Below are 144,179 nucleotides of genomic sequence, written 5' to 3' on the forward strand. Positions count from 1 at the left end.
TGAAATTATGGAAATTTTTTAAGTAGATGGAAAATAATGAATTTTGCTAGAATATTTGAGGACATCAACAGTAGCTCATAATGGTCTCCTTGAGGTAAAAAAGAAACACCAGGAGACCTTTTAAGACCCCAATGTTCCTGCTTTTCTCTTTCAGTGAAGATGCTATGAGAGCATGGTGCAAATGGACCCCCAGAAGAGCCCAGCCAGCAGCAAGCCTCCCTTCTCCTCTGCCCACCCCTCACCTCCTAGCAGGCACATTGCCCCTTGGTGCTAATTGCAGTGTACCAACTCCTGGCAGCCTTTTTATAGGCAAGGCAGGAGGGAAGGAGGCATTTTGTTACAGGTCTTTACAAAGTACTAAATGGCAAATTTAAAATGCTCATTACACTGAAGTAGTTCCACTCTATTTAAATGCTGGCTCCAGATTTACTTCATTATCCTCTTACCAGTAATTAAGCTAGCTAGAGACAATCAGCAAATAATAAAATTCTGTGGTGAAGGAAATTGGTTCAGACTACAAAGAACTGAATGAAATTATTGTATAAAATAGAGGTAAGCAATGGTGTAAAAAAGATATTTAGCTATTTCTAGATAAATACATCCTGAGGGCCATAATATTTCCTCTACGTGAAATATATAAATTGAGGATTTGGAGAAGTCCCATCTCATTTCTCCTCAATGAAGTTTATTAGGTAAATATGGCTTTTCATTCCCCTGATGTCTGATCAGGGTGATCTGACTGGTGATTTTCCTAGATTTTCAGCTGTTTAAATCCAAAGGCTAAAGGAAAGGCTTAAATGAAGTCTTCTGCCCCTGTCTTCCATCCCATTGACTGAAGAATACAAAGACAAAAATGCATGGTTTCTCCTACCCTGAGCTGTAAACAAAGTGTTGACATAAGATCTTCCTGGAACGGAGGCCAAGGGTTTAGCTGGGCAGAGTCTTCACTCTCTATTTTCCATTTCCTGATCTTACTTTAGCTCGTGTAGGCTTTTTTTTTTCATATCCTTGAGAAAATTTCCTGACCCTGGGCTCAAGTCAGAGCAGGGAAGGACATGTTAACAACAGAAGAACTGAAATAGTTTCATTTCTACTCATTTTCTAACATACACTAAAAAAAAAAAAAAAAAAAAAAAAAAAAAAAAAAAAATCAGAGCAGGGAAGGACATGTTAACAACAGAAGAACTGAAATAGTTTCATTTCTACTCACTTTCTTACACTAAAAAAAAAAAAAAAAAAAAAAAAAAAAAAAAAAAAAAAAAAAAAAAAAGTAAAATATGATGAATTGAGAGAAGAAAAAGCAGAAATGGGGGAGATTTTACTTCATGCAGCATCAGTAAATCCTAGTTAAATGATCTAGTTGTCTGCACTAGATTAGAAGACAAATGATACACAAGGGACATAAAACCTAGCACTTGACTGCTCCTTCTCATCCACCCTACAAACACTGATGTAAAATCTGTGGAGGTTAATTAATTCCAACAGGTGTGAGAGAAAAATCTGCAATGAGAAAGCAGGTAAATTTCCAGATGTAAAAACCTTACACAGTATGGAGCTACATTAAAGGAACAGCAACTTATTTCCTTTTAAATCTTTATGGGTGACAAAGCACAAAAGAAACTGAGTACCTTCATGGTGCACTTTAAAGAAAATCATGCCCTGGACCTTAAATGCTGACAGGTATTTTCATCAATTCCTCAGTTACAGAAAGTGGCTCTGCAGCACCGGCGTTCGTAAACGTGATGGACACCTTGACATCACGGGAGAAAAAGACAGACTCTCTTTTCTCTGTGACTCTGGAGCACTTAATATTTTAACACAATGGGTTGTTTTCACAGAAAACACCTCCCCCTCAAAAAGCTGCATTTGTTCAATTTCACACTGCAATGGGCAAATTGAAGACAGCTGGCTTTATTACTCATTTGTGATTTTTTGGTTTCGGTTTTGATGGATTAGTTGCTTTGTTACAGGTATTAGTGGAAGGAGAAACAAATCAAATTGCAAACAACATAATTAAGATTTTGTTATTGTGCCAGTACAATGTAACCTTAAATTTTAAGGACACAACTGAAGTGAGGGTTGGTGAAAATAAATATTCCATGGTAGGGGATGAAGATCAACCTGAGCCTAGCAGCTCTCTGATCTGATACATTAGAGCTTTAAAATAGAAAAGAGCAACATAGGAAGTCAGGTCACTCCTGGTATTTATATCCCTATTTATGTTCTCTGCTGTCCTGATGGCATTGCCATCAATCCAATTACAGTGCAAAGTAAAGATATTTGTTATATTTCTAAAATCCAAAGCCCCTGAAGTCACGTGATCATAACTCTCTTCCCTCTTTGTGGCTGTAGTAAGTTCTCTGTCCTCAGAGGTACGATGAAACTCTGACTTCTAAAAGGTCAAAATCCAAAAGGCAAATGCAAAATCTGAAAATGTGTATGGGTCTTTGAAATATGTTTTTAGTCCTTCCTTATGATACTCACAGGGTCTGGCTCTAAATTTTTGAGCATGCACAGTAGGTAAGGCTGAATATTTAAGTTCCATTCACAGCACAGGAAAAAGAAAATATATCTATGACAGATGCATATTCCCTCTGAAAAAGGTTTGTGTCCTATGAACACCACCAGTGGGCATAATTGCAAACAAGTTTTTCACAGGCTGTTTCTAGAAAATAAACAGGTTCTTGCAAATTGTAGAGAGATTGACTTTAACACTACTTATTTCATTATCACAACTTAAGAAAAATGACAACCCATTTTGAAGTTCTCTTCACCTGTTTTATCAGAGCTTTGCATGTATAAACAAATCTAGTCTATTTTGTTAATGTTTTGGGGGTTTTTTTTGGTTTGTTTTTATTAATTACTGGCATTCTGAAAATAATAGACTTTCATGATTTAAAGAAAAAAAAAGAAATATAGGCTGAAGTTTTTTTTTTAATGAGAGAAAACGAAATATTTTTCAATATTTGATAAAAAACACTCTGAGGCACATATCATGCATGATAAACATTTTGGAATATAAAAAATAACATTTAATGTGATGTATGAATTGCTAAATAAATTTTAGTAATGTTGTGGCTATTTTTCTCCACTATTGTAAGTGGAAATTTACTAAAAGTTATAAATACACTTTCAAAACTGATCTCTCATAAAACTGCTAGAACATTACAAGCAGAATCCTTGTGGTTATTAACTGAATCTTTCCATTATACAATTTGAAAGGCTGTTTCAGATAATGATGTAATAGTTAATATTTTCTCTGAGAAAGCACAGTTAACAAATATGTTTTAAAGTAGAGGAGTTTAAATTATCCCAAGAAATGGAGTCTACTATAAAAACTTACTTCTTAGGAGCCATTTTCCAACTGACAATATAAACAAGACTTTTCCTGGGAATGGATGCAAATAAAGTTAGAAATATATTATTTTCTTAAGTTTGGGGTAACTTTTTCTGGGATAAAATAATAATATTGCTTTGTCCAATTAATACATCATAAATTATAATTCTATCAAAGTCTGTTAGGTGGTTTACTGAAAGACTGCTGTTCATAGCATGCAAAGTCACTTCTTTTTCAGGAAGAACATAATTTCTCCACCAAAGGGTTTTTATTTTTTCTTCCAGTGCCCTCTATGTGAAATTCTTTTATACTGAGTTCTCTTTCTAAATTTTTCATGTAAACAGAATATGGAAAGTACAATGACAATCAAGCTCTATTATAGCACTATATTTAGTTGAGAAATAATCAAAAAGATAAATAATGAATAGGCAGCAAAGTCTTATCTTTCTCCCCAGCCTTCTCCATCTGGTGGTTTGCTCCAAAGTTATTGGCCATTTCTATAAAAGTTATTATTCTATTTAATAAATTAAAACTTTACAGTGATTCAACAGCAAGATTTATCCTACATGTGGAGCTCATGGGAACTTGAATACTTCATTAATCTTACAAACTCACGTTTCCTTACAAGGCTTCACATTCATAAATACAAAGCACAGGTCTGTGGCTACCACGTCAGGCCTTTCTGTGCTGCCAGGCTGCAGCTGTGGTTTGACAGCAACGTGGATGGATTGCTCATGGAGCAGAGCAGGACACGTGTGGCAGCCCTGCAGCCCGCGGCTCTCGGGGACACTGCTGGGTGTTACTGAGGCATGGAAGAAATCACACCAGGGCTCCAGCCATTGGCCTTGGCTTTCAGTCACTTGCACAGCTCAAATACACAGTGGCACCATGGAAATGATTGTGTTAGTGTTAGGCAGAAGGAGTAAGTCTAGTCCAAACTGCTGGATCTCATCGGAGATCAGAAAAAATGACAGACATAACAGACATGGCTGGAAATAATGAAACTCTGTGCTCTCTACCTTTTCTCCCCCTAGGCTTACATCAGCACTGCACAGGGATGGTGCCTCATGAAGATCCAGGTAATGTTGCTGGCCCTAAGCTGGGAAAAGCCCAAGTGTCCTAGGTTACAATAATAAGATGTATTCTATACCCATTCTCAAGAGCTGTTCAAACCAGGAGGGGCATTGTTTTTTCCTTATCTCCTGTTAATGGGCTCATCAATGCCTTTCTGCATGACTCAGAGATAACTCCCTTCAGGAGCCATTTCTGTTTATTGGACCCACTACATGAGTCACAGAAAGACAACAGCCCACTGTGAGATGCTCTGCCCAGGGGGGAGGAGCTAAGCATCCCCACCTGGATATAATCTGGGATGTGGGACAGAACAGTCAGTCTTTCCACTGGATTCCCAGAGAACAGGTGTCTTTTCCACTGGATCTTCAGAGGAAGCCTACACCCTTTCTACAGGATCCCTGCTCCAACAGAAGCCCATCTGCTACTCCAGGAGGACTGCAGCCACCAATCCAACTGGACTGCTACCAGCACCCTGACCAACAGGGGGTCAGGCTCTATTCTGACTTTGGCAGTGGCTTTTCCTTTGCATTATTGCATGTATTTGGGGTTTCTTTTCACTTTTCCTAATAAATTGTATTTCTGACTTGCAGTCTCTCACTGGTTTTGCTTTCAAACCAGAACACCAAGGAAAGCACACAACTCCCCCATATGCTAAATGTGAGGTGGGGTGCCTGTTTGTCAGGAGTCAGCTACTTGGCATTGCCTCTGCAGAAGAGCCTGGGCACAGATGTCAAGGCCCTTTCTTTCCCACCAGGCCCTCCAGAATAAAGCAAATGACAGCCTGGTAGGGCTTGCACTATTGCTAGTTGTGCTCTGAAGATTCTTGGACCCTCCTGTTGGCAACATTTTAAAGGAATTTTGAAAGGTCTCATTTTGGCAACTTCATCAAGCATATGCTGTATTAAAAGGAGCAGTTCCTCTGCTTTAACTATGTAGATGTGTGTCTGCTCAGAGGTTTGCTTGCCTAGTTACTAAGGATATTGAAATCTTAGGCATATTTGACATCTTTAAAAACCTTGTTTATTTCCTGCTTAAACTTGAAGATGCCCAATGGCTTTTTCTATCTGCATTTTTGCTCCAGGGTGCATGTGAAACAGTGGAAGAATTGGCAACAAGTTATATCTTGCATATACTTATGAATTTGGACAGATACTCTTGATAAGTCCCCCAGGGATTAATTGGGTAAGTATTCTCCATACTCATTTGTGCCACACATAAGGAAAGGTCACATTTGTGCTCATGATTTTTATCCTTCTCAAAGCACTCACCTGAATGTGTAATACCCAGTTTCAAATCCCTTTCTAATTTCTCTCTTCACTGCTGGGATTAATAAGCACCAATATATTCCTTGACTGGAATTATCTCTCCAGGTTGAGCTACTGCCCATGCTTGTGCATAAAGAAATGCAGACTTCAGTGCTGCTGCCGGGAGCGGAGCAGCAGCTGGATGATGGCTGCAGGGCTCCTGCTCCTGAGCTCAGCACATTTCCGGATCGCACGGCAGGGGCTGAGCTCCCGCTGTCCCTGCAGAGAACAGCCTCACTGCAGCTTGTTTCTGGCAGTTCTCTGGCACACATCTCACCACAGGGGCTGAAGTGGGGATCCTTGGGTGGTTTTACAGATGACCCTCACACCCCCATGAGACACAGAATCGTTAAAGCCACAAAGCAAAACACCCTCTGTGGCATTCACATACCCTCTATGTATATCTAGGTTACTTAACATCAGTGTTCAAAGCAGTGCCCTTCCCAAAAGTGCCTTTATGCTCGCTGCTAGAAAATTAAAGTGTTTCTGGAAAACTCTTAGGATCAAGACGTCTCTACATTTATTTTTCAGGCAGATACTGGAGAAAAGCTTTTATCTACAGGTGAAAGATCTCCATTCTGACAAAAGCAGCCTACTTACAAATAACCTCTCTCTTCCAACAAAGTTGCTGGATTATATGTAAGTAATTATTTGATGAATAAGTCTCATTTGAGAGACAAAAATAATTTTGTCTCTGACTTAAAAGCAAAAATAATGATTCCAATAAATAGATCTTGGAACAACTGGCATTTTTCATGATTTGCAGTTGTCTTACATTCAACAAGGCCCAGAAAAAAACTAGATGGGATAGGAAAAAGAGTGAATAAAAATATTTAGAAGCCAAAAGTCACAGAAGAATCAAGATCCTTCTAGATATTACCTATTTATTTCTTATTTTGAAATTTCTATACATTTTTTCTTGTCAAAAATCTGACTCATGACAGAGTTCAGGGGCTTTCTCCACTAAACTTTATTTCTCTCTTACACATATAATTAATAATGCCTATTAGAATTTTTGATATTTCTGGTAGATGAAAGTCATTCAAGGTGGAGGAACTTCTTTGACTGAGTTTGTGAGGAACTCCAGCAGAGAGGATAATTAAATGGGAGCTTCATTGAATTGCTTCTTACTTGCCTCAGAGATGTCTTCCTTCAGCGTCTGCTTCCTCAGAGATGTCATAGAATCATTATTTATGTACAATGTATATGTGTAATGTTATGTATAAACAACTATACTACATATTTCCATGTTAGGAATTAAAAGTTGAAGGAACAGGAGGTATTGCCTTCTGTTCTGAACACAGGAAGCCTCTGCACTTCAAAGCTTTTCTCTCTCTCTGGTGAAAATGTCACTATTTATTTGTTTCCTTAAATTCAACTCCACCTCCATGAAAAAGAGATCCCTGCACTTCTCGCAGAGGTTCTGCAGTCCAAGAAGATGGAATTGATTGTATTTTAAATCTTTCTATAGAAGGTATTACAAAGCAAAGATGCTCTTGTAAAGTACAATACATGTATGCTGGTTCTCTGCTGTGTAGCTTGAGAGCAGTTTCCTTATGTATTATTGAAGCTTGAGAAAAATGCTCTTGTAAAGTACAATGCATGTATTCAGGTTCTCTGCTGTGTAGCTTGAGAGCAGTTTCCTTATGTATTATTGAAGCTTGATGGAAATCTTCATCTGCCTTAGAGTCTACCCTCAGTGCCTGAGACTTCATCTGAAATTGAAACACTGCCAATTTCAAACAAATATTGGAAGCCTATGTGCAATGGAGGACTTTTTAGCACAGCTCCGTGTATCACAAGGCACATCTATATCGAGCACACACTGCAGCTCTGTCTTTTTTAGCAAAAATGACAGAGGTCCCCAGTTGCACAGGTAGATTTGTCTTCCTGACAACATCAGCTGGGGATTCTCCTCCTCTTTTTAAATTCATAATGCTGCAGAAGGGTGGCTGTTGCAGATTTAACTATTTGTAGGAGCAATGAAGACAAAAAAATATATGCACCTTCACTCTACCCAGGTCTCATTAAGTCCTTGATCTCTTTGATTACTTTTTTTTCTTTCTTTTTGAGAAGAAGTTCTGGCAAAGCATTTATTCTGTTTGTTTCAATGCAATTAAAAAAAAAAAAAGGAATTTTTCTTCCCACATATTCTTAAATATTCTTACTGATAATGAGGATAATGAGCAGTTATAGCTATTGGGTGCCACAACAAGAGCACTGCTGTGATGAAGCTGGAGCTTGCAAGAAGGTGACAGGAAAGAGGGACTAAACAGAGTCAAGGATCCCCCCAGGACTGCTAGGATGCAATATGGGGGCAAGGAGATGGCAGAGGGCTGGTGTTGGATTCCATGATAACTACAGCACCACAGACCTGGCACCATGCACAGGCAGCTCCTCATCCAGCTCCATACCCTGATGTGCCTCAGTCTGCTTTCCTGTGCTGCAGCTCCTGTCTGTCTGGTAAAAAGCTTTGAGCAGCTTCTAAGTACAGAAAATTAGATTCAGATCTTTAATTAAAGTGTCATAAATTGGGGTTTGTACCAAATTACACTCTGATTCTGCACTTAATCAGGAAAAGGCCTTTGACTTTACTGCACACCTACTCACAGACCTTTTTTATTCTTCTATGATTTGTGCCATTCTGTGCTCTCACTGGGAGAGGAGCACCATAGTTATTAGGTGACTGCTGAATGCCTGTCTCCAGTCTGAACTCAATTTGCACATCTCTGGTACTGAATTTATTCACCTGTTTCTGCCTTTCTAAAACACCAATCAGGCAGCAGATTTTATTGTGTATTTCTTGCTATTCCTATTGTGTAAAAAATTTTAAAAATACATTTTGCCAAGACTGATATCTAGAAAAAAACCACATCTTTCACGTTTCTTTCCATTTCCTTACATGCTTCATTACTGAGACTGATATTCCACTGTCTCCCTCTTGCTGACGACCATATTTCTATGATGACACAAATCTTGTGAGTAAATCAGAGGATTTTGTCTGAGGAAATGTCTGTTGGGGACTGTATGGTGAAGGAGAGAGCTTGCTGTGAAGGCACATTTTCACTGTCCTGAGGAGGAGCAATGAGCTGTCCCCAAAATCCAGTCACCACCATAGTAGGACAAATCCACTGAAAATTTGCTTAGCTCCAGTCACTGGTGGCCTAAACCATAAAATTTGTGGAATATGCTGCTTGGATTTTTTTTTTTTTCTGGGGACTCTTGACAGCAACAGGAAAGGGCATTATACATCACCCCAGTATTTTTTTCTCCTTTCACTATCCTTCTGCTGGATAGTCACTAGATAGAAAAAAACTGTGTCCATGGAGTCTTAGAAGAGGAATAGCACTGGAAGTGTAGCTATAAACCTTGTCTGTGTTCAAACACAGCAACTGATGTTGGAAGGGCTTTGATCAGGTCGAGAAAAGGGAAAATGTTATCACTGTTTCTAGAGGATTGCATGAATTATCACAGTGAAAGAAAAATAATTAAAAAAAAATTTAAAAGGAACTTTTGGGGGAAATAAGGGTAAAATATGTCTGAACATGGATTCCCTCATTAAATAAATTGAAAACTCTATTATTCATAAGTATGAAATATTAAATCAGCTCAAACCACAACCAGAACTTAGGTACTGTAACTTAGTCTAACCCTCCCATCTACTGCCCACACATCTTGCAGAAATAACTTGTAACATCTTTGTGTTAAAAGTGGTTAAAAAATTAAAATTATAAAAGGGCAGAAGATAGAGCAAAATTATTACAAATTTTCTAAAGAAAACAGCCTATTCTCTTTTTCTATCATGGATACTCTAAAAATTTACTATCACTAAGCCTTCTTTTTAGGGTACCAAAATTCGGAGTCCTCCTGGGTCCTTCTGAAGACCCACAGGCTGTTAGTCAGCTAGCAGTGATTTTTCAGTGCATCTATGTAGCCTTCAGCCCAGCCTGAAGCCACAGTAGACAATTCCTTTGACATTGTTTCTCGCCAGGTTCCATTTTTATGTCTGTGTTTTTAAAGGGAGTTCTCAATTCTGGTATATCCCATTCTGAATAATACAGGATATGGGAGGCTGCTCCTTGATGCTGTTAGCCAGCTAATGAACTGAAAAATTGTTGTATATGGATTAAAATTTTTTGCACAAAAAAGTCCTCTTTTATCTTTCTTATGAAATTATATTTAAGAAACTGAGAAGATTAAGATTTCTGTTTCCATCAGAGTAGAAAAAGCTTCTCACAATCAGAATCCCCTACTTCCAGCCAGGACAATATTAATGTCTAAAAAAGCCTTAAAATTTTGTACTTATTCTAGGAATGTTTCAGGAGAGTATTCACACCAGTCTGGAATGCCTTTCAACACTGAACATGTAATATCACTCTTAAATATTCTGCCATGTAAGAAAAGATTTCCTATTTCCAAGATACATTTCAGACTAGGAATACTGGTGGATCTTGGGGATACTCCCCCTGCTTCCCTGTCAGATGTTGTGACTGACTACAAGGATCTTCTGCTCACCAAAGAGGCCAAAAAGCAGGGAGATCCTCTGTGACATAAAGCTGCTGCATTATAAATAACTGGAAGCACTTTTAGGAACGCTCTGCAGTCCTATTTGACTTGGTGGGTTTGCTTGAGCTCTTTGAGTGCTGACTTCCCAGTCGACTCCAAAGACCATGGCCAAAGCTTTGTGGGGTCCTGTAGCTTGATCCTTAATTCTCTCACTAAGGTAAAGGAGTGCACACACAGAGCCCTCTCCTCCTTGAGCTCCACGAGCTGCTGCAGCACGGGCACCTCTCGTGCACGGCGTGGCCGCAGCTGTGCCGGTCACACTAACAGGAGCCGTGCACCGCTGCTGCGCTGGCTTTTACACGGGTCAGAGGTCTGGGACACAATCAAAATCTTTCTAAAAGCTTGAGAAGAGCTTGCTTACCCAGCCACAGACTTTGGATCAGGCCCCACATTACAGTGTGTGTCTCCAACAATGAGCACCAGTTAATGCTGTTTTCAAGGGCAAGCTTGAAACAGGCCATTAATGCAGTGACTGATGGAAGTGAGTTTCTTTGAAAACAGAGGACTGAGATGATTATAGCAGGTCACAAAAAGATCAAGAAGCAAACTTACCAGTAAGAGTCTCCTTACTGGAAGGAAAAAAGAGACAGGAAAAATTAAACATTGCCTGTTAATATTTAAGAGTTATTTATTTTGACAGAAAAATGTGGTACAGATCTGAAAGAATTTTTAAAACTGATATGATAAAATAGTATGATAAAATAGTAGAAAGGTATGGAAATTTCTATCAGTTACTTCTTTTTCTTCCACATCACTTACTAAGATGCATGACTATCCTGAAGAGATCCTGATAGGCTGCATGTATTGGGTAAGGTAATATTCATTATGCAGTAATACTTATATGCAAATGTTCAAGGAAAAATACATTCGAGTCATTTCCTCCAGAGGAAGCTTTTATGATACAATATTTTGCTTTATGCAAATTTCCTACCACAGGAGATAGGGCCCTTAAAACTGGTTTGGGTGATTTTTGCCTAAAACAGGTAAGTGAATGACAGATTTCATTTTTTGTTTAGTGATAGTCCTGAAGTGCTGTCATTTATAGCACATGACATTTGTCAAAGAGAAAAAGTGTGTGATTCAAATATTCCTGAATTGGGCTGAAGCTATTCTTTATATTATAATATTCCTACAATCTGGAAGATGCACAAAGGCTTAGCTGATACTAGCAGTAATTTCAAGTGAATTCAAATTAGACATGCTTATAGCAGATCAAAGACACAACTTAATAGCATCACACTGTTATGGTTGAGAAAACAGAGAACTGTTTCAGAGAACTCCAAAGATTTTTGTTTTCAGCCCTCTGAATTTCAGTGACTTTCCTAGCTAGGGTCCTTCATTTCCAAAGTCAAATATGCAAGGAAAACTTGAATAAATTGAACTCCAAAGTGTTTTCAGTCAGCTTCCTACAATTGTCTTATGCAACAAATAACTCATTTTAGAGATAACCCCTAGCCTGTACATGGAACCAAGACAGATTATTTAATTTATAATGTGTTCCTGAAATGGGCCAATCAAACTCAGTTTTCTTACAAAACTTATTGCCAGGAAGTTTAAAATGCAAGTATGTTTTCTTATCTGTTTATAAATGAGTTGAAAAACAAAACCCAATTAGTTATAAGGCATTGCTAGGGAAAAGTAGAAGTTAGCAAAGCAGGATATGAAGGGCAATAAACCCAGGACTCTTTCCTGATAATGTATTTCTTGACATACATTAAAAAGTAAACTGTTTTTCTTTTTTAAAAAGTAAATCTAATATGTAGTGATCATACTCAAGCAATGCATTTCTTATTTGAAAATACTTTTATAAAAATCATAATGAAAACCATGAGCTAACTCAAAAATGAAATCTATGTTTTATTCCCCATTCCATCTTGTAGGCACCCTTTTAGTTGCTGCTCACATTTTAATGATCAGGTACTACATATTACCTCTGAGTCAATGAGAATTGTTTTCAGCACCGCCATTGATTTCACATACTTCAAACCAAAATAATTATATATTGAAAAGTGTAGTTAAAATATGCTGAAGTTTAGTTACATTTCTTACAAACAATAATGCACTGTGGAGGCATTAAAGAAATTTCATAGCTGTTAAAGCTGACTAGGTTATTTTGGATGAAATTCATTTGACTAACATGTTTTTGCTAAGCCTGAAACTGGAAAGTTTCCAGTCAGCCAAGCACTAAGGCAGAAAGGAATGAGCTAGGGACAGCATCCTGTGTATTAGCTCTGCTGCTGGACATAGAAATGTTTAAGTCTTTCACATAGATGACCACCAGTGACTATACCAGAGTAGGAATGCTTCCAGTGAAACAACAACTGAAACATTCTTGTTTTGAAGAAGAATTTTGCTTTGAAAACTTTAATGAGATTCTATTCTTTTTTTTTTTAGTCTAAACTTTTTTCAAATGCCAGACAAAGCCTGCATGCATTCTTGCTGCTGTGTCCTTGGCCAGGGGCAATCCATATAGGTTTTCTATGGACCCTAGGTTTTATTTTGGAGTATTTGTGATCAGTTACCTTGAACAAAAACACTCTGTATAGCAATTAATTAGTTCTCCCTCACACAGCTCTGCACCTTGTACACTGGCACATACTGAAATGAGGAACCCTCCCACCAGACATCTCAAATCACTTCTGCTTTTGTGAAAACATTTTTAGAGTATCACTCTTTGGTCCAACACAAAGTAAGAACACAGATTGTAAACACCTGATGTTGCTGCCCGGATCTGTTGTGCAATTTTTCATTGTGGATGTCATGACTACTTGGAAGTGTTTGGGAAAATCAAAAATGAACAGTGCAGTTGGCTTCTTATGCATTCACTTATCCAGAGCACTGGTGGCAGAACTCTCCCAGCCAGCTCTCTCACAAACCAGCTCTACTGGCATGAGCTGAATGTAGAATCACTTATGGGCAGAAATGTCCTTACAGGCCTGTCTGGCATGCAGAGGGCCACTTGGATCTCCACCACGACTAACACTTCTGAGGAAACGGGCTCTCTTCCCTTCTATCCTGTGGGCATCATGAGTGGTGGCACAGTTGAGCTATTCATTCATCCAGGCAATACCTCAACAAAAAGTCATTTATTAATAGTGCATATATTTGTAAGAATGTCTTTGCATCTGCCTGTGTCTTTGCTTAAGGACCCTTGTGGTTCTTAAGTATAGAAAAGTCACACGTGTTTTTCTGAAAAAGACAATCCATTTGGTTTTGGGAAGATTTTCCCTTGCTCCAGTTGCTAAGCATTTCTAAAAATAGTCATTCTGATTTCACTAAAGCTACTCACTGAATTATGAATGTCTCAGTTCAACCACATGTTTTACAAGAAAGTGCTTAAAGACCAGGAGGTTCCTAAGATGATTAATGTGGTGAAGGGTTTTCTTCCTTTTTTCCTACTGGAGTTCTAACACAAACCCTGGTACACAGAGTACAAAATCTGGTACAAAATTTGACTTGTGTTTTTATGGCACTGAGTCAAACTCAAGTACTCCCAGTTTTGAGCATCCTTCTGCTTAATTGATGAGCTTGATTTGTTCAGGACAGGATGGGAGCAGACAGAGGATCTAGTCGTGAAAGAATTATACATTATCTGCTCAGTTTTTTCCAGATTTACATTTGTCCCTCTTGTTATGATATTGTTTGGTGTGATTTTTGTGTTTTTTTTCATTGATCCCCAGAGACCAGCTGCAAGATAAAAAAGGCTGCATCATGCCCAGCTACTGTGCAGCCAAAAAAAGCTGCAAGAAGCTCAGCATCTTCCAAGATTTAACCTTGCCAAAGACTGGCCCTTTAAACTGGCCCATTTTGCATGTGTTTAACATTCTTATTTTACACTGAATAAACTGTAGGAGAAAAGTAACAGGTCTTTCCCCTTTCCAATCCTCTCTCTCCCTAGCACCCCTCCCTTTCTGTCCTCCACAAGCAATTTTAAGGTCATCTGCAGGAGGTTTTTCTTCCCCTGTGGAATAGTTCATCTTACTGTTTCCCAGATATTAGTGTTTCCTGCTCAGACTAATTGCTTTTATTTTACTCTTCAAGGTCTATTTTTTCAAAGATGTGTGTGTGGTTTGTACTTTTCTTTTACTCTTAAGAAAGGAGAGATAGCGAGTAAGAAATTATTTTATAATCCAAGCCTAGCATTCCTTCAGTTCTTTCACAGCTCCCAAACATACTGCTCACCTTCTGTTCACCATTTACTTTCTTCATATTTTACCATTGTTTGCATATCTTACTCCAAAAATATTTTAATGTAAATAAGCTGTGAGTCTTTACAGCTTTCTGTGGTACAGCTCGGAGCTGAACTCTCGTGTGCCTCTGTTGATAGCTCTTTCCCTGACAGCATGCAAGTGGCAGTCTTGCAAGCAAATGCAAGGTGTTGGGCTCACTTTACAGGTAGGGAAGATGCGTCTTGTTCATAATGAGATTGCAATCAAGGTTTGAAATTCCCTAGCTCAGCATTTCTGGGGGTTCACACCTTCAGAGGCGATTTCATTCCTACCAGTGAAGGACTTTCTAACATTATTTCTGCAGACCTTGTTAGATTTAGCTCTGAAATGAGGCATGCTACTGCTCTAATATTATGCTTTTCGAGTGGACTGTGTATGTGTTCTACAGACAGCTCACTGCATCTCAGAAGCACTATAACTTCCTACTACAGAAAGCACCTAAAACTGTACCAAGCAAACCTCTTTTTTTAAAGGTTTCAGGTTTAGTGTGGGGATGAAATACGCTTTGGAGCAGGACTGAGATGAGAAAATGTCAATTCTATGTGAAATTTTTCAGGAGGGATGTGTCAATGTCTGTGCTCCAGGCAACTTGTGTAATGAAAGCTAAACTTGTAGAGGTCTTGATTATTACTTACACATCTGCAGTGCACATACAGCAGTGGAAAAGGCACATACACACACACACCAACCCTACGAAAATTTGGGTGGAAAAGGAAAGAGGGGAGCACAGCTCTTGACTCTTTTCACTGAAGTGTCTGTTTGACACAGAAATTCAGTATTTAAATGAGAACTTTAAATAGTAAAGTAGGCAGTAACGTGGCCAGCAATGAATTAGAAACATGAATAAATTAATCCTTGTTCTACGGGGCCTTTGCTTATCACAGCACATACATTCCTTACATAAAATCTGTAAATAGGCAGTGGGACAGAAGTCCCTGCTTGGATTCTTTTCTACAGAAGACTTTGCCAAGAGTGGCTTAAGTGATTGTTTCAGGAGAGGTTGTCCAATCAGGTGGAGATGGCAAAGTGATTTGGGTGAAAACTCACATCAAAAGAGGCAAAGTACGCCAAATCAGGGACTGAGGGATATTGAACTGCTCAGGTGAACATGCTGTGGTTTCTCAAATACATAATATAGAACTAGCATACCTTTTTAGAAGGAACAGAGCAAAGAAAAAGGCCATATATTTTCCCCAGGTAAAAGCAAAGAATTATTTAGTTATAATTTTTTTTTAAGTAATCAAGATTAATTTTCAAGTCTTTTCTACTGACCTGAGCACTGTTCCTTGATGGAAGTCATGATAAAATAGATAAGGAAAAGCTTGCATTGACCTTACTGTAATACAATGACTCTTGTGTGAGCTGTCACATTTCATGACACAATAAGCAAAATATGACCACAGCTGAATACAGAATTCATTAGTCACAAAGGGATTAAAACCTTTTTGTTAAAAGACACATCTGCTGTATGTCAGGCAAGGACTTGATGCTGCCATGCAAATTAAATTCCAATCTAACCCCAAATTTACTTTGTTAGCCCTGATTGGACCTGGAACCATGGTAACCATCAATAACTGGTGTTTGACCAGAGTTTAACTGTTCTCTCTCTCGGATGTCACAGTCACAGGAAACATCAGGCCAAGATAAATTCTCATATCAGTAAGTGTTCATTCATCATATGAATTTCTCTGAGCCATTTCTTCTTGTGGCTATTTGGATTGTCCCATCTTTGACACATACTCCACGTCATAGAGGGACAGAAAGGATAATTTCAGTGGTGCATGAGACATACAGATATGAGCAAAGTGACCATCTAGTTCTATGTCTGAAAAAATGAAGTAATTAATTGATAAATGGTTCAGAAAACAACTGATGCTATCTAATAATGCTGATGATGGAAACAGTGTGGTCAATTTCTTTCATGAATGAAACTCAGTCATACTTTTGGCTTGTTAAAGCACAGTGTGGTTTCATGCTCTTTTGGCTGTAAATTAATTGAATCTGACCTACAAGGGTGTTTGTTACACAGAATTATAGTTGATCTTGTTGTTTTCCTAGCTAAAACCCTAATTAATGTTAAATTCCCTCAAAGTACTCAGACAAATGTTGTTATTCCAGAATTTATTGCCATCAAATAAATTAGATTTCAGCTTTTTATAACTTTAAGTAGTTTTCAAATTACATAATATACAAAAAATAGGTAATCACTTTGAGAATAATTCTCATATTCTTATTGTAAATATTTGAATTATTCATCTAAGAATAAATTTTATTCTTTGAGTGCTTCTGCCTATTATCTGACACCACAAATTTTCCCATAGGAAATGCAATACATTTCAACTTTTATTTTTCATAGGCTTCATAGGACTTTTTAATGTATTTCCATGACAAAATATTTTTCTCTTCAATATGTCTTAAAGCTGGCATTGCTCTCTTAAAAAACCTTCAGTAGACACCAAAGGATGAACTTAAACCACACAGAAACGTATTGGAAATAACTGTGAAAATAAGGATCATGTACCTTGGATAAAACCAAAACGAAGAGAAAGTGAGTTTCAATTTATTATATATTCCACATGCGTTAGCTTAATTGTATTATTTGCTTTGTGAAACCAGAAAAAGTATAAAACAATCCTTTTTTCATTTTATCTGAACCATTCCAATCCATTTTTAGTGCAGCGCTCACTTTACACTATTAGATATTATTCAGTTTATTTCTCCCTTCTCTAATCAAGTAAATCTCAGAGAAAAAAAAAGGAGAGGAGAGGAGAGGAGAGGAGAGGAAAGGAAAGGAAAGGAAAGGAAAGGAAAGGAAAGGAAAGGAAAGGAAAGGAAAGGACATACTCTGAAAATATTAAAATAAAGCATATTAACAGTTCTCTTTTTTTTTTTCCCCCTGAATACTGTTAGTCTTCCCAAAATGCCAGCTTTATCTTCTCATCATAATCTATTTAGTCAGCCTTGCTGTAAATAGAAAGCACTGTAAAAACACGTAAAATATGCGAGCTTAGAAATGTGGGGCAAATCTGAATAAAACATCCTTTCAGCACCCAAGGAAGCTGAGGTGCTCCTTCCATGGGAGGCGGTGCAGAGCACAGGAGAGGCGAAGCCCGTCCCCGCTTTTCTCTTTTTCCCTTTTTTCCCTTTTTTTCCCTTTTTTCCCTTTCCCCGCTCCTGCGGCCGGGGCCGCGGGATCCCCTCTGAGCGGCCTCCAGCGCCACCTAGCCCCGCGCCCGGGCACTGCACCGCGGCACTGCCGCCCGGGGGCACAAACCCGGGGGGCTGCCCTAAACCCGGGCTGCTGCTCCAAACTCGGAGTCTGCTCTAAACCCGGGGTGCTGCTCCAAACCCGGGCTGCTGCCCTAAACCCGGGGTGCTGCTCTAACCCGGGGTGCTGCTCTAAACTGGGCTGCTGCCCTAAACCCGGACTGCTGCCCTAAACCCGGGGTGCGGCCCTAAACCCGGGGTGCTGCTCCAAACCCGGGCTGCTCCTCCAAACCCGGGCTGCTGCTCCAAACCCGGGGTGCTGCTCCAAACCCGGGCTGCTGCCCTAAACCTGGAGTGCTGCTCTAAACCCGGAGTGCTGCTCTACACTGGACTGCTGCCCCAATCCCAGAGTGCTGCTCTTCGCTCACCCATTGCCCATTCCAGCCGGCAGTGTTGCCAAACTGTGCTCCAGGATGATACAGTGCCCGGAGCTCTGGGGTAAACCGAGGCAGGATTTCCTGAGCACTCGGTGCTCGTGAACTGCGCCACAGGGTGCCTGGCGCTGCTGACCTTCTGCAGTGGTGTGTGATGCCAAACCCCTTAGTGGTGATCAAAGCAAGTGGTTTGGACCCTTCCAAAGACAAAACTCTTCAGTTGGTGGTAAGGATTATTCTAAACAAAAAAACAAACAAACAAACAAACAAAAACAAAAAACAAAACAAAACAAAACAAAAAAAAAAAAAACAAATCCAAAGACAAGTAAACAAAAACCAACCAACCAAACAAAAAAAATCTAACAAAAAACAACCAACCAACCAACCCCTCCCACCCCACACTCCCCCACAAAAAATCTAAGGAAACACCCCAAAAGTGACAAAAACTGAAGCATTCTACTAGAAACAGCCTTGGTTTGGTTAAATTTTTGTTGGGAAAGCCTATTTTGGTTCCCAGGTGGATTTCCTCCATAAATGTCTTGCAGAAAAAGGTCTTGAATAGAGCTTGATGAAGCCACATTCCTCAAGGCAAGAATCCTTGTCTAAGTTACCTCTGAGGAGTGATAGTTCAAATTACACTGGACAGCCTCCATTCCAACACATTGCTTTGACTGGGGTTTTTGTTTGTTTGTTTTTGTTTGATTGTTTGGTTGGGGTTTTTTGGTTTGGTTTGGGTTTTTTATTTTTTTAGAAATCTTCTCCTTATTTCTGAACAGAACCTTGTTTTATGTAACATGATCCCATTATTTCTTGTCTAGCTACCCAGGACATAGAGAGGTAGCTTTCTCCAGGGATATCTTTATACCTAGCAAACTTGCTACTGTGTCACTTCTTCAATCTTCTTTTCTTTAGGCTACATGTCCCAATTCCTTCAATCTTTCCTCACAGGTTTTCAGACCCCTGATCACTCCTGGTGTGCTCTTGTCACCTGGGGCTTAGGGCATTTATGGGGAGCATGAGCCTTTGCTTTGCCAAAATCTGATAGAATGAAAGCAAAAGCTTTACCTGACAGCATTGCAAAGCAGTACCTCTGACCTAGGTTTTATAGGAAGTCCCATTAGTGAATGACTTTGAAAGTACACAGTGATGTTGGCCTAGTTTGAGTGTAGATGTTCAAATCTTTTAAGAGTTTTATTTTACAACACTTTATGTTCTGATAGGGTGCCATGAAATATGCATAATATTTTGATGTCTCTCACTTGTCTTCTCCTTAGCAATGCTTGCAGGCTAACAAAAAAATTTCAGTCTGGGTTTGTTTAAAAAACAAATGCAATTAACTCAGGGTTTTTAATGCATCCTGTTTGTAAATAAAACAAACAAGAAATCCTGAGAAGATCTATGGTCTCCATATCACCTTAAATAATTAACAGCTCTTACCATGGCAGCAGTTATTGGGAGACATTTCCTGGAGATGGCCTCTTGCCCTCCACAAACACATTGACTAATTTTGACAAATATCATTGGTAGCAGAAAAATGCTTATTCCTGGTAGCACATTTAATGATCTGCAGAGCATGTCCCTTTCTAATACTTAGCAGTTATAAAAAAATACCTCCTACACCCTGCAATTAAAACAGTCTGAAAAATAATTAGTCACAGGGAAAGAATGTCAGACACAAATAAGGGTTCCTAAGATCACAGCCATTTTAGTAATAATTGTTGAACAAACTAGAGAATGACTCAGAAAGCTGCTGAAAGACATAATTTTAGTGATAACATTATTTTTAGGAAGGGTTTATAAAAAATATTCAAAATTAGTGGATTTTTTTTTTTCATAAAAATAAAATATGCTGTTTGGATATTTATCACAAAAAAACCCCAAAAAACAATGAAACAAATATTGCTAAATTAGAGTTCCAGACCTTTTCCAAAGTATCTTAGAATACTGTGAAAATTAGTTAGCTAATAAGAGTCTCATTAATATAGTTTAGTTTCACAGGCTATTTCAGCAACAACATTCCTATGTTTCTCCCAGGAGAAAATAAACATCAATGGAACAATAATGTATTTTATTAGGAGAAGAAATGATGTTATCAGATGCTGTGACAGATTCTGGACCCCTGAACCAAGGCCATGCCAGAGGCAGAGTCTGTTCGGTGCCTCTGCAGAGGGATGCCTGCTCATCAGGGCTGCCCACAGTTCTGGTCTCATCCCTTCTTTGCACATCACTGGCCACGGGCACCACCCAAACCATGTCAGCCCCTGGGTCTGGGGACAGGGACAGATGTTTGGCTGCACTCTTATCAGCAGTCAAGTTTTCTTTTTCCTGAGTCTTCAGCAGGCAGTGTTATACACTCTCTGATGCTATAGTCCACAGTTCGTTTCAGAGAGTTTTTGGGAAATTCTGCACGAAGGTGCAGCAAAGTTGTTTCCAATAAGAAGAGTATAACATATTCCATTTACAGTGGAAATCAACCTTGTATCAAGTCCATCTTTCATTACAGACAGGTTCCTTTAACACTGGGATCTTTGTTTGATGTAACAGGTTTTTCAGTGTCTTTTCAGTGGCCTTGGACTTGTCTACACTAGCTTTTGGCTTCTAGTTCACAGATGATCATGTTATTATAATCCCTTTGACTAAGAGGAATTTCCCATTTTCAGAAGTGTTTCATCTAATGGAAGGCAAGCAGAAGATGTTTCATACACATCCTCATTAGCCTCTCTGAAAGTTTACTGTGTGGGTAGAAACATCCCCTGCTAAAGTAATTGTCATATAGCAACTTAATCTGGTGCAAACAATATTCCAGGTTTTATATAGTTGCCTTAGATAAGACTCAAGAAAAGAAACAGTGAGGTCTCTGGGAACATTTTTGACCATGGGTATGTCACTTCTACTTCCTTTTTACTTACTGTTTCCCTCCTGGTTTATGGCACAAGTCCTTTGACACAGAGATTATCTTTCACATGTGGTCCTGCAACAGGTGCCTTTGTGCAGTCAGGGCTTCTCTGCTCAGTATAATAAAAATAAACAACAGTAACAAGAAATTAAATACTGCAGGCCTTTATTCTGCTGTGGTAATAATGTGAACAAAAAGGAGTGTAAGGGTGTCATCCAGGAGTATGTGAGCATCAAGCTATAACTCATGAGTGGAAAGATTAAATACAAGGCATGGAATCAGAGAAATTCCCACTGTAGTCACCACATACAGATAAGTAGGCTTTGACTTTATCCACTTCTGTTCATCATAGGAAACTGAAGCAGAAGAGAAATGGGTCACTGATGACAATAGTAGCATGGAACAAATTAACTATTCATAATTAGGAAATTTTCTGGCTTTTGAGTAGCTCATGCCAGTCTGAGATGCAGCCTCCAAGCCACTTTTGAATAACTCTGTCTGAAGACCAAAGAAAGACAGAAAGGTGAAGATTTGCACTGTGGAATTTATTGTTACACTGCACCAGTTACAGTAAGTAGAACTTCGTGTTTCTGTTTCCTTAGTGGGCAACCTGTGTAAAAAATGTTAAATTAGAACCATAAATTAGAAACAGTTCTTTCTAATTAACTATCCAAAAATGTTCTACATATTGGGCTGTAAAATTTTCCTGTTCTGAGTATGTTGAACACTGTTCTTACTATATTGAACACTTCAGTATTCATGGAAAGACTAGTTGAGAGGATCACAACCAACCAAATAAAATACATTTTCTCCCACTACTACTTCAGTTCCAGTTATGAACTTGACTGTACAATCACAGCCATACTGAGACTGTGGCTGTAAAGGCTGGCCTGGTGCAACCATACCTGCACAATCACTCTTAGTGCAGCAACACTCCTCATTTGCCATGTTTAAACAGTGGTTTTGCTGCCATCATTACTGCCATTTACACGTCGTCTGTGTAAAAAAATCTTCTCTTTCCAGCAGAACTCTTTTCTGTGACTCCTGGGGTTAGTTTGGAGTAGTTCTAATAAATATCAAATTGATTCTGAGTTGTAATGCATGTATAATGTGGTTTTCCAGAAATATTTTCAGTATGTCAGGAAAACAGAATGTTCTTTGTGATTTCTTCTAATTTACTTTCTTCTAGAAAGAAATCTGAATACATTTAGGCTGGAGAGTCAAAAGCATAAAAAATATAATAATTTGCAGAAACTACCTCCATACCCTTGCATGTAAACAAGAACCAAATACCCTTATCTGTGGTAGGTGAAGGGAGGTAAGTTGCTGCCATCAGCCTGGAGTGCAGGCTGCTGACATGGGTAGAACGTGTTCACAAGGGGCACTGGGCAGGCACACAACCACATTACTGGCTGTGTGGGCTGTTAGTGCCTCTACATTTATCATTTACTAAAAAAACTTGCATAGAAAGAGAAAAGGATGGGGAAATATGAAGATGTCCACATTTAATTACATATTATTTCTAAACAGGTCTTTATGACCTGTCAGTGTTAGGTGTGTTTATGGGCTATTATGAGTATGAAGATATTCTTTCTGCACATTTTACTAATACTGCTAAATGGCCAGCCAAATATATTTTTTAGTAAGTTGTGTGGATGGGAGTGAAAAATGTATATTAAAGCAGTCCAAAATTTTACAACAAAAATAAAAAATCACTATCTAGTAGTATGAAAAAGTTAAATTTTTTCAAGGGATAATGTTGATTTCAGTGTAAATTTTAAGGAAAAGCTTCCAGCCAAATGAATATCTCAGGTCTAGGACTCAGGACTTTTATTCTGCCCACTACAAATTTAGAAATATCAGATCTTGATGTCTGACACGCTGAGATGGGATTTCATGTAGTCATTTTCTGTCCTTCTGCACCAAAGGGCCACACGATTACCTCTCTCACCTGGGCCAAACAAACCAGCTGGCCATATCTTGGTGACAGACTTTTCTTCCCTTGGGAAGGCTTTCACATGGCACAGGAGAACTGGTCACCATCATGCCAGGGGTTTTATCCTGTAACAGAGGAGCTTCAAGCAGCTTGAGTGGAAAGGTTAGTGCTAAGGCATTGTGTTAAATCCAAGAAATTTTATTTTTGGTCAAAATATCTAAAGATAACATTGTTTCTGGTCTGACCTCCTTGTTCTTAACCTGAGTCTTTAGCACAGAAATTTGGGATGAATTGTTCTCCTGTGCCTGTATATATATATATATATATTTATTTTTTTCTCATCTTGTGGATTTTCAGGAATAACATGTTTTGAAGAAAAGCTGCTATTTTTTGGTGCCTTATAACAGACCTTAAGTCTTTTGTATATGTTCCACACTGGACACTTCCAGGTATTAGTTGCAGTGGTGGTTCACCTAAACTTTTTCAGCAACATCTGCAAATTATATTCAGACAAAACTTCTAAATTAATAAGGCTCAAAAGTTCAAAGTCATCAAGGCTGGTGAATAATATTTCTAAGATGAATATATATATACGATATATATATAATATAATATAATATAATATAATATAATATAATATAATATAATAATAATATATAATATAAGATGAATATATAATATGAATGTAAAATAAATTTTAAAACCCTCTTCCACTAAAACAAAACAAAACAAACCCAACCCAAACCAGACAAAAAAAAAACCCCAAAAAACTAACCCCCCCAGAAAACCACCAGTCTCACTGGTGATCAAACCTGTTGTGGGTTGACAAGGAATTGGCACAGTCATTCATGGAGTTTTAGTTTTAGTTTTCAACACGATTAAGAAATAATTGTGAGGAGAAGAACAGTCTAGGAATTAACATGCAGATAAGAAATGGAGTTTTCTGCATTGTCTGATTGTATCCACAGTCATTACAATGAGAAGTAACCTTCTAAATTAAAATAGTCTAGGCCAGCATAGACAGCCACATATTTGCTGCATTCAGATAGCAATTTAAAATAAGATCACTTGTGTAAGAATGAATTCTGAGCGTATTTAGGCTTCCTGATTAACGAGACAGATAGCCAAAATTTTCTAATAACAGGAGACATTCAGGACTATCTTTGGACTTTGCAAAGCATAAAATATAGACAACAGTTACAGAGAGAAACCCTTCATCACCCACCAAATAATTGTTCTTTGCCTTACAATATTGTCCGGGACTGATCACAAACACTTAAATTTTGTACGAAATCAAACCCTGCCCTCCTAAAAAAATTTAAAGTGGAGAATTTTAAACTACACTTCATTATTTTCATGATTTCATATTTCAGGGTAGGATTAAAGGTGGCAAAACTCACGTAGAATTTGATGAAAATTGGGAAAATAATTGTAATCCAAGTGAGAGAGCTGATGTCTTCCACTGCTGCATCTCAAAGCAGCTCATCAGCTCCAAGGCTCTGTAATGCAATGATAAACAAACTGAAGCTCTTCAGCATGCTCACTCCAAAGGAAAAGAAGGGAGCTTATTTTCTCTCCTAGCACATCAAATATTTAATCATCCAATGGAACACAAGGCACTGTGGATTATATTTTCTCTCAGTCTGCTGTTCTGTCATGAGAGGCCATGGCTCTGGGTGACAGCAGGGACTTACAGAAAACATCTGTGTTCCATCCCATCCTCTCAGCCCCCTTTTCCTCCTTTGGATTGAAATCACTGACTCATTTTAGGTAACACCAAAGCTCGTGATGAATGCAGTTGAGCCAATATCTTATTCCTTGTTTAAAAGTTCTGAAAAAAAATCAAATTACACTTTTGATATTTCTGAGGGAGAATACCTCATTCATATCATAGTGGTAGTGTACACAATCAGCATATTTAGAGGTTCTTCACTCATAGCAGCATTTCAGATATCCAATATTTGAACTCCTTTGGATAAACAAATAAAAAAATAGAATAGAAAATAGAATACTTATATAATGAAATGCCATTCATCATTCAGTGTTACAGATGATATTAGACAAAACACCAAGCACAGAAATCTGTATAGTGAAACCAACATTCATCTTCGAAAAAATCAATGTGCTAAGTAATAATGGCTAACCTGAAAGAAAATATATTTGCAGAAGCTCAGTTACGCATGACGAAAATGGATGTGAGTAAAGAACAAATGCTCAAAAAGAAATAATACAGCAATTTTTTATCTGCTTAAGATTTATCTACAGAAAATTTTAGCACTTTTTTCCAAGTCATATAAGTTATGCAAAATTCACACAAGATGTGTTTTACATCCCAGAGGATCTTCATTTTAGAACCTCAAAACTTCATTTTTTCTGTTACAAGAAGACTATAAGGATCCCATGAGGTTATAAGCAAAAAAAAAACCCTCAAATTAGATAGTACACCAAAAAAAAAAAAAAAGTGGTTAAAGCAGTCACATAGTCCATCTGCTGGGGTAGGCTAATTTAAATAAGACCTTGTCCAACAGTATCTTGTTATTCAGCATTCAGATTTTAACAGGGAATAAAAAAAAAATGAGGCAAACCCTTCACACTTTTAACTGTGACAAATGCTTCCTTCATATTCATATCTAAAGTGAAACAGAATATGGTAGAATATTTTAATTAATGTGAGTTAGGGTATTTACACCAACAAACTTAGAAGAACTCCGTTGCTCAAGGCAGTGCTCTGAACTAATGCTTGTGTGCAAAGGAAGACTGAATGCCTCGTAGTATTAACACAGTTATCAAAATCCCAGCAAACTGAAAAAAAAAACAACTCTTCACTCAGGAAAAAGTCCAGAAGTAGATAACCCACTACTGTGGGTGAAGCTGGATTCAAGTAAACTCCCATAATTGAAGTGATTACAATACCAAAGAACTGAGCCAGAAGAATTATCCAAGATCCCCTTGTATTGTTTTGCACTATTTGTAAATGGACTCCTACTGTAAGGACCTGGCACTTAGCAGTGTTTTTGCATGGGGAAGACTGCACCAGGCATCAGAGATGTCACACATGTAGAGACCTCAACTCACTGCACAGGAACACCTAGAATGAACTTGAATCCATGCAGGTCTATAGCTATCAGACTTGAAACAAGAGCCTTAATTTGGCCATAACAAAGAGGAATTAAAATACACAGCAGAGTGTTTATTTTTCTGTATGCTGAATTCCTAGCCTGACTTCACAGTTCGGCTGTTAAAATTCTGGGGAAACATAGTTGTTACCAAAATATGGACCAGTGCAAAATCCTCAACACAATAAACATAATGATTTTGTCAGTATCTCAGACATTTATAGTGATGAAAATACAACCAGAAAACCAAAATGCTGTTTGAGCCAAAACCAGTATGAGGCATTACACCACAGTGGTATTTTGCAGTATCTGACATCTGTTTAGAGCTCACTGCAGCATGTACAAGTGCCTGGTGGACTATTGAGACTCTTTGCTGTAAAACATCTTACCTCGAAAAACACACAGAAGCCTCATTATAGAGGAGCTTTGAGATGAATTATAGCTGAATCTAATAAGAGATATAAGCCTTTATTATAATGTCTTTCCAATTTGTTTACTGAATAACAGAATATCTTTGCTTCTGGATTAGGAGCCATGAGCTCTGGATCTCAAGGGCTGTCACCATTATTTAAATAGTTTATAAAATGGAATACTTTTTTGCCATCTTAAATTATTTACATTTAATGAGCTCAGGAAAATGTCCTTTCCCACACAGAACAAACATTCAATTTCACTGAAATGTATAGACAATGCCTTTCTGATAAAAAAAAGTTTGCATTCCACAGTTATGTAAATAACAACTCTGCTCCTAAATAGTTTTAATTGTAAATCCAGTCAAGAATGCCTCTCATTCTCTTCTAACTTCATTCAGATTATAGAAAGTTAGAACAAAAAAGTTATTTTCTTTATCTCCCAAGACATTTTCAAAAGCAAGATGTTTCTTTTTACTTCATTCAAATCATTGTGTTGCTCCTTACATAGAGCAATGCATAACTCACTTAAATAAAGAGGGTTTTTTTTTAATGTTGATATCCAAGATACAAGTTGCTTTCTAGTTTTATTTTATGACAAATTATCTTTTCATCCCCAGCATGGGTTTCAGTGTGTCTCCACATATATGACCATAACTTCTCTGTGCAAAGTCAGAAACAAATCTGGACACACAGCATTGGTATCTAAATGAGGTCCACTGAGAATTACCAGATCTTAAGACAAATCAACAATCAACAATCTTCAGAAGTGCAGCCTCAGCACCATGTCAGTGGTGATTCTCTCTATGAAAATAACACTATTTGTAACACTTGCTGTAAGCAAGCTTGAAATTGGAGGCAGTCTTGAAAGAATAAATCCACAGTGCTGTATATAGAAGTACTTCATTCTAGGAAATGGACTTTAATTAGAACATCACTGGTGTCAAATTTCTAATAAAATGTTTAAAGACAAATGGAGATAGCAGAACCTTGGGAGCTCTGCTAATGTAGAAACAGCTGTTAATTGCTAGGGATTTACATTTTTATATTAGCACAAAGTCTGAGGCACAGAACTGATAAAGAGACACAAAGGCTTTGTATTCACCTGAGCTCTTTTCAGCTTGCCAATAAATGGTATTTTCAGCCGCTGTGCAGCACCCAGAAGCTCAGAGCCCTCAGCATCACCTCCTCTGCAGGTGCAGCCTGTGGGGATTAACTCCCACCTATGCTCCCAGTCATGTTCTATTACTGCCTGCACAGATTACCACAGACTGGCTCCAGCTGCATTTAGAATAAACCCAGATGTACTCAGTCTTTCCTAAGGAGGCTGGAAGACAGAGAAGGATTGCCATTTTGGTAGCTTCGCTGCCTGCTTCCTTGGATCTCTCCCACCACCACTGGAGTATGACATAACTATCCTCTGAAGAAAAATATTCTGCTGAGCCCTGCATGGATTTTCAATAAGAAATTTGACAACAGATTATTGCATGTCTTCAGTGAACAGTGTGAATTTCTTTCTGGGGCCTCCAAGGACCAGACCATTAAAAAGGTGCTAAATTGAAAGCTATAGGTAGGAAGGCATGGAAATACTTGGGGAAAATAGATCCAAATTACTTTTCTCTCTCCTGAAGCTGTCAGATACAGATGGTCAATGAAAGCAATATGGAAAATTCAGCTAATAATCTGGACAAAATTGCAATAATCTAACAGCCAAAGAATTGCCCCTTCGGAGAAAAAAAAAAAAAAAAAAAAAAAAAAAAAAAAAAAAAAACACCCCAAAAAAAAAAAAAACAAAAAAAAAAAAAAAAAAACCCAAAAAAACCCACAAGCCAAAATTCCCCAGAAATACCAAACATATATTGATCTTTACTACTCAAAATCACAAAAGTGATCTTCAGAAGGATACATTTGCATAAATTGCATAGTTTAAAGGTAGTATATTTCAAAATGACTCTATGTACTTTAAAAGTTATTTTAAAAAAATCACAGACTCAGAAACAGTCATTTGGGAGGTGCGGAGTGGAAAGAATCTGATGAGAGAAAGAGGCAGACACGACATGCACAAATGAAATCTATTGTGCACAGCCTGCCAAATTGCAGAGAATGGCTGTGACAAAAGCCAGAGGGAGGCAGTGATATGTATGTGGATATATATTTGTGCAAATATATTTCAACAGATAATCATTCAGTCATAGAATATCCTGAGTTGGAAGGAAACCATAAGAATCATCAAAGTCCAACTCCTGGCCCTGCACAGCACCATCCCCAAGAGTCACACCATGTGCCTGAGAGCATTGTCCAAACGCTTCTTGAACTCTGTCAGGCTCAGTGCTTTGATCAGTGCCTTGGGAATCCTGTTCCAGTGCTCAGCCGCACTCTGGGTGAAGAGCCTTTGTCTAATACCCAACTTAAACCTCTCCTGAAAAAACTTTAATGCAATTCCCTTGAGTCCTGACATTGGTCACCAGAGAGAAGAGATTGGCATCAGCTCCTCCACCTCATGTGGAAGCTGTAGATCATGATGAGGTCTTCCCTCAGTCTCCTCTTCTTCAGGCTGAACAAGTCAGAAAACCTCATCTGCTCCTTATACGGCTCCACCATGTTTGTGGTCCTTCTTTGTATCCTCTCTAAGCTTTATGTTCTTTGTGGCACCCAATACTGCACACAGTATGTGCATAGGTGCACAAAGGCCCCTCATTTCAGGGTATACCAGGGCATTGGCGCAACAGTGTGAAGGAAAATGAGCTCCATACTAATGGACAAACCAGCACAGTTCAGAGACATAAGGTGGTGAACTCAGAGAAGAGGATGTGGAGGCTGTTCCTGAGCACCTCAGTCCTGTCAGACAACACTCTCTGCAGATGCAGCTTCACACCAGAGGCAGGCTCTCTTCACTAGCCTTTACACCAGACGCCTCTCTTGCCCTTTTCGCCCTGCTCCAGCAATGCCCAGGCTTCAGCTGTCACTTGTGCCAGGGAAATGCAGTGGATGTCTGTGAGAAATAGAAACACAGAGTCTAAGAAACAGACTTGCTGTGCTGTCACTGGTCTTAGGTTGGCTCTGTTTAGGAGATGATTAGAGATACCAAGGACTTGAATGGACAAGGTTCTGAGCAGCTGAAGTCTGTGTGTCCCTGCTTGTGGTTGGGTTGAAGTCTTGGACTGTGTCTCAGTGGTACTGCAGGGAGGTTTGTCCTGCTTATCACTCACCACCCTAGACCTCCTCACCTGTTCAGGACAGCAATAACATCAGAAGTCTAAGCACTGGCTTTGTACCTGCTGAAAAAACAAACAACCAAAAGAACAAACAAAACCCCTGAACAATTCCTGTTTTTCATACAGTCATTGAAAGGAATTGTTTTACACAACATTCAGGATGTTTACATTTGCAGAGAGGAAAACTGACTTGCTGCTAGAGGAGGAGTGAATGTAATCCACATTTTTCTTTTGCCAGAACTGCATAAGGAGAACTGTTTTATATAAGGCACATACATTGGGGCTGGAGGTTTTCTCATCTTCTGCTGTGATTTTTCACTTGTGTTGGCTGGGGAAAATCGTCTGCACTGAATAGCAAAGTATTCACTTCTGTATTCAAACACCTATAAGGGACTAATGGTTGTAAAGCATCTTCAGTTCATCCTGGAAAAGATTATAGTACTAAGCTGAATATGCTTGAGAGTGTCCAGACACCCTACTCTGTTCTAAAAAACAATCAAACATTTTTAAAAGGTTCTGCTAATTCAGAATGAAATAATTAAAATTTACATGGTAAAGTGTAAGAAATATTTCTGAGATTAAGTTCATTTTATTAAGCAATTTTAAAGATCAAAGTTTATTACAACATAGAATTTGTACTCCTTTAGTTGAATTTCTGGCACTAAAACCTTGGTAATTTGAGTATCTAAATGATCTGGAAGGGAATAAGTGGAGTTATATATATTTGTAAATGAAAGCAATCGGTTATATCACACATCTGTAGACTGGGTTGTGGCATTATCTCAGGCCTAGCATAAAGAGACTCATTTAGGGATTCTGCCCCAGACAAGACCAGGACTAAACTGGGGTTCATTGAGTCGACTTCCATTTCTGCCAGTGCTTGTTGCAGGGGCACAGGGAATGGGGACAGCTTTAGCCCTGATGTGCAGTTCCTGAGTTATTCCTGCCTGGTATCCGTGCCCACAGGAATCCTTTCCCACCATCTGTCCCATATAAGTGGTTGGCTGCCTTGGCTCCAGGAATATAACTCTTTATGTAGATGCCCTAACCAGGGAAGCAAAATCTTTGCAGTTTGTCACAAGATTCAGCATGGGTAGAGGAGTTATTTTAATCCTTAAGATCATTAAAAATTAATTGGAATCACTTTTCAAATCACATGTAAACACAGACCATGTCCTTGTTATCTTGCATTATCTGCAATGTCAATACCTGAGTAAAACTGTAAGGATATATTTTCATGCATCCTTTGATTAAGTAAATGAGAAAGAGCTTTCTTGTTCTGAGGATTCTTTGCTGAATGTGTTATTAGGTATTACATAAATACTGAGATTAACCCCTCTTTACTTTATTTATCTAGTATTAAACCCACTGCATTGACAGATATGGTGATCATGCTGCAATGAACTGGAAAGACAAAAGCCAATTCAACTATATTTCCTATGCAAGAGCAGTCAACAGTGAAGTTGATAACATTTTTGACAATTAATCTTTTTAGGTGTGAACTAAAAATAGCTAGAGCAGGGTGGTCTTTCTTTTCTATGCAGCTTACCATTTGATAAGAAAACATTTACAGATTTAATGGTTACTGGGAAAGAAGTAATCTAAGTACTAAAATCTGTGGTTCTAAAAGAGCTCAATCTTTTAAGAGAGCTTTTCTGCATTGAGGACAGCAGGATTTGGTTCTGTGCTTTTAAATGAACAAACTAATAAATAGTTTTGAAGATGCAAAGTCAAAAAAATAGTAAATAAAAGTCTTTGATAGATTAACTGTAGAAAAGATTCAACTAATCACTGCTTATGAAGGGGTGACCTTCAACATAAATCGAACTATTTTGTCAAACCAAAGTTGATTTGATGGAAACAGAACTAGCAGGGAATAAAATCACAAATTGTCTGCAGTCAAAATGCTTTGTGCAAGGTTATAAAAACATTCAGTACATCTATCAGTGGTAGGGCACGCACATATTTTAGGTCTGGTTGTGACGAGTGTGATATAATAGACTCATAAAAGCTGAGGCTGGAAGGACCTTTAGATCATTTATCTGACCAACATTATAAGACTTCACATCTCCCCTGTGCACCAGTGCACTGAGCCTATCAGCTCTTCTGGGCTAGACCATGGCTTGATATAAATGCCAGGAAATGCATATCCTTTCATGTTCAGTGGAATAAAGTTAGAGATGCAGAAAGTGATCAAGCCATCTTCACTCCCACATGGTTTGTGGGCCACTGCAAGGCAGAGGTTTGACTCTCCCCTGTACCGAGGAGGCAGGATGTGAAGGCTATCTAGCCTCCGCTCTACACAGGAGCCCAGCTAGCTTTACAGGGTCTTGGGATACGTGGTGGTTAGTCCTAAAGGGTGGAGAGAGCCCCTTACAGCCTCAGCCATGGACCTTATGCATGAGAAAGAAAAATTATTGGCCTGGCCTCATTACGCATCCTCAGACATTTCCTCAGTCTTTCTCTGTTCTGTGACAGGAATGAAACTTTCAGTCCCTCCTCTGAGGGAGAGGGATAAGTGAAATTCTGTTGATCTGTGGTGAAGAGAAGCTTTGGGAAGGCTCCAGGGTTTGACAGGCCTGTATTACTGCCTGGTGCATTGAGAAAGGAGTGGAAGGGATGGTGCAATAAAATTACAAAGAGAAGTCCATGGGCAATCTACACTGACAATGTGTAGAGGGATCAGGAGCAGAAGCAGTGATTTCCTGGATTATTCTGATAACAATGAATAATACTGATAGGAATAGGCAGATCCATCAGGTCAATATGTTGAGGCTCTGAGGTTGGTGCCAGCTGAAAAATTTGATTTGTCAGCCATGGGAGGATCTACTCAATACCTGGTCTATTTACAGCTGACAGGATGACCCTAGCTCAGAGGGGTAAAAGCGTTCTATCACAGGAGATAGTAGGACTCATTGTACTCCTTGTCAACAGAGAGGATCTCATCGAGTGGAGATTGGTGGTTGTCTTAGCCACAGTGACCACAAAGTGATCGAGTTTAAAATCTGTTGACGGGAGGAAGGGTGCCAGCAAAACCTCAGCTCTGGACATGAGGGGAGCTGACTTCAGGCAGCTCAGGGAATCAGTAAAGAAGGACCATTGGGAAAAACATTTCTGCAGGTGCTGGGGTCCATCAACCATACCAAGTTCAGCAGGGAAAATTGCTGGATTCTGCACCTGGGATGAGGCAACAGTGGATGTATGGACAAACTGGGAAATGAGAAGCTGGAAAACAATGCCATGGTAAGGGACCTGGGGAATCCTGGTCAGCACAAAGTTGAACATGAGTCAGCAATGCCCTGTCAGGCCAGGAGTTGGACTTAATTTTCCTTGTGGGTCCCTTCCATCAGCATGTTCTGTGATTCTGCAAATATCAGAGTCCCTTCTGAACACAGATGAGTACCTTACAGCTAATCACTGGGCAAGACAACTGCCTTTCCTTACAAAGACTGTTGGAGATTTTTGGAGTCTGCAGTCTTCATTTCAGCCATCAGACAACCTGCATGCACCATGGTTTTATCCTAGCTGCCTTTTTGTCCCCTGGGTGATTCCTTTTGATTTATTGGGGTTTTTTATTGGCAAATGCCTGAATGGTCCAGTACACTATTTAAAGGGAAAGTGCATATTAGCAATTTATCTCTAAAGCTGAAGAAGCATAAAGAACACAAAACCAGCTGAGACAAAAAAAAAAAAAAAAAAAAAGGAAACACAATATGTAAGTCACAGCCCCTGTATATTCTGAGTTGCAAAATACTTAATTTATCATTAGTTAAGACTAATTCTCTTCCTTTCCCTTCTTCAAAAGAAAGAAGAATTGGAGATATTTATATAAGCCTAAGTTCACTTAAACTTTGACTTTTTTTGGGGTTTGGATCAAACCCAAAGATTTAGTGAGTTAGGAATGTGAAAGTGATGAGCAGGAGGAATCTGGTTGAAAGAGCCAGACTAGAGGATACAGTTCCCTACGGTGAACAAAACAGCAGAGAGAAAAAAAATGTTTCTTAGTTGTGACTTGAGTAAAAATGACCACTCCTAATGACAATATGTCAAGTTGTCCATATACATTATCACAAAAAGGAGGAAAACATTAGCAAATCCTGTTTGGAATGGGTAATGAATGTCTTACTGGATGCCAGAGTGTGAGCATACCAGAGCATGTTCATCCAAACATTCAAGCAATCTGATGATAAAGTGGATTAATAAACATTTGGACTCAAAATAGAAATGAGACACTGTTAGATCTGCTGGAAGGTAAAGAGGAACTATTCTCAGAACACAACTGGGATGGTGGAGTTTGTATAATTTTTGTATCTTTGAATGTAACAAGAGGCATGATGCTGGAGTGGGAGAAAGACAACTGACACAGTGACAACCCAAAACCTACAATCTGTTGACTCATTATATCATGAAAAGTACTAGTTATTTTTGCTCTGCAAATTTCAGTAAGTATTGGAGGTGACAGGATATGGGAAAAGACAAAGAAATTTTAATGGTTTTCATTGGAAACAAGAAAGAAATGGAAAAAGTTATTATGGAGATAACAGTTCTCTAGGATAAATAAAGACGTTTAGGTCAAAATATGAAATATAGTCTTTCTTTACAGAGTTTCTAGCAGCTCATATTCAAATCTGTCAGTGTGGTGAGTATTGCTGAAATAATTTTTACCTTGAAAACAGTACTTTATCAAATTTCTGTATTTATTCAGAAGTTCTTTTTTTTTTTTTTTTTGATATATTGCCCCACTTATCTCTTGTTATCTCTTCTTCCATCCAGAGAAAAAACTTTCCTTATTTTTTTTTTCTTTCCAGGCAACTCCATAGTTATAACTTACAATTGGTTTATTAAATCCAAATATTACTCATTGATCTGAAACAGATAAAAAAGCAATTCATCCAGCTGCTTTTGCTCTCTGAGAGACTTACTTTACATACCAAGCAAGTGCATGTCATAGCAAGTGCATGTCATAGCCAAATTGTGGAGTAAGTGGATGTCTTGTAAATGGGAGCTTGTAAGGCTTTTCATTTAATTTTCCTTTGACATTTCAAAGGAAATGGGACAGATCTCTTCAAATTAATGGAAGGGCAGAGAAACCTTTACAAAGAATATTGTTAGGCCTGTGAATGATAAGTGTTACTTTTCATACCCGGTGAACAGGAAATTTTTATGTCTCAAAAAGTGGAAAAAAAGAAGCAGTAATTAGACTCTCTAATGGTGAAATACAAGTATATGAATAGTCTGAGAGAATTGTACGTCCACAAGGTCAGTTCAACATTCCTACCAATTTGGACCTGAAATTGTTTTCGTTATGCACATCTAATACTGCCTTTCCAGACTCTCCTGAGTTGTAAATAAAGTGACAGACTTTTATGTCAGTAATTGGGTGGTATTGAGTTATTGAGAAGTGGACTCAAGGGGCATGATAAAGTTAATAAAAGCTCTTGCACAATACATGTACTTGAAAGCAGTACAAAGGTATAACTTGTCTAGGATGGCCTATTTCAGTAGTTAGTAGGAAGATTAATACGATGGTGTCAAACAGAGATAATTGATACCAATTTTATGTATTTAAGTTTCTATCAAGGAAGTGCACTGAAATCCATCATTCCATTTACAGTGACAAGTTGGTGTAATAGCAGCAGAATTTTTAGGTTTAATTCTTTCATAACTTGTGATAAGCTGTTATTCTGAATTATCAAGATTATGAACTGGCAGATTTAAAGATCACACATGGGGCCCAGTAATGCAGTCCATATGAAAAAGATATTAAAAAATATGGGAAAACATTTTCTAAGAACCAAGCTGCAAGAAGCTTTTCAGGTGTAAGGCTACCACATATATCTCTTTTCTCTGTTATGTCCCACTGTTCAAATAGTCATCCAGCATCATTTTGTTGGGGTTTTTTTGCACGTTCTGCAGCAGGATCTAAACTTTCATCAGTACCCTGCTATACCCAGTAACTCCTCACTCTCTCCAGTGTGTCACCAAGAACTTGGGGCATTTGACTAAACAAGCACTGTGTGGTGAATTGCTGCATCAACAACCAACAATCAGCTGGGAGTTACCAGTTAACAAAGGATGAGTAGCACATTCTTCACATGCACAGAGAACCCATCCCTTCCAAGGAACATCATCTTCATGGGAAAGCCAGAGGTCCATTGAAGGACTCAAAAAAGGCTTGTGTGCAGACAACAACCATGGAAAGGGAAAACCAGGTGGAAAGGGCATTACCTTGATCATAGGCAGAAGCGTGTGGGATCACCAAATATCCTGGGTCGACTATGTGATGCTTTTATCCCCAATTGTCTGCTCTGTTTATGCTGAATAATAAGCTTTGCACCTTTAAGACTTGTTCCAAAGAGTAAAGTGGGGAAGGAAGAAGTGTGTAGTTTGTTTTCAGACGCTGCAGTCATTCCTCCACATTCCTCCTCCTGGACTGTGCTGTCGTTGGATGGACAGACAGTGAGACAGAGCTCTCCTTTGCTTTTAGTTAGTTTTAGCTAGCTAAAAAGTTCCCTAGACTATAGTTTTTCTTTTTCTTAGATCTGTTTAAACCTGCTCTGAACTAAAAACCCAGAAAAGCACTGGCAGCTCACACCTGTGGCCCACTGGGCCAGGCCTGGGCCGTGGCATTTCCAGCGCCGGAGGAACTGATCAGAGGCTGAGTGAGCTGAGCTACAACCCAAAAAAGAGACTTTTTCTAACTTTGTAATCTCTTTTGGAACAGCAAGAAGTTTTATTGTTTAATATTGTTTAGGTTTTATTGTTTACTAAACAGGTTTTTTCCCACTTTTCTCCAAAGAAGTATTTTCTCCCTAACTGGCTGGGGTAAGGGGACACTTGAATATGGTTTTCTAGGAGAATTCCTTTAAGAAATTTCTCCCAAATTTACTCTAAACCAAAACAAATACACCAATGCATGTGGTATCACAAATGCATGTTGGATCAGCAATGCATGTGGGATCACCAGTGCATGTGGGATCACCAATGCTTCCTTATAGTCATTGCTGGTGCCAACCACCTATGACCTCTTGTCCTGAGGGTTACTGATGTAGAACTGTTACTGCTTGCTAGGGACTGTCCTTAGCCTGTCTCACCAATATAAATGTATACATTTTTCAGTAGTGGATTTATTAGGTAGGCAATAAAGTTCCAAGACAATTTCTTCTTCATTCAGAGGTATGTCAAAAAAACATTTAATTGCCATTGAGATTGAGTGAAAGCACTGCATTGTCATTTTAGTTACAGCTTTCTTACAGTTCATTCAGCCAAGCAATAAAGTTCCAAGACAATTTATTCTTCATTCAGAGGTATGTCAAAAAACCATTTAATTCCCATTGAGATTGAGTAAAGCACTGCATTGTCATTTTAGTTACAGCTTTCTTACAGTTCATTCAGCCACAAGCAGCTTTGTACACACATGAAAATTTAAAAAATAAACAAACTTTTAATATAAACATGAAAGACCCTGCTCTTCTGCAGACAGATGCTTAAATAAATACTTTGTCAGTTGTTTAGTTTTCAGCAGTTTTGTTTTCTATTCTGCTGCACCAAAAAAGGTACATAAATATATCACAAATCTCCATATAATTTCAATATTTAATTGACTGGAAATTTATTAAAAGATTTTACAAAAACATTTTCTAAATTAAAGCATATACTTGTCACTGTTGCAAATTTAATGTTTTGTTTGCTTATAAATGAAAGTGAATATGCTACATGGCAATTTCAACTTTGCAATGATTTGTGTTTGCTTTGTCTTAATTTTTCAAAGCTGACAATACATTTACAGGGCCTATGTGATAGAAGTGAATTTTTATTTACTTTGTGATATTCTGACATACAAAGGCACATGCTTTATTATCCAAACAGATGAGGAATAACCCAATATGTTTCCACATTCTTTTTATTTAATGAATATAGAACTTACACTTGTGTTTGGTTGGGATAGAGGACTCTTATTTTTTTGTTGTTGATGATGATGTTTCATCACTGGTAATTTAAAGAAGAGATATTTAACACTAATAATCTTTGTCACTTACTTTGAGTGGACATGGTGCTTTTGATGACAATTACTCATCCAAAAGCCCCACATGCAGAAACACTTCAAGTAAGAGCCTTTTCATAACACAGCCAGTACTTGTCAAGATGCTTTACAGATGCCCAGTCCAACATAAGTTCTCCTTCTTCTTCTTTCTCTGTGTTTTCACCAACTAATTACAAAATGGAAGACCAAAAATACAGACTTATTCCCTCTCAGCAAGCCTGCACCACCCCATATGTTCTGATCCATTAGGAACACTTTGCAATTTGTCAGTTGACCTGATTTCCAGAGGGAAGTCTGAAATGTTGTAAGTGGCTTCATGCAACAGTTTCCAATTATCGCAGAAAAGTGTGTGATGGTGAGGAGCTGGTAAAAAAAAAATAAATCTCCAGATAAAATGTTTACTTAGAAAATGAAAATATTGCAATTCCGATCAGCTACTGCTGTTTATCACTGGAGTCGTATTTTGACTGTGTTTCATCTCTGTTCCCTGTGGGCCTATCTCCTTGTTGGAATTTTTCTTAACTCAAAAATATTTTTTATGGAAAAAGTCTGATTTTCTAACCAGTAAATAGATTTACATTTGCCTGCTTTGTGCAGAGAATATGTGCATATTGATTATTTCATACTAATGCTATAGATTTTTATTAATAATAAAATTTATACTCAAATTTAGACGATGGATTTTGTAATATAATATAGACAACACATGTATGTTTATTTTTATGTCAATAATATAACAACGGTAATATGTAATGTGTAATAATGTATTATTTTTATATTACTGTAATTAATATGCATATTATATATTTATACAGCTTAACCTGCAAGACCTAGGGTGACTTTATAATGCTGAATTGTATCCCCATCCATATCTTTAGCCCAGAAATAATTTGGCTTTCTTCTGAGAGAACTGGAGATCATTAGTTTTTCATAAGCTTTCCAGAAAATTCATGGAAGTAAAGAGAGGTTTCTTTTTTACCATCTTCTTTCTCTAGATGCCTATTAGCTATCCAAAAGAACAAACATACAAAAAATTTCATCAACTAATTTAAATATTTGATAAGTCATAAAAATTATAGCAATTTAAAAACCACTTATTTGTTAAAAATCCCCAAAGACAAACAATTTGCTTGTTGATGTTTGCACAGTTTCAGAGTTATTTTCAATGCATGAACACAGTTCTCTTGTATAAAAGACAGAGCATGACCAGACTGGCACAGTCCTCCAGGTCTGACAGCTTTTGCTGGGCTGATTTTGTAGGAAAGCTCACAAGACCTTCACAGAGGAAGAGGACATTGTCAGCATCATTTTCCAGTGTCCTTTTCTTCTGTCCCCAGAAGCAGACCTGGAAGAGGGACTGTTGCTTCAGGCTCCAGTGCCATCCTCACCAGAAGCCACTCTGGAAAACTCTCCCCACACCATCCTCTGGCTCGTAGCGGTGGTGGCTGGGTGTTGTGAGGTGAGTGTGTGTGAAGTTCACCTGATGGTCAAGGTCCCTGGGCCCTTTCTGAGCGCGTGTTTAAAATTCTTTCTGCTAACATGCAGAAAACCTATGCAGAAAGTTTCCTCTGAGACCTTGCTAAGGAGGTATGTTTCTCCCTGTGCAACTCAAAACTTCAGTCACAAGTTTTCTTGGGCCATTCTTTGAACTTTTCAGGGGATATTCTTTTGAAGATGCGCTTGCCATGGCAATCCCACAGGTGCTAAACCAGTGCTGCTGCAGCAGGGTTGTGTTTAGCCAAATCCATTACCTCAGCTGCCTGAATGGGTGCCAGCAGGAGCACTGCTGCCAGAACCAGCTCACCTCAAATGAGGCTGGGCTATGGCAGCCCTCATTTAGATCAGTATATGCTGATCTGTTAATCATCAACCATCTTGAACAAGGTTTTAATTTGTATTATGCCAGCTGTCATTAATCAGTTACAATGAAGTGTAAGCAGCTCTATATATTGGTTTTCGTGGGGTTTTTTTTCTGGTTATACTTATGCTAAGGCTGAAATTCAAAACTAGGGAATCTTAGAATATGTTAGCATATTCATTATCACTCTAAAGCTAGTTAAAAATAAGCCCCAATTGGATAACTACATTTGTAGTCACAGATTTTTATGAAATAAATATAATAAATGGCAAAAACCCAGTGCTTGAAATAACATGGAATTAATTTTTTGCTCTGTAAAACAAACCAAAGCATGATTAGATATAGTTTGGTAAAGAACAAGACTGAAAGAACTTTAATTTTGTTTCTTTTATGACTATGTGTTTCCCTTTCCTGCCCAGATACAGGCTGTATTTGTACTTCAGGGTGTTTGTTTCACATTTTTTTAGCAAGTGCTTAGCTACACCCTCAGTTCTTTGCACCATATATCTGGGCGTTCTCCCCCTTCTTTTATCTACTACAAAAATACAAGAAAGTATGAAGATACTTCACCTAAACTGGGATAGAATATTTACATTTACTGAAAAAAGGAATGCACAGTAAAGATATGAAGCTGAAAAGCTGCAGCAGGTTCAAAGCTTAAACATCTGAGCTATAAATTTCAACTAAATGTTGCCAAGCCCTGCTTTGCTTCACAGTCCTGCTGCTTAGGTCAGGGCCAATAGACAATGGGGAATCAATGCTGACTGGGTTCCTACAGGGTCCAGTGCATGTACTTGCTTTGGGGAATTTTACAGCAAAACAGAACAGCCCACATCATGCTGTCTGGAGTATATATCAGTTAGATGACATTAACAGGAGAGATAGAATCTCTGGGAACCTTCAATACACCTGATCCTTTCTTCTTCTGCCACTAAATTCCAAAAAATTACCTTTCAATTCTTTCACAAACATTAAATATTCAAGTTCCCAAATTTGCACAAGAAAGCAAGTTGCTGATTAATAGGAACAGTTTTTCCTATTTATACAAAAAGGCGGAGGCTAAAATCCTGCTTGTCAAAGACTGTGGATGTCCTAGACTTCAGATTAGGGAAGATCCCTACCTAAAGCATCCTAATTTCTATCAGGCTTCCATTTCAAACTTTTTTGTTAGAAGGCTAACCTGTCCACTTGCAAACTACTGAGATTTAGATCCAAAACTAAGTACTGCTAAGAACTGGCAAATTGTGGACAATTCCCAAAAAGTTATTCTTAGAATGCAATCACAAACACAAATTAATAGTTTACAGTTGTCCGTCCCGGACATTAGCAAGGGTTGAAAGTACAGTCCTTTACTCTAAAATAATATAAAACAGAACTAAGTTAAGACCTAAAGCCTTTTTTTTTTTTTTTTTTTTTTGCGTGATATGATATTCACTGTCACTGTTATCTGCCAAATGATCCTCCTTGCCTTGTGCTTTGAAAACATGTGTGTGTGTGCTTAAATTACTAAAATCTTTGCTAATATAGTAAGGGAATGAAATACCAGTGATATCAGCTGGCCTAATGAATGCAAAAGCCAGATACTGCCCTCAGAAGGGTGGTCTTCTTTGCATTGCACTTCTGTTTGCACCAGAGACAGAACTAGACCAGAAATCTTAGTATAATCAGGCTTAAAGAGATGGCATTTAGAACAGGGAGCAAAAATATATGTGCTCTGGCATTACCTATGGCATAAAAATGAGGGACTTGAAGAGAGAAATGGATCAATTCTGATCCAATTCGTTGCAAGTGAAACACCACATCAGCATAGCCCCTTGGCTTTAGTGAGACTGTGAAGATGTATGTGTCAGTCTATGTATCTTGGATTTTAAAATAAAAGAAGGAAATGGCTAAAGGTGAATCCTATCTGGCTATGAAATGCCATTTGAATTTGAAAAGAAGGAAAACATTTAAGTTCTCCATGGGGGTGAGCATCAGTAAAGCTTTCAGACTCTTGACAGCTACAGGGATCTTCAAATGTTTAAGTTGAAAGTACTTACAGAAATCCTGAATAATCAGGAAAGCAACTTTAATGAGGTTAACCACAGGGAGCATAAGGAGTTTTTTTCCTCCTTTACTGGCTGGGTATTCTCCTTTAGGAGGACAATTGTAACTGCTAGGGCAATTCATTGAGATGATTTTTTACCACTTTTCTTCCTTCAATTATATCCAGAGGTGAGTTAATATGGAAAATAATCAGAAGTTGCCACCAAATTTTGCTCCTGCTTTTGTTATTCAAAGCCAATCAGGAACTCGGCTGTACCAATTAAAAAGATTTGTTAAAAAAGTGAACTATACCAAGCTACAAAAGCTGTACTTGTAATGGCTGAGCTCATTTTTTTCTTTCTTTTCCTGGAGGTAAACACATTTGAAGAAAAAGCTAAAAAGGGGAGAATATTTTCAGATGGGAAGAAGGTCATTTTGCTCATATTTTAATCAGAATAGAAGAAATGTGCAAAATGTTGATAAACTGTCAAAAGTAGTTGTAAAGCTACCACAGTGTTTGACAATGCAAGAAAAACTGGTAAGATAATGCAAGTTTCTTACTTTGTAAAGGTGAAGGGAATTAACTCTTCACCAAATTACTTTAACATTTAGATTGGAAAAGACCTTCATGATCATTGAGTCCAACCTTAGACCAATCAACATCCTGCTGAGAGATCTGAGAACTGTGGAACACTGCTCCTTCATGGAGCACGAGGCAATCAGCTGAACACGTGATTTAGGACAGTGGCAGTAGTGCCTCCTTCCTTAGTTATTACAAAGGAGCAACTCCAAAGGGCAATTTGAATCCTACATAGGATGAATCCCTTTCCTCTCTTTGCTGAGATTTGAAAGGGTGTAAACCATTGTAAGTTGGATCTTGCGAGCCTAACAGTGCACATGTTGCAAAGAGCTGTGTACATTAAGTCAGAAGCAGCCACAGAACTGCTTGGAATAGTCCAGCCAAACAGCTGGTGCAGAAAGATGCTGGGAAAGTATGATGACAGACATTAAAGAAAAAATTCCTGCCTTGATTGGTTATTTTGCTCTTGCAAATCAACCATAGCCATATTTCAATAGACAACACACTGTGATAAAGTAATAAACCAAAGTACAATTCCCCTCTCTAAAAAACAGAGCTGAAAGAAGACCTGATCCATATCCAACCAATGTTTTTCTACTGATTTCAGTGGACTTTAGATTATGCCCATAAAATCAACTCAAAATTCTCCTCTAACCAGCAATGCAGCACAGTAAAGACATGACTGATTTTATTGCACACATAAATGTGAGCAGGAACTCTTCTCCCCCAGAATTTGACTTGTTTACCTGATCAGTATTTAATACCAGGCCTCGCTCCTGTGCTTTTTAAAGCCATAAAAATCATGACTGACACTTTTCTGCAAGAGAGGTGCTAGGTCTGGTATCTCAGCTGGCTCCAAATTTGGGTAATTACCTTCTGCCCCTGCAGTTTAAACAAGATACACCATTTGTCTTCATTACCTGCCCTAAAATTGCTGTTCCAATTTGCTGAGCTTTACTGCAATAGATGCTGCATTTCACTGCACTGCTTTAAGAGGTAGGTGAGCTGATTTCAGAAAGATAGATAGTTTGTATAAAATATTTTGTGATCCTCTGAAGTGAGCAGTTCTCAAAATTATTTTTGATTTTTATAGTCCTTATGAATATGCCAGGATAGTCACATTAAATATACTACTTGGCAGGTTTTGTTTTTAAAGACTACCATATGGTATATGTTCATCACCCAAGCTATTTCCTAGAACAATTCCATATGAGTGTTTGATGTTAATTTTATTTGGGACTGTACTGAGATCATCATGCCAGGTTAATTAAAAGATGGCAAAGAATTCTCACAATGAACTGATTCTAAAACAGAAGGAAGTGTCAGTTTTCAGTGAATAAAATAGCAATGCTAGAAGGTAATTATTTCCTGTTGTTAGCAGAAAGAAAATATAAGAATATTGCAGAGCTCTGGTTTAAAAAATAAACCAAAAAAAAAAGAAACCCAAAACCCAAAAACCAACAAAGAAAAAAACCAAAACAAAAACAAAGGAAAAAAAGGGCAAACCCACCAACAAGAGGCTGTCCAAAACTTGTAGTAAAGATTAACAACTTGGGTGAATTTATTCCTTACTTGGCAGCACAGAATGTAATATTCAGAACATTGTCATATAACATGCCATAAGGAACAGAGTACGTGAGTCAATAGGGATGAAAATATATTTCAGTTTGAGTCTTTAATTTATGAGTATTGCCTCTGATAACTTGAAATGTAAAGTGCTTTATCCTCTGTGGGTGTGACACACTCAATTCAAATAAGGCACTTATTTGATGAAACCTGTCTTTCCTTAAGTGTTTTTCTGTCAGTATTCCTGAACAAAAGTCTTTTCCAGAGTCCTGGATTTGGCCTTCATTGTAATTCAGTGTGTTTAATTAATCACTAGAATGATTCAGTTTTATACCTGTGCAATTCCATAAATCTGAATTCAGGTACTTCCATGCTAGCTGTAGTTATGCAGTGTTGAATAAAATGTTGTGCCAGAAGACCATCAAAGCTGCACGACAACAGGAAATATTTTTTGATTGCCTCGTATCTTCCTTAAAGTGAAATATGCTTTGTTGTGAATCAAAGATAAACTTAATATCTTAAAATCTTAAAACCAAAATATTTTCTGGCAAAGCAAAATCTTTTAAAATCAAGAAGCAAGCAAAATCAGAGCAAGCAACTATGAATCAGTATATTGGCATTTTTCATTTAGTAGAAGACTAATCTTCTACAGGTACTGACACCTGTGTCATGCTTCCACCATGAGTCATGTGCTGCTTGCTGCTCTGTTGCACTTGTTACAAATGAAAAGCACAAAATTCCAGAAAACTCAAACCCACATCTCTTAGGAGAACAGGGCTTACTGCAAAGGCAATGCAATTAACCTGCACTGTGACATTTCATGTTGCTTGTGGCAGAACCAACTTTCCCTGCAGGAGAAGGTGGAACTCACCTTCTACAGCATCCCCTACACTGGAGAGACCAGTTCCTAACCTTGACACTGCCCCTACAGGAGCAAAATTGGACAGCAATTGGCTCTTATAGTACCCTTTTCCTCTTCCCCTTTGATTAGCAATATTGATGATTTGCACCATGGATTTCACATCTCACACTGATCTACACCCTAAAGCAATAAAGCAATATCACCCCTATGCAATACCTGTAGTGTGTGCAGTCCTCTGTCTTCCATACCATGTCAAGAGTTTCAAGGCACAGACAGAAGCAGGGATATCACATCTGGAGACCCCACACACAGCAAGCCAAGCCTGCCAAGAGGCAGAAATCCTGCTGGAAATCCTTGTTGGCATCCAGGGCATCAGGACAGGGCTGCAGACAGCAGGGAAGTGTGAATTAAGTGGCTCTGGGTGGCAGCTTGAAGCCCCATGATCAATAATATTCCAGAATATCTATGGGGAAAATATCTTCATCCTTAAGCTTCCAAACAAAGTATACTGCTGCATCCTTTTACATCTTGATTCCAGGCAGCCCAAGAGACTCAGTTAAAAAGTGGTCAGTCTGACATGGCCATGTGAAGGCACACATTCAGCAAAAAGAAAATACTTTATTTTTTCTCTAAACTCTAGTTCCTTTATGATTCATGATAGATTTAAAAAAAAATAGATATTACAGCAAGACAGTGATACTTTGTAGTATTGCTTTCCAAAATTTATTTCTTTTCAGGTGGCTGGAAAGTGTTTCTGTTGCCTTTCTTATCAATCCAGTATGATCTTGCTAAAAGTATGTATGGGGCACAAGCACTCTTATGAAACCCAGACGAGATTTTGGAATCTGAAAATTTGATCTTAAATTTTTTAAGTTAATAAAGATATTTTATAATAAAGAGAGATATTTTATAAACGAGAGAGGCAGCTGATGCTTTTTGAAGCTAAGCCTGACCTTTTCTGTAATGCAAAACAACCACCTTTAGTGTGTCCAGTGTTCATTTTCGGCCTTAAAAGATTAGTATAATTGTATTTATCTTTTTTCTCTCAAGAGGAAAGACAACATTTTCAACTTAGTTTAACACTGTCTTTACTGTTAAATAAAGGTTTAAATGTGCTACACACAACACAACTGTGAATGACATTTCCTGAGAAGTTTTCTAATCTCACACTCTGGTCTGTTCACTCAAATGCTTATAGAAATTAATGTCAAGTCATCAGACTTCTTTCCACTTTTTAATTTGTCATTTTAGCTCCTTTCAAAATTACATCTAGATATTCACTCTGTAACAGCACTCCCATGAAAAATTTGCCAACCAAAGGGAAATGACCACCTCTCTCATAACACAAATAGTCACAAATCTCAGCTGAACAGTGTCAGTCAGTCTGGGTGGAGGAGGTTTGCTTAATAGTTTCTGCAGTGATTTAGACCTGTGTGTGCTGCAAGCCTGGGGCTGACTTTGGAAATGTACATTCAGTGTCAGATGGCATGTTTATTTTGGGCCCATATTGAGCAACATCATTATATGCTCGCTTGGCACCAGACTTGGCAGGCATTGTTTGCAGAGGTCTAACACTGTTCCCACTGGCTTCTCTTAGGCATGCTATGTGCCACTGGTCAAAGTTCCTGGTTTGAATGTACATTGCACAATATATAACTCAGCCAGCCACAAATATTCCACCTAAATATTTGTCTTCATATTACTGGGGTGCCACACATCAAATCAAAGAGATGCATCAATACATCATTGCAGCAAAAAAAAAAGTAATGCATCAACCAATCACACCAATGGCACAAAATGTAATCAGACCAAATTCCAAATTCTGTATCTGGGATGGACAGAGTAACACCAGGCACAGTAATAAATGGGGAGAGGAGCAGCTGGAGAGCTGCCCTGCAGGAGGGGTCTGGGGGTGCTGCTGGCCAACAGCATCTCAGTGTGAGCCAGCAGTGACCCCGGCAGCCCCGAGGGCAAACCCACCCTGGGGTGCATCAAACACAGCACAGCAGCCGGGCAAAACGGGTCACTGTCCTGCTGTGCTCAGCCCTGGGGTGGCCTCGCCTGAGCCCTGCGGGCTGTGCTAGGCCCACAGCTCAAGAAGGATGTTCAGGTCTCTGAATGCATCCAGAGGAGGGGAACAAAGCTGCTGAAAGGGCTGGAAGGAATGTCCTGTGAGGAGTGGCTGAGGACTCAGGGCTTGTCTGGTTTGGAGAAAAGGAAGCTGAAGGGCAACCTCATTGCTCTCTGCAGCTTCCTGAGGAGGGGAGATGGGGAGGGAGATGCCAGTCTCTTCTCTCTGGGATCCAGTGATTCCCATATGGGAGTGGTTCAAAGCTGTGCTAGAGGATGTTTAGGCTGGACATCAGGAAACATTTCTTTACTGAGAGGGTGGTAAAATTCTGGGACAGGCTTCCTCTAGAGGTGATCAATGCCTGAAATTGTCAGTGTTTAGGAGGCATTTGGACAATGTCCTCGATTACAGGCTTTAAGTTTTGCTCAGCCTTGAAGTGGTTGGGCAGTTGGACTAGTTCTTTGTGGGCCCTTCCATCTGAAACATTCTAGTCTAGTTTAGTCTAGTCTATGCAAAAGTGGATGAAAGAGATGAGGTGAAACTTCATAATACTATGGTAAGTCCAGTGCCAGAAGCCAAACACCTCACTGAGCTATCTCTTGTATGCCATTAGTATGTTTTGAAAGCACAGTATCTTATTTCGCTCAAGGATACTTCTAACTATCAGCAAATGTGTACTGTGTTGTTTAGCACGGAGTACTTCATGTGCCCAACTGTAAATTCTACTTGCCTTTGAAAAACCATCTACATGCATATCTGACTTTCTGGAATGTGTTGAAAAATGACAGAACGTAATGTAATACCAATATTTCTATACATACCTTATTATTCATACTCTTACTTGCTTTCTTTTGAGTGGCAGGTATCCAATCATTGATTTGCTCATAGCTTCTCTGACACTAAAAGAGAACAAGGAGAATAGAATGAATTATACTCTTTTTTTTCCTATCTTTCAAAGAGTTCTAAACTGTTAAAAAACAGCTGTTATATATTTTTATGATTGCTTCTTTGATCACCAATCTTATTACAGTAAACTATGTTCAATAATGGACAGCTGTATAAGGAGTATAAGCTTGCTTGGTCAGAAAAACAGCCATGAATGAGCAGTGCCAGAACTGAATATACCTTCTGTGTCTTGGGAACTGGCTGTCATTCATGTCTACTATTTAACTAGGACAAAGAATTTTAATTGAGAGACTGACTAAAATCTTGCTCAATAAAAGCCCTTTCCTTGAAAAAATTAATGTCAAATGTCATTGCTCTTCACTGATATATCCTCATTACTACAGCTTCAGTCTAATAACAGACTTCTCTCAGCAATTGGTTTTTCTCCAAATCCTCACTTTTAAAATGCATTTTGTTGTGGCTGTATATATGGCATGTTAACTCACATGAAAATATGTCTAGGTAGTTTTACACACTGAGGACTGAAGAGTAAAGACTTTTGAAGCACCTGTATATAAAACCACCATAAGTTAACATTTAGTTATTTGATAACTCTTTATTTAAGATGAAATTACAAAACATAGGGAAAAAATTCCAGCTGTAAGCCAATGGCAGAAAATCACCCTCAGTGTTGACAAAATGGAAAACAAGGTTTATTTCCTTAAAGAAAGCTTTCATTGAAGCCCAGCTGGTAGCTACTGAAGCAGGAAAATCCCATCTTACAAACCAGAAATTGTTTTGATGGTAAGATTTGCAATTTCCCCACCTTTTTTGTAACATCTTTTATACACACATCAGCAGAAGTTCTGTTTTCTCTTAACATCAGCAAGTTTGCCAAAAGTCTTTGTTAGACTGCAACTAGGTTTTGTCTCTTTTGAAAATCCTAGTTCAAATAAGCTAATTTGGATAACATTCATCAGACAGCTTCAGGCACAAACCACTCCTGACATATTTCATTTCAAAGCATTGATACTTTATACCTCAAAGCAGTTAAAGTTTTCAGAGACTTTAGCTAATTTTATCTCGAAGGAGTAAAACAACCCTAAAGTAAATTAAAATAATATATTAAATAAATTGTATTCGATCACAAAATGAAGCAAATAATTTGAACTCCATATTAATGATTTTTTTTTTCTAGCTTGGATTGTTGTTGAAAATGCTTCAGTTACTTATATACTTGTGTTTGTGTGAATCATCACATTTTCCACATATTTATGTATACATTTACTGATGAGTAGCTGTGTTACTGCCAAGACTGTCTAAGTGCATAAATGAAGCTATATTTGTAGGAAACTGCAATAATCTTTATTAGACCAACTGATACAGCTGGTAGGAAACAAACAAGCTTGCAGGTTTACAAAGCCTGCTCCAGATCTGGAACAGATGCAACCACCTCAGGCTAAATACTCACTGCAGACAACTGCTCTGAGTTTCTCTTGATTATGTTAAATTTGAGGCAATATGAGACAATTAAAAAAAAAAAAAAAAGTGATGGGCATGAGAAGAGCAGAAGGGCAGGTCAGCAAAAGGGGAGATGATAGTGTTGCTTACCCCTATGGGACAAGCAGAAATTGAGAGAGGGAATAATTATCAGCTTGAACTGTGAGAAACAAGTGCCAGTTTTTCGTTCTGTTGAATAATTCAGAAATTAAATATTATTTAGTTTTGTGACAGCTAAAACAATGGAATGTACTGCTAAAGGCAGCAGTCAGTATGGAAAATCCTAGTGTGGATCTGAGGAATAAGTTGATATATATTCTTTGGGGAAAATTTTCATTTAATCAGTTTCTGATTTCCTTTATCTTGAGACCCAAATCCCAGCGCCCCACTTGTGCCAATGCTATCTGCAGGGATTTCATGGAAGCACTGGAATATATTTGGCTTGTTCAGCAGGCTGGTTTGCTTGTGTCCTGATCCAATTTATTGATCCCTTTCATGGTATTTTCCCCTGCCTCCACAAACAGTCCTACTGCACCACCATGGGTACAGCACATCTGGTGACATGTTTAACAATGATAACTTAAATGAAATCATATTTAACTTAAAATTTCTTAGCACTTAAAAATATTTTATTTGTAGTATAGCTAGATTACATAAAAAGAATGGCTTGCTTTTTTTTTTTTTTTGCACTGGAAGCTCTCAGATATTTCAGCATTAGAATCTGGAGATTATTTTCATTTCTGAAAGACAACGTGCAAAGATGTTCAATAATTTTGCTATTATCCGCTGCATCAAGCAGCAGACGTATTTGCTTTAGAAATTGTAGTCACCAGTAATTCACTCACTCTTGGCTGGGTAAAAAACACTAGATAGAGAATGAAGTGAGACTAATGCTTCTCAAATAATACAGAAAGAACAGTTTAGACATGATTTTGAAACACTATCCTAGGGAATCATTTCTTTGTTCCAGCATACTTAAGTTAAAATATTTAATACTAAATTGCTATGAAGCTGGAATTGGATAAGGAAATGCATTGTGTTCCAGAAAGTGCCTTCTTTCAGGTCTGTGCACAGAAAAAGTAACACTCACTAAAGTGAGTGTGTGCAGCAATGGAGAGGGCAGTGCCTGCCTACTGCCAAGCAGCCTGCATGAGGTTGCAAGGAAATGCCTGTGGAAATGGAGATGAGGAAGAGGCACAGGATGAAAAGAGTTGACTCAGTTCCCCTCTTTGTTAAAGACTTTGTGTGTGAGCTCACTTAGGACTCATTCATAAACAGCACACTTACACTCACGTTTTAGATAAAATTCTGCTCATTTCAGGAGTAATTCCAGTCCAAGCCTCCCTAAACCATGGCAAGCAAGAATTATTAACCTGAAATGTTGGGATTTGGTGATGCAAGAATGGTAGGCAGAGCCTAAAAATATGCACAGCCATACCCTGTGCTCATAAGGCTGATATAGCAAAGTCTGGTGAATGACAATGTAAAGTCTAAAGGAGTAGGAAAAGATAAAATACACCATCATCAAGCTCAGTCTTAATTATTCTTGGTCCTCTCACTTCTGCTGAGTAGAAGGTGTAAGGGTGTCAGAGCATAAGGAGAACATAGCATCAGTCAGGTGACTGACATTCCTCTGCCCCACTGTGAAACAGATATTGGACATTACATACATATATGCACTGATACATGTATATATATATATATATATATAATATATATATATACTTGTGTGTGTTTGTGTGTATATATGTGTATATATGTAAATATGTAAATATGTATATATGTGTGCATATAGATTTTCATCAGCAAACCAGAAAAGATTTGTTTTATGTCTTGATTTAACTTATAATTTCAGTAAACTTTTCTGACAATGTTCATACTGTAGTTAGTGTGTGTACAGGTGACAACAGTTGCACTGGTTTCTTTACTGATGAGTAATAATAAAAGGAAGGAAACTAATTGCAATGGCTTTCTCAAGGAATGAGAAATTTTTCTGTATTATAAAGGGAAAGGCAGAATGATATAAGCTGTAGCAATAAAGAGGAAAATTAATTCCAAGCTTTTACAGATGACTGCAGCTGTATTGCTTAGTATGCATGTCAGCTGCAGGAGGATGTTTAAGAAAGGAGATTCAGCTCTACAATAACAAACCACAAAGCTTAAATGGGCCAAATTCAGCAGTAAAGTAAAACATTGAAGTCAGAGGAATTACAAACCAGGTAAATTTAGCACCCTGTCTTCTGCATCTTTTAATAATTAAAACAAAATTAGAGGGGAAATACTTGGTCTCTACTAAGTTGCTGTTACAGACAGGTTACCAATACCATATTAAAGCGAATGCTAAAACAAGATAAAGTGATTTCCATTCATTTTTTTATGTATTTCTCTATGTAGAAGAGTATTGCATGACCTTTCATGCTAGAATTAATAGATTTTGTTAGTGATATTCATTGCAATACTTCTTTATTTCTATCTATAAGGAAAGCAGATTATGGTATTAGATTGAGGACAAGTTTAAACATGGAGGCACAATCTTTATTAAAATAGAATTCACCATTAGAGCCTTCACCTTACCAAAAAGTCCACTGCTGAAAAGCCACACTATGCTCCAATGGGTAAAGACAAAGCCAAATGAGACTTCAGTGCATTACCCTGCTTTGAGTACAGGTACCATAAAAAACATCTGTAAGCTGCAGTAACAATTAACCTCCAGTTTTATAATAGTTGCAATATTTCTCAAAATATATTCTTTCATACTTGATACAGCATAATTCTGATTTTTTTTTTGCCAACAAATATGTTTAGATGCTTTAAAGGCATAATAAATGAATAAAATTTTCTTATTTTAGAAAATTGATTGCTATTATGTTTCACATGGATTTTTTTTTTAACTTATTCAAATTCTAAATGCAGAAGAGCATTCAAAACCTTACAGACAAAATTACAAGGGAGTTTTATTTTGAATATTTCCCTTTACACGAAAAACAGAAAGAGAGACGAGTGGTTTACTATCATTTTCTGAAATCTATGATGACATTTTTGGAAACTTCTAGGTGATTTGGGCTTTAAAGTCCTCTTCTCTAAGAATAGTTTTGCAATTCCAAAAAGGCACTTTACAGAATGTATGTTCCAAGAGTTGCATCTGTGCTGCAAGATAAGTGCGCTCTGTGGAACTGAGAATCTCAGCGATGAGATTCTTTGATCACCAAGCCCAGGGTGCTGGTGGATGATCTGTGTGGACCCCTGCCGTGCTTCCATCAAAGACAAACAGCCTGCAGGAAGGTTAGTGACAAAGCAGGTTTCATCCTCAAATTACTGTCATGAGGAAGGCATATCATAACAGAATAAGGAGTGAAAAGAGATGGCATTTCATTTGCCAGAAATTTCATTTTAGTTTGAATTTTCATCACCCTCACTAGGGCAATCAATATATTGAAGTTAAGCCTGTCACTGTTTATGAGGATTGGAACCTAAAAGAGAAGTGAACAGAAGTGAGAATATCTGTAGTGCAGTATTGAAGTTAGGGTGGTCTCCTCACCAGATACCCCATTCTGGGATTTAGGGGACAGTGGCCCAGCTGGTCTCTTCTCCTGTTTAACACAGAGGAGTTTCCTCATTACTAATGCCCAAGTGCATCTGCTTGGGTGCTTCCTGGGTAGTCTGTGGCCTTGACAACTGCATGGAGCCCTAGCTCTCCCATGAGATCCAGCACTTACACAATCATCTCAGTAAATGCTGGAGTGCTGCCACCTCACTACAGAATCACAGAATCAATTAGGTTGGAAAAGACCTCTGAAATCATTGTGTCCTGCCTATTACTGTCAACTAGGCCATGGCACTGAGAGCCATGCTCAGGCTTTTCTTAAAAGCTCCAGGGGTGGTGATTCTACCACCAGCCTGGGAAGGTCCTTCTAATGTCTAATCACCATTTCTACGAAGAAATTCTTCCAAATATCCAACATAGCCTCCCCTGGACAATGGTGTCTAGTTCTAGCTACCTAGGGACTGACTGCCACCTGGCTAACCTTTCCTTTTAAGTAGTTGTAGAGAGCAATAGGATCTCTTTCCAGCCTACTTCTCTCCAGAATAAACACCCAGCTTTTTCAGGCACTCCACATCAAACTTGTGCTCCAGACCCTTCACCAGCTCTATTGCCCTTCTCTGGACTTGCTCCAGATCTCAATGTCTTTCTTGCAGTGAGGGGCAAAAAACTGGACACAGTAGTCAAGGTGTGGCGTCAGCAGTGCTGCGTACAGGGGACAATCACTGCCCTGGTCCTGCTGGGCACACCACTGCTGACACAGGCCAGGTACCATTGGCCTTCTTGGCCAACTGGGCACAGCTGGCTCATGTTCAGCTACTGTCCACCAGCACCTCGAGGTCCTTTTCCGCCAGGCAGTTTTCCAGCCACTCTATCCTCAGCCTGTAGTGCTGCATGGGGTTGTTGTGTCCCAAGTGCAGGACCCAGCACCTGGCCTTGTTGAAGCTCAAACAGTTCAACAGACCTGGCCCCAGCAGGGAGCCCTGGGGAGCACCTCTGGCTGCCAGCTGGGTGTAGTACCACTCATCTCCACTCTCTGGACCTGGCCAGCAGCCGCTTTATGACCCAGAGATGAGCATGCCCACCTAAGCCATGAACAGCCAGTTTACAGAGTAACAAACTCCTAGAAAACATAGTCATGTTGACCTTTCTAACTCTGCTGTTGAAGGGATCAGCAGAAGGAGAGAACAAGAATGAATAAAAAAGGAAATTTTGTCACTTCTATTTATTGTTTCCACCTCTTCAGCAGAGCTGCACAGTTCAAAACACTGGGCTGTCAGTGCAGGACGTGTGTTGATTTTAATAATTAAGCACTGCTGGATTGCTGACACTATTAGTCAGGGGTCAGTAGACATTTTCATTACAGTTGCCATTTTCTAAGACTTCATAAATGTCATTTTGATTCACGCTGGGTTGAGACTCAGAGTGTAGGTTATCAACTTCCCGGCACTTTTGCCTCACCATAATAATCTATTTTTAAAGTTTTCAAACCACAGCAATTAAGATTTTTTTTTTTCAGTCTGCTTCTAGTAGCACTCTGTAAGCTGTGGGAACTGAAAAAGCAGCAATTTTGAAACCTCATTTCTTCTCACACTCTAACAAACAACTATGAAGCCTTTAGAGATGGAGTAGCAGAGAACAGTATAAATCAGTGGAGGACTGTTGGAGCTGTGGAGACAGGGTTTTTAAGGTCTTGTGAGAGAAGTCTGAGATATGGGTAACTTTTCTTTGAATGTAGTACCACCCTCCAAGACACAGGTGTTGGGAAAGGAAATGTACTTCAGAGCTCACCAAGTAGATGGAGAACATCTGATAGCTGAGCCAATACAAGGCATGAGGTTGGTGGAAAACCTTCACTGCTGCCTTGTTATTCCCTCTTCTCCTCTCCTGCCATACAGCAAATGATGCTATTTACTGAGCTATGTTTCTCTGTCCGGTAATGGACGTTCTATATGCATCCATGCTATAGAAATTATACATTAACAGTTTGTCAGCTAGACCTCCCTGCAAACTACTCCCATATTTAACACAGTTTTCCCTCAGGAAGAATGCTAAGTGTATTCGTTGTGACAGAAAAAAGGATGCAGTCCTTGCCACTATATATAGACGTCCTTGCAAACATAACAGTTCTATTTGACAACCCAGATGAATTTGTCTGTTTGGACTTCAGCTACTTGTTTTGCTTTGTGATATTTAGAAAACCTGCAGCAATTTGCTTTTTATAGTGACTTTTTACTTTTTTTTTTTTTTCTTTTTTTGCCTTTCTTATCCAGCTTTGCATTGGGAGGGCATAACATCTCAGGAACAGTAGAAAACCCTTCCATATAAGCTCAAGTCTTAGGAAAAGATAACATGGGCTGTAACACAGTGCTCAGGTCATGGACAGACCTTCTCTGCTCACCTGGAGAGATGGCACTTGAAGTGGAGGGCCAGTTCAGAGAAAAAAGTCTTATACTTCATGTGTTTTTGCGTATCCAGTCCTTATGAACCAGAAGTGCCAAAAAAAACTTCAGCAGAGCAACATTTAAAGAAACATGCTGTTTTCTTTTAGATTAGTTATATGACACATGAGCTAAATACAGAATAAATAAGACACAAATCTCTTGCTATTCTCTCTACCAAAGTCCAGTGAACAGTATTTGGAATGGATCTTACTATTCCACATTTCTCCTATTTATTAGTAATTTTTATATGATTAAAAGGATAGTAGGGTACCATGGGGAGCTTTGTTTCAGTGGCTATTGGGGATCTCTTGATGGTCTTAAATTGTATTAGGCTGAAGCACATAATTCCCAGAGAAAACTGCATGCTTGTGCTCACTTGAAGAATTCCAATTACTTGGAAAATCATTTTCATCCATTCCTAAAAAGAAGCTTCAGTGTTGACTAGAGCCTAAATTCTGAGACAAACTGGTAAAATATTTTTCATGTCTATTAATTGCTTAAAAAATACTACCTTGAGCAAAGAGTTGATAGACACCAGAAAATGAAATGGATTTATTTCAAATGCATGGCCTGAAAGCATAAGTACCAGAAAAATTCTACAGTTTGTTGAATTTTGATTAGTTTGAAAATTTATTGAATTTTCATGACACACACAAAAAATTATTTTTAATGTAGTCATTTACCTCAGTTACTTCTCTTCAAGTTTAGTTGTATACTGCTGTTAGCAAGAAAGGGAACATCAAAATTAGGTGACTTTAAATATGGATATAAATATTTCTTTATTGTATGTGAACCAGTAAATAACCTATCAGTTTCATTATCTGAGTTTCAAAATTTCATCAAAGCAGTAAAAATGTATGTATTCATGTATACATGTAAAGAAAGACAAAGTCAAAAGATTCCAATCCACAAAAGTAAGTTTTTATGTTTTAAATATGCAGTAAAATAAGCTATCAGAATTCAATTTTGCTCATATTTCTTAGTATTCTCTTTGTGGTAGTGAAAAAAACTCAGCAAAATACAGAAAAATGTTAATAGTTTTCATTTGATTTAAATTGTTTTAGTTTACCTTGAAAAGATCAGAAGTAAATATATTTTTGTATTTTATATATTTAATATATATATAGTATTTAATATATTATATTTTTATATATACATATGCATATATAGATACACACATGCATATGCATATATATATATATGTGTGTGGTATATACACAAACTACAGCTTCCAAACACCTATTTATCTTTGGTTGTAAGTGTTACTGTTTTGCAGATTTCTCTATAGAGGCTTTGAATCTTCACTGAAAAATCATGTTTGAAGAGAAAAAAACATCCCTCTACAGTTATTTCAACCACAAAGGAGCTATAGGTGAGAAGCAATTAATAACTATATTACCCACTCTATAATTATAAGTGTGGCAATTAACTGAAAGCCAGAGTCAGCATTCCAGTTCATGACTCACAGCAAAGCTACTTGTAAAATTTCAGAGAAATTCATTGAAAAAGCTCTTATCAACTGTTGGGGGGGGGGGGGGGGGGAATCCAATAAAAAACCTGGTATCCAGAATTTTCTGTGCAATTACCCTGATGAGATAAAAATTTACATAGGTTTATCAGGAGTTTGGTAGAGAGCAAATGAAAAAACAGCCAAACACAAAACCTCACACCGAAAGAGCACCCCTATTGACTATGAAATAAAATTTGAAATCTTGAAAAAGTTAATTAAAAATTCAAGACATAACATTCAGCCAAGTATATCAAACAAATTGTCTTCTTGCATTTTTCATGTCTAAACATGGTTTTACATTTTTCAGCTGCATGTTTGATTATATTTCAAGTAGTAGTCATTTCAGTCAAAGATCGAAGCATTGTTTTATCTCTTTGCTGTCTTGAGCACACCAAGCTAAAATTGAGCTGATCAGCTGTAACCATCATGATCTATAATGAGCTTCTTCAAGAGTGTCTCTGCACCAAGACTTTATCTGCTGGTGCTGGAGGTCAGCCCTGACCCGTGTGTGACCCCCGTGTGTGACTGTGGATCAGGTCAGATCTGACCCGTGTGTGACTGTGGATCAGGTCAGATCTGACCCGTGTGTGACTGTGGATCAGGTCAGATCTGACCCGTGTGTGACTGTGGATCAGGTCAGATCTGACCCGTGTGTGACTGTGGATCAGGTCAGATCTGACCTGTGTGTGACCGTGGATCAGGCTGCTGTGGAGGATGGTGAGAGGCTTCTCCCAGTCTCCACCCGCAACTGGGGCTGAATGCAAGCTCAGGACTGCACCTTGCTGTAGGGAAAGGTTGTAGGGACTTGCCTTGCACCAACCTCCCACCGACCCTAACCCTGGTTTTATATCCCTTTCTTCTCCTTGATTCTGAACTGTCATAGAATAGTTTGGGCTGTAAAGCACATTAAAGATCATCTTGTTCCAACCCTCTGGCATGGGCAGGGACAACTTCCACTAGACCAGCTTGTTCAGGGCTCCATCCAGCTTGGCCTTGAACACTTCCAGAGATGGGGCTTCTTGGAACAGCCTGTGCCTCACCACCCTCACAGTAAAGAATTTCTTTCTAACAGCAAACCTAAACTCTATTCTTTTAGTCACCACCTGTATGGCTGGCACCTAGTTATCCCTGTCCTGCTGGATGGCCCTGGTTTCCACCACTGGACCTTCTCTGCTGAGGCATGGTGGGACTGCATCCATGCCAATGAGGACCCTGACTAGCCCCCCATCTGTGACTCTCAGTTCCTGGCTCCCAGAGCCCCATGGGATCTTCTCGTGATTGCAATGTCCTGGCAATAAAGAGTGAAAGAAGTTCATGCCAGCAATTTTGAAATGTGTAGGTATGAAAAAAAGAAACAGGAACTTATCATGATGGACACTTCTAATTCCTATCTGTTAACATTTTATCATTAAAAAAGATACTGGAGGAGAAAAAAAAATCCTAAATCCCAAATTGTTTCTGTGTTGCTTTGCATATGCCCTACTTGACTGTTTACATGTGGCACTTGAGAGGAATTGTGAGATGAACTTGATTGATGTTTGCCAAAAAAGAAAGTCGTGAAACCTCTGCTGAAGACCTTCCCATAAAGAAGTGCAAGTAATTTAGTCATCATGCATGTTAAACATTCTCCAAAAAGACCATGAATTTAGCATATTCTCTTTAATTGCTTTCTGTCTCATGTATTAATTATTCTAAATCAAGCATGAGTATCTGAACAACTGATTAATTTCCCTCATTAAGAAATATTTTGATGGTCTGCACATTTTAGAGTGTGACATTTGGTTGAATTAAATGTAAACTTTACAATTTAACTTTTTGTGAGGAATTACATTAGACTTATGTTACAGTTTGAGCCTTGAGGTATCATCTATTTCAGCTTGTTCCATTCAATAAACTTTTTTTTCTGGATACTGGCACTGATTAACTGTATGTAATTACAAGTAATAATGGGACTATGGAGGTAGGTAAACAGTAACATAAGATTTGCTTAATGATCGGTTCTTTCTCCCCCCGTAATTTCAAGGTAGTAAACAATGGTAGCAGCAGGTTCATTAAGAGAATCAGTTTTATGGACAGTTAAATACTAATTGTAAATGTTGCTGCATTCAAGTGAATTGTATCTCCTTTTTTTTCTTTTTTAATTAGAAGAAAAGCTAAGGATGTCAAGAGGAACAACATCCTTCAGATAGGAACATCAATTTTAGAGGAACCACAAAGTTTTACATAATCAAAAATTTAAGACCTAGAACACTTGCCATACTGACATTGTTTACATGCAAAAAAAAGAAACCCACAAAAAAAAAAAAAAAGAACAAAAAACTTAATTTTCTTTTATGGTTTTTCTTTGTTTTTCAGTTGCAGTGTTTCTTCGTCTTTATTTTTTGGATGTAAAGTGTCATTTTAATTGTGTGTCTGTAAGACAAAGAAAGAAATAAGGCTCCTGATTTTTCATGGAAAAGCTGTATATTCATAAAGAAAAAAATAAGTGTGTGTTGTGGGTGAGCTTCTGCTTGTCACTGTCCTCACCCATGTTCTAAAGCTCAAAATTACGAAAAAGACCCATTTTTCACTTTGTTTTTTGAGTTTTTTTCTCATTATCTCTAACTTTCTATCTGTGCAAATGAGCTTATGGCAAAGGAATTGAGGAATATTCATGCTGAGCAGAAAATGGCAAGTGAATTACATAAACAATATTTTTTCGTTACTAAAGGTGAATGCAAATTACAATTTCAATCCCATCACACATTCCAATATTTCTTACTTTTGTCACAGACAGGAATAAATGGCAAATGTATTCAGATTTTCATAGAAGGGAAATTTTTTGAATTCACCCTTTCAACTGTTAAAATTCATCTGATTAGGAAAAAAAAGTGTCTAGAGTTCCCACAGGATCTAAAGTCCATCAAAAGTTTGATCCTTCTTTTCCAAGCACCAAAATGTTTTTTCTTCAGTGTGCTTACTCCAATACAAATATAATGTGGTACAGACAATAAAATACAATAAATTAACTAACTAATAACAAAGTCAAAACAAAGCACTGCATGTACAGTTCTTTGCCTAAGGAGAGAGTGACAGAGAGAATGGATAAGACAGGGCTAAAATTATTTAGCGTGTTTAATGCTTTTCTGGAATCAACTCTCACATGATATCAGTGGGGGCACTGCAAGAACCTATAAAGTAAAGCAGTTTTTGCTTTTTATTCTTGCACCAAATTGGAACATCATGTTTGTTTTTCATTTGTTATATAGATTTCCCTGTGGCTATGTCCATATAAGCAAATAGTGTGATGCAGAAAGAAGAGATCAGTACATCAAAGAAGGTGGTGCTCAGGATTTCGTACCCACACTGCATGTGGCTGGAGAGCTTCACTGAAGCCTAAGAGTTGTGCACAACAGCATTTTGAGTAGAGGAGGCCCACAGTGAATCAGGGGTGACACATCCTAATCTGGAGAGCACAGGTAGATAACACAGTAGCTGTCTGATCACATGGGAACCACTAAGCTTCAACAAATTGTAATGTTTCTCTATCATGAAATAATGTTGCTTTATTTCTTTATGGGAAATTAAAGACCTCAAAAATTAACTCTTTCAAAAGTTTTAGGATAACTAGTAAACACAAGTTCTAAAATTTTTGCCTTTAAATTAGCTATTAATATTTTTGAAAAAGATCTTGGATCTCGGTAACACTAAGATAAGCAGGATGGTAGAGGAACAACAGATGTTTATCTCAGGTCAGATGCTAACATTTTTAGTGGTCAAAGTGTACTATGATTAATGCTATTTGTGATAAAATGCACAAAATTAACATCCAGAAGTCTCCTCAGCTATTAAATAAACCTGCAGTACCTAAATAGGTGCTGGTTTCAACCAGAAAGTTTTCCATGCTTGTATTTATTGTGCTAAGCTATGGTCATGAGCCATACAGAACTATTGGAAAGCAAATGAAGCTTACAGAGATGGTGGAGGGTCTAGAGCGGAAGCCATATGAGGACCAGCTCAGGTCTCCTGGTGTGTTCAGCCTGGAGAAAAGGGGACTGTGGGGAGATCCCATTGCAGTCTGCAGCTTCCTCACGAGGGGAAGCAGAGGAGCAGACAGTGACCCCTTCTCTGTATGACCAGTGACAGGACCTGAGCAAATGTCAGAAAACTGTGTCCAGATATTAGGAGCACTGAAAGACAGTCCCCAGGGAAGTGGTCACAGCTCCAAGCCTGACAGAGTTCAAGAAGTGTTTGCACAATGCTCTCTGGCACACGGGGTCATTCTTGGGGCTGTCCTGTGCAGGACCAGGAGTTGGACTTTGATGATCCTTGTGGGTCCCTTCCATTTCTGGATATTCTATATTTCTATGCTATGATTATTTTTTTAAAACATAAAGAAAGGAGAATTATACTAATATTACTAAGTTTACAGCTACCAAAGGATGGGCAATCACCCATCAAATGGGATACCCAAAATGTATGTCCATCTATCTCAGAAGGGTTTCCACTGCCTATATGCTCCCAGAAGGATAGTTTAGCCTAGGAAAGAGCCATACATCATATCTGTAAAAGTCACAGCAAAGAATGCAGCAGAGAGAAGAAACCACACACCCAAAATACAAGGAAAAGGTAGAATTTTGCAGCTTATTGCTACGAAGACATTCAGCTGGAAAAGTGGGACTCAGGATTGCTTGTGTCATATGAAACAAGTACTGGAAAAATTTAACAAGAAATAAGTAATAATAGAAAAAAAAATCCTATTCAATTCTTTGATAAAAATAGTCAGAAAATGAAAATTCATACCCAGATTCAGAGTGGACAGAGTTGCTATTGCCACTAGTAACTTAGCTTATCTGAGGAACAGGAACTGGATTTCATTTGTATCCCTATGTGTCCTGGTAACTAAGCCGCTGTCCCAATGGAGAGAAAAGATTGCTGAACAGAGATTCACTTGACCATATATAGTCACCTATAATCTTCCCAAAAGAGATTAGATCAGTTTAATCCTGCAACAATCTTGACTATAGATGGACACTAGATCAGATAAAGGTATCTCAAATAAGATGAGAGAAGTTACTTTGGTAACCATGTGTCCCCAGGAAATTGTGATGGCAGAAGGGGCCTAACTCTGGGACTTAAAATTGTCATTTGGGTACTTAGAAAAGATAGTCTACTACATTAGGCACTTCAGCCTTTTATTAGATATAGGTCTTATTGATGATACAGGCAAGAGATAAATCCAATTTCTTTTTACAATTTTCTTCCTTGGTTAACAATAACCCAGTCTACAAGGGACACTTATAGCACTTAGAAACTAAAATAGTTTAAGTGCAGAGACGTTTTAAAATGTTAAGTGATACAGTGCTGTGAGTTGTACAATTATTAGAATTAAGGAACTTTATAAAGTAGCAGTTCTGACTACATGCGTCAGCTTACCTCTGTGTATTGCAAATCTGGAAATAGGTTAGAAATTACAATTTATTTTAAAGATGTTTCTATTTAAGTTAATGGTATGGAAAAAATCTAAAAACCTTGTTCCATCAAAAGAATTATCTTAGTTTAATAGACACAAGAAACTTTTTTACAAAAGGTTTTGAAAATATTCCTTATAGTTTTAGATATATTTATGCCTATAGCAGCTGATTCATAAGTAGAAAACAGAATATTGTAAAGTTTTATTCATCCTACACTTTCAAATTTACTAAATAGAGATAAACAGAATGGGCATGCTAAGATTTTTTTTCTGATTAATTTTATGGTAATTCCAAGTGTTTCAATTTTAAATTAATTGTTTGAATACTAAATTATGCAGCTTTATGATCCAGGAGATAAGCAGAACTCTAAAGATGCCTCTGAGACTTGAAAGAGACAGCATTAGAAGCTCATTATTGCCGGCACATTTAACATGGTTAAAGTAGGGGAAAATAGCCATTAAGTTAATGTAATAGTTAAACTGCATTAATTTGAAAAACTGCCCAGTGAAATGCTTACAGTGATGGTGTTGGGGTTTTGTTTGGCTTTTTGGTTGGTTTGTAGTTTTTTTTTTTTTATTCTGTAGCATCTTCAAATATTAAAGAGTCAAAACGATTTGAAGAGTAGTTATTTCCAAGCAACTTAGCATAATGTTTATACTTGTAGAAACTTGTTTATTCTTGTAGAAATATTCAGTTTATCACTCAAATATGTGTCAGAGTATCAACATTTTCTAAAGAGAGAAGAGCAGATGTTAATATGCATAGAAGATGAATGAATTCAGGACTATTGGGTGATAACAAACAAACAAAATAAGCTCTAACTCTCCTTTCCATTAGTCCCTTCATCCTCTGGGTCCTTTCTTCCAAACTTTGAAAAGTAGTAGAACTTAATGAGAGTAACAGTACCTGTCTCCTAATTGCTTAAGATTCCAAAGTAAACATTACAAACTGTTGAAAAAAAAACAGGAGAGCAAAAAGATAACACCTAAGTCCTAGAAAAGTTCACATTGAAGAAACATAACGATTGACTGATAATATCAACATAACGATTAATTGATATAATAAGATTAGATTTAATACACTTTATGTCTCCTAAAATGAAATCATCAACCCCACAAAAGTAAAATGCAGAGCAATCTCCAAGACATATATATGGTTTACCACTTGCTTCAGAGTGGTTGCAGAGTATATTGCTATGTTTAATGTCCCCTCAAAATTTTTTTCATATTAGTTATAAAAATTTCAGATTTTTTTTTTATTGCTGTTGCAATTTTACCACTTTTTTGTTATCTTGTCACATTTTTGGTCTCAATAATTTCTTTGGTAACAAAGAAATTAACAGAAATTAACAGAACCCACTGTTCAACCACTTTGGAAAAAAAAAAAATATTCCCTAGGTTTTCACTTCAAATTGCTTCTTGTGTTTTAGATTTGAGACAATGATCTACAGAGGTTCTACTGCTCAAACTTTGTAAGGATCGTTGTAGATCCCAAGGGTTCTGGCTGCAGGTGGTGGCACTGTGTAGAAGTGAGGCAATACCTTTGAGACCATCAAGCTGAGGAATACAATGTGGAGTACAAATGTCTCATGAGACAACATGCAGAAAGAGTGGCATTCACAGAATTTCACTGTCAGGGCATATCCTTAAATGGGAGCATTAACTGGGCAACATAAAGTTTGGAGCTACTTCCCATACACTGATGCCATGCCCTGATGTATCACACCCGACTTCATGTCTGATAAAACCTGGACAGTTGATGTCACTGTCTGTTTTGGTGAACAGGAGGTGTGGGGCAGATGGGCTGGGACTGAGCAAACAAGAACTGAAATAAGAGAATTGGGCATTTCAAGAAGTCATCATCACTGATACTGCCTCAAAGTAGAACTTCTCAAATCTCCTACCAAAGCAAGGAGTAAACTGCTCTGGGCCAGGTGAAAAAAAATTAAAGTTGGGGAAATTTGGCTTTGTACCCCAACTTACACTTGCTGCTTCTGCCCAAGTGACCCTCAATATGCTTTTGGTGGCAGAGGAGGACAAGAAAAGATGAAGGATGGCTCTCTGTTCTTAATCTCAGACATGGAATTAACACACAGGAACTCCTAAATTGTAGGCCAAAACAGTGCTTGTGGAACAGAAAGCTGATGCAGATCTAGAAGAGAACAGCAGAGCCAGTATCACTCGTATGCCACTGCTGGAAGATTTCAGGCAGCCCACACATAGCTAATTTACTCATTGTAACAAGGAAGAATGTGACTGCTATGAAGATCTCCTACTTTGTGGCTCCACACCATGGTGTTTGAAGAAGGAGGAATTCAGGCAAACTACTCTTTATTCTTCTTTAGTGGTTTTTCCTTCCCATTAGCCCTGACTTCAGGATTACAGAGGTCATTGTTCCTCTACCCTCTCCCTAGGTAATGATGGAAGGCTCAAGAGCTGCAAATATATACTTTGCAAAAATAGTTAGAAGTCTGGTCTGTATGGGGATCGAGTATCTACCTGAGGAAGAGGTTGCATGTCTGTGCTGTCCATGTTATTAATCAGGCTTTGGCAGCACTGGAAATGGGAGCCAAAACCCAGCTTCTTCAAATTTGACGTGGAGAGGTAGAAATAAAAGATAGAGAAAGACATCAGGAGTATTTATGACCTCTACTTTTTAAAGTAAAATAAGCCTTAGACTTCCTGAATCCCAGAGGGGTTATGTTATGATTTAGCTCCAAACCCACACCTGGTAAAATAAACTCAATGGGAATTTTTTCTAAAGCCAGTGTAGTTACCTCAACTATAACTTGTCAGAGATCATAAGTGTGTAGAAAATAAAGTGAAATTAAGAACTCAATCACTTTAGATTCCTTCTGAAAGATAACTTTTCTACTACTAAATCAACTGGAAATCGATTGAGGCAAGAACATCCTATAATTTACTGCTCCCAATACCTGCACCGTAAATTGCCTTTTTTCTTGTCTTGGCTACCTTAAACTCTACTGAATTTTTCTGACTTACTAAGGCCTTCTTAAAAAAAAAAAATTAGAGAAGAAACAAATAAAAAAAGTTTTTAATTATTTTGTATCTTCCACTGATACTTCAATATGTTCAAATGTTTGCTTAACTTTATTAACAAGAGTTATGATTCCTTGTTTCCTTTTAAGAAATGTCCAGGCTACCCCAAAAGCACTTTTGGTGAAGATATATCTTTGGAATATATTTTTGGGACCAATTTAGCAATTTTCCAAAATGAAGGATGTGTTATCTACTATTCCGTATCAGTAAAGTGAATGTAGGAACAAATGAAAATATCCTTTTCCTTCCTACTGTATTTCCTTCTCTCTCCTGAATTTCCTACACTGATTATACAATTATATGGCATTAATTGACATGAAATTAAAAAAGAAGCTGAATAAGAAAAACTAGCAAACAGCTTTTCATTTGTTGGCAAATTCACTTTGTTATCTCCAAAAAAAATTTCAAATAGCTGATTCTCTGAGGGGCTTTACAATGAAATCTGATATCCTTCAAACCCAAGTTTATACTCTTCAAGCAGGAGCAGAGCACTATTCCTACATAAAATATGTGCTCCAAAACCATTCTAGTTACATACAGCATAAAAGTTTCATGTTTACATACAAGTAGCAAATGGGTGCCTTGAAAGAACGTGTTTGTCCAGTCTAGCCTTGAATATTTGGATACAAATAGGGCCCAAACAAGCATCTTCTTTTAGGCTTCATTCCCTTTAGACACAGATATATGCCTTTTGGAGTTTTGTGCCACTATAATAATACTGTGTGCACCTACCTAATTTGCAACAGCAAATTATTCTAGTATATTCCACTGGTAATGATTTGTATTTAAATTAATTTGTCTGTTTTGTCTCTGACATTTTTTATTCCCCTTTCTTATTTTCTTTTCTGTCCATTGTCTTGAATATTGCTTGAAGAATGCCTACCATGCAACTTACCATAGAGCAAAATATCTGCAAAACCAGGCATTAGAATCATTGTGATCACCAGACCTCTTATGAGTTTATTCCATGAAATATAAACAACCTTCCATTTAATACAAAAATAGAGCATCGATTTCTGTAACAACCTCAAGGGACCTTAGACTGGAGTTTTGGGTTGTTAAATTCAGATTATTGGATTCCATACATCTTTGTTCCATACTCCCATACTGCTTCCATACTAAATAATTCTCTGCATCACTTGCCCAAAGTGATGCGTAACCATTCTCTTCATCAATGGCTAGCAACAGTGAAATGATGTGATTTAGTGAAAACACATTCCATATTTTCAAATCTCACAGAATGCATAGATCAGCTTGCAAGGTCGTGTTACACAGATCAGATTACATACTATCAAAGAAGATGGCTGGTCTTTTGAAGGAGGCTCATAAGTAAAAATTGCAATTAAGGATGAGAATTAAAAATCCATTACATAATTTAAACATTGTGATGATTGCTTCTTACCTTACAAAAGGTTATATTCTTCTGTCTTCAATTAATGCAATTTTTATTAGCAGAGAATATAAGACTCCCAAAAAGTTGGACAGAGCAAAATGAATGTGGATCTTTTTAAACTTAAGTACCTGCAAAATGCCATTAACTGATGTAAATTTGACACTCAATTAGCCTCTCAGATGTTAGAAGTGCTTTTAATATTTGGAAGAAAAACATCTCAGCCACTAATTTTGAACTGAAAATAGGTTTAATTTAGTGGATTCTAAAGTTTTTTTGCCAGAGTAGAAAGTTTTTTATAATGAACAATAGGGATTCTGAGAACAGTTACCATAAGTCAGACTTGGACTATGTCACATTTTCTTAAGCATGCTTAACACTCCCCATTTAAAAAAAAAAAAATTAATTTTCACTTTCATCTAATTTTGCCAAATTTCAACAATTTCTTGTGAAAGATTTTACTCCAGGTGTGTGTCTATGGCACATCATTTCCTTATCCCTGAAAAAGTCAGTTAAGTAGTTCAATATATGGTTTTACAGTGTTAAAGATGCAATTCAGCTTAGAATTATGGAGCATTTCATGTGTCCACAGAACAGCTTTCATTGACTTCACTTACAGCTGTGTGTACCCTGCACCTGTGCAAATCAGACTCCAGAGTGTGCCCAGAAAATTGAGGAAAACATGCAATTCAACCACCTGTGAAAAATTTAACAGCTTGATCCCAAAATAAAAGTCAAAAATACATAGCATTTTCTATGCCTTCTTGTTGAAGTGTCACTATTAATGTAAATTAGAAGTGAGAGATGGGCATGTGTACTCTTAATTATTTGAGTGTTATTCTGGGGAGACATATGGGTTCTGTGACTGGAACAAGAAATGTGTTAATTCTGCATTTACACTGACTTTGAAGGTGACTTACTTCCTATGTGATACATCTATATTTCCACCACAGCTATCTTGGAAGAACACTGCACTGGGATACAGCAAGTGTGTTTATACTATACCACGAAACCTGAGTTACATGAAATTTTCAGCATTTTCAGCTGAAGGCTTGATGCAGGAAAGACAAATCAGTCTGCCACCACTAAACCCCACTGCCAAAAGTTCTACTTGCCATAACTGCCTCTTTCTGAGACTTTACAGGCATTGCTGCTGGATATCTGACTCATTATGAACAAAGAAAGTTGTGCCAACAGAACTTTATAATGGAGACAAAGCCTTTGAAAGACTTGGTCTCACTTATGCAGTCATTTAAATGAGCCTTGTTTTCTTCAAGGCTGCAAGCTTTTCCTTTTGTGATATACAATTTCAAGGGATCAATGAAGTGTTTGCTTTATGAAGAGAGGCACCTCCTTTCTTTCTGATGTTTCAGTTTAAACTATTTCATCCCTTGCTGTGATTACTCGTTATAAGGCAGCAGAACAAAACAGATTTTTACTTGTCTTGTAAATGACATTTGGTGCAATTTTCCACTTTTCTTGAATTTATTATTTTGACCCAGAGAGTAACAAGGGCACATGATTACCTATTGAAATTGCAAGACATTGATGATAACGCACATAATTTTCATAGAACTCCCAATAATGTATTTTCAAAACAGTAACCCTCAACTTCTGTTTGTAGAGGATGTTTTTTTTTTTCCAAGACACCCAGTGCTACAAGCTTTCACAACTGTACCATGGGGGCCTATACCACCTACAGACAAAACACTGCATTGCCTCACAGAAAGATATTTTTCTATTTGTTCATAAAGCAGGCTTTGTTCCTTGGTGGAAAATGCATTGCTAATGTGCCACTTTAACAGGATAATTCATATATTGTCTAAGTGGGACAGTATGATATGGCACTCTTGTTTCCATTTTGGTTTTTTTTTTACAGAACTTAGTTAAACTTGGCCAATACCTAAATGAAGTAATCTGTGATGACCCCAGAGACACTGAAGCTCCTAAGAGCAAAGCCCTTTTCAGCTGATTGTTAAATTACAATATTCAAACTTGCCAAATCCAGTAACCCCACAGTGCCAGAGCTGTTCTACTGGTGTGTCCCCATGCCCAGCTACAGCAAGGCTGAGCTGGTAGATGTACACACATGGGCACCCTTTCATGGAACACATGTACATGTGCACACGGCCAGCCACACAGGAAAACATGGAGAGAAAAATCTGCACTCATGCAAATGCCAACAGCACCAGAATACAGAGTCCCTCACCCAGTAAAATAGTTAGAAATGGACTTTGATGAGAACACAGAACTGCAGTGATAGGCACAGGGCATAATCAGACAAGTGGCAGCTAACAAGGCACTGGCCCCTTTCATTCCGATCCCTGTTTCCGTGCCTGTTCCTTTGTAGAGCATGCTGATTTCTCCATTCTATGCCTTTGGTTCCTCCCCTAAACATCACATAATGAGGTCTTGTATAATCCCAAGATGCCCTTCCACAGTATCCCACAATGACCCCCAAACTCGGTAGGTAGTAACCTCCACACCTCAGCTCCTCACTACAACCTGTGAAGTGATCCAGAAAGCTCTCTCAGTGATTAATGGTGATGAGTGCCAGCCCCAAAGCACTGATGGCTGTCCTCTGACAGCCTTGGGAGGAGCCAGGGCAGGGGCTCATTTTTTCTAAGTTTATTGTGATTCCCTCACTTCCCAGAGTGATTCTATGCATCTTAGGCTTTGTGGATATGAGCTTTTAATAATATAGCCTAACATACACTGGTACATTCTTCAGAAAAAGTGGATGACTTCTGTACAGTGATCTGTTTGGAAGTTCAAAGTGGCTTAAATGCAATTTTGACAATAAAATCATGTTATAGTGCATTTGTGTTCAGGCACCTCTGATGACTGGAAGCATTACAGTAACACTTATATATTCCTAAAACTGAATAGGAATTTATCCTCCTCAGACAGGATATATAGCAATATCTGAATAGTTTCAGTTTAGAATGTACCACATTAAAATACAATTTTGTTTTGCTTGATACAGTGATGTCTAAGCTCAATATAAGAGAATGTATTTATGCCTCATTTCCTCACCCATGCCAAAAGGACAAAAAACCGTGGGGGGAAGCAGACCAGACATTTGCAGGCATTAAATATTTTACCCCTCCCAGTTTGATTTGCCATGAAGTAGGATTCAACATACTTTAATCTGTAATAGATTCCTCTGCAAGTGCGTGTGCATGTGTGTGTGCACCTATATAATATTATTTCTTATAATTCCATTGTCTTCACTTATTTGGACTAAGCCAAATGAGCTGTGCAAACAGCATTGCTGTGTCATTAGAGGAAGAATCTGTGTCAAGTGGGAAGAGCTTTCAGCCTGGCATTAGGACTTCAGAGGAGCACAGCAGAAGGTGCTGGTGATGTTTAGCATGTCCAGCCACTGGATCATCAAGGCTGTTGTCTCTTTTCTCAGTGTTCTTCATAATGTGTCAGGTTCAGCTTCTTTCCTCACTGTCCTGCCATGCTTGACATCTGTCAGACAGATGAATTCCTGAGGCTGACCCCTCTGATTGATAAGCATGGGATTGATCTTAAGAGGCAAATGCAAAGTCTTCAGGGTCAAACCTCATCACCATACACAGAAGGAGAATGCAACCTCTCTGAAATAATTCAACAACTCTTAAAAAATAAAATGAAAATACAAACTCAGAATTCTTTGACAGGTACCTGACTATACTTGGAAACAGGTACAGATAAACAAAACAAAAATGTGTCGTGATGTAAATTCATCATCCTAGGATCTTCTGGTTAGTGACAGTCATGTTAAATTATCTTCTGTCATGCTTTCTGTAAGTGGAGCCCAGTCACTGACATATCCTGTCCTTGGCTTTCCCTCTCTGAAGTAAATACAGACTGAAATGACTGTATTGATTTTACATTTTCTTTCCTTGTTAGAATTACTTCAGTAAGTGCATGCTCTCTCCCAAAGTTTTCTACAATCTCCAGTCCTAATGATTGATTTAATTAAGCAAACTGCTCATTTCTTACCTACAGAAATATAGTTTTGTTTCACAGAAATTGCCTTTTCTCATTCCATTTAAAGATGCCTTTGAAATTCTCCATTCTACCAGTGAAACTTCACACACAGAAATGTGTTTTTGATTGTAAATCTGCCTAGTTACAGATGCAGTGCAGCATATCCTGGCAGATAAATGGGTCTTTCCAGATTGCATTTTCTCATCACAGATTTAAGCACCTAAGTTTCTCAGAAAGCTGCGTGTTTATCATGCAAATCCATAAATGGGGACAAAGACTATGTCTCTTTACCAGGCCTTGTCAGAAAGTACATATGAAGTTATATAAAAAAAATAATCATTTGGGATGTTTGACTTAGATGACCCTTGGAGGCAGCCTGCTGAGATTTGGAGAAATGCTGATAACAGTCTGAGTTATCCTGCAATGTAAAAACAAGTTCTGCTACTAGAACCTATCTGTAAAAATGTTGGGCTCTTCCCTGCTGGATCTTTGCTGACTTTAGGAATGTACTGCAGGCACAAGAGAATTGCAGAAGAAATCGGCACACAGAGGAAGCCTGTTAGACAGCTTACTTCTTTTAATCCTTGTTAAGATTAGAAATTCCTCCATTACAATTTTAGAATACTGTGCATTCATTTAAAAAGCAGGTTTGTGTGTCAGGGCCAAAGTAATTTTAAAAAAAGGAATTAAAGTAAAAGTCTTTATACAAGGTCATGCATTTCAATTATGGAGAAAGATATCCCAGAAGGGAATATAGTAGCATCTACCAGCAAAAAGGATTTTGCTACTTTATTCCACAGCTGGTTAGCAGAGGATCCCTATTGCACTGCTCAGTACCAGAGTCAGTATGGGTCAGTAATGGTCCCCTAAAGCAACATTTTGATGTTCCAACATGAGTGAAAATGATGCAAATTTGCCCCTGCAGCTGAAACAAGGAAGAAGCATGGAAGAATAAATGTTTCTGTACTGTTTCTCCCAGGTAATTTCTGTGTTTTGCTGTGTTTTGTTGGCACAGCCAGCAGTAAGCTTGTGTGATGGTTTCTGTTTGGTTTGTAGTGGAGAGCCCTGTCTAACCAGTACCAAAATGAAAACATCAGTTCCTTCCACACAGAATGCTGCACTACCTTCAGGGATAGCCTAGGAGAGTCAAGGATGCACTTTGTAATGCTTTGCCTCTAGCCTAGCATTATGTATTATTATAGTAATATTTCAATTGCCTTGTCACAGGAAGAAGGTGCTTTATACACAAATCTTACAATCTTTTTTCTGTGGAAAGAAGTGTCTCCTTTTCTACTAATATCAAAAAATATCATCCATCCATCCATCCATCCATCCATCCATCCATCCATCCATCCAATTTTCAGGTACTACCTACATGGCAGATTAACAGATTTTGTTCAAATTAATTTTAGGGAAGATGAATAAATCCTTTTAAAAAAAGATAGTGACACCTGCCCACAGAACCATTTGGTCCAATGCCAAATCTGATGTAGCTATTTGAAGTTCTTCATAGGTTGTCTGGAGCAATATGGAGAGTTGAATTTGGCCCTATCTATAGAAAATGACTTGCTAGTTTTCTATGACAATTTGGGGATAGTGCATATTGATCTTCCTACTGTAAGTGATACAGGCTCCATTTTAATTAGATTATTCTGGTAGCAGTACACCAAATATTACAGTTTTTACAATAAAGTCCTGTTTAAATTATTAATTATTGCATTATTACCTAAATAAATGCTGAAAGTACAATAAAATTCTGATTAAAGTGCATTATGAGAAGAAAATTATAGCATCTTTAAAGTTCTGTTGTTTACTGCTAGGCAATGATATTACTGTGCTATGACACACTTACAGCATATTCAGCCATGAGCATTAAGCTACCATTTAGCCAGTTACCAATTTATTTTTAGATAGTTCTCAGTTGTTAAGCAGAAAACAGAATCAGTGTGCAGAAGGTAGTGCTTTGGAGGTGGGAAAGCTTTGGGCTTAAGCTTCCCAAATATCATAACATAATTTGAGCTTCTTAAGTATCATAGCAAATCTCAAATATCAGCAATGTTTATTGCAGTTGATGTAATAGCCAAAACAATGCAAAAGAATGACTCTTCCACAGGTGAAGACAGAGATCTGATGTCAGAGGATTCTGCCCCATGATGAAGAGTTTGAGGTGATGGACAGCACTGGCTGAAGTATTCCTATTTTAACAGTAGCACTATTAAAAGAAATACACAAGTTTTTAGTACTCTATTTACCTAGAGTTCCCCACTATAAGGGAAAGACTACAAGACATTTTTCATGTGTTGTTGCCTAATATCACATACATTCCTGATTAAAGTGAAGAGACAAGTTCTATTGGACACAATGATGAGTCTGATTACCAGTGTAACTGAGCTGGTGTAGCTTTGGTGATTAGATTTGCAGCACCATCTAAATTTTTTTGCAAACTTTTTTTTAGAGAAGGAAAAAAAAAAGAGAAAAAAGAGAGATCTTCTATACCCACACAAAAACAAAGAAAGCTTGCATTTTATTCTTTATTAATATTCTATCTTACTCTATCAGCTCTGATGCTTATCTGATTCCTGGCAATTCTGTTAAGTAGTGCTAAAAGAGATTGAAACATCACGTTTGCTGTTTTTTGAAAGTTCATAATTTTAAGGAAAAAAAATTATTACAGTTCTACTATTAATTTTTATGAACAGGATATTCACACCTGACCCAACAGTGCAGAACACAGTGTACTTCATGGAGGCTTTTGCTAGCTCTCAGCAAAATAAAACAACCCTGTGAAATGAGCAGTCCAACTCTGTTACTTTAGAGCTCTAAACACCAATTAACCCCGGGGTTTAGCTCGTATTTCTTCCCTCTATGTTGTCGTTTAAATTGCAGTTACAAACTTAATTAGATAATCTATCTGGATGTTTCGTGTTTCTATTTAAAATGACAGATTCTCTAGGATAAGGTGATAAAAAAGTCACATATGTGGGAGCTGTAATGACAACGATGTGGAATTTCTTTTAGCTTTGAGTGATGGTGAGAATTTATCTTCTAAGAGACAGATATAATTTTCTGGCCACAGTTTGTTTTCTGTGTTGCACATGATGTTTGCAGCTGTCCTGAATTTCTCTTCACCATATGCCAAGTGTAAGGTCCTTTTGCATCAACATGTCACACTTGCTTAGTATATTTTAAATTAGTTGAGAATTAATGAGCTTGATGTATGTTGCCACATTTTGTCTTTTCTGTTTCTAATATTTCTCAAATGCAAAAAGTAGACAGGTTTTATGGGAGTTAGGAAGTTACTCTAGGTTGAACTAATGCTTTCATCCATATAATATCATAGAATAGAATCATAGAAAACCCTGAGCTGGAAGAACCCACAAGGATCATTGAATCCAGCTCTTGGTCCTGCACAGGGCAGCCCCAAAAATAACACCATGTGCCTGAGATCAGTGTCCAAACACTTCTTGAACTATGAGTTAACTGTAGAATGTTACACACACACCTCAGTTACATACTGTTCACAAGAAGAAAAGTGTAAGTGTAATGCTGTAAGCCAGGAACAACACCATATATTTTCATTTCTTGACACCTGGTCTACAAATACGTATTTAGTCAGATTTCTTATAGACAGAGCAGTCCTTGAACATAAGCATTTAGGAAACTATGAAATGTTAATGGTTATAATCTCCAATGCATAAATTATCTGAATATATGAAATTTAATATTGATAACAAATTAGCAAAGCAGTGCTGAATAACCTTTCCCTTTGCCTTTCCCCTTCCCTTCACAACTGTCCTAAACCAGGTTCTTTTCATAGCCCAGACCCCTGCTCTGGGTGAGGATAATAAAAGGTCAATTGCTGCATGCAGTATAAAATTTTTCGCTTGTTGCACATAAATTGCGGGCGCACATAAATAGATAGAAGGAGAAATTGCCCAAATATATATATAATGCTGAATTTAGCCAAATTTTTCTGACTGTGAGCATGTTGCTGGGTTGCTCAATGCTCCCAGCTTCAGAAGAGTAAAAAGTCACCAAGATTTCTCTATTTTCTTACACTCTCTCATAGTCCACACTTAGCTGAACTATCAGGACCTTCCTAACAAAATGAAAATACACCAACATATTAATTAGAGCCAAAATAATAACCTATAACTGCAGTTAGGACAATAGTCTGATCAAGGCAACAAAGGTTTATTCTGCCTTCTCTAGAGAAATGCCAGATCAAAATTTAAGGAATTAAACACAACAGATGGCTTCTATGACTAAGGCCAGCTCTCTAAGCAACATGGGTTATAAATACACTTATTAAACAGAATTACTTGCATTTTGGAGTCAAAGCCAGATACTTTGGTATATTTCCCTTCCTATGTAAGTGTCTGGAAGGTTTTATTTTTGTTCCAGAACAGAACAAAAATACAATCCTAAAGTTCTTTTGATACAAAATTTTCATCCTCTTCAGTCTAGTGCCAGATACTTCCTGAGAATATGTGCTTTTAATCTCTCTACATCAGTCGAATTAACTTTGACACATAACAATCTGTGGCTTTCAGAAATAACACCTAAAGAATAAATCTTTTACACTGGTCCAAATGTTTAGGAGTTTAGAAGGAAGTAATTGCCTAGGCTATTTCACTAAGCAACCAAAGAGACTGAAGTGCAGAAATTTTCTCTTTACATCCTCAGAAAACAGTCAAGGTATGCAGAATGTGAAGAAACACCTCTTCTGTTCTCACTGCTGCATAAATGAAGATGCAATTGAATGGGGTAATTTTAGTAAATCCTGGAAGAATAAATGAAGGCAATCATAGAATGAGTGGTGCTCTTTTGTATATAAAACACTAAGAACAATCTGCTGTCAAAGATGTAAAGTTTTCTTATGAACATACTTCCTTGTGCCCAAGAGATGAATAGTTTATTACAAGCCTGCAGATCAGCATCTCTGTAGTCCACCAACAGCTGTATCATTGAAATACATCTATAAAAGGGATCAGTTGTAAATAACAAAACAGGACTTACCCATGACCTTCCACAGCTATTGAAAAGTGTAAGGAAATATTACTTTAAGCCATAAATGTACAGTAGAGATAATGCCAAGAGAATTAAACAACCATCTGGTGTAATTATTCATGTTCTCTAAAAATAGTTTGCATGTGAATGTGGCACCATATTTCCCTATATAATTTAGAGGTTTGAATCTAAAGGAAAATTACAGAAAATCACAGGAAATAAAGACTACTCTCTTTCTCTTTTTTTTTTTTTTTTTTTTTTTTTTTTTTTTTTTTTTTTTTTAATGCAGATTAACACATTCTCTTCTAAATAACAAGGCACAGGGAAAAATACAGGGAGTGGGGGTGAATGGAGAGAGAGGAATGTAGTATTGGTACTTCTAAAGCAGATCTACATGTGACAACCCGTCTGAATTCACAATAATTTTTCTTTTATGTGCTGGTGTTTTCATGATACTTTGTAATACAGATATTTTTGGATTGTACACCTACCAGGTGAGGAATTGCACGAAGATTTTGGTGGCTACTATTCTAAATATGATGTAAAAATGTGTTTGAAGTAATACAAATGTTAATAAAAGAGATTTTTGTCATAGAAATAGATCATTAATCTCTGAGAAGAGCTAATTTGTGCAAAAAAGACCATTTCTTGTCCCTGCTGCAAGAACTTACCAACATTTCTAGAAGCATCAGGCAGTTGCAGAGAGCTTCAACAGTCTCCAAACGCTGACCAAAATCCTTTAGCAAGCCACAGACTGAGCTGTGTTTGAATACTGCATTCCAACAACTCAAAACCAAATTAAATTAGCAGCAACCTGTCCAAGGACAAACTGCAAAAATTGTTCTCCCCACTCTTAATTACATATTTGTGTTCTGTTATGACAGGGAAAAAAATGTATTTATAATACAGGCAGTGCTATGAAATTGTAAATTCTGTTGGGCAACTTGAGAAAAATTCAGCAGAAGTATTTTTCAGTGATAGTATGTGACTAATGCACATCAGTAATGAAATTACAGAGAATGTGAAATTACTGCTCTTCACTAAGTTGACCAGAATCAGCACAAACGAGGACACGAACACCTGTGGCGAGAACGAATGGATGCTGATTGCAAAATAAATACCTGCAGTAGGTGCTGTTTCTGCATCATTTCCCAAGACTCCATGTGTGGAGGAGATCATACATACCACTGGGTACTCTGGGAGCCAAGTTTCCTACACAAATATGGGCAACAAAGATGTGAGCTTAGCGATAACTCTCCCATATCAGACGGAGAGATGGAACTTTGTGCGTAAAAAGCTCAGTAAAATATTATCTCAGACAAAAAATTTTGGAATTAAAACTTCCACAGGAGGTGTAGTGGACAGGAAGATCACAAGCAGACATTCTCTTGCTGCATTTTATTTTATGAAAGCACCATTTGCTTCAGTCAAGCTTCAGGAGACAGACGTGCATTTGATGTCAATTCTCAATTCCTTCTTCTAACTTTCAGTGATCATCTAAAGTTTAGCAGTTTGGTTTCAATACTCTCAGAATCCTATTCAATACAGAAATAGTGTATTCATTCTTAAATCATCTAAGTAGACACTAAGAACAGGTAGGCAGCAGGCTAGCAGAGTTAGGAGAAGGAAGAGCTTGTCAAAGTCTGTTCCTAGGAATTTGTTTAATTGTCAGCACAGAGTTTGCACACTTCCAGAAAGAGGAGAATAAACATTGACACTAAAATAGATAGTAACAGTAACAGTATTTTAATGATTTATTCTCACAAAGTCAAGTTGCTATAAGTGCATCTGCACACCTACTTTTTTCAAAATAATATTTTTGTATCACGATGGTCTCTTGGTTTTCTCTGCTTTTTTTTTTACTGGGGAATGAATTCAAACTAATTAAAGAAATTCCATCATGTTTTTGTTTTCTGTCAAGTGCTTGACTAAGACCAGTGCTCAGGAGATAGCCTTTCTGTGGGTTAAGACAAAGGCTATTCCTATCTTGTCTTCACTTCTTACAATGTTCTTTATTATGTTCTTTTAAATATATTCATTAGCTACTAAGAGTTGCCTTCTTAACATATGCAGTGTATGCAGTAGAAATCTCTAGATAAAAAGTAGAAGGCTGTTATAGAAGACTTGTATATATTTCACCAACATTTAAAACAGCTTCATTTGCCAACAGCATTCCTTCCTTTAGTACCAAACATTTGCTTTTAAGACATAATTGCTACCTCAGGAAAAAGATAGTTTGAAAGCAAAGTTTTTCTTACAAAGATAGGGTACTGTATTAAAAGTAAAGTCAGGGCATTCTGTCTGATGAACAAATGGATTTATTATAAGAACAGGAAAATAAAGCAGTAATAAAAGTAAATATCATCCTGTTCACATCCTTCTTTTCAAGGTAAAATCTCCACATACTCTTATGTTATTCCTATAAAAAAATTGGATATTAAACATCTATATATACTAATGATTCTCTAGAGACGAGAAGGAAATCAGGAATGGTGGGAAAATCTTTTCCATACATAACCCAGAGCTTGCTTTCATCTAACTCCTGTTTCAATTCAACACATTAATCATGTCTTTCTCTTGAAATGCTTAAGATGACAAATCCTTTTTCAGAACTGTGCTTGCCAATACTCTTTGTATTATTAATCAGGAAATAACAACTTCCAGATAATCATATTGGATGGTAAAATGTTTCATGCATCCAAAAAATCAAACAACTTCAGTGGGTTCCTTACTAGGAACAAAAGCCATTTGAGCATATGCTATTTATGTTAATTGGGGAAGTTGTTATCTGACAATACTTGCACCATGCCTGTGCCAAATTCAAAAAGACAAAAGTTGTCTCTCCAAGAGCTATTAATACTTTACTGTGCCTTTTGGGATGGCTGTTTAAATTTAAAGACACCTTAAAAAAATTGTGTTTAGAGAGGCTATTTTGAAAACAGAGAAGCTTCATAATAAGTGAGATTTAAATCAGAACAGAAATTCTTGTTGCTTTCTGAAGCCAAAGAAATATGCCTTAAGGTAGGTCAAGCAGAGGACAGTTTAAAACTTAGATGTTGAGAACTTTTTACCTCAAAAGCAGTATAATCACCAAGTTGACAAAAATTACAACCCTGAATGTGAAATACCAGGCCCTTTCAGGATGTGAAACTGCTAACAAGAGAGAGATGAAATGATGAGGGAATAACAGCGGCTAATTTTAAATCCAGCCAAGCCTGAAGGAAGCATATTTTCCTCTTTCCATGAAACTCTTGAAATGGTGGGGTGCTGTAAATCTCTCTGCAGTGAACAGGCAGTAACAGATGCCACTGCCTTCCTGGGCTCTATAGAGCTCTTTAGAGCTTCTCACAACAGAAAAGCCACCTACAAACACAACATGCAATAGAATTAAATTCAACTTAGAAGCAACTGCTCATGTCACACAGTATCTGCACTATGGCAGCTTCATGGAGATTATTTTAATATGGATGAGATAAGGCAAAGTTATTAATTATTACAAAAGTTGAAATATTTCTTTCTCTTGAACTAACTGAAGTAGACTTTAAAATAACATCAAAATTTGAAATAATGATAAGGTCTCCTGTAAAAAAATTGAATACTTAATCCTTCCAGTCTTGAATAAGGATTGGAAGTAACAGTTGTAAACAGAAGGGACATAAGTGAATAAAAGAATTCTCTATATGTGTAGATTTTTCTATTATTAAAATATTACCCTTGAACTATTTTCCTGAAAGGGGATAGGTCATATAAATTACTTGGGAAAAGATTCTTCTCAATATCTGGCACATAAACTGAAAATCTCCTAATCATTGGTATGTAAATTCACTGCACTCTAGGTCTGATCCGTTAGGAGTGTTACACACTTAGAATGGTATCTAAAAACCACAAGAGGCCAATAAATGCTTCATTATGCCCAGATTAAGGGGCAAGTCTCCTCAAATGCACAAAATACAAGAGATATGGTCCTATTGTTTTTTTCTGTGATATCATAGTAAATCACAATTCTGTTGCATTCAAAGGATCTTATCTTAAATTATACCTTATCAGTTAATTTCAAAAGCTCATTAAGTGTTCACTTACACAATGTCTGCACGAGATTACAGATGCAGTCTTTCAAACTATCAGTACTACCAATTATATTACCTATACAGCTGAAAATATATTATGGAGAAAATCCACAGATGTCCATAAAAGCCCAAAACAGAACTGTCATCATGTTTTAAATACTGTAATCTTTGTGTGCAAATGAATTAGACAACTCAGCTACATGTCGCCAATCTAGTAACTGAGACATTGCTATCAACTTCTTGAGGGATAGCAGTTAATAATGATTAACTGCTAATCTAATTAATTGAAAAATCACTTGTGCCTGGATTCATCTGTTGTAACTTTAGCTACTTTACTGAGACATTCAAATCAGAAAACTAGATGTGAAAAGTGATCTCCACAATTTTTCTGAAAGACCTCAGCCATTCTGAGTTTTATGTGGTTATTTCACCACTAAGAGGTGTCAATTTTCTTCTGTCACCTCTTACAGAGAAGAAACTCAGGTGACTAAACTGAAGATGTGGGGACAATGTGGAATTGAAACACCTCTGCCACAGTGAGTGATAACTAAAAGCCCTACTAAATATGCTGAGCAGTTAATTAAACTTAATGTTCAGATGTTGATTCCATACAGAGACATCACTGTATCAACTGAAATGAAATCATCATATGCTTAAATAATTTGAGTGGAAAAATCTGAGAATTCAAGCATTTAAGATGTTTGATAGCCACATCAAACATTTGCTGCAGCTACACTAAGCTCAGCAATGAAATAGTTGAAAAGAAAGCCTCTGAGGTGGTTTGTAACACTGAGTGTAGTGTCCTTGTTATTAACTGCAGTGATAATTCTGATCTCACTTTGCAGACCAAGCAGTAATGTGGTGACCAATAATGTAATCTGGGGACAGATTTTAGGCTGGTTAGCAAGAGAAGACTGCTGTTCCTGGGCTGTTCCTGGGCTGTTCCTGTTACTACTTTGTTATTGTGAGGTATGGACAGCTGTTTCTGATTAGGTTGTCACTTTTGTCAGTGCCTCAGTGGTCTCTGTGGTGCATGCTTAACACTGGAAAGCAAGATATTGCCCGCTGGTGTTGGAAATTGCTGGTCCAGGAGACATAGTGGTCACATAGCTCATATGCACAATGAGGAAGTTCTCGAGGATTATGCCAATCTCTGAATAGAAACCTATCCAAGAAGTGAAATTATTAAGACACCTTTATGCTACTTTTAATTCTTTGACTTAACACTAGAAGCATATTGCTCAACAGGATTTTGATATAGCAGCTTGGGTTCTGAAAGGCTTCAGAGATACAAGTAATGCTTGAGTCATGCACAAGCCAGAATATGGCTTAGTTTGTACTGATGGGAAGAAGTAAATTAGCCCATGAGCAGTATTAAATTATGAGCACACAGTCTTGGTCTCATATCTTTTGTTTGGCTCATGCTGTACTCAGACCACCACTGGTTTCAGCACACAGAGTACCATGCAGACCTAAAAGCTGTGGAAAGAGCACAAGGCTCAGGAGCACAGAAACAGTAAGCAAAGGGAACACAGAGAGGTTCAGAGGATCGAATGTGATCCCTCCCCAGGCACTGCTCCCTGCCCCAAGGATTGTTTATGCATTTTGGCTTTGAAGAATCCACAAATAAAATACAGGAGCAATATCTGATCTGGCCTCTTCCTGGGCCAGGTTGCGTGTTATGAGGCTGTAAGTTACATTCCCAGCAGTTTACTCTCTTCTCCTTTCTGGCCCTCTCAGTTTTGTTTTTTCTTTCTGCACAGTGGTACAATTTCAAGAGAAGAGCAGTGAATAAACTTCTATAATTCTTGTCTTGAACCAGGAAATGAAGGCACAGCTTCTGGGATATGCAAGATAATTTGAACTGCCTCTGAAATTCCTCTGTTAAAGTCAAGGTGGATAGAAACTGACACCTTCCTTTTCAGATGAATTTTCAAAGAGAACTAGAAGACAGCATCCAAACACAGGACAGCAGCTAAGGCACTGAGGCCCTCCAGGCTGCAAATACCAGTCTTTCACAAACACCAGCTTTAAAAGTTTTCTGAACTGCTGAAAGCTGGAACAGAAGTATGAATTTCTCTCTGCCTCCAGCATTTCCTCCTAACTCTCTGGCTGAGGCATCGTCAGTTCAGACGAAATTTCACAAGGCCAGCTCATAATTGTAAATCTCAGCCAACAGTCTATCTCTTTCCACTTGTGATGCCCAGAACAGGCAGTTTGTGGAATATGTCAAATGTAGTCATAGCTGATGAAGGCCTCAGTGTGGAGTTGTCTGCTCTCCCTTTTCTCCATAATTCTGTTATTTCTGCATCAGCATGACAGAACCACAGCTCTAGTCCACTGTGTTAGTGTGGGTTTAGGGGGTTTCTATAGCTCCTCATCAGTGGCTTAATCTAACACACTGAGATATGAACTGGAGCAATGAAGTGCAAATCTAAGCTCTGTCCTAGTGCTTCTGCTCTCGAGGGCAGTAGGACAGAGCACAGCCAATTGCAGAAAGAAGTATTTTAATTTAATACTTGTACACAGTCTCTGCTGCCATCACAATCAAAAATTCAGCTTGCTACAGAGAATCTATAGGTTAGAGGACTCTCTTTTAGCTGACTTTTAAGTAAAAGAAACAGATTTAATCCACCACCAAAATGTTCAGGAGTTTGCTAAATGCCAGGTGCTAGATGGCCAAATTTGTTATCATAGGGAAGTATTTTGTTTCTCTGGTGGTATAGTCAGCACATTCAACGAGTGTCACCAGAAGTGATCATTCTCTGCCGTTTTCACAGCTTTTGGCCTGAGCTGCTGGGGAAGGAAAATTCCACAATATGAGATAAAGCAGAGCTCAGAGAATAAAAAAAAATAACATCTTTGATTGCTTTTATTGTGGATAAACTGTAGAGCTGGAACACCCTGCTGCTTTCCACAGAATCAGATCAAAAGAGAGATCATCTGGCAAAAATGTACTAGATTGGCAACTCTTGAGTAGATGGTGTTGATTTAATGCTGTTAAAGTCACTTGAGAATAGGAACTTCAGATAAGACAGAGAGTGACAAGTGCTTGTAATGAGTTGCTACTTCACTTCTGAGTGGTTTGGAGCTTAGAAGTCACAAAACAGTAAACTTCCAAGTGCTTCAAAGACAACTTTTTTCCGCAGACTTCAGCATAAATTGGGCAAGGAGAGGAGTTCTCAGTAATACATATGTGAAGACAATAAATGGATTATGCTGAACTTGTATACATAAGGACTATTAAAACTATGGCAGACTTCTCTTAAAAGAAAAAGTGTATCCTTCTTATTTACAACATATAACCTCTCCATTGGCCTTGTTATCTCATTCTTCCCAATGCAATTTTGCTTTATATGGGTTATTCAGGAAATAACATCACTGAAAAAAGAAAGTGATGTATTGGTCTGTGAGTCACATAAAATGTAATTTTGGCTTCGACATCTGAAGCTTTTAGACACTTTAAAAACCTCTGAAGCTTTATGGTGGCATTAGATCTGGCACAGGAACCTGAACAAGGACTTTATGTGAGACTATTTCTCTAAACAGGCTAAAGATTTTGTGAATGATAAAGGAAATATTAATAATGACTTATGTCTTTCGTGGTATTTAGGTGTCCAATCCCCGTTAAATAAGATTTGAGTAAAAGACCTAAGTACCTTTGAAGATCTGAGATCATATTTTTATACAGTGAACCCCAGCTTACACTGTCTGCTTCTGCTCAAATTTTGCACCATAGTTCAATGCCCTTCTCTGTGTGAGCATGAATTTCACAATCAGTTTGGTCTGCTTGGCATGACGTTGCCATTTTAGTTATTTACGTGTGTTCTTGCAGGGTTTTTATAATCTGCCAAATACCAGAGTTGCTATAGATGTGTTGGTCAAAAAGAGAAAGCTGTAAAAGCCTTGGTCCATGGTTCCCAGTTCAGCAGTTTGGCATGTCCCATAGCCAGGGATGGAGTTCCCTTTGCATTTTCTGCATCCTGGCTAGGCTGGTCCTGCTGTGCCTCTCTGTGTCTGCAGGACCCCAGGCAGTGCAGGGTAACTCTTCCCTCACCCCTACTGCCTTCTCCCCAGGGAAAAGTGCCCCTGAGCAAACTCGGGAGTGTGTTGCATTTGTGAGTACATTGCACCATTGAAACAAGGATTAAACTATTTGTTTTAATTCAATAATGCACTGCTTTTTTCACTAACAGGGATAATTTTAATTAGTTGTAATATTTTAATCCTCTGATATTAATACAGATTTAAGAAATCATGTGGGACAGAATACAGAAAATGGAAGAAAGGAAAAACACAGTGTTGCATAAAACTTACAGGAGAAGCAGAATAATGTTCTGAAGTTGATTCAGCAGGTATTTTGACTTCAGAGTGAGTTTTGGCAGGCAGATTGGGCCTAATAATAATAATAATAATAATAATAATAATCTTAAAACAATAAGTTCTGTTCCATTAAAGGTTCTTTCATGCCACCAGAGGCAGGGAACTTGCAAAACTGATAGTGGGAGGAAGTGAACATGGTGAAACTGAACATGGCCTGAGAAGCAGAAATTTTACTTCTAAGATATACAAAGCCATAGAACCACTTCCTGCAGGTGTGGGCTACAAATCCTTTCTTACTCAGGAAACATCTCATCCTGGTTGGTATATTCTTCCAGAAACTCATGAAATATTATTTCCCTTTCTAAGTCTTTGGAACAGCCAACAAACATAATCACCAGCTCTTTTCATCCTTATCTCAGATCATTAACAATAGCTTTTCAACAATAACATGCTAGTGGGAATGGCAACAGAAAACAATACTCAAAACAATGTTCAGTGAAATTTTAACTTTAAACTATATGACGTTTTTCTTTCTCATTTAGTTACAGATGTGAATACCTCTGCTTCTGTCACTTCTCTGTGATGCAATACAATTTTTTTTTCAGATGTACAAAATTTCAGTTGTCATTTTTTGGCAGTATTATATCTGGTCCCTTTACTATTTTTGCTTGAATTCTCATGCACTTAATTTTATATTTTTTTGTAAAAACCGGTAGGAAAGTATGCACTCTTGTCAATAAGAACTATTTACAAAAATTGTCAGTAAAAATTCTGACAACGTAGAAAATATCAGGTAAAAAATTTCCATTATAAGTTTATGAAAATTGAAAGTGTTGGCAATTTTAAGTGTTTTGTGTTGTTGTAAAAGTTTGGTTTTTAATGAATAACAATTAAGTGCACAATGTCTGGCCATCTTCATAGCATTTCTAATGATACAGTTATATGTTGATCTGATATTCTTAAAGAAATGTTTTGTGTGCCACAAAGCATTTGCAGGCAATTTATCCCCAAATGAGAAAAACACCTGTTGGCACATCAACATTGAGATGGGATGAGTTCAGTAAGTCTGCAAGTTTCTTAATTAACACAAAACAGCATTATGTCTGTATAGAACAGCTTTAAATTAAAGTTTTGTAGAGAGGTATAATACTGTTTATTCAACTAACTGAGAAAAAATGGCAATGACTTCAAGTTTACAAGTCTGTGTAAGAACTCAGAAAATCCTTAGTTAAGTATAATCCTGAAGAATGTCTGTGTATGTCTTTTTTCTCTAAAAATATATCCATTTGCCAAACCTCAGTCAAAACTTCTTAAACTCTCTCATGCAGAATCACACTTGTGGAAAAAGAAAAGCATTACTGCTGAAAATCCTGTGCTATAATTACACAGAAAACCAAGTGAGAACATACTATCTTGACATAAATGAGAATAGAGTGGTGTTAGTTGTAAACAAAAAACCAAAAAAACAACCCCCCCCAAAAAAAAAAAACAAAACAAACAAACAAACAAAAAAAAAAAAAAAAAAAAAACCAAAACAAAACAAAACAAAAAAACAAAACAAAAAAAAAAACAAACAGAAAACCATGGTTGAAATCATGACTGAACTTTTTTAAGCACCAGAAGCAGAAGCAATGAAATCACAAAGGCTTATAAAGGGGAAACCTGGTAGACCTGAATGTGTTTGTGGAACTGGTGTGGATTGTGGTGGAGAAGAGCATGAAGTCAAATGACAGAGTAGGAGATGTTGCAGAATCCACAGAACCAAGTGGGAAGCTGAGTTTGCAGAAGGCCGGGTGAAGATACAACTTAGGAAAGCACTTTATTCATAGAATCAGGTGAGAATTAACAGACATTTATGCACTAATATAGTAAGTGATAGATGTTTGCATTGAACTGAATTACATATATTCCAATGCTATATACTCTTCTAAATAGAGTTCTACTCAAAACAAATGCTAAGGATCAGCTAAGGCTTTGCTTGTCCCTGTGTTTGTGGATGCACTTCTGTCCTTAGACATAACTACACCAGATCTGTTCCCAGCTCACACCCAGTGTTACCCAGCCTGAGCCAGTCAAAAGCAGCTTGATGATTGCTCTACCCTAGCAAGTTCAACAGCAGAGGCAGAAAGAGGATTCACAGTGCAGGTGTGACTCTCCAGGCAGAAGAACGAGAGAAGAGCACCGTGGTGGAGGAACCAGGAGGGAAACACATAATTCACCTGCCAGAAGAAACACTGAGGTTGTGAAATGCAAAAAATAGTTAAATGTACTTTGCTGCAGTAACCATATAACAACCAGACTAGTTACTGAAAATATTGTGTTTTTATGGACATAGAAATGGTGAGGGAGGGGAACAAGGGAAGATCTAGGAGACACTGGGGAGTGGAGGATGCTGTAACACTCTGTGTGTGCTTGTGTAAGTGTTTCATCCAGGTGATGTTTTAACAACATTGAATTAGTCACAGCCCCCCACTGCCTCTGTAAGGCCCTGCCTCAATACCATGCTGCTGTCTGGACATGTACTGTAGCCATTGGTCTCTGGTCTTCTGGTGTTCTGTGTATTTATTTGCTTTATTTGATTTTTATTTTACTTATTTGATATTCTGTGGTATTATTTGATTTAATATTCCTTTTCATCTCTTGACTTCAAATTTGGGGAGAAAAAATGAGCTCCTTTTCACCAAATTCTCTTATTATTTATGGAATGAACATATCAGTACATTTTTTTTCCAGTTATACAAGGAGTAAAAATACCATGAAAAAGAACAACCTAAACTCTCTGTTCTTCAAGGGATACAAAAAACAATGAGAACAGGACCCAAATCAAACTATCATCTGGAGGAGAATAATAAATATATTCATAAAGTCTCCACACTAAGTGACTGAACACATAGTTCAGTCTCAACAACAGAATTACAAAATACAATAAAAGTAAAACCTATCCTCATAACACATCAAAGGAGAAGACCAAAGAGACAGACCAAACATACACTTCTTCATTATTAGATGTTGAGTACCTTGAGAATGAGGTTTAGAGAAACATATTTGGAGAAAAAGATTTGAATAGGGAAACATTTCTCACAGCAATGAAAAACATTACAATTTGAATTCAATAACAGCAAAGAAAACAACCAAGCAGTCCGGGCAGGATTTGAAATGTGAACTGTGTTAATGTTAGAAGCATATTATTTCTTTGATGTTTTACTCTTGAATATTTTGGAAATGAAGAAACTCATCACGACAATTTTCCAGGGCAAGGAGACCACTTGCATGCATATTATTGTCTTTACCAGAACAAATAGAAGTGTTTTCATTTGTCTGTCCATTTTTTTCAGCAGTGCTTGTGATATACAAAGAAATAAATATGTTAAGTTACTGTGTCCTAGACTACCTTTAACCTGCTGCATACAGGTTCAGTTGTTCACAGGTGACTTTTTCAAAAACAGTAACATCTGAAAGCAGATAGTTCATAAAATTGCTAATAAAAAATAGATTATATCATCAGAAGTGTTAAAGCATATTACTAAATAAAGGAAGTTAAAAAAAAAAACCCACCAAACCAAACCAAACCAAACCAAACCAAACCAAACCAAACCAAACCAAACCATTTTGTTCATATTCCATTTAATCATGTAATAATTGCAACTGTCACTGCTGGGTAGATTGTTGCTGTCTATTTTTCACTTGGGGAATTCAGTTAGCTCTTTAAATAAGCCAGCACCACATTGCACAGCTCTATACTCTCTCCTCCTCTCCAGTCTACTACTTAATTTTTCTTAGAATTCTCTGTCTTTGGTACACATACTTGTCTTTGTAGTTCCAATGATGGAAAGCCTTATTGATTCTTCAAATGCTCAAAATAAAACAAAACTGTTCACTAGACAAATAAAACAATATTTTCATTCCATAGAAACACCCTCTATGATAACAGGGATGGATATGAGTAAGATAAACAATGTCTGGTTAAAGTATTATGAATTTCCTTGCATAAGTTCTGTGCAGAGGTCATTTGTACAAAATATTGTCCTTCTGTCATATAACACAGCCCAGTATTTCTTTACTCATCAAATAGATACAGTTACATTATGCTTTCACTAAATCCTTACATTATAAATTATGTGAATGACATTGAGGCAGATTTAGTTATTAATTCCCTGAAATCTCCCTCCATTTCTTTCCATCAAGCCTTTGAGCATTGTGCAGTGGCACCTGATTTTTTTTTTTATGTTTTCAGTTTCTTAAAAATTGAAAAAATATTTTTCAAAGCATTTATTGATCTTTCCTGGGGCTTATTAACGTCCAGAGTGTCTTAGTGACTTAGAAGGGAAAATAACAATAAACAAAAATAAAACTAAAACTAAATGTCCCTAAGTGAAACAGAGGAAAAAGTGGATAACCTCAGTGATTACAGATGTTGGCAATAATAATATCCACTCCTTTGCATTTGGGATTGGCTCCACCTTCTCACTGATTAAAGAGGCAGAAGACCCTTGATTTAAGATAAATTGGTTTTATCATCCACCTAAAAACAATAAATAAAAATAATAGCATAAAAATGTAAAGCAAGAGAACAAAAATAAAACAGTGGTTCTAGCACTGCAGCATGACTTTTGCTTCCTGAGTAAAAGTGTTCATGTAAACCTTCCTCTTATCTTTGCCTTCGCACATTGGGAACCTCTGGGGCAAGTGGGCACAAAGAGCCAGGGAAAGCAGCAGGGAGTCATGTACAGGAGCCTGCTTAAGTCAGCACAGATCATCCCATCATCTGTTCATCCTCCTCATCCTGAGACATGAGAAAAGGTGCTGCACTTGCCTTCTGGCATCTCTTTGGAGAGATGATCGAAACAAATGGACACAGATATATCTGAGAGAGAAAAATAAATACACTTCTTCCTCTTGCAAGGCATTTTTACAGAAAAAAAAATATAAAGTGCAAGGTAGATAAATTCAGCCCTTAACACAAAAAGCCAAATTTACTCAACTGTGTCAATAAGAAATCCAAAACTTGAAAATTAAAGCCAATGGTAGCAATGCACTGAGTGAATGCTGGATTTCTCTGTTGGTAAAATTCTTACATATTTTGTTTTTCCTTGTCATTATATAACAGTGGATCAACCACTAGGGAAGAGCTCCATTACCATGAAAAATGGGAAACAAAGAAAGAAATAAAACTGCAGGTTTTGGAGCTAATACCCTTGTGATCATCTTCAAAACTTGACAGATTAGAGAGATGGGCAATCACCAGCGATATGAAGTTTAACATGTGCCAGATTCTGAGCCTGGGATGGGGCAACCTTGGTTGTGTATAAAGACTGGGGAACGAATGGCTGGAGAGCAACACTGCAGAAAAGGACTTGGGGGTCCTGGTTGATGGAAAGTTGAACATGAGCCAGCAGTGCCCTGGCAGCCAGGAGGGCCAGCCCTGTCCTGGGAGCATCAGGCACAGCACAGCCAGCTGGGCAAGGGAGGGGATTGTCCTGCTCTGCTCTGAGCTGGAGAAGCCTCACCACAAGTACTGGGGGCACTTTTAGGTGCCACAATATAAAAAAGACATTAAACTGTTAGAGAACATCCAAAGGAGAGCCATGAGGATGGTGAAGGGTCTGGAGGGGAGGGTGTATGAGGAGCAGCTGAGGGCACTTGGTCAGCTCAGCCTGGACGAGACTGAAGGGAAGACCCCATCACAGTCTGCAACCTCCTCATGAGGGGGAAAAGAAAGGGCAGGCACTGATCTCTGATCTCTAGTGACAAGTGACAGGAACCAAGGGAATGTCCTGAAGCTGTTTCAGGGTGGTTTAGGTTGGATATTAGAAAAAGTTTCTTCACTCAGAGGGTGGCTGGGCACTGGAACAGTCTCCCTAGGGCAGTGATCAAAGCACCAATCCTGACAGAACTTAGGAAGTGTTCACACAACCCTCTCAAGCACATGGTGTGACTCCTGGGGATGTTGCTGTGCAGGGCCAGGAGCTGGACTTTGATGATCCTTGCGGGTTCCTTCCAACTCAGTATATTCTATGATTCTGTGATTACAACTGCTAACAATTGTTCTCAGTCTGTTACCCTGAATAATTGTTTTTGTGCAGGAATACTTATTTCCATAACATTACATCATGCTGCAAATACCCCCCTTCCCATACAGCAAACTGCAAAAGATGAGAACTAAGTCACAAGCCTTTTCTCCAGCCAGCAAAACCTCCATTACCAATGTGGAGATAGTGTGACCTATCAAGAAATTAAATTTTACAAGCTTCAGTGCTCAGATTTTAAGTGACCATTAGAGCTCAGTTAATCTTATATGAGAAAAAAGTGTTCCTCCTGAATTTGGCCTCAACTTCACACAATCCTCAATTGCTTGCTCATTTTATCCTGTAGAAGGAATATTTTTAGTCCTGTGGAACTGAGGAAAAATGACAATTATTAAATGATCACAAAATACAAAGACAAATGAAGGATTGCCTTCTTAAATAAGAGGCACTCAAATACGACTTGCACATCACCTCAAGACCCTGTTCACTGTCAGGGGAGATAATCAGATTCTTTAACCTTTAATACTAAGATATACACCCTCTTTTGATTTAGAGTTGAATAAAGACATGAGAATATAAAACAGGATTTAGGAGGACACTAGGAATTGTAAATCCAAAATGATGACCTAAAAAGGTTTGTTTACACTCAACTAGACAGGGATCGTGATGGGCTGTCCTCGGGAGGGCAGGGAGAGGTGGTTGAGGGACAGCAGTGTAGTGCAAATTGAGAGCAGAGCTTTCTGCCAGCCCAAAGTCTTACAGAAACCAAAAAGGGAAATTTGAGCTCACCAGCTACAGAACTCCTGGCCTAAGCTCCCTCTGTCTCTGGCCTGGCTGAAAGTTTACTACACACCCAGATCACAGTATTGCAGACAAAAAAACCTGCTTTCCCAAATATCTGCTTAGGCTGATTCTTCCTGCCCTGTCCCTGGAGAGGGTACCAGAGAAGCCTGGAGAGACAGCAGTGCTGTGGACATGCTCTATGGAATCCTCCTGAGGAATCATATCCAGGCTCAGAATCCTCAAATACAGTTATTATTTGGCAAAAAACCTAAAAAATGGGTGTTGTTTCTGAATCTATCTATGACATAATGTCAAGTTAGAGAAGAGTAAACTAGAAATCAGGGCTGCCTGTTTTTATCTGCAGCCCAGAGGAGCTGTTCAAACGCACGGTTTTCATCCCTGAATAGCAGCAAAACACTTCTCTTCAAAAACATTTATCCATATTCATAAAACAAGATCCAAGAGGTGAAAAAGCAGGAGCACAGTGTATCTTGTGTATCTACAAGTATCCTTGTAGATGTAGAATCCTGAAATTCCTGCCTTTAGTGCTGAAGCAGCTCTGCCATAGAAATAAATCTTACAAATTTACAGTAAAGGTGCTTTGTAGATCATGTAACATCAATCAATACCATCTCAATTTTCACTTCTTCTTTTTTTGAAACTCTACAAGATCACACTGAAAGATGTTACAAATGTGGAAGTGTGCCTCTGCATCAGGATCTTACTTCAAGTATCTACAGGTATGACTAAACACAGGAAAATGCAGTTTTAATGAAGTCAGGATCACGTTGCAGTTCTTTTTAATTAGAGACTTAATTTCTTGTACCTGATACATTTTCCAGGTACAGTGAGATCACCTAAAAACATGCATTAAACATAACACCACAGTAATTATTAACACTATGTATAGTAATATTTCTCTTGTTTCACTAATTTCTCATCAAATGTGTTCACAGCAGTTCCTGACATTTTCTGACACTTGTCATGTGTTGTACACTGACACAGGTCAGCAGATTTTCTTGTAATCCTGATGAAACTTCAGCCAAAGCCTGGGATTTCTGATGCACTCTGGACAGACAAACAGCTTCAGAACTGGAAAACTTCAGAAACTACACAGCACAAAGGTCAATTTCTATCAGCAACAACAGTAGTATATCTTCACTTATTTCTCTTTTTGGTGTAGAAAGGCAGGTCCTCCAGCTCAACAAATGCTGGCAAAGCTAATTAATAACACACAGCAAAATGGTCATAACTTCGTGGTGATATGAGACCAGTTCCACAAATTCCAAGTTGTCAAGGTGTAACAATGAAATTTATGCTGCAAAAATAATATACCAAGAGATAATATAGTGATAAGAAAGCAATATCCTGGGATCTTGAGAGCTGGCTGAACATATTAAAAGAATTTTTTTAAAAGCCATGAAAAACCCATCAGTTCTTAAGCTGCATCATTGCCATCAGATTAATTTATAATTTGGCTTTCTGGGTATAAGTTTGAACTATGTTTTTTGATGAGTCTACATCTATTCTAATAGAATGAAAGGATTAGTTTTCTGGTTTTTTAATACTGGCTTCTTTTCATGAATAAAGGCTTTATTTCTTTACTGAAATCCAGCTTTTCTTCATTATCCTGTTGGAACAGGAGCTGAAACCAGCCACAAGGGACCAGCAGAGTTCAGTGCCTTGCTCTAAGAGCTGTTGGTCCAGGCTTGGAGCTTACCCCTTGAGTCTCATTCTTTTAAGTTCCTTTGGAGAACAAGCTGGAAATTTATAAGAGCCAAGAATATTAAGGACATCACTCTGAGACAAAATTTAGGATGACTGAAGCACAGAGTGCCTTCCCTATCTGTCGCAGCTTTGTCTCCGTGACCCTGGGACCGTGTCAGCTGGGACTAAGGTGGCAATAAATAGAAGGACAGGTATAAAAGGCTTTAATAAAGGGTTTAATGACAAAAACAACAAACAGGAGAAGCCAAGCAACAGTATGGAACTAACTAAAAAAACAGAAAAAACAGGATAGGCAGTGTATATATATATATATATATATATATATATATATATGGTCAGTTGAGGGACGGAGCTGAGGGTAAGGGTCCAGTCTGAAACAGTGATTAGGAATATGTAAAACTCTGAACCAAATGACAACCAATCAGGTGGAAGAACTGGGGAACCTTCTAGAACCACAACCTTATATCAACAGAATTATTACCATATTCTTTCCAAAGAGTCAAAGCTGCTGGAATGATGCTCACCCTAAGACAAGCATCAGATAGATTAACTACACACCAGGTTCCCCCAGTTTCAAGCTGATGCTTTCAGGCAGCTCAGCTCCCACTGTTGTCCTTGCTGTGGATCAGAGCTAGCATGCAAAAAGGTCAGTAATCAGTCTACTTGCATCCTAGGATGACTACAGGCTGACTACTAAAATTTTGAAGTCAAACCCATGTATTTTTCCCACAATCACGCAGGAGAACCACAGCTCACCTCACAGGAGGTACCTCCTCTTTCTGTCTGGAAGATGTCTATGTCTGATACAAGAAAGTCTTATCTGTACTGTGGAGATTTGAAGAAGGTCCTCTTTAATCTCCTTGCTAGTTGTTCCTACCTTGATGCCTCAGGATGCCTCAGGTCATCAGGGTGGAGACGCCACCGAGGGGTGGATTTAACCATGGACAGTATTTCTCAGGTTATCCATGACTGTGAGATGTGTGCTGCCATCAAGCAGGCCAAGAGGGTGAAGCCCCTATGGCATGGTGGGTGGTAGTCCAACTATAAGTGTAAAGAAGCCTGGCAAATTGATTGCATCACATTGCCCCAAATATACCAAGGTAAGCACTGTGTGCTCACAATGGTAGAAACCACCGCAGAATGGTTAGAAACCTACCCTGTGCCTCACGCCATGGCCTGTAACACCATCCTGGGCCTTGGAAAGCAGGTCCTTTGGAGACGTGATAGCCCTGAGAAGATTGCGTCAGACAATGACAGTCATTTCTAAACCAGCCTTATCAACACCTAGGCTGTGGAACATGGCACTGAGTGGGTGTACCATATCCCCTACCATGCACCAGCTGCAGGCAAAGTGGAAAGATACGATAGACTGCGAAAAACCACCTTGAAAGCCTTGGGTGGGAGATTTTTCAAGATTAAGAGAAACATCTAGCAAAGGTCACCTGGTTAGTCAACACCCAAAGTTCCACCAGCCAAGCAGGCCCTACCAATCTGAGCCCCTGCACACAACAGACGGAGATAAAGTCCCAGTGGTACATTTCAGAGATTTGTTAAAAACTGTTTGGATCAATTCTGCTTCAATACAGATGTGAGGTTGTCTTTGCTCAAAGACTAAGTTGCACACGGTGGATAATGCAGAAAGATGGAACAACATGATGTACCTCTGAAAAATCTTGATTGTAGAGTGAAAACCATGTATAAGTATCACTGTTTGCTGAATGTCACTAGCAATATCAGTATATAGCTATATATATTATATAATTATGTGTGTATATGTATATGTATATGTATATATAGATATGTGTGTGTAAAGTTAGAATATATATTAGTTTTGGCAGTAAGCTGATGGTATAGGGATAAGGGGTGGAATGTCCTAGGGTGACTTTGAATGGCTTGTATCCCCAGTCTCCTGTGCTGTTTATGCTGGATATTGAGTTCTGCACCTTTAAGACTGCTTCCAAGAGAGAAGCTGGAGGAGAAGAAGCACACAGTTTCTTGCAGAAACTGCACTTGCTCCCACACATTCCTGCTCCTGGAATTCCTGCTCCTGCAGCATGGACAGCGGGAGAGAGCTCTCCTTTGCTTTTAGCTGTTTTGGGTTTTTTTTGGTTATCTGAGGCCAGAAGTTTTTTGAAACTGTTCAGCTATTGTTCAGTCCAGGAACACCAGGACTGTTGTCCAGGGGCCCCCCAAGATGCATTGCAGCCAGGACACTGGACCTGAGCCCCAGAGAGAGACACCCAAGCACCAGAGAGACTGAGAGAAAGCTGAAGAGACACCCACAAAAAATCCTCTGACCTACAAAACAACTCTCTAAATTTCTCATCTCTTCAGAACAATGAAAACTTCCATTGTTTAATATTATTCTTATTTTCATGCTTGTGAGCACTTTGCTTGTTAAAGAAACAATTTTTTCCACTTTTCTCTAAAAATAATCTTTCTGGAACCTATAGAAAAAGAAAGACTTAATGCTTAAGAATGCTTAAATTTGCTTTCTAAAAATACCCCATTTGAAAGTTTTCTCCCAAATTTGCCCTAAACCAAGACAACCTGGATCAATAAGCAACAATAAACTTGATAGCACCATGTGTTCCCAGTAGCAGCCAGCTTGCTGAGAACACTGCAAAGGACAGGAGAGGTCTGGAGCCTCTTATAAATGTTCAGCCTTATGTTCACATCCTCTAAATAAACCAGAATCACTCTGAAGGATTTTCCATGTTGAAACTAAGTAAAAGTTTAAATATTCTTGTTTCACTCCCATAAATACCAATATCATCTGGATTTTAAGCTGTAAAGTCTCAATCTTTTCAGCATCTAGGGTGAAATGAAGACTTTTGCTGGTCCTTCAGAGTGTCTTGTTACCCCATGCTTGCTATATGACCTGAATTTTCAGATTCTTAGAAAAAATTGCAACTTAAAGTCCATAAGCTGTCTAAAATAAAAAATTTAAAAAATAAAAAAACCAAAGAAACCCCAACCCCAAACAAAAAAAACCCTGATTATTCCACATAATTGAAATATTTCAGCTTCAGTAACTTCTAAAAGAAAAATCTATAAAATTTTGAGATATATATTTAGTTTTAGAATGATTGATTCAAATAAAAAACATCAAAATACCTAGTTTATAAGCTGTCAAAATGAACTATTTCCCACTAGAAAGTAGTATTTGTGGTGGGGTGGAGCTATTTGCCAAACTTGGCATAACATCACAAATAGCTGCAGTCAATCAAAAAATGTGGTTTTGGATAAATGGGGTATTTGTGTTTTTATAAAAAATTACCCACTGATGTTGTCTACTGGTTGCTTAAACCTAAGGTTTATATATTTTTTCTCTTTTTTTTTTTTTTTTTTTTTTTTTTGTGATATTGTTCCAGTGCTTCTTGCTTTGAAGTCTGATGATCTGTACTGTGAGCAAATTTGGCTTTAGCTTTGTACCCTGTTTGTACTTCAGAACACAACAATAAAGGCATGACTAAATAAAGAAATTTTTTTTCCCAAATAATTTTTCTTTTTAAGTTTAAACATATAGATTAATAGCTTTAGGTATGATTTTATACACTATATTTAGTCTCATAGAGCACTTTCCCCATCCTATATGAATTACATGTTCCTCATTCAGCCAGGCTTTTGCTCCCCTTAGGGTTCAAGACCCAGAATCCTGAATGGTTGCTGCCCACAAGCTGATGTGTACTATAATTACTGTAGATGAGATGAACCCAAATAACCCCCCTTTAAACAGATCAACTATTAATGACTTCCTGGAGATTCCAAACTCACTCCCATTAAATATTAATTGTAAAACAACCTATTACCCTACTGAGAGCTAGAATAATATCTCCTTAGTGACCTCATGCATTCTGATGATAGCTAATTCAAGAATGATGGGAAGCAGTGGAGCTCAGTGGAGACCAAAGGTGCACAGTGAGATTTTAGGATGCCAGTGGCACCATGCAGGAACCTGTATGGCTGCAGTTTACTTTGCTGTTATCCACAGACATCGATCTTCACCTCAATATGTAAAGTCATTTGGATGCAAAGTAAGCTTTATATATAAAGTCAAGGACCCAAAGATCTCTAAAGGATAGAATACAGAACTTCTGCATACTCAGTCAATTATTAAATATTAAACTGTCTCCTCTTTCTCTGTTACCAAACTTTTACCAAGTTTTTAATTTTTTATGTAAAGGACACAAGTGCAACCTCATGCAGCTCATGAAGTACAGCTGGATTTTACTTCTTTATGGAGAGGTAGAAAAAGAATCAACTGCCCACAAGACAGCAGTCTAAAATCTTAGCCTGCTCCCTGTCCTGGAGGAAGAGTCTGTTTGGATGCAGGCACAGCCTCACACAGCAGCCCAGCATCCCCAGGTGGGGATGTAGCCCCGAACCCCTGTACAGGGCCAGCCAGCCCTTCATCCTATTACATCTGCTGCTTTTCCTCCTGGGGCTCCAGTCAAACCTCCCACAGCATCAGTGAGTTTGATATTGCAAGAATCTCAGACTGTGATTGACATCTTAGTGCCCCACAGTTTTTGTTTGATGCACTGTCGATGCCTCTGGTCTGTGTGTCCTAGAGAGAGCAGAGGGTTCTGTAAGGTTATGTTTGCCATGCTGAGAAAAAGCTTCCATCCAGGTGGGAGATCAGGGTGCTCTGATGTCTGCTTGGCAAAAAACCAGATAAACCAAACAAAAAATAGAAGCAAGATGATAAGTAAGTGTTAGGCCTGAAAACATTGTAATTGAAAGAAAATACAAAGCACAACATCAAATAAACATACGGATAGTCTTGCCTTTTCTACATACCTTCACTGAATATATGAAGGTTGAAGGTAATTGTTTGAGGAAGGTGAAAATCAACCAAAACCAGAAAAGAGGTCTGCTATGACAAAAAAAACCCCTCTAAACTAGCAGAATTAAGCTCATAATAAATCCACTGTGATGAGCTTAAGGGCTGCAGCACTACAGCTGAGAAACAGTGCTCTTGGATATTTTAAGCTGATAAGATTTTGTGGCACCTGGAGGCTGACTCCTCAGCAGTGATGCCAAAAGCCACAGCACTTAACAGTGGGTGCTTCCGACCCACTGGCACCAAAAAAGTTTATGGTTAAAAATTTTATTGTGTGTTTTCCAAGCCTGCTATGATTAATGCACTGGTCTTGCAGTATTGAATGAAGCTTTAAGTGAATTTAAGATCCACTATCTCAAAGGCCAATAGAGTCAAGCTATTTCAAAGCTATTTCATATAAATAAATAAATAAATAAAATCAAACACATTTCCTCAGGTTTCAAAGTCTTAGGACTAAGTTTTCCTTATAGACTCTGAACAGAGTGAGTTCTTTTTTTTCAATCTGTCACTCTAGTTAGACCCAGAATTAGAATTTTCCCAAATATTAGCTGTAAGACCTAGATACTAGGTTTACATAAAACATAAGGAATGCAGGATTGAGCACTAGAATATATATTTAGAAGATTTTTTAAAAGCCAGTCTTAAAGCATTGCCAAGTTAATTTACTGGTAAACCAAGTGGTATGTGTTAAACAATAAATTTATAGTAGTTTGGTTGCATAATCAATAGAAATTAATTAAATCAAATTGGAAATTTTTGCTTGACAGAAAGACATTCAGACTACATCTGGGTAGGATCAGGTTTGTCACAGGTTCACCAAGATGCACCATTTCCTCTTCTGGTATAACACATCTCCCAGCTGTATCGGCCTGCAATGGTTTTTGCAGGTAAATATGCCAAACAAAGAAAACTAATCCAGCCCTAGTGTTTTAAAAAGATATACAGAAGCAGTAATATAATATCATCTATGTTTAAAGCCCATGCAAGGAGCAAACTAGATAACAAGGATTAAAGAACAAATTAGGAAACCTCAGAGGAATAGCAATGGTTGGTAAATTTTCGTACCAACAAGCAAGGAAAATCTATCTCTTACTCAGCTGTGGAGGGCACAAAACATTTAACTCCATTTACAGTGAAAAAAATTCAAAGATTTGCCAACCAAACAGCAGGAGAGAATAAACAAATACCAATTGTCTTAGAGGAAGCTGCTGAGAAACTTTCTGAGCATATCTATTACTTTTCATAATTAACAGACACTTGAAATGATGGAAATTTAAATGGACTGGAGGAGAGCCACGATTAAAAACTGAATAAAAGCAGGGGCTGTGGGAATTCAAATGCACTTAGCAATTCCTGGAAACAAATATGGAAAAAATTTGAGACTGCCAATTAAATTTAGAGACTATGGAACTGTTCACCCTTAGTCAGCATGAATTTGTGGAGAGTAGGTCTTTCCAAATCAACTATTTCTTTCTTGTGTCAGGATTTCAGGTCTAAGGGATATAATCAAGTTATATTTTTATATATTTGAGATTGTCTTAGAATTATGACAATTCTGTTTCTGATTTTTGATCTCAAGACCTTGAAACTAAAAGACAGCAAAATTATTCAAAACTTTTGAGATCCCTGATGGATCTCAAAATACAAATCATACTGAGAATGTAGTCAGGAATGGAGCTTTAAACATAAGGCCAAAAGGAATTTTTCCTTGTCTCCTAATTTTATCCAAGCTAAAGGTACAAAAATTTTACTAACATGATAACTGATAGGATCAAAGATTATACTTAATAGTGCTGTTACACTTACAGGGGGACCTGAATCACTTGGTAGATGATCACAAAGTAATATAAATACATTTTGTATGGTCAACTATAACACAAGATAGCTAGGAACCCAGAGTGCATGTTGTACACATTTCTGTCTTGGAAATAAATAATTCAGAAAAGGACTTAGAGGTCATCATAGGTAATTGTCTCTACATGAGTTCACAGCACAAAGCTGCGGCAAGAAGTTCTTGTACATTTAAATAAACTAACTTCAAGAGGATGACAGAAACGTGGGGGTTTTTATCTTTCTGCACAGCACAGGTCATGAATTTCCTGCTATGATCATCTGGGCACATCTCTCCTAATCAGTTCCCTGCCATGGCAGAGGCCTCAAGCTCACACTGTGGTCTCTCCTCTCTCTTTGCCAGTGGCACACACCAGCTAACTCTCCTGGTGACCGAATTTATTATTATTTAGGCTAAACATGCAGCAGCTTTGGAGTCAGTATTGAAGTATCTAGATGAAAATGTAATGAAATAATGTCATGGGTAAGGGGCATCAAGCCTTATCAGCAGAAGCCAACCTTTCAGCCTTCCCAGGTGGGGTGGGAAGAGGCCAACTGTGCTAATACACACAGGGTTTCTCTTATCAAGGGCAGAAAGAGCTCCTGTATTCACTTTTCCCTGTGATGGGGAACAGTCAACACATGGAGCTTCAGAGTGTTTGCATCTCTGAGCTTTTCTATAGGATATTATCCTCCCAGAGAAGCCAAATCCAAACAGCATAAGGGTTGGATGCAGTAAAAGGGCTACAGATTGGCACTCCTTTAGTCAGATGCATCTTGTCAGCTTTAAACTCGAGAATGTCATTATATATATTGTGCCAGCATTTATTTAATAAAATTATCATTCTGCCAGAGAGAGAAAACATCAGGCTGACAGCTCTACACTCAGCTTTTCAAAATGAGTGCCTGGATTTTTATACTTGACTGTAAGTTGAAATATATGGGCAAACTCTTTAGACCCAGGTTCCTTCTTTATGGTACCCCGGATTTTTTTTCATATTAACAATTAACTATTAAATTATTGTTCATGTCCCTAGGAGCTGTCATTCAGAATCTGGTGTTTCACATATTCAAAAGGCATAGAAACAGCATTTTCAGAACAATGTTTTATTTAGGTATCTCTTTTCACAAATATTTGAAAAGGTGTGTTTATAGAACAAAAGGCAGAGACTCGTAGTTTTGTGGCCAAATTTGAATTCAGTTAATGACTACCAGCTCTTTCTGGGAGAGGATTTCACCTGTTTGCTCACAGCGTATCACTACTGCCCTGCATTTCTAATGACTAAGAACCCATCCCACCCCTTCCTGGAGACTCCATTTAGCCTCATTCTAAAACTTGGGAAGAGTAAACTTCCAGTTTGATGGAGATAGAGAATGCTTCCCCACAGGGAGACTTCCTGTCTTTCTAGACTTTTGTCTATTCCCTATCTCTTTGGTTTACCCTTCAGCAATTTATTTTGATATTACTCCAAAAGATAGTATAAAAGGGATTATAAAAGCATGTAATTTAAAAAATAATTTCTGCAGTTCTTTCATTCTTTCACTTTCCCTTAAAGGATTGCATGAAGCATTTAATACTTTATGTTTGTAGAAGGATCACAAGGTCACTTTTTTCTTTTAATAAATCAGAAATTCAGAGAACACAGGGAGGTAAGAGAGATAACTTGGTTAAATCATTAGCACAGTCCTCTGAAAATGTGGTTCAATGTATAATCAATCATTTTTGTCTGATCTTTATTACTTTCCTAGGGCCTGAGTAAAATAGAGATGATAAAACACCTGGAGCATTATTAGGAAGAATTAATTGATCTTCATGAAGGTCCTTTGCACTACAGACATGAGGGTCTTAAATGCCATGCCAGATGGACATTTCTTGAGTTGGTGCAAAAGAATCAGTCAAGATTCTTCCCCATTTCTGAGAAAAGGGGATCACTTTCTTCTTACAGATTACATAGACTAATTTTGCTAGAGGAAAGAACAATTCAGGAAATCTGCAGTATTCAAGAATTTAGTGCTAGTGCCAGGAGGCTGTGGAGAGAAGAACCTGGCTTTGCTTCAATCCATGGAAAATATTTCCAAGATTATATTCTTCAGGTTATTTTGAAAACAAAACAAAACACTTGCTCTTTCAAAAAATTCTCTTTCTGGATGTTAGCTCTTGACCGGTTGAGTTTCAAGGCATAAATATTTATGTTTATTGAACGTGAAATGCTCAGTTTTGCAGCAAGATCAGCACCTCTATTGTAAAGACTCTGAAGCAGGAATCACTATAGATTTAGGGGGATATTGCCCGCTTTAAGAAAAATACATTGGGAGCAATAACCCAGTATTTGATAAAGAAAGTCTCCTGCTAACCTCTCTTCACTTTGTGAAGCCCTTGCTTCTGTCAATGGGTAATTTGGTAAAGGTCCATAGACTTCACCATAACAAGCATCACAGATAAGTATCAACAAGAACTGATGTTTATTTAATATTCCATAGGTAAAATTACCATCCACTTCAGTCAGGCCAGTCCAGAAACTAAGTGTAGTGGTTGGACCTGCTCTGGAAGCCAGGTGCTCACCAAAGCCCTCTATCATCTCCTTTCTCAGCTGCACAGGATAGAGAATATATAGCAAAATATTCATGAGTGTGGGAGATTCATAAAAGATACATAAGGGCAGGGAGAGGTTACTCAGTGATTACTGTCATGGACAAAACCGACTCCACTTGAGAAAATTAGTTGAATTTATTACCTATGAAAATCAAACTAGGATAATTAGAAATAAAACAGGTCTTAAAACCAACTTTCCCTAACCCTTCCCTCCTTCATGAGCTCAGCTTTATTCCTGATTGACTGCCTCTGCCAATCAGTGGCACAGGGAGATGAGGATTAGGGGTTGCAGTCAGTTCATCACACATTTCTGTCACTGCTTCTGCCTCAGGGGGAATCCCTCATACCCTTGGCCTGTTCCACGGTGTGATACCTCCCATGAGACAGTCCTCCCCAAACCTATCCAGTGTGAGTCCTTCCCACAGGTCCCTGAAGTTCTTCATGGCCTGCTCCAGTGTGGATGTCTCCAATAGCATGCAGTCCTTCAGGAACAGGCTGCTCTAGTATGGGCTCCCTTGAAGTCACAAGTCCTGCCAGCAAACATGCTCCATCATGGGCTCCTCTCTCCAGGGATTGTCAGGAGGTTCTGTCAGGAGGCTGCTCCAGCATGGGCTTTCCACAGGTCACAGCCTCCTTCAGGCCTCAGCCTGCTCCAGTGTGGTGTCCTCCATGCGCTGCAGATGGTTCTCTGCTCCACCATGGACCTTCATGGACTGCAGATGGTTCTCTGCTCCACCATGGACCTTCATGGACTGCAGATGTTTCCCTGCTCCACCATGGACCTCCATGGACTGCAGCAGGACAGACTTCACCATGGGCTTAAAGCTATCTCTGATCCAGCACCTGGAGCACCTCCTGCCTCGCATTCCACTGATTTTGGGGTCTGCAGGGAGGTTCCTCTCACATATTCTTACTCCTCTCTTCTCTGGCTACAATTACTTCTGCACAATTTCCACCTTCTTAACTGCCTTATCCCTGAAGTACTACCACTGCTGCTGATGAGCTCAGCCTTGGGTTGGCTGGCATTGGCTCTGCTGGACATAGGGAAGATTCTGGCATCTTCTCAGAGGTGACAGTCCTGTATTTCTCCCACTACCAAAATCTTGCCAGCCAAGCCCAATACACTAAGCAATCTATTTCCTAATATTTTGAGGGAACGCTTGTGACTCTTCTCCCATTTCTTTTGTGTTCTCCGTTTGTGGTGTCTGCATTTTCTTTTGGGAAACACTGTTAGTCACAGTCGAGAAAGCATCTCTGTTTATTCTGTGAAGACTTAGGAAGCTTACAATATTAAGCAATATTAAAGTCCACAGGACTTCAACCACGGCTACTTCAGAAACTATGACAATTTTGAAGAATACAGGCTATGGATAAATTAGCAAGATGATTCAGAATGAGCAATAAATTGATATCAATTTAAATCACGCTGACTGTAAGTTTGAAGACAGAAGAATGCATGGAAGTTTAGAAAATTTTAATATTCTATAACATATACAACCTGAAAGAAGGCAATTGTATTCCGTGATTTTATTAAATTGCACAGTAATTTTAAAAAATACAATTACATTTTAAATGAACAATTGAAAAGAATAATTATATTTCATTATGTCAGCTGGGTTGCTCAGATGAACACTGTGTACTGCTAGATAGGTGCAGTAGCATAATGTGATCAGTTTAAGAAAATCATGATTAGCAGCCCCATATGCTGGAAGATAATTTATTACTGCTGCTGGCAACTGACATATTTAAAACTCATTAGCTGGAAATGGGATAGAAATTGGGGAGAAAAATAGATTAAAAGGTAACACTCATACCTTAAAACACCCTTTACCAACTTCAATCCATCAAGAAACTTTTGGAACTTTTTTCTGTTTGATAACATAACTAAAGATAAGTCAAGCTGCTTTAGAATACCATGGTTTGTTAAAACACCTATTCTGCAGCCCTTTGCTCATCTCTGTGGCCCTCCTTTGGGTTCTCTTCCATGTCTCTGCATCTTCCTCAAATTGTGGAGACATAGTTAGAATCATGAAATCATAGAATACCCTGAGTTGGCAGGGACCCACAAGGATCATCAGGTCCAGCTCCTGGCCCTGCACAGCACCATCCCCAGGAGTCACACCATATGCCTTACAGCATTGTCTGAAGGGGGCTTGGACTCTGCCAGGCTTGGTGCTGTGACCACTGTCCTGGGGAGCCTGTGCCAGTGCCCAACCAGCCTCTGGCTGAAGAAGCTTTTTCTAATATCCAGCCTAAACCTCCCCTGACATAACTCCATATCATTCCTTTGGGTCCTGCCACTGGTCACCACAAAGACCTTCACTATTCCTGTCCCTCCACTGTTCCTGTCCTTCCACTTCCCCTTGTGAGAAAATTGTAGACAATCATGAGGTCTCCTCTCAGCCTGACAAGGGTTGAATAGAGTAGGATGATAATCTCTCTAGGTCTGACAGTAATGGCCTTGTGGATGAAGCCCAGAATATGATTTGCTTTCCTTGTAACACTGGTGCATTGCTGACTCATGTGGCTTGTAGTCACCAGGACCCCCATGTCCCTTTCAGTCTCACAAATCCTGATCTGTCCTGATCTTTGGTTATGCAGGTGCAGGACTTTGAATTTTGCTTTGTTAAACTTCATCTTCTGACTTGTTCACCTCACCACTCGTTTTGAGTCATCAGCAAACTCCACCTATCTATAAAAATTATATATTCTTATATTTGGTGTAATACTAATGGAAAGACCTTCAAATGTGTTGTATGGAGGTGACCCAGTTATTAGAAGAGAATAAATTTTACATTACCTCCTTTGCACACTTTAAAAATATCTCAAGAAAAGGAATTGAACAAATAGATCAGAAATTCATGTGGTAATATTTCAAAAATGCTCCAATTTAGCCTCTAAATCACCACTTGTAGAATCATCCACATTCCCATAAATAAACACCTTGTTGAAAACAGACCGTGTGATGAAAGAAGAAAATTTCACTCCCAAACATGCAATTAGAGCTAATGTCAACCTGCAGGTATTTGAATCTCATTAATGGACAGAAAGTGCCTAAGTTGTTTTTTAGCTTCTTAACTACATATATGGCAAAATGTTGACGAGTCTAGCTATACCTTACAAGTCTGAACAATACCCATCCCTCTCCTTCTGACCCATCTCCTCATGGTCTCTTCTGCCTGATTGATTTGCTTTTCAGCCTCACAGTGATTTTTTTCTCTGGGGACAATGGTGTTGCCCAAGACAAAGTTTAAGCACAATATTTCTAATAAATAACACTCACTTTTATGGAAATGCTGGTAGTCATTAAATGTTTTACATAAATTTAAGATTTCTGTAAATAAAAGTAAATACTGTTTATTTACGATCCTAAAAGTTCTAAAACATAAAGAAACTTTTCCTGGAGACATCTTTCAAACTTGAAGTATTGGGCCCAGATCTGTTCTCAGTAATCCAAGGAAAAACCCCTGAGGCTAACGTACTTCGAGTTTGCACCATTACAAAACAGATTTGTTTGATGTAAAGAAATCTGTCATCCATTCTATGAAGTTACATTCAGTGCAATTCAGAGCATACTTGATTGATAGAGCTACAGACCAATTGTGTGTGTCATGATAAAACCAGAATCCACTGAAATAAACTCATTCTTTGTGGCATTTAACTTATGCCAGCTGCATGTCAATTCAGAATTCTCTCACAGAGAGTACATTGTCAAGTGGTTTTTGTTTCTAGTAGCTCTAGAAAGATACTGTTCCCAATCTCAGTACATTTTTTTGTTCAGAATTTCACTTAGGCTGAATTTTCCTTTTCATCTATTGTTACGACTTGCATGTCATTTTAACATTGTGTATAATTCTTCATACTCCTTTATATTAATGCATTTGTAGTTGAATTCTCACTTCTTCTATGTTATTTAAAAACTCATGGACATCAATTTTCAATCTGAAGCAAAAAAAATGGGCATACTTCTTTTCCCAGATCAGATTTTTTCTTACAGTGGACAGTAGCTTGAGCTTGTGGGAGAATAAAGTACATATGGTTATGACCTTTTTCTTGACAGATGACAGTAATCAGTAATTTCAACACTCCTCAAGCTGGAGGTTACCTCTGGGCCACTGTATTTCATACTGTTATTATTCATGAATTTGTCTAATACCTTTTTGAACCAATTTATAATTTTGACCTCACAAATTGAGAGTCATCATTTAAATTACATATAGAGGGAAAAAAGTGCCTCACGTCTTTTAAGTGCTGCATTTATTATTTCACTAAGTCTCCTTATTCCTGACTGTGGCACAAAACAACCACTTCTTTACACTATTAATGTGTTACTGACTGTTACTGACCTTTATAATGTACAGGGACTTTTTGTACAGGGACTTCTTTTTTTTTTCTTTTTTTTTTCTTTTTTTTTTTTTTTTTTTATTAGAAAGTTCCCTACAACTGTAGGGAAGCTTTTCAAACTTTAGGATGGAAGAACCAGAACTCATACCATAAAGGAAGGACCAGCAAGTAAATCAGTTTTGTTTTCCAAACTCTCTACAAGTTCTAATAAAACTGGTTTTTCAGGGTTTTAGTCCTGGCTGTAATGATGCATTAGCAGTTACACGTCCCAGAATTAAAGTGCATCATGCAAGTGACAGAAAAGGAACCTTCAAGCTGGAGAAAACACAGGAAAGTTGTCAAAACACTGTAAGCCTCTCTGTGCCAGGGACAGGAAAGTGACAACAGCATGAAAATTACAATTATTCAGGGCCAGAGTTCCCCCTCAGGATTAATGCTGCTGAGGCTGTGTTGCAGCTGTGAAGAGATACAGATATTGTTTCTCAAGAATGGAGAGACAGAGGAAAGGAATAAATAAAGAGTTTTCACTCTCAACTGGAATAGAAATGTTGCAAGTAAACATTGAAAACCATGGATCATGTGATCTTACAAAAATTAGTAAGATCCTAAACCTACAAGTCTAAGGAAACTCAAAGACAGCAAACTGTCTCATCACTTCCAACAGCCATGCTCACAGTGCCATACCAACACTTGAGACAGCACGCTGAACAGCACCAGAAGGGACACTGATTTTACTCCATACTGGGTAACCTATAAGATAAAAGTTTGTATATTCAATTCAATGAGTGGGCCAGGACATGTATGCTTGATGACATCTCATTTTACCAATGTGAAATATACTTAGGTGGGATTATGGCTTGTGATTTATGCCTTGTGTTTGACTGCAGACTATGCACCTTTGCTCAGCAATCCACTAGAGAGGGTCCCGAAAGGTGCCCTGCCTCACTTCCTACCCTGACCCCGATCAGGGGAAAGGTGCAGATCTGTTGGAAACCCATTTGTACACAAGCTGTCTTAAGAAAGAAAACACTGTAAAAAAATGTAAAAAAACCCCTAGAACTGGATGAAAAGGTGAATGTGAAGTCATCCACTACCTCTACCACAGAAGCATATTATTCTGTACCACTGACCAGAAGAAAATAGTGACTCATAAAGAGATCTTCTTATTATGATATTTTAAAGGAGAAAAAAAACCAACAGAAATAATCTTAAATTAATGGAATTAGGCTGCAATATCATTATTCTCAATGTTGTTAGAATAACATTCTACATTTTTTAAAAATAATCTCAGAAAAATCTCTAGAAATCCTAATTTGTGTTGTATAGGGAAGAAAATAAATTCTTTTTTTTCTGAGCCTGTCTATCCAAAACACTTTTAAATCTGATCCCTATATTTGCAAGGTGCAGGAGGGTCAGGCAGTGAGAGAAATAAAAGGAAACCAGCACATATTTCTTTAAGGGATATTTTTAAGCCCCCTTCATTCCAATTCTTTTTTCTCCATATTCCTTGTCTTGTGACATTTGGCAAGGCAAAGCCCGAAAACTCTATTATTAGTTAGTGAGAAAATGCAGCAAATGGCTTAGATGGCTTAGCTTCCACATTCCCCTTCCTATACACGCTGTGTTATCCTGCAGCTCACCTCCCTTGAAAGGTGGGAGAAGAAATTCAGTTTGAAACCAGTGGTGAGATTGCAGTCAGTGAGGCAGGGAGTGCATGTCCATGTGAGGAAGGAAATAAAAAATAGAGCAATGTAAATGGTGCTCTGGAAGAAGCCTAATTTACTTGCAATTGGTTGGATTGAGGGTTTGCAAGTACCACAAGGAGATTTCTGAGCAATAGCAGGTAATATATGCTTAGAGACCGCCTACTAAAATTGCATTTCTAGTGCTGCCTTTGTCTCTCATTCACTCCTGAAAGAGCAATTTCATTTCATTTTCTCTGACATGCCACTGCCAGTGAGTCCTTCAGGGCTCACAAACTGACAGGTAGAGGAAAGATAAAGGCAGAAATACCTCTTTCTCAACAGTATTTCAATAATCCTTATTCGTCTATTTCTCATCGAGCCTTTTCTTTTTTTCTTCTCTTTCATATTTGCTGACATAGGTTTTAGAGGTTAAAAAGGAAACTGTGGCAGGAAACCCACCCTGTTAAAGAAAAATGCAGTGTAACAAAGTACTGTTTGAAGCAAATATCACTACATAGAAGAAAAACACTTCTATAAGTAGTATAAAAAAGGGAAAATATTTGTACAACAGCAGCCAAGTAATAGGATATTTTCATTCACAACCATTCTGGTTTATTGGAGATACATATAAACATCTCCAAACAAAAGCTCTGAAACAACCAACACCCAGAAAATGGATTCTTTTTAGCTGTTAGACTAAAACATATCAGAAAAATCCTGTGGCAAAGATCTGTCTCCTCTGAAATAAATGAAGAAGTTGTTGTTGTCCCGGTGGAATTTAATTTTTCACATTTATGATTTTCTATGAATGCTGGGAAAACCTTGTTATTGTTTTACTCCTCAGAACTGAGATGTATGAGAAGATCTTGCTCTCTGCCATTTCCCCACTTTGTCCAGGTGACCATAACCTTTCCTACATGAGGTTGCCCAGAGTTGTGGATGACACATCTCTGGAAGTGTTTAAGGCCAGGTTAGATATGGGACGTAGCAACCTGACCTAGTGGAACGTTCCCTGCCCATAGCAGGGGATTGGAACTAGATGGGCATTAAGGTCCCTTTCCAAGCCAGGCTATTAGAAGATTTTATGATTTAATATTATTCACCAAAAAGAATACCTTCTTGGGTACCAGGTGAGCACTGATATCAATGTTTTGTAGTTTAGAGGATATTTTCACAACAGTGTTGAGTATGGAAAATATCTTTCATTGTTAACACATTTGTATCACTGTAATATTAGGTGAAAATTCTATCTATTCACACACCATTTTCATCTTGTTAATGAGAAATTTCTTTTCAGAATTATAAATTAGCCATTTCTTTATGCAAAGACTTTGGTCTTCATGTTACTGGAATACAATGTCCACTTACATATTTGACTTTAAAAATTTCCCTTTAAAAGAAGTCTGAATTATTGGAGCTTCTCTCTGCCTTGAATTTCTACTGAATGTCTACAAGTTTAGCCCCTTACTGATAAGTGTCTTAAGGAATGTTCTGATTGTCATTATTCCAGAAGAGAAGACAGGTATTTGTAGGTGACATATCTGTCACAGGAATGATATTTAAGCTACAGGGTTTTCTTCTACAGGAAATCACTGTTATGATTACTGCCACTTTCGGATTTTAATGTAAGTGTCACCCTTGACTTTCCTTTAGTTCATCAGAAACAAAGGCAAACAAATAAAATCCCATAAATCTCTTTGCCTCAATTAGGAAAGAAGAGCCCCATAATTTCTATTCTAAGCAGTTAAAGTACATTAATATCTTATATACCTGAGACCTTATTGCTAAAAAACATTTGTGGGAGGTAGAATAAAAGGATGTCTTTTACAGAAACATGAGTGAAATTTTAATAGTTCCTTTTGGTCTTTTTGGAATCCAAGTATTGGTTTCAAAATCAAACACAAAAATAACCCAGAAGAGGCAAATGCTTTTCTGTTTTCTGGACATAAGCTAACATGAGGATTTATGATTTTTCTGCTATTTTTCGGCAACCTTTTTTGTCATAGTTGCCTGTCCTTCCTTCTTTGCTTGGCAAAAGCTATAAACAGTTTGTAACATTTCCAAAACACTCTGAAATATTGCTCAGGAATAAGACTTTTTCCAGGTCCTTGCTCATTGCCAGCGATTATCCCAAAAGAAAAATCTTTTGAAAAATATCGTCCTTTGAAAACTTATTTATCAGACTGAAGACAGTGTTAAGCAATACATTTCTCTCCTTTCTCTGAATTTTCCAGATTTAGAACTGTTAATTTTCAGAAGGGGTAATGACTTAAATTATTATTTCTCATCACTGCTTCATTAGTAGAATAAGGAATGATATGCATGACATTGCTGTTTTTTCAATCTCTGCATTTTTAAATTTTAAATTCCAAAAGCACAGCAAAACAAATAAAATTTCAGTGCCAGTTTAAGGCTGAATGTCTCAGAACCGTTCCCGTAGAACTAGGCAACCAAATAGGCATTGCCATAGATAAAAGAATCATCCTAAAGACGAGATTGCAGAAGGTAATAAAAAGGAAACAGGACATGATATTTTCTTTGAATTACCCATGATTCGCTAACGTTTCACCACGGCGGATATCCTTACAAACTTAATTTTCCTTCATACTACTTCAACAGCAACTGCTGTGCACACACTGTTCATAAATCACAGTGAAAATGCACTGTAAGAGAAAGCAAGACTCTGCATTGTAAAGATAATTCTGCAATAAGAATCTCTATTCAGACTGGTTTCCTTTTATTTTCATAAATACCTCTACATTTTCAAGTGGTTACTACAGAGCATGCACACATAAGTAAGCTGAAAATTATTGAAAAAGCATCAACATTAGGGTAAAAGAAAACAAAAGATAATGAAGTCAAGATATTGAATGCACTTTAGAATTAACTTTCTACAGAAGAAAGGAAACCTTAACTGAATTCTCTGTAAAAAAATAATTTCAATAAAATTTGGAGGAGTATTTTCATATTGTAAATGCTAGTTTTCTCCACTTCATCAATATATTGACATTTCAGGTTTTTTGTTCTTGATTTAGAAGAAAGAAACATATACATAATTTCTCCTAAAATGTAAATTTTAAATATCTCATTTTGAAAATGTGTATATGCCTAAATATGTTATGAGAACTTTCTTTGGAAAACTTATTCTCCAAATGGGAAAAATCCCATGTGGAAATGTCACTAACATCTTAGCCAAGATCCAAAGAATTGTTAATTTTGTCAAAACAGCATTTTCTGTACTAAATGGCACCTTCTGCACTTGTATAGTTTTTATTTTTGTTACAGCATTTCTTAGGACCTTCGTTTACTCAAGGCCAATGCAGGACACACACATGCAAGTGTCCTTCACTGAGAGTGTTTATAAACTGAAGAGTGTTTTAGAGGAAATTGTCTCATCCCAGTTTTACAGTTAAAAACAAAGACTAAGTTTTCAAAGATAATACAGGAAGTCTGAGGCAGGATCAGGACTGAAACACACACTTCCTAAGTGTCAGTGCAGCTCTTTTTATCACAAGGATAAATTTTTGCCCCACAGACATACAGTCAGAGATTCTTATCTTGATACACAAGCTTATTTATAAATTCAACCATTTTTAATATAGAATTAGGTTTGCCATATAGAACTATCTACTACTGCCTACTGTCTCAAATTAAAGCTCATCACAGGCTTGTATTTCATTTAATACAAAGTTCGATTTTAGTTTCAACAAAAAAATATTTCCCGTAAGGATGACATTGTGTTTGTACCTAAACGACCTTTCTCTAGGAATGTGAAGATTCATACCACACTTCAGCACCTGCATGCTATTCCATCTTTAACTCTCCTTCATGCCCAACACAGAAAGTACCGAGATTTTTCTTGTCTGTGATATGCTGACATTTCCAACCCAATGAAACTGTAGGTGTTGTTTTCACACTGCGTTCTTCCAAACTTTCAAATTTCACTACAGGCAAACCTGTTTCAAGACGTTGCCTGCAGCACTATGTGAACTTGCTGTCAGATTGATTTATTTATGGATGATTGCTGACTTTTATTCTCTTGAGGTCAATATTTGCTTCATGTACACATATGGATAAGGAGTTGGCATATTACCAATATTTTACAGAACTTTTATACTTCTGACAATTATTTTCTTCAGAATTACAAAGCAAATAAGCTACTGACTTTTAAAAATACACTTGAAAATGGGGAGAAATAGTAGCAATTAAATCATAGAATAATAGAATATCAGAGAATATTTGGAAGGTACTCACAAGCATCAAGTCTAACTCCTGCACAGAAAAAAATCCCTAAATCACATTATGTATCTTTTTGTATTAAAGATAAAGATACATTATGTATCTTAGAGTATTGTGCAGGGTTGGCAGAGACCCACAAGGATCATCGAGTCCATCTCCCAGCCCTGCACAGCACCATCCCCAGGAGGCACACCATATGTTCCAGAGCATTGTCCAAACACTTCTTGAACTCTGCCAGGCTTGCTGCTGTGACCACTTCCTGGGAGAACCTGTTCCAGTGCCCAGCCACCCTCTGGGTGAAGAACCTTTTCCTAATATCCAACTTAAATGACCCCTGACAGAAGTTCAGGCCATTCGCTTGGATCCTCTCATTGGTCACCAGATAGAAGACAGTGCCTGACCCTTTGCTTCTCCTCACAAGGAAGTTGTAGATTGTGATGAGGCCTCCTAGTCTCCTCTTCTCCAGGCTGAACAAGCCAGGTGACCTCAGACTGTCCTTATACAAATTCCTCTCCAGACCCTTCACAGTCTTAGTAGCCCTCCCTTGGACATTCTCTAATAGCTTTATATCCTTCTTGGCTTGTGGCACACAGACCTGCACACAGGACTTGAGGTGGAGCAAGCCCAGAGCAGAGCAGAGCAGAGTGCAGGGGAACAATCTGCTCCCTCAGCCGTCTGGCCCTGCTGTGCCTGATGCTCCCAGGACACAGAGGCCCCTGATGCACCCCAGCCCTCCTGGCTGCCAGGGCACTGTTGACTGGTATTCAACTTGCCAGCAATCATCAACTCCCAGGTCACTTTCTGCAGCATTGCTTTTCAGCCTCTCATTCCAGAGGCTGGAATTCTCTGTACATGCAGGGTTGCCCCCTTCCAGGTGCATAATCTGTCCCCTGCTGCCCAGTCCTCTGATTTTTTGAGGTCTCTCAAGTAGGGCCTTTCTGCCTCTATGCGAGTCACCAGCTCCAGCTTTCCACCATCAGCAAACTTTCTTAATATAAATTCAAGTCCTGTGTCCAAGTAATTTATGGAGCTGTTGAAGAGTACAAGGCTGAGGATGGAGCCCTGTGGAACCCCACTAGTGACAGGTCTCCAGTCTGATGCCACCCTGAAACCCTTTGTGCCTTGCCTGTGAGCCAGCTGCTCACCCATCACATCAGTGTTTATCCACCTGTGAGCTGGACATTTTCTCCAGAAGGATCCTGTGAGACAGTATCAAAAGACTTGATATCCTTAAAAAATTATATCAGCTGGCTTCCTTTGATCGAGGAGGTGGGTAATGGTGCCATAAAAGGTGAATAAGTTTCTGACAAGCAGGACTTTCCCCTCACAAACCCATGCTGGCTGTGACCAATGATGCTGACCGACAGGCCTGTATTTACCTACAGGTACAGAAGATCATCCTTCTATCCCTTATTGAAAATTGGGAAAACATTCACCACCCCAAATGCTCACTCAGCAAAACAGCTGCACAGCCCTTACAGGGGCTTTACAAGAATATCCTGCTTTCACAGAGCTGTGTAATAAGTGCCCAGAGGGCCACATGATGATAGAGCACTAAATGCCATCACTTTACAGACAGCAGCATTCTGACCTCCAGTGTGCGTCACAGCAATTTGGGCAGCTTGCTGTGCTAAAGAAAGAAGCTATGGAAGCAATAGTGGAGGCAGACATAGCCACAGCCTAACTGGTAGTGCCCTGCCATACCTTTCTCTCTGGCCATGCCCATGACACATGTTAGCCTGTTTCAATTGCTTTTACCTTCCTGCACCAGTCTGCAAGTTTTGAAGAAGATGGTAATTTGCTTTGCTATTCTTTGCTATGTTCATTTTGTTTAGCTCTGGCTTTCATCTTCAGTTGAGGTTTAGTCACAAACTGTGTTACTGGGAGGGTATTCACACTTGTATGAGTCACCACATTTATTTTAGTGACAACTTCTTCACTACAAAACCTGAACTAGGGTCTGACCCCCTACCATGGGTAATAATACCAAATTCAGATAAAGTTTATTCACATTCAATACATAAAACATTTCTAAGCCTCAACTATATGACAATATTCCATGTACAGACCCTTATGCACAACCAGTGCGTGTTCTGACTTTGACTTCATGGGATCAGCACACTCACAATTATACATTATCTACTCAGAGGGATTCAATGCTATCGCCATCTCTGGCAGAAGCTGAAGATCCTGACTAGAGGATACTTAACACAAAATTATCAAGAAGATGCTGAGATTTTATGGTGTGTTGTGCATCCTCTGTAGACATCAGAGCTGAATTTTTTTTTTCCATGTAACCAGAATATCAATTTGAAATACTGAATTAATTCATCTACTGTAGTCTTCACAGCAGTGTGCATCCCTTCAGACTTGTATTTAATACCATGTCTAAGCCTGGAACAAAGCAACAGTCCTGTTGAATGCCATGATGGCTTAAATTTTTCACTGCTTGGGCTTCAAAAATTAAGCATCTACGAACTAAATCCTGGTGGGATTAGTGGATATGGGCCAATGCTCCCTAAAAATTTGAAACCTATAACAAGTTTGAATTTTCAATACTTTAAGATAAATTAACAAAGTACAATTCAGAGAAAACCTGTAATTTATTTAAACACTACATTTGAGCACTACTAGTGACAGAAAACACTGTATCTGTTATAGTAGTAGTCTTTTACTCTACAATTCTGCAGTCTGGTAAAAAACTCATAAATTTTGTCAAATAGATCAATCAATAAGGAAATGTGAAGCTAAGCCTTTGTATAATATCACATAGACTTATGCAAGAGTCTGTTTCTATATTCTTCAGTCATTAGGGCTAAACTGATCCCAGGAACTCAGCTTTTCTTTCCATGGGGCTACAAACTAGTTACAATTACATTAGGTCATTTTCCCATTTAGAGAAATGTTTCAAAAAAATGTGACTTTTTCTTTTTAAGCCTTTAAGACAAAACAAAAGTTTTTAGACTTAGAAAAAATTCCTGCCAAAATGAAAAAAAACCAAAAAAACAAACAAAAAACCCCAAACAAACAAAAAAAAAAACAAAACAAAAAAAAAACCACCTACAAACCACCCAAAACCAAACCCAAACAAACTAAAGAAATTAATAAAAGAGATACATAATCAAAAATGACCCAGCTCAGAGCCTTGAGTGTTGATGTGTCATGAAGCTGCTTGCACTAACACCGCACTAATATGGACCTCAATAAAGACCGTTTCCTGTTTTCCAGAGAAAGAGATATTTCACCATAAGCTCCTAGGCAATTATGGTAAAATATTTATAAATTTCTCTGACACAAACCAAAACATTTGGATTGCTGTGCTTTGCTTGAGTTTTGTTTTGCTTAAATGAGGCCCTTGCTGTGCCCTAAATTAGCTTCACAGAAACTTTTATACAGGACAAAGCTTTCTGCTGATCGAGACTCACAGTGACAGAGCAAATAGCCATGCAGGAAACCAACTGGGGAAAATCATTGTTCTGAGGGATGTTTGTCTTGGTTTTTCTTTGTGTGTTCTGCCTTGGACTGCAGAACAGGGTTCAAGGAAAAGTAGGTCAAGAGGTTTTTACACTGAGAGATTTGAGAATTCCCAAATACAGATGGAGGCAAAACAAAGGCACCTATTCTCAATTTATTTGCATTAAAATGTGTTCCTTGCTTGAAAATTGAACTTGGTGGAGAGGCATAAACTTATCAGCAGTTTGTGCAGAAATCCTTACACTGAATAAACAGAGAAAGGTATGCATAGACTAAAATCCTGTAATTCTTGTTTGCATTGATTTCATTGAGCACAGAATCATGCAAAGGGATCTGATGCTCCAGTGAACTCCACTCAGTAAGGAAAGGGAATTTAGTGGTAATGTTGTGTGTAACCCTGGCCTCTACAGAGGCATACGAAGCACTGATTTCTGTAATGGCAGCAGAAAGGGCACTGAGCAGGAGGAGAGCTGATGCAAAAATATAAGACATCAGCAGGCAACCTGGGCAGGGCTGTCAGAGACAAGAGAACATTTGGGTGAAGGAGAGGAGAATAAGGGTTTAGGCAGGTAAAAGACATTATATTCATGAAGACAGGTAAAGGAGCAGAATGAACAGCACAGTCTGTACTATTAGACCAAAAGTCCATCCAGTCTAGATTCCTGCTTCCAAAATTTGCTAAAAAACATGTCTAGGATATTCTGCTCTCTTTGGGAAAGGATCCTTATTTAAGGTTCCAGAATACCCCATTTCCCCATACCTCTGCTTACAGCCACCATCTCCCCTTCTCCCTTGTCTGTGCTTAAAGCTGTTCTTTTCCTTTATCAGTTTCCTGAATAACTGGATTTATGTGTAAAACTGGCCAAAGACTCTGCCAAGAAAACCCAGCTCTGGCCTTTCTTTGCTAGTCTTATGAAAATCTAATCCCTTGCTTTGTTTGACATGACCTGTTTAAGAAACATAAACATAAAACAAATATCAAAAGATCAAGAATCTCAGGATATTGGTGAGACCAACTGTCAGAGTGTCAACCGTGCAACTCCCCAGCCACCATGAGGCACTGACAGGTTATCAGGGCTGAGCTGAAGAAGCTGGGCCTCCATTTCAGCCAGAAGTCAGAAAATTCTGCCAAAACAAAGGTAGGTTTCAAATGTGTAATTTTCAGTACTGGCAACCATCTTGTGAAGATATCCACATAAACCTTGCAATGCATTTCTACTGCAAACATTATATTTTTTAAAAGATTTTCTATCTCTGTCTCTTTTCTTGGCATTCTGGACAGGTTCTGAAAAATTTTACTTAAAAGGAATTTTTGTCAATACAACTGTTATAGCTTTCTTCCAAATAGATAAGAATAATGATTTTATGAAATGGCTCAGTAAGTGATATTATCTCAAGTTTTAACTGGTTTATTGATATTTCAATAGGAAAAGTTTCTCTCTATTCAATATTCTTTGAAGTTTCTCAGTAGCAAAACAATTTAATGGCTAAAATTTCTTATGAAATGACAGCTTTACCCCTAGTCTTATTCTCTTTTTTTTTTTTTTTTTTTTTTACCCATGACTTCTGAGTCTCTTTTATGAAGGTCTTTTCTCTTGTAGTCCAGTAACACTTCTCTAAATTCTAAAAGAGTGTTTAGGAATTTCAAAGACCTTGGGTTTGTTTTGTTCACCTAGAACTGGTCACTGCATTTCCTTGTCCCTGATTTGCCATGGGAGATTCAGATAAAAGAACTTAATAAATGCCCCTCTGAAAAAGAACATGTGTACACTCCCAGAAAAATAAAAGTCCTATCACCTTGCCACAGTCCTTTGTCCTCTTGCTGCTTCTCTCCATGTCAGCATAACCCCACAGGATTTCACCTACTTTGTCCTTCCTCTCTTGCACAAATGTACAAGAGTGGCACGAGACCAGTGTTGTACTGGCAACAAAATGAAAAGGTTATGTCAAACAGGAATTGATAGCAGAACTATGAGAAATGTCACCCGCAGAGACTGAGATTAATTTCTTGAACCCTAATCACCTCTTCCCCACTAACAAAATAAGCACGTTATGAGCAAGCTTCAAGTCTTGTCTTGCAGTTTGTAGTTCACATAAAAAACCAGTGATTTAATAATGATAAAGTTTCTGTCTTAAAATGACCTCCAAATTATCAACCCCAAAGCACCTCCTTCTAATAATAACGCCATTTCAATTATCATTATATACACACTATGTAAAATCAATTTAATTGTAGCAAAAACCTTTGGAAACACTTTGACCAGTGAAAGCTCTATACTGCTGAATACATTTACAGCAAAGAAATTGGTTATATAACAAAACATATAGTTTCACAAAAGCTGATTGCTACCTTATAGAACAAATAAGTATTGCTCAAAATCTTTAGAAAAGTCCTTAGGATACTCTTTATGTTGCTGGCAGTAAAAGTCGCTTTCATATGAGATAGGTTGGACAAAAAAATTAAAGCAGTGTTTACAAAATTCCTAGAGGAATTTTGCAAAAAGGGGTAAACAAGTACAATGCCTTCAAGAAAAATCAAGGATCTTTAGTGGGTTTTTAAAGTTAACTTCTTACTGACATTGTTAGATTACAATGATGGCAAATAGCAGAAATATTTTAGTCTTATTTCTAGTCTTTCTGTATAATTATGACCAGTACAAAGCATTTTGTATCATAACAATCTTTCAGTTCTCAGTGATGAATAGAGCCATGCAATATAATGCCTTGCTTGAAGAACATAATGGAAACTATTTCAGCAAAAAATAATGGTTCTATTAAATTCATCATGTATAGAGACGCAATGAAAATTAGCAGTTCAGGTCCTTCCTCTAACTTTAATTTCCTTTGTGCCTTTAGAAAAAAATACTTAAAGCTACATTTAGTAAGGACACGAAAGCACAGGATTTTGGTCACAAGACACATCCCCAGCCCAGGTGAAGTCTTGAACCCACAGTAAGAAATAGAGGCTCCTAATTGCAGGTTTGTACCCGTGAGCCTCACATTCTTAATGTTGTACTGAATATACTGCCTATAGTGGTCAGTGGGAAATACCAGGCTTAGGACCAAAAATTCAGATGGCTTTTACTATTTCTTAAATACCATGCACACTCTAGACTGATATTGAAAATATGGCATGCTGGGAAAGTAGAACTAATAAATACTGAGAACAGAATACATAGAATTACTGTGTCTTTCCCGAGAATGACTACTGGCATCCATCCAACCAAAAGGTCAGAATCTGCTTTTTAAGACAATAACAGCTATTTTTTTAAAGAAATTAAGATAACTTCCCTTTTTCCCTCTTTTAAAGTGCAGGTTGCACTTACAAATAAATACACTTCTTTATGTCCTACCATTGACCTTTTTTTTTTTTTTTAATTGTCTGGTAGTTGGTATGCTCATCCAGGAAGTAGAGAAGCCCTAGCTCTAACCAACATCAGCACAGGTCTGAAGAGTGGAACTATTCTGCTCTTCCTCCTGCACCAGCAGCACTGCCAGGCACTCTACACTGAACCAAGAAGAAAGACCGAGGGAGAGCTCACAGCTCTGGTACAGTATTTGCCCTCACCCAGGAGTTGGGTCCTACATTTCTCTCTCATCATGAGTTTTCTGTACAGGATGAATAAGCATATGTGATAGTGAGAACAGAGTCCAAATTTCCTCCTCTGAAATTAATTTTCTAAAATCTGGTACACAAACAGGCTTTTCCTTGCGCTGTCTTCTCCCGACCTCCCAAATCTGGTATTCCTTCCTGCAAACTCCACCAGAAAGACAAGGGAAGTTTTCTCTCTTTTCCCACACTCCAGCACTAGCCTCAGAGGAAAACTCTCTGAAAAGGTGGGTGTTGTGTCCTTGGGCAGAGCTAAGGCTGGGAGGGATCTTTTCCTGGATGAACCACTTGAGTGGTACCTCTGTGGCCACCGGAAACCTTAAAAAATCCTAAAGCAGCCCAAAAAGTTCCATTGTAGTGGTAGACAGAGAGTTGTTGTTGGCACATATTAGGTGTGCTCAGAGCACATTCTTCAGAGTTTCAGGAACACATTGGTGTACAGGGAAACATGTCAGGTAACTACTGGAATTTCCCATCAAACAAGGAGTCACAGCTAGGAAAGCTACATGGCAACCAGAGTCTGCTTGCTTATTCACCATGCTGGAACTTGACATTCAGTTCCTGTCCTATACTCCTCAGGACATTTTGAATTGAGTAGTTTGTTGTATCTTCACATGACTGAAAATTTAGGCAATGTTTCTGAAGATTTTCTGTCACCCCACCTATAAGTGAAACTCTAGCTATACAGGCTGAGGAATCAGTAGAAAACCGGATGCTTTAGCAGCAGCAAACCCTCTAAACCCAAACATACCTGATTTTTTATGATTGGAAGGGACTTCATCAGCAGCTTAGTGAAACATTAGTTACAGAGATTCAGACTTTCATCCAAGGGAATGTGAGACAAAAGAAGACAGTTTAATCAAGAGGACTTAATAGGAAGGAAGATGGGAAAAAAGGTACATGGCAAATGATTAACAAGAGGCAGATTGGGTGTTCATCATACAACCAGACTTACATCCTTGCAAAATGTGAGGCAAGAAAACTTCCAATGAAATGGAGAAAAAGTTTTCCAAGGACCTTTATCTAAAAATAAAAATAAAAACTACAATCATTCTTTTTCAAGGAAAAAAAAAAAAAAAGAAAGAAAATAATAGATCTGGAAGGCATCTACATTGTTTCCTTATTGTTTTTCCTGATGTTCCATCTATACTAGAAGAGGTGGCTTTGCAGGTATGAGATTCACTATTATTACATTCTTTCAGGGACCGCAGTAACTTCTTCAGAAATCACATCTGAATTCACTTTAATTACAGAGATAGCCCACTAAAAAGTTCATGTGTTCTCTGTTGTTCCTCAGCTTTGCCTTACACTGTTTCCAACTACAATATCTACTAGTGGCCTATTGGTTTAATTTTTTTTTTTCCCCTGTAAGACCGACGGGATGAAGAGGAACTTCAGTGCAAAGAACAGATTTTAAAACAGTGAATCTAAATATCCAGAAAAGACATATAGATACTTTAAAAAATTCTGGTAAATATAAAAATGTTTTATTTCCTGCATGAATACATTCAGGCATGTTACAGAAATACATGCATACTTTTAATATTAGTTTGAATTTCTAGCCATGGATGATGGATATCCACCTGTAAATGCAGATCTTGTTTTTGGATGACAAGTTTGTATTGGGATCAAGAACATATATGTTTGATTTGGGCAATAAAAAAGTTTAGGGGTGCACTGAAAAAATAAGCCAAGCAGATAGATTGGAATGAATTTGGCTGCCCTAATAATTTCTGATTTAATATCTGCATCTTCATATGAAAATCAACATTTTGACCTTCATCCACTTCAAGCTATATAATCACCTGTTCAAAATCTCCTGTTTCTGCAGTCCTCCAAATGGCAAGGAAAAGCTGTGATATTGTAATAGCTATGATGGTGGCAGCATTTCTGGCTTTTTGTATGTATTTAGTTAAACCAGAGTAAATCTTCCTGTAATATACAAGATGGACTTGTACTCCGAGTCCTGCAGCACAGCAGGTCCTTAATATGAATGTGTTAATGATAAATCTGATTCTCAGTCTGTATGTTTGCTCATGCATCACTCACCTTTATTCCTTTCATTACGAGGCTTTTTTTTTTTTCCCAAACCATTTTACAGTCCCTTCCCTTTTGTCTGGAACTGAGGCTCTCTGGGAGCTGGCTAGAACTGTGGGGGAAAATAAAAAGAGCTTTTTGAAATATCTTAATGAAAATAGGTAGAGTAAAAAATAATACTGGCACATTACAGGAAAAGGATGGTCACCTCCCAAACAGGGACAATGACAGTGCAGAGGTGTTTATTGCATTCTTTGCCTCTGACTTCAGTATGGATGACAGACCAAGCGGGTCTCAGCCCTGAGCTGGAAGACCATGACTGGGAGAATGATCAACACCCAACTGACCCTGGGATTGTGTGGGATCCAGCTGGATCCCTACAAATCTATGGGCCTTGATGGGATTCATCCAAAAATCTTCAAAAATCTGGCTGATGTTATCACAAAAGCTCGATTTTTGAGCAGTCTTTGAGAATCCAGAGAGGTCCCAGCCGACTGGAAGCTGATAAACATTGTCCTGGTTTTTAAGAAGGGCTCTTGCCAGGAGGATGCTGGAAACTACAGGCCTGTCAATCTCACTTCAGCGCCTGGTGAGGTTTGGAGAAGATTATTCTGGGAGGTACTGAAAAACACCTGAAAGACAACTCAGTCATTAGTCTTTTCAACAGCATTACTTTGACTTAGGCACATTTTCCTAAAATGTAAACAAATAAATAATGCTTCTTCTTAAAGCCATATCACTACCCAATTTTTTCAAATGCCTTAATCTTGAGATGAATGGTTGGGGTGAAGTGAGTCAGGAATTCATAAGAAAAAACTTCTTCTTAAAGCCATAACACTACCCAATTTTCAAATGCCTTAATCTTGAGATGAATGGTTGGGGTGAAGTGAGTCAGGAATTCATAAGAAAAACAAAGCCTACACATCACTCTGATTGTAAATACAGCTTTTCCTTAGTGCTGAAAAAGAAAATAAAGGAAGGAAGATCACACACTGGAGACCAGAGCTGAGTTTTCTGAGGAGAAGGGTAAAATGCACTAAGATTTTATGATTACAAGATAGTGCAAAGTCTGGCAACTAGATGTAATAAAAGATGACAAGCCAGGAGATCTAGAAGAATAATATCCCATCATTATGAAGTAAGTAGCAGGGGAAGCAGGAAAGCCTTTGGCAAATCTTACAAATATCTCATTGCAGACAGAGGAAGCACAAGAGGAACAGTGGATGCCTAATATTGTTCAAAAGTTTAAGAAGGATCAAAAGTATAAGTGTGATTTCCAACTATCAGATGGTTGCAGAAAGCACTTATGTTGGGTGCATTCCACATAAAATTTACAAATGTATTATTTGGCAAAAGACGGCTTATGATTCTGACTTAGAGTGTATCATCTTGTACTGACCTCTCCCAAGCTAAACCAAAATAGCAAAATAGTGAAGAGTGAGGCAAAGAAAACCGAGTTCTTTTCTTAACAAAAGAAAGAAATGGCTTACACTGCAGTGCTTATTGTGCTCAGCTCTACAGTTTTTCAGTCGGTTTCAGCGAAATATTACATATATACTTTTGAAATATTTTTAATGGCACAAAATTGAAAGAAATTTATAAAAGCCACTGCAAGAGAAGACAGATTAAAACTGACTAAAGATTCAGAATTCAGAAGAAAGAGACATTTTTGTTATTCAGAGAAAACCAGATAGAATTTAATGGAACTTCTGATAACTTTGCAGTTTTAAATATCCTGTAAAGCTGAACACAATGGAAAACACATTGAAAAAGTTCTGAGGGTGAAACACAAAGGAATCCCAGACATGACTCAAAATTTTTCATTTTATTGGAGATAAAAAAAATCATAAGGAGAAAAACCATCATTTTCCTACTTTACAATACACCTAACAGTAGTGCTCAATCTGATATTGTCATACACATAAAATTACTCAAATGCATCCAAAATGTAGGTGTGCAAGAGACAAATGCAAAAAGGCATTAATTCAGGCAGATATGTTCTTCTAATGTTGTTCTCATAAAAACTATGTAAAGCAGAAACTAAATCAAATCTCAGTGGTATCTGAAGGAACAGAACTTCAAAAGCAGTAATACATCACCATTAATAGTCTCTTCTTGCTAGAAAACCTAGATATTGTCTACCAGCATATATGTTCACTCCAGTCACAAGGGATGACAGTAAAGTCAGCATTAAACATCTCTGACCACTCAGAAAAATGTATCACATTTAAGAGCTTTGAGTCATGAACTATCATTCCCTGTGTCCTAGCTGGCTCCAGTGCCATTTCTTTCATGGTGTATTTCCTCATATAAAAATGGAGCCATTAATGAAATGTGTTACTCACTTTAGGTCTCTAGACCTTATTGTGTTATCACTTTTCTTCCTGAAACAATCTAAAGGTTTAAACTCACTTTTCAGTACAACTCATTACTGAAAGCTGGAGCTTCAGGTTGATAATATTTTTTGTTTGTTTGTTTTGCTTGGTTGGTTGGCTGATTTTTTGTTTTTGTTTTTGTCTTTGCATAACACATATAGGTACAAATTGTCAGCTCCACACAGGATTCTATTGTACATAATTTCCTAGCACAAAGAAATCTCTAAGATTCTTTTCAAAGCTTCCTTCACACCATGGTCCTGTAGGCTGATGGCATCCAATGATCTTCCCTCCATAGCCTTTACAACTTACCTAACTTTCTTGGATCAGTCTTGCAACAAAGCCAAACCAGGCTTCTACTTCCATCTCATGTCAGAGCACTGCACTAGGGTACGAGAAATTACATCTCTTTCTTACATGCAAACATACATGTCTCTTAATCATCACAATCACCTAAGTTTTAACTCTTTCAAAATATTCAATTCTTTCTTATCATGCCTAAAGCAATTCAAAATTGAAAAATGTAAAATTTTCCTCATTTACTACTCTAATCTTGATATTCCCATTAAATAGTATGACATTTTCTATATATATGCAATCACCTTATGAGCTCTGATGTGCTGCAGGTACAAGTTCTGTACTTGTAATATGGGAAAACATTTTGAGTATATGCAGAGGATTATGGCTTGAGAAATACTGCCTGGAAATACTGGCTTACTTCTCACTCTCTCCTGCTTTTACAAACACAGAAGTCTGGAGTAATCATCTGAATGTGGTTCTGAATGCTGATCAGCCCCCACTTAAAGAATATATTTTCTTTAGTGATATGACTTATTATAACTTAATTCTTCAGTAGCTTGGGGCCTGTCTTCAAAGTAGCCATATATGGGGTGGGTTTTACATTGTAAATTTAAAATTATAGGAATGACCTGCTTGTTTCAAGCTGAACAAAACCTGAGTGCTTAGACATTCTCTCAGACCTGCAAGGAGAACTTTCTTGTGATGAATGTGCCATTTTGCTTTTGGGGCAGCCCTTGTAGCAGTAGAGAGAGTTCCACATATAATGTGCCTAAATAGGAGATGGCAACTTAACACAAATCAGACTGGAAAACTTCATAACCCAAATGGTAAGCCTTAAACTTGCTCTATCGTGCTGTGTAAAGTTAAGAGTCACCAAAGGCATCAGGCTTTGCTCTACTGTACTGGAGTGAATATTATCTAATACATCAGATAAAATCTCATGTCATTCTTTTCATTGCTGATGTCCCTGACAGTTTGGGCCATCAGAGAACATAACTCTTGCTACTGCAGTTGGATTGGATTCTACAGCCCAAACTTTCTCCAGTCTTGTTCATCACACCCAGTGTCATAGCACATGAAAGTGCTAAATACCTATCCAAATACCTCCCAGCACATCCAATTCTTCATCTGGACATTTTCAAGTCATTCAATATACAGATGAGAAAAATTGTTTCAGTGGTAGCTCAAATACTTCTTTAAAAAGTCTTTTAGCAATGTTAAATGAACAAATTGGAATGGACTCTTAATAAAAAAAAAGAAAATACACATATATGGCAATGAAAATCAAACCTGTAAACAGCCCGTGGCCAAAATCTCTGATGGAAACATAATGGAAAAAAAAGTGTGCTCCAAAGAAAGAATACAGAAAACATTTACTGTGGCTCTGGGGAAGGAGATGTCCATAACACTCACAAGAAAACAACCTGACATCATTCCAGGCTGCAGCTGATCCAGAACAGGAAGCCAGGAAAGCTTCGGTCTATTGTCTCATAATTTTTAAGCTTACTTTGAGACAAAATGAGGTGGTGTAGTTAGAAGATAAACTGCAAATTGAGATTAGAGGGACCCATGTTCCAATTCTGGCATCGTTTCTTCATCATTTCATCGGCTTCAGCTCACATCTCTGTGCCTTCAGTAAAATACAGATATTGAGTACCTTTGAAATCTGCTGATTAGAAGGGCTTTTTAAAAACAACAGAATTATTCTGCTAACTTTAACCTTTGCCCTGCATTTATCTTACAGCTTCCTTTGACTGACAGTTTTTACTCTCAGCTGCCAGGAAATTTTGACCCTTCTCCTTGTAGCACACCCATTCTCTTGAGGACACTCCAAGCGCCTGCCAGCCTCCTTCCCTTGCAGCTCAGAAGAGTGAAGATACTCAAACATTCAATATTGCATGAAAACAAGTGCACAAGTCATGATGCAGCCAATTCCACATGGGGAAGAAAGGCACATTTTGGGAGGGGCCCTTCCAGCAATAACATTCAGAGGTTGTTAGTAATATGCCTTGGGTTGAAAACACAAGATTCCTTGAATTATTAAAGAGACCTGATACTTCTAAGCAGTAAGATGGGTGCAGAAAAGCAGTATGGACTACAACTTACTGATACCTGTTTAGAAATAGCATTTTTATTCCATTGGAGTCTAGATTTTTCTTATAATTATTTTCCTGACAGTCATTTATCAGTATCCTGGCAAATGACATTGGAAGTTTAGCATCTCACTTTCCATGGATTTGCATTGCAAAGGGGCACAGATTAGAAAAATAGGAAGGTCTTCGACTCTTCTCTCTTTCATTCAAAGGGAAGTGGCAATGCATCTAAAAAGGGGTTGGTATTGCAAATGTCATAACACTTACCATAAAGAGGACAAATAAATGAGAACAGAAACTTAGCTTACCAGCTCCAGAAAAAATAAAAACCCACTGTTTTTTTCAAGTTCAACCATTGCAGAAGTCTTGCCACAAACCTGCTTGCCAGGCTCTATTAAGTTGTCTGGGCATAGTGATTATTGCATTATCTCCACCCTTATTCCTAGAGTTCAAAAATAAAAGTAACTTGGAAATAATCTTGGAAATAATCTAAGACTGAAAGCCTTTAGCAGTCTATAGAAAATGCACAATGTTTTAATTAACACTTTTGAATTCTGATCACATTCCCTTTTCAAGGGTGATAAATCCCCATTTTATTAGTTTTGGTGACTTTATTTCAAAATGAATAGTGGACTTCAAATGCAGAACCAGATACCCAGCTTTCACTGGCTTTTACATGCTATTTCAGTAGCCTTTCTGGATGTGATATGTGCATTTCTGAAATGTTCATTCATAAGAGTAACCTTTAACCCTTACCCCAAGGTATTAATTTAATGAAACTGAACATCTGACTAGGACCATAGCCTAGCCAACTATGAAGAATTAAGTCTAAGCAGAGTTTGTTACCGAGATATTAAGGCCTGACTTCCTTTAGTGTTAAGAAGCTGAATTGTTCTTAACTCAGAAACTGACTTAAATTTAGATAAAACATGCTGGCAATTTTTGGCTGAATCAGATACTTTTCTGTTTCCTGTTTCAATCTCATATACATCTCTTCTTCTATAACAGAACCCTGCCAAATCCCTTCAACCATATGTTCCTTGAGCATTTCTTTACTTTAGGAAGTAACAGATGCCTGCCCTGGAGGGAAAAATCAATTTATTTCTGTAACTTGGTTCCAGTAATGTAACAGAGTTATTTTGTTTAAGGAAAGGGCAACCAACCCTGAAAGGATGCTTCTTTTACCTTTAAGAAATATTACATAAATGGTTTGCACTGAATAATTTATGAGCTTATACAGAAGAGTTATTCAAAATAGCTCAAACTGTACATTCATCATAACCTTATTCTTCAGCTTTCCACTAATTAATGCCTCTGAAAATTCCTAATTTTAAGTTTCAGGAAACATGCATGTTTGGAAAAGTATCTCATTTTATGTTTGCAATGAAATATACATGAACCGTTTTATGAATTTTAATGAATCTTTATTAACTTTGGTCAGTTAACATTATTCATAAACAATTCATAAACACTTCAACCTACCCCTGTTATGCAGCATTATGAACTCTTATGAGAGTGTTTGATACAAAACAGTCGTGATAACAATTTTGAAATAGCGGGGAAAAAAATCAAAGAGCTTCTTCATATGCCAACAATGTACTTTTCTCAAATTAAAATTTCAACAGGTTCATAGATACTATTCAAGTGGGTCTGCAAGGATCTAGTCGTGTCTGTCTTTGGACCCCAGACAGTGCTACTATGTCAGCCTGGAACATATCCCATCTAGGGGTTACTGAATTCACCTAAACTAGGCCCACATGTAAAATGCAACATGAACAAATGCAATTATGTTCATTTGTTCATACTGGAAAAAGTAATTTTCTGCATATCACTTAATGGAATTGGATTTTTCTGGGTAAGAGTGTTGGGATTTGACTTCTAAAAGTATTTACAAAAGGAGTAAAGGTTAAAAAAAGGAAAATTATTCTTCATATATACTAGGTGTGCCTAAATTTTGCAGTCACAACCAACTCAGCCTTTGGAAGCTATTTGTATGGTTTTCTGGAAAACTGGCTGTATCCATGCCCTTTTTATGCTTTTGTTATAGTTGCTTCCCCAGCACTTGCAGAAGTCCAACATGACTACTTTTTCCCTATGGAAGAACAAAGCTCCTAAAGATTACTCATAAAGCAGGTACACATGCTGTGCATATGAACCAAATTTTCCTACAGCTAAATGTTAAAGACCTGAGCTGCTAGACTGCCATTTCCCAAAGAGGAAAGGGCCAGCCTGACTCAGGCATGTGGCTGGGAATTTATCCTGAGCAGCAACAAACACAGCTCTGTGGGTGGGAACTGTGTCTCAGCCTCCAAGGGCTCTCATTATGCTCTAGCTAACTTTCCTCTTCTCTCAGTGACTGAGATTTTCTCAACACCATTACTAAGGGTCTAATTAACATCAGGTGTTTCAGGGATATGACTTTCATTGCTCACCTGCATCAGGCATTGGAACGCAAAACACTGACCTTGATGGGTTTCTACCTGTACATTACTAACCCAATTTGATGGATGAATCTGTTGCAGATGGATTTATGGCCAAATGCCCAGCTGCCCAAATTCTCCCTGTGATGCTTCTCTAGACCAGAAAAGCACACACCAAACAGGAGCAGCTGAGCTATGCACTGCCTGTGAAATCTGTCACAGCAAGGAATTTCATCAAACCATTTTTATTGTCAGAGGTGAAAGAAATTGGGAGAAAGTGGCTTTGTGCTGATAAGTGCACATGAAGTATACAAGAAAATACAATTTGTTGAGGATGCAGGTAGATGAAAAACATCCCCATTGACAGAATGAGTTCTGTGGGCACTTTTTACTTTTTGTCAGGCCTCTCAATCTGATTGATCAATAACATGCATGTTTTAAACTACTCCAATCCATTCCATACTCAACATTTTAAAATCAATTCTTCGGTGTTTTCCTTAGACAACACGCCACAATTCACTCTCCTGTGCCTAATCCATCCACAAAACGCATTTTGTCAAACTATTCAATTCTCTCCCTTGAATGAAGCACATTCCATCAAACCAAGCAGTCTTACAACAGAATGAATTCTGTCTAATGTAATAAGCAGTGTATGAAGAGAGGCATTTAATCTAACATATATGTTTAACAAAGGGAATCATTCCTCGTTTGGCAAGACATATTTTAAACTCTCTATGAATTTTAAAATATTGCACCAATGTAAATCGACAAATGAATCCTACACAGATTTTGAACAGAGCAACTGTTGTATACAAAATCTTTCTAAAAACATTCTCTCTTTAGAAAATTTGGAAACAGGAATGGTGGATGTTAACTAGCTTCATGCTTTGTAAACTTGAATGAAACTGCTGAAAAATTGATCTGGTTTTTACTCTTAAAAGGTTTATAGTGATTAGCTGTCACAGAGGGAACTGAGCTGTGATACTATACTGACAACTCCTTTAAATATGCTTCTCACATTCACACTGGTTATTACTGAGTAATGAAAATCTCTTTATTCCCTCCTAAAATCCCAGAAACCAAACCCTGTTCTTTTCAAAAGAATGAAAATGAAATACGACCTTAAAGACACACATTAACATTCCTGACATCTGGTCCACTTGTCTGATTTTGCTTTATGCCAGCGATGTTCCAGGGACTGCAATGAACATTGAAATTGCAACTGACATGTCATTTGTACTCTTCCTCTTTCTGCCATGTGAATAATTCTTACCAGAACTTTTCTGTGTGAAAAGTCTGGGCAGGAAATATATGTACATGTACTGCTTGGGTTAAAGGTTTTAGCAGGTAAAGCTTCATATGACTGCATTACTTCATCATTACTATCACAAGTTATTGTAAAAAAGGATATGAAAACTGTTTATCCTAACACTCTATATTACTTACTTCATGATATATGTCACATTTTACATTACCATAACTATTTCAAGTATTATAATTTAGGCTGAACTTCTCTTCTTGTAGTGTTTTTCTGAAACATTATACTTGGGCTATTATTTGGACTTATACTTGCCCAAAAACAAGAAAATAATCAGACTTCCTTATAAGACCTAAGAGATTGAAGGTTTATAACCTTTACCAGAACAGGGTTTCATATGTGGTCTTGGAGGTGACTCACTAAAAGCACTGATTGGTGACAAAAACCTAACACCTCAGAAAGAAAACAAGTGCAATGCTGAGCGTGAAGCAGCAGAAAATCATCTGACTGAGCACTGGAAAATGACCTTGAGAAAAACTGTGGGGGAATTCCAGAGATGAGCAGTATCTGAAAAGGAGGTGGCAACTATAGAAAAATAAACTTTCCTGTGAGAAATCTGATTAGGAAAACAGATTTCTGCGGTCTTGATAAAAATGAATATTTATTTTCTCCTCTTTTTCAACGATATGGCCCTGAGTTTTTGCTAAAATCCTCAACATAAAAAGTGATTGACTTCTATAATTCCATTTTTCTTGAGAATAAACCAAGAAATATTCTCCCACATACCACCTGCAAACCCAGCTGATTTAATTACTCTGACTAACTACACATCTGGCAAAACCCAGCATGCTTTCCCCTGTAAAAGCCAAGAGATATTTCTAAAATGTGATATTGAATACCTTTTCACAGCAAACAGCAAATCAGACCACGTATGCATATTTATGTATATACATGTATGTATTTGCAGGGGAAGTACTTGATATTATAACATTATTCATGCCTTAAAGCAAACAATGAAATCTTGGCTAATTTTAAGGCGAGAGAAAAACAGTCAGAGAACATGTAAGGCACACGGAGTTTGTGAGGCACAAAGGGAACAGCAGAGCATCCTTGTGAGCAGGTGCAGGCACTAGGAGCCTGATGCTGGCATTTGGAAATGCAGGAGATGATGTGCAATGCTGTGATTGCAGTCACTGCCTTCAGAAGCCCCACTGCAGGACCCAGGGCTCACCAAGATCCATGCATCCCATGGAGCTCTATTTGCCTCTCTGCAGGATCAGCTCCCTTTTATGCATATGTTTCACACAGAAGTGCTGAAATAAAATGGTCACTTCACCTACCTGATACTTAACTAACTCAAGAGATGGTCAGAAAGTTTAATTCAGGATGTACTTTGAAAACCCAGGATGAAATATGTGCTCTCTTATGAGTGCAGTGAACTACCCTCCCTCTACCCTTTAACAGAAAGCTGTGTTGAAAAGCTCTTCACCGCACAAATGAATTTCAATTGCTGACAAATACATGAAAATTAGTGCTTCACCAATTGTCTTTGCCATATTTTCAGCTTGCAGATTTTTGCATGCCAAAGTCTCTTCAACATAAACACAGAAAGGAAACCAAAGATCAGAAGATCACATAAAAATGGAAGTTCTTTGATTTTCCTAAATAGAATTTTAAAAAGAAGTACTTTAAACAAAAAAATGAAAGAAAGGAATATAAGAATATGCTCACCCTAGTCAAAAAGATGTTTAACAGATGTTTTCCTTCAAAAGGGTTTTAAAGAAATAGCAATCCCCAATTATTGTATCTAAGTGTTATGCTGAGAAATTGAAGGCTCATGACTTAGGCTGTATGTGCCCAGTAGAGTGGATTAGGACTGTACAATATAACCAGGTTTCACAGAAATTTACAGTACAGTCTGGGCTGGTAGGATTTGGTGAGTCATATCTTTTTAATCTCAACTGCAGCACTACCTCCTCTCCAGTTCATAAATACATAATCATTCTTTACGTAAGTGTCCATTTACTCAAAGTTATTGTACAAATGTATTGGATCTATAATGCCATTACTGGTTTGTAATGCAATTTTTGAAACAAAGTTTAGCTGGAAGACAGGAAGTGAACCCACATGCCTAACCAGCCTTCAGTGAGGTATTGTTTAAGATATTCGGAGTCAAAGCTTTCTGATTTTGTTAAAGCAAAAGAAGAATTGCACAGAAAGAGTCCCAAGCAAGGACTGTGTCTCAGATCTGACAGAGTCTTACAGGAGGGAATGTAACCTGTGCTCTGATACGCTCTTGACTCTGGTCAAAGGCAGAACTCCCACCGGCTTCAGGCTGTAAAATTTTGCTCTTTTCTGTCAGCAATACTGTTTGTTAAAAGAGGCACCTCCACCATGCCAAAGCAAGACTTATCCATGTGTAAAAGCAGCCTGATGTTGTCCAAAGAAAAAGCTGGTCTGCTAGTTTTTGGCCTTTTTATGTGTTGCACTCAAGGCAGACATTACAGCTGCAAAAGAAAGCTGGGTATAAACTTCCAATAAATTTAGGCAGAAAGTTATGAAATAAAGATGGCTTCACTTGAGCAGAATACTCTAGCATGGAAAGCTTGCATGAATATTTAACAATTGAGTATTTGAGGTATTAGTGACAAGTATTTTCGATAGATTACTTTGGACTTCAGAATTTGTCTGAAGCAGGAATTAAGTCTCATGACTCCAAGGGGGATATTTTGAGTCTTTTTATCACACACTTAGGATTCTGGTCCAATAAAACCTTTCTCTTTTTTTAGTCAAAATTTTAGTCAATGGTCTCAAAAATTCCAACCAGCACAAAATTTTACATGGCAATTAGCATAAAATGGAAGTTAGGATACCAGATCTAGAAGTGTATCCTCAGTTTAATTGTTTCCTTTCTGCATTTGAATTCAGGAAATTTATGAGCTTGTTCAGTGATTGTCACTCACTGAATTAAACAAAGAATCCGTATTTTCTTCACTTCAGAAACATTTTGTGTTGCAAAAAATTTGGTTCAGAAATACCAGGGGTCACCTATTTTACCTTGGAGGGGCATGAAAGTGTTATTTTTGAGGATTGTCCTGCAGAAATGTGGTAAGGCCTGTAACAACAGTATAGATGACAATTCAGCCCATATTTGCAAATACATCCAAATTGTCTATCCCTGGGACATAAAACTGGCACACAAAACATTCAAAAAGATATTTTGCAGATATTTACATATGCCAATATCTGACAACACAATTCTCAGATAAAGGCATTGGTGGGATTTTTTTGCAGCTTCTGAGGGTTACAGTATTTTTTCTGCTGTAATTTCTTTTCTCTTGAATTGTATGTATAATTAGATCTGGAAAATAATGTAAGGGATGGATGAAACTTATTACAAATATTAGATAGTGGTCTCTTTCTTTTCTGAGACAATGTCTGTAAACACACACAACAGTGCACAGAATGTTTTCATGATATAACCATTGTTCAGTTTCTGTGTGGATACAATTCATAAACAAGGACAAAAGTATTTTCTCCCACCAGGAACTCTACTAGCCTTGATTTCCTAAATAGTGTTTAGCTGAAATTATTACAAAGCACAGTGGACAGTAGACACAATGTGTAGACAAAAAGGAGGCCATGACCCTTTTCCACAGGTAGCCTGAGGCACCATAAAGTAGTTTCTTTGAACATTGAGAGCATCAAGATCAGCAGCAGCAATGAGCTGGGTGCCCCACCAGCACACCAAGCACAGGAAGAGCCCCTGATCCACCCAAAATGCCCAACCTTGCAGAGCTGCTTCAGTGATAGCTGATGAATAAGCAGGTAAGATGACTACACACAGCCATTCAGGCTGAATAATGTGTTATCTGAACATACAGAAGGAAGAGGAAAATTGGGATGTTCTTACAAAAGGGCTTCAGCAAGTCTTATTTTTAACAAAAAAGAGTCCCCTCTCCAGAACTTCACACTAAAATTCAATAGTTCCATGTAGAGGTGGCCTTTTCCCTCTCATCATAAACATGAAGAACAATAAAATTCGAAGTCATAGGTATCACTAAGTCAAGGTGGGCCCATATAAATGTTTGATTTTCTTAAAAAGAAGAAGAAAAAGAATATCAAATGTTAATAACACTTATGAACTAGCAGAAGAGATACAGAAAGTAAAAGTTAGCTGTAATATTGCTACTTCAGGGTTGTAGCACTTATATTGTGTAAAATATAAAGGACAATTACCAAGTCTTCCTGGAAAAAAGTAGTGAGAATAACTCTTTAAGATGGAAGGGTAAGTATATAACAGGCAATTATGGGGAGATGGTTAGGATGAAATAGTTTTGTGATACAAGATTCTGCTAGATTTTATTTCTGAATTTATCCACAGAAAATTGTGTGTCAGTAATTTTTCCCTTTTTTAGTACATTTTTAATACCTTTTATAAAAAGCAATTCTGAAAAGCTATCCTCTCAATTCAATAATTTTATAATGTCAAAATATAGAATTTATTGCACAATATCAAAGCTATCAAATTTATTTCAGCTTATTTTCTAACAAGGTTGTGGATGATCCAGTTTACACAAAAAAAAAAAATTATGCTTTTAAATTTGTTCATCCACCTCCTTTGTACATAGAATTTTCCAAATGTGAAGATTACTGCATTATACTTGTGTATATTGCAAAACTACTTACTAGACTTCCTGCTAAAGTAAGTCCAAAAAATTCATGTTCAAACATAACACACAATAAATGATGCTCCCCTACAGCAATTTAGTATACAGAAAGATGCTGGATGGAGGAAATCTCTTACTCCTATGTAAGAGAGCATTAACACAGAAAAAAACTTACATTCATTATATATCAATTACTGCCTATGTTTGTAGATGATATGTATGCAAAAATGGTCCTTTAACACAAAAAATATACTGCAGCACTATTTTGTAAGGCATTAACTTTTCTTATAAATTCCTCTGTGTGGATTCTTCAAGATTAATCTGGGTCAAATCACATCAAAATTACTGCCACCTTTTCCCAAGCTATCAAAAGTGTGAAAAAATAAAGGGTAACACTATGTCACTCAAAACCATTCCAACAGGCCACTGGGATAAAGTCAACATTTCTGTAACTTGTTACAACCAGGTTCAAGTTAATCAATTTTAATTCCATTGACTTGAAATATGATATTCCAGAACTAGATTTGAACCTTCATTTCCTTCTATCTTGAATATTTGATTGTTGGTTTTGCCCTCACAAGTACACTGCTATCTACTGACTCCTCTGTGCTTGATACCATAAAGATAATAACAATCACTACAAATCTCAATCCCTCCCTTTTTTCTGGCCTACAGGAGACACACTTCGTTTATATTATGTAGGTTTTTTCAGTTGTTTCTCTGCGTCTAGAAGAGAAAATTGTGTGTGAAACGTTATTACTGAGGAAATTAACTGGAAGACATGCTACATAATTAGCTCTCAAATTTTTAAGCCAGTAGTTAATAATTCACATTGCGTGGGTCAGAAAGGTCCATTGAGTAATGCAGATTCCAGTGAAACCATAAGCCTGAAGTTTCTCATGACAATCTGGCAGCAACCTTTCCTAAAAAGTTCATCAGAAAAACAAAACAAAAAAAAAAGCCTATGATGTAATTAATAGCTTTTCTCAGGAACTGCTTACCAATCAACACAAAGTATTTTTCTGAATACTCTGAAATATTGGGCAAAACTTTCTTGAGAAGTTGATGACCTTTATAGGAATTGGTGAAAACTGTGTTCAGGAACTGGTTTCTAGCAAAGATTCCCTCTTAAATAAATCAAAGATCAAATTAGGAGTTTGTATTATTGAAAATATGAAAACTGTTCCCTTATTTTTACCACATATTTATAAAAACTGGATCTGTACATTTGTTATCTTTGCTATTACGTCAGCCAGCATGTTTAGGCAAAGTAGATACTATGATAACATCTTTACACAGTACAAAGGAAGTGAATAATTACAACCCATCAGACAGACTATAAGCGTTCAAGTGTCAGCTGTCATAAAGGGGGATTAAAATTTCATGTGATTAAGAGCAAATTGGATTAAACATGTTTTAAAAAGAGACACAAATTTTTTCCAACTGGAGCTTTATAGCTTGTATATTAATACACATGCACCTACAAAGAAAAGAAAAGCTAAAATAGCTCATAGAAGAAATAACTGTGGGAAGACATGGGAGAAGAGTCCAGACACAGATGGTTGCAGTCTGTATTTATTCTCAAGGAAATATCACAAGGCAGCCCATATGATGCTGAGGAAATAAATAATGTATTTGGACGCTAGCATACACTGTGTTTAAAAAGATCATCCATCCTGTCAGAAACAGAAATTTTATATAGAGGAAATATGGAGGCTGCAATTTGTGTGCAACCTCTGCTCCATCCCTTCCTTTTGCCGAAATGCCAGGCAAAGACAACAGCAGCCGTGTTGGCTGTGCACAGATAGATGCAACCAGGGCTACTAATGCTAAAGAGGATAAAATTCCTCTTTGTGCAGTTCCAGCTACATAATCTTCTCCCTGGCGCTGCCGTTGGCATCTATTTGTTTTTGTATCAGTTCAGTCACTCGGTCCCTGCTGTCAGGCTGATGCCACCACAGCCAGCTACACAGGATTCTACCTGAGCTGCCCCAGCTCCGAGGGGCTCCACACAGCAGTGCCCGCCCGGTGCCACCACACCCGCCAGGGATGGGTGATCCCTTCCTGCTCTATGACCTCCTTTTGTTTCCAAACTGACACTTCCCCCTCTGAATAATTCCTCTTACTTTTGTTTTAACTGACATAGTGCATGGATTCCTATTAAAAAGTGGAAAGCAATTACAGAAATCTTGAAGAATATTAGACTTTTTTAATCTTTAGAAGTCTTTGTTTTTTCTACAGTTAAAAAAAATTAATTCCTGGTCTTTTTAGTTAAATGATATCACTTTTTACTTTTATTCCTTTGTTTCAAAAAACATGAAATAATTCTTCTAAACTAAGATTAAGAAACTGTTTATATGCACAAATCCACTACTAATAGCTATGTAACATGTGATTGATATAATAACGGATTTACTCCATTATATTTATTTTCTACAATTTTAGGGATGAGGAGATTGTTTTTTTGTTCCTGAAAAACAGCATAAAAAACCCCAACCAAACAAAACAAAAAAAAAAAAAAAAAAAAACCACACCAAACAAACAAAAATAAAATCCACCAAAAAAACCTCAAAACACAAAACCCCAAAACCAACCCAAAAAATCTCAACCAAAAGAAATGAGCAGTGTTTAGTCCTGATCAGTTATCTAAGGTACACCAGAGCATAATTTCAATATAAAAATGAAAGGTACAGTTAAAATTATTACTTCCTTCCTCTTCCTGTTTGTAAAATCAACTTAGAAGTGATTTTTTTCCAAGTTTTCAGGACATATGATAGTTAAAGGACCTTATCACAGCTGCAAAGCACATAATGCTAACAATGTTCAAAGGAAAATATTAGACTTTTTGAACACTTAACATATGATAACAAGGATGTGTTATGGAACATGCTGTTCTTATTTTTGTATTTTAATAATTACTTCCTCAGATGTGTAGATTGCTTAAACTCCTCAATACTCTATCATAAAAGTTAGCAAAGTGAAGAAGTTTATTTTTGCCACCAAAAAAAAAAAATAAATAAACTAAGAAAATTTCTTGGGAAAGTACACATAAAAAGTCTTTAAGTGGTTTTGTGTTGAAGAAAACCCACACTTACTCTGAGACACTAAACACACAGTCAAAGGTCATCTTGGAGTATTCATCTAAGAAAGCTCTTTGAGTCTGGTCCAAAACATTTTTGCAAGTGACAGTGTACTTAGGAATTCAAGTTTTATGGATCTTAGAATGAAGAATAAGCTTGAACTATTAAGTATCATACACAACGCTTCCAAAATGATAGAAAGATTGAATTAACAGGTTGATGTCTCTGTTAACAGTATGGCAATGAAAAGCATGCCTTTTAACTTAGGAGGAGAGGGCTTTGCATTAGCAAATATAAATCTTAAGTTGAATTCCAGTGGTGTCATAATATCACTCAATTTTTATATATATGCATTTTTATATACATCATCTACCTTCCTAAATGTGTAATGGATGGCTAGTTCATGATAAAGAGCATGTCCTACTAGTTGCACAATTTCATAAGTCTATTGTCATTCTAGCTGGAGAAGTAGGAAGTACCTGACCTCATAATGGCCACGTTGAAAAATTTCAACCCTCTTCGGACTTTTCAGTCAGTTCACTCTTTGTGCATTTAAAGACCAGCATACACTTTAACTCTCAGTGTCAGGAAGCACCAAACACCACGCTGCACCATGAGATCCCTTGCAGCAGCTCCCTGACTCCCTTATACTGCAGTCTAAGTCCTTGCAACAGGAGCTGTTTTTGATGTTTACAGCCACATCTCTCTCTCTGTCTTTGTTTATTCTGTTAATCAAGTTTATTTAGCTTAGGAAGTTGTAAAAGCTATTCTCAAATAACTGAAGCTTGTTGAACTCTTTCCGGACATGAACCCATAAATTTTGCATTCTCTTCTTTTGATTGTGAGGATAAATTTAATATTTTATATCAATAATTTAGGACTATCTGCAAACTAGATGCCTAATCCAAACCCTGCTTAATTTTTCCAAGTGTCTACCTTTTTTTTTTTTAATAGGAACAAGACCATTGTGTTCGAAGCTGTAATAATGAAAGGCATAATGGCTTGGTTTATTCAGCTTTATAATCCTCTAAGGCAGTGCTGACTGAAGATTGAATAAACATTGGGTTTATGATATTGGTAAACTCTTAGAAGATAAAAAATTGGGGATAAAGTCTTCCCAAAAGTAATAAGATATTAATATGCAATAAAATTAAGCAAATATTTTTTAATCCTTCAAAATCAAATTAGATTGCTGACTTATACCATGAACTTGTTAAATGCAGCAAAATAGAGAAATTAACAAATGGGCACTCCAAATGGGCTTTTTCTAGAGAGCCACTGATTAATCAGTTAAAGATAGTCTGGATAGTCACACAGCCTTCAGACAGGACTGCACTACATTGTTCTGGTATATCTCTGAAAGATGCCAGCTTTTGTAGCACCTTGAAAATTGCTTACCCATAGCGATTATGCAGAAGATATTGCAATATAAATTATTGGGTTCAACCATCTAAACTAAAGCATAGCTTTAAGTAATTGTTTTATACATAGCTGTGTGACACCAGCTGAGCCTAACTGCCTTCAGTCACCACTTTTAACATTAGCAGTTAAGCCATCTTAAAGAAGCTTAGACATTCAGAAAATAAACTCTATCTGAACCCTCTGTTGCTCCCAGGAAAATGCCATTTGAATTTTAATGCTCTCATTCACAGACTGTCTAGATCCACCCAGTTTTATTTCACAGTTCTGTGGTCTGTATCAGACCTTTCTAGCAACCACTACTTACTGCAAAAATAGAGCTTCAAAGCACAATTCATGTCTCTTAATCAAATTATTGATAAGTGAAAAGAAATAATCAGTTTTTCACAATTTCAAGAACTAGCAAAAACTTTCTGCCATGCCTTTTGATATTGAGACACATATTTCTTTTGTTATTGAGAGGTGTGGCAAATACATTGGCACAAGGCATATTTATCAAAGGAGCTTCAGCCTCCTTGCATTTTTCCATGCTTGAATACATCAAGCAATCCTGTGTTTATCCTTGCTTCTGAAAAAGACTGAATTGGAGCTCTGCTTAAAACCACTCTTGGCCCAGAATTTAGCATCTTGGATGTAAATACTGAAATTTTCCTTGCAGGTCTTTCAATACACAATCATCAACATGTAATCTTTCTTTTTTGGATTTATTAAGTTAGCTTGAGCCTTGGAAAATAATTCCATTATCCTTAGTACCACATCTGTGCACCAGCTTTGCCACCCAGAAGTACAAATCTGACACATTTGTTTTACATTATTCATAGATAATGAGTTTACATCAGCTTGATGCCTTTGTCATGTTTTTTATAGTTCAAGCTGCCATGAACAAAGGTAACTCCAAAACATTTTAAAAGTGTTTATGCATAGACACTTATCCTTGACATGTTGAAAGTCAACAGATTTTATTTTATATTAAAATCTAGATATTTAAAAATTGTTGAAATATGGCAGAAATATGTTTACAGCTCAAACATACCTTATAATAAATGTATTAAGCATTTGAAATGTATAAAATTTAGAATCTTTCTGATAATTTAATCCAAATATATCTGATTCTAGAGCTTCCAAACAACACCAGTTCAGTATAGAAAATATTAAAGAAGAAAATAGGCCCTGTAAGCAGCCATAGGTTGGAGGAACTATGACTTCTCAGGGCCCCAACTTGCAATATGGGATAAGGACTATCTGGAAAAAAAAGTCCTCTTCACATATTCAAATTCCTGAGAGCACTAGGAAAGTTTGAGACCTGGATGTTTAATTCTTACAGATCACCTTGATTCAACCTCCATCTTTAATATTTTTCTCTCATTTCTTGTAATGAAATTCACCTTCAAAAGACTACAAAATCTCCTGAAGACCTACCTTGGCTTTAAACACACTGTCCTCTTTCAAATCTGAAAGCTGTGGGCAGTCTGCCTTGCACCTGTAGGCTATGCAGTGGATCAGCCATAGCTGGCCTTTCCCCTGTGCTAGAACAGCATTACCTCTTCTTCCACAGCCCATGCAAATTGTGCACTCTGTTCTTGAGGGATTTTGACAATGCCAGAATACTGTGATGAAGCCTGAATCCTAATCTGCAATGACAAATGTCGCAGCATTTCTCAGATCCAGGCATTACCAGAGACATTTAGATACCTGTTGTGGCACAAATGTGACACAGCAATCCTTATTACACCATTTACTAATAAAGTGTAAAACTCACCTTTGTTTTTGTACTGTTTTCATTTTCTGCACCTTATTTTTTAATGCAAAATAATTGTCTTGAAGCACACTTAGTGTTCTTCTGGTCTTATTTCTATTTCTTCACACTAGTGGTTAGCCCAGAGAGAGGTGAAATTTTTTTTGAGAGTGGAATTACTAAAATGTAGCACAAAATAATACTGTTTCTCCATGCTCTCCTTTTTTCGCTGGTTCAGGAATAAGCATTTTAATAAGATTCAACCTACAAATTGCTGAAGTCAACAACCACCTTTCCATTAACTTTAGAAGGCTACAGATGAAGTTTAGAAAGACTAAGAGGGGTCATATTGTACTGTTTCGTTTTCTTTTAGTCTGTATTAACTATTGCCAGAAAAAATGCCATAAATGTAAGAGGGGTAAGCTGACACTTGCTTTGAATATTATGGAAGGCCAATCACAGAGCAATAATTCTAGATTCTTTATATGAATTGTATAAATACTAAATGCCCATGAGAACATCTTTTTTTCTATCACTGATGTTTTTCTTCCTATGGCTGGTGAATGCCATGGATGAAAAACCACACAAACTTTTAAGGCTTTGGTATATATATAAAGGAGATTTTTGAAAAATACTTACTGTTAATCATACCGGAATTAGCGAGAAAGAAATCCTTTTAAAACTTAATTTTGCATGACTTTCTAGAAACAGACCTGAAATCAATCTATGATTTTTTAAGCTGATACAGTATTTTTGTTATTAAAAAAATAAAAAAATAAATAAAAATAAAAGGAGCTTTTTCACATGATATGTGATTAGAGTGGTATGTAACTAAAAGCATGATTTTCATCACTGGATTTCTCTGTTTAAAATAAAGGTAGCAGGTAAATCAAGGAGAGTATGCAAATGTGAAACCAAATATTTTCAATTTCTTTTTCTATTAAATGTTTCACTCATCTATACTTAACCCTCTTTGGTCTCCAAGTATGTTTTTAGAATGAAAATTGAGTGCCCAGGGATATAAATAGTGTCTTTTTCTCTGTGAGAAATAATCTGCAGATCCATTGTGCCAGTGCTATTAAGATCCTATTTGAAGTATCTCTCAGCACAAACAGGTGATGTGGCACCTATCAGAAGAGCCCAGGAGATTTTTGTGAAAATGGATTATTTATCTGTGTCCATACATACAGTAAGAGTAAGGAAACAGGATTTGATCTGGATTTCAGTGTTTATTGTGAATTTTTTTGTTGACATTAATGTGCTCTGGGAGAAGTCCATGATAGCTGTTATAGTACATTAACAGATCAGCTTTCAGTGCAAAGGATGTCCAGGCATACTGCAAACTGTAAGTGCACATACCCTTCAAATGTATTCTGAAAGTGTATGGCACTTTACAGCAACTGTACAAAATGGATTAGCTACTTGAAAATGTGAAGGGAAACAAGGTAGAATGGATACCTGAAGTGGAGCTGTCCAGTGGAGTTAATGCAGTTTCAGTCTTCTATTTAAATGCCAAAACTTTAAAGAATTTTAGTGTCTGGTATTGGCCTCATCTGTTGGGTCAGTTGGAGAAGCAGCAGCAGCAGGGGCAGCACTGGTGACTGAGGCAAGTCCAAGGGTGAGGGTTAGAGCTGAACAGGGGCATTCCTGAGCTCAGGAACACCCGAGCAGCAGCTCTGAGACCCACCTAGATCTGGAAGCCCTGGGCAGCCAATCAGGCATGAAGGGGCATTTTCAGGAGTAGACGGGAAATTTAAATGGATCCAGGGAGGATGAATGATCCAGAATGGGACAAGCAGGGCTGTGGCATGGCGGTGAAGGTGTGGCATGGTAGTTTGCATGGCAGTTCAGGCAGGTGAGGAGGGCAGGTAGGGCTCCTCTACAACCACCCAGGAGGAGCCAAGAGGCAGACAAACAGACTCAGTATCATCTGGTGAAGAAGAGCACAAAAAGACCCCTCCAGCCTTGTTAGCGTACCGGTGAAAACTTCAGTTGTGGCACTGACACGCTGTAGAGTGGCACTGACACGCTGCCTTTCCCCTCAGCTGCTGGAGTCACAGGAGCAGCCGTGTCAGAGGCTGCCAGTCCTGCTGACAGCAGATGGACCTGTCCAGGCCACAGGCTCCAGGAGTGTCTGAAGCCTGTCCTTGAAGCTGGGGCTGACAGGTTTTATTGCAGGTGATGGGGAATCTGTGTCACCTGGGCAGGGAGCTACAGGAGGAAGTGAATAAGCTACATTGTATTTGAGTGAATGAGCAAGAGACTGACTAGCTATTTTCAGAGAAAGCTACAGGCTCAAGTCACTTAGGAGTCTCAACCTTCACTAGAGTGAAGAAGTAGGTGGACTCAGAATCCTGCAAGGTAATTAGTCAGGGTCTTTTGAAGATACAGGCTGGAAGCAAGTCACTTCACATGCCAGGAGGAAAGATTCTCCTAATTCTTAAAATTTAACAGATACTACTAGCACCTTCTACAACTTTATAAGGCCCTGGATCTAGTAGGACAAATGCAACGAGGTGGGCAAAGGCCCACACTGGCATAAGTGAAACCTGGTGGGAGAAGTCTTCTGACTGGAGTGTCCTGTTGGGTGGTTACAGGCTCTTGAGGAGGAACAGGCAGGGCAGAAGAGACTGGGGGTGGCACTGTGTGTAATAGAAGGGTTAGAACACATGGAGCCCACAGCTGGCAGTGGCACAGTTGAGAGCCTCTGAATAAGGAACAAGAGATGTCACTATGGGAGTCCACTACAGACCTCCCAGCCAGGATGAGGATGCCAATGAATTATTCTTTGAGGAACTAAGGGGTGCTTCCAAGTCAAGTGCCCTTGTCCTTCTGGGAAACATCAACTTCATAGAAATAACTGGAAACATCACAGAGGTGTTGCAAACCGGGCCAGAAGACTCTCAAAAAACCTGGATGGCAACTTTATGGGACAGGTAGTGATGCCTTCACTCTTGTGATCAGTGACAGGTCTTGAAGAAATGGCATGAAGCTGAGTCAGGGCAGGTTTAGATTAGGTATCAGGAAAAGGTTTCTAACCTAGCAGAGTTGAAGAGCTTTTGGACAACACTCTCAGGCACATGGTGTGACTCTGGGGATAGTCTTGTGCAGGGCCAGGAGTTGAACTCCATGATATTGATGGGTCCCTTCCAACTCAGTATATTCTATGATTTCTATGATCTTTTGTGAACAGCAAGTAATGTCAGAGCAGATTTTTAAGAAACAGAGTGGAACAAGTTTAAGTCCAGGTCTCAAACATTTTCAGAAATTATAAGATATATAAGAAGGAAAATCTGTATGAGGTTTGGGTTTTTCTTTTCCTGTAAGTTGATAAAAATTCTATAAGATTCATGAATGTTTCAATTAAAAAAATCAAACCAGATTTTGGTAGAAACTTCCAATGTACTTGGATGAGAATTCCAACACAACAGATGACAGTTTTCATACTCACTGCATAGTATTCTCCTCTACGAGGTACGATGCCTGGGCAGGAAAAACTGAGTGCAAACTACATTTAGTCTTACACATTTCTTGCCTGCTGTACTGCACATGGCCGGTTTAATTCCAAGCTGTGCGTGGGGAAATTTCATCCTGTAGTTTTCAAAAGATAGGAGACATGAACCTGCTGGTGAGTCCTACTGACAGAAATTAGGGGCTTGAAAGTAATGGGAAAGGATGTTAGAAGCTAATGAATTCCCTCAGGCATTTCCCACTCTCCCTCTGAGAATGTCTGTACCTGGC

This window comes from Onychostruthus taczanowskii, unplaced genomic scaffold (assembly GCF_017590055.1).
Source record: "Onychostruthus taczanowskii isolate IOZ18803 unplaced genomic scaffold, ASM1759005v1 scaffold2, whole genome shotgun sequence".
Taxonomy (NCBI): Eukaryota; Metazoa; Chordata; class Aves; order Passeriformes; family Passeridae; genus Onychostruthus; species Onychostruthus taczanowskii.